General features: G+C 46.2%; 4 protein-coding genes across 16 annotated transcripts; 3 read left to right on the forward strand and 1 right to left on the reverse strand.

Annotated features, from left to right (window-relative positions):
- Positions 1–9,832: 9,832 nt before the first annotated feature.
- LOC126523050 (endothelin-converting enzyme 2-like) lies at positions 9,833–16,961 on the forward strand. The gene is made up of 3 exons (XM_050171878.3): positions 9,833–11,106; positions 13,392–13,562; positions 14,480–16,961. Exons 1-3 carry the CDS (start codon positions 10,093–10,095, stop codon positions 16,547–16,549), a joined length of 3,255 nt encoding a protein of 1,084 aa, XP_050027835.2. The 5' UTR covers positions 9,833–10,092; the 3' UTR covers positions 16,550–16,961.
- Positions 16,962–25,286: 8,325 nt separating this feature from the next.
- Positions 25,287–31,308, forward strand: LOC126522854 (neprilysin-1-like). Its single transcript, XM_050171692.3, has 2 exons — positions 25,287–26,554; positions 29,660–31,308. Exons 1-2 carry the CDS (start codon positions 25,704–25,706, stop codon positions 31,080–31,082), a joined length of 2,274 nt encoding a protein of 757 aa, XP_050027649.3. The 5' UTR covers positions 25,287–25,703; the 3' UTR covers positions 31,083–31,308.
- Positions 31,309–37,643: 6,335 nt separating this feature from the next.
- Positions 37,644–62,138, reverse strand: LOC126522852 (uncharacterized). Of its 5 annotated transcripts, XM_055066587.2 has the most exons (9): positions 61,822–62,138; positions 61,600–61,661; positions 59,117–59,259; positions 57,715–58,077; positions 55,665–55,766; positions 53,619–53,788; positions 49,620–49,765; positions 39,625–39,775; positions 37,644–37,914 (listed from the first exon to the last, which is right to left on the reverse strand). In XM_055066587.2, exons 4-9 carry the CDS (start codon positions 57,722–57,724, stop codon positions 37,774–37,776), a joined length of 720 nt encoding a protein of 239 aa, XP_054922562.1. In that variant the 5' UTR covers positions 57,725–58,077; positions 59,117–59,259; positions 61,600–61,661; positions 61,822–62,138; the 3' UTR covers positions 37,644–37,773. The 5 variants fall into 5 exon arrangements, with proteins under 5 accessions (XP_054922562.1, XP_054922561.1, XP_054922564.1 ...); XM_055066586.2 differs by lacking the exon at positions 59,117–59,259; XM_055066589.2 differs by lacking the exon at positions 59,117–59,259 and having other exon boundaries at positions 62,047–62,128.
- Positions 62,139–65,514: 3,376 nt separating this feature from the next.
- LOC126522851 (uncharacterized) lies at positions 65,515–91,224 on the forward strand. Of its 9 annotated transcripts, none has more exons than XR_011895165.1 (9): positions 65,859–66,739; positions 70,619–70,707; positions 74,424–74,507; positions 76,176–76,237; positions 77,537–77,682; positions 80,347–80,497; positions 81,925–82,245; positions 82,336–82,465; positions 90,967–91,054. XR_011895165.1 is itself a non-coding variant. In XM_050171688.3 (7 exons), exons 2-7 carry the CDS (start codon positions 70,653–70,655, stop codon positions 91,078–91,080), a joined length of 612 nt encoding a protein of 203 aa, XP_050027645.2. In that variant the 5' UTR covers positions 65,515–65,834; positions 70,619–70,652; the 3' UTR covers positions 91,081–91,224. The 9 variants fall into 9 exon arrangements, 5 of the variants coding, with proteins under 5 accessions (XP_050027645.2, XP_072144846.1, XP_072144847.1 ...); XR_011895167.1 differs by having other exon boundaries at positions 82,339–82,465; XR_011895164.1 differs by having other exon boundaries at positions 81,925–82,465.
- The last annotated feature ends 52,955 nt before the right edge of the window (positions 91,225–144,179 follow it).

A 144,179-nucleotide genomic window follows, 5' to 3' on the forward strand; every position in this document is an offset into this window, starting at 1 on the left:
ACGTTCCGCCACTGAATGCGCCCGCGACGCGGTCGCACACGCCGACCACGCGCGCCAGCTCGCCCGCACCCGTCTCGAGGCCTCACAGGAGCATCAGAGATGCCTCTATGATTGCCACCATCGTGACGTGCACTTTTCTCCTGGTTCTCTGGTGCTTCTCTGGTCACCCGTTCGCCGTGTGGGCCTTTCCGAAAAGCTGCTGTCGCGCTACACAGGCCGTTACCGTGTGGTACGCCAAGTGACCGATGTCACGTATGAAATCATCCCCGCCGATCTCTCAGCGTCATCATCAGCTGCAAGTGACATCGTTCACGTGGCAAGACTAAAACCCTACCACACACCTTTCACCGCCGATGTGTAGATAAAGCACCGGGACGGTGCTTCTACAGCCGGGGGTGATGCTACGGAACAGCCGCCACAGCGTGGCTGCACTGAGGAGGACGAAGACGACGTGTGTGCCGGTTTGATATAGCGTCGCCATTTTGGCCTCCGTGAGCTTACCTGTAAATAAACTGTAGATAGTATTCGGCTTCAGCTTCACGTAACAATATACAATTACTCAAGACTTTTTGAACCCAACTGTAGCTAATTGTTCAGAATATCGACACCTCCTATTCCCTTGGCCCAAAAATTCTTTTCACACCAGAAAAGCTGAAGTCATCTTTACCCGATTACGTTGTCGAATACCAAAATTAATCTCCTATCGTCACAGGGCTGGTCTGGTGCCTTCCCCTCTGTGGCCAGTCTGTGGAGAAGATGAAACAATAGATCATTTTTTTTTTCATATTCTGCCGCCGTTTCACTTCTGTAAGAAAAAAAATCTAGAATCAAGATTTACAAAACTTGGTTTGAGCTTTTCAATTATAAATATCCTTTCTCTAGGAGCCTCCTCTTTTGGAAAGTGCCACAGGGATATTTGCTCAACCGTGGAGGATTTTATAATTGCTACAAAAAGATTGTCTTGAATTCTTAAACATTTTATTTTTGTTCATTTCCTCCAGTTAGCTTTACCAAAATAAGTTTTTAATAAAGACAGCCTAATTTCGTCCAAATCTTGGCCAATCCCCCACAGTGGGTGTGCGCCATCGCATAAGGAATACCATACCATACCAAAACTGCAGACGGCTACGTATATCCTACACAAATGACAGCCTGATGTGCACTCTTCCAAATGCAAAAACTGTGAAGCATAGCGACCCTAAATCACATGCTCCGCGCTTTCACAGCGCTAAACGGTCTACATGGGAACAAAGAGTCATGGGAATCCTCCCTCCGTAGCCAGGAAGAACAAGCCCAAAAACAAGTCATCGGTCAAGCCCACGCCGCCGTCGGAAGCCAACTAATTCCGGCCGACATCTAGGAGGGAGGTAGACGGTGAAAGGGGGAGCAGCGTCTCACCCCGATAACCCATATTCTCTGACGGGTGCAAATAAAGTGCCTTCTCTCCTCTTTCTATGCAGATGTCACCTGCGTACACAGAGACCAAAACTGTGCCTGCGACTTCTTTTACCAGTCGAACGAGAACATCATCACACAAAGCTGGGCTCAGTACATCTCCTTGAGGCACCCAACGATAGAAGGGATGATTCCTTGCATCACCGTCTAGAGTTGACACGAATATCATTCTCTCTCGAAGATAGCTGGCTATCCACTGATGCCGACGGCCACCAATGCCATATTCTTAAAGGGCATTTAAAATTCCGTAATGTAGAACATTGTTCGAATAACCCTTGATATCAAGCAAGACAGCAGCCATCCATCGACGACGGAGTCACTGATGTTCAACAGTTGTTACTAGGTCAATAACACCATCGATATATATATATAATTCTTTAGCTTTGTGTGCATCCCTAACCTCTCCTTCTCATGGCTCTCACGCGTTCAGAGCGTTTCAAGCAACTAGTGTGAGACTCGGCACTGACTCTACGGGTTACCAGCATCTTTTCTATCCCTGGACACGAAAACGAATGGCAATGTATGTATATCACGAGGTTACGCTAGTTGTCGCATGGCGACGTTAACTTTCTATCATCTACACAGGCCTAGGCTAGTTCCTTCACCGCTGTGTTCATTCTGTGGCGAACTGGATACAATATGGGTCATTTCTTTTTGTCCTGTAGACGTTTCGCTACAATAAAAAGTCTATTACAAGCTCCAGTACGCAGCGTTGCTATAAATTTGTCTTTACCTACGATCCTGTCTTTTGGAGACTACTCTAAGTTTCAGCGAATGAAATGTTTACTTCACATATCAAACTTTTTATTACTGAATCCAATCGATTGCGCTGCTAAACTGATTCCTAACTTTTCAATTCTGCGTTTGGTGAGAATCTTAATTTTTTTATCACTTCCTCCCACACCGTACATTTTTATCTGTAATCAGCAATTTCCTTTTTTTTTTCAATGTATATCCCCTCTTCTTCGCCGTTTCTCTTCACAACCTGATTCGCGGCCAATCACCAACTGTGGGCGTTGTTACGTTTCGCCTACAACGCGCGGTAATGCCGGCGCGGATGCAACGGACGCCGGGGCTTCGCTCAAAGCGGCAGACATTTTGGCCCGTTCGACGCCGCCGCAACGCCTCCCCGCCAAGCGTGTCCAGGCGTGTTTCAGTGCCACGTGTCTTCGTATGTGCGTGTGTGTGTGTGTGCCCACGCTTGTCAAAGCGCGGCAGCCGGGGAGCGGAGCTCCCCAAGTGAGGAGCCAGCAGGTCTGTCCGTCGGCGGGTTGGCGATGCGTCACTACACTCGGCTCACCATGTCTCTCGGCTCGACCGTGCGCGCCGTCGTGGGCTCATGCTCCGCCGTCGCGTGGGCTCATCCCGTGACCTTCCTTCTGGCCCGCGACGCCGAGAGTATAAGAGCAGCTGCCCCCGGACGTCAGGAGAGAGGCTCCGATTTGTACTGTTGAGTTACGTGCTCTCCCGTCTCTCCACTTCGGTCGACCTGACCGGCCGCTCTTTTGCTATGTTAGAATAAACAAGTTGTTCTGTTACCAGTCTTCTCATGCTTTGCCGGGACCTTCGGATGCTTCCAGTGCCCCAGGCCGCCAGGCCAACGCTACCCTTGGGGCTTGCGACCCAATCGCAATAACGGGCGCCAGCACCGAGTCCCCAACAACTGGTTGCCAGCGGTGAGATCGCGACAACGGAGGCCAGCAGCGAAGAGATGCGGTTGACTGTATGCTGAGCAGCACAACGACCATCCGGGAGCAGTGCAACGAGCCCTGTGTGATGACTGGTTGCCTGCAGCGGAACGACTGCGCTGAATTCTTGGCTGCGAGGTTTGGTGAGTGCGGGACTTTCTTCTTCTGAGTTTTGCCAGGCTTTTGTTAGTGTTAGAAACAGAGCTGGTAATTGTGGTTGTCGTTGCTGCCGGGTTAGTTTGCGGCAAGACAATAGTAGGCCGTAGAGAAAGCAGCATTCAGAGCAGCCATGGATTTGAAGTCGTTGCGCAAACCGATATTGCTGGAGCTTGCAAGAGAGTTGGGTCTGGATGTCTCAGACAAACTCAGAAAACCAGAACTGCTAAGGGCTATTCTTGAGTTAGAAGCTGAGGATGACGAGCTGTCGGAATGCCTTGAGACCATTGAGGAGAGGGAGCGTGAACTTAAAGAGCAAAAAGAGAAACAGGAGCGCGAACTTAAAGAACAGAAAGAGAAAGATGAGCGTGAACTTACAGAACAAAAAGAGAAAGAAAAAGAAGAGCGCGACCGTCAACACGCTTTGGAAATGAAGCGTCTCGAGTTAGAGATGGAACGCGCTCGTAATGGAAGTCAGGCACACGGTGCAGGAGAACGAGTGTTGTTCAAAATGACTGACCTGATGCGGCCGTTTAAGCTTGGAGAGGACATTGGTTTGTTCCTGGTTAACTTTGAGCGAACGTGCGAGAAGCAGGGGTTCTCTCGGGAAACGTGGCCACAGCGCTTGCTCACTTTGCTACCCGGCGAGGCGGCCGACGTAGTCGCTCGCTTGAATAGAGAGGAGGCAGAGGATTTCGACAAAGTGAAATCGAGTCTGCTAAAAAAGTACAGGCTGTCAGCGGAGGCGTTCCGTCGGAAGTTTCGGGAAAATGAGAAAGGCAAAAGTGAGTCATATACAGAGTTTGCGTACAGGCTTATGTCAAACATGCAGGAGTGGCTCAAAGAAGAGAAAGCGTTTGGTGACCACGAGAAAGTTCTGCAGTGTTTCGGGCTAGAACAGTTTTATAGTCGGTTACCTGAGAACGTGCGGTACTGGGTCTTGGATAGGCCAGACGTTAGTACGGTGGCTAGAGCCGCTGAGTTAGCCGAGGAGTTTGTGACGCGTCGGGCTCGCGGAGCTAAGGACGGTCAAAAGGGTGAATTTGGCTCCAAGTTTGAGAGGCCGAAGTTCACACCCATGAGAGCAAAGGGGGATACACGTAGTGCGGATGCGAGTGAAAGCAGTCCGACCGAACGTAAGGAGACGGCGGCAACCGAAGCCGAACGCAGAAAGCGGTTCGAGACGAGGCAAGCGCGCGTTTGTTATACGTGCCAGAAGCCGGGTCACTTTTCGGCGCAGTGTCCAGAAACAAAAACAAAAGTCGTGTTTTTGTCTTTATGCAGCACTGACGAGAACATGAAGCTTCTCGAGCCTTACATGCGAGACCTCCTCGTGAACGGGAAAGAGTGCCGAGTGCTTCGCGATTCCGCAGCTACAATGGATGTAAGTCACCCCTCTTACGTAGAACCCGATATGTTCACGGGCGAGTGCGCATGGATCAAGCAAGCAGTGGAAGCTCATAGCGTGTGTCTGCCGGTAGCAAAAGTGCTTATTGAAGGACCTTTCGGAGCACTTGAGACGGAGGCCGCAGTGTCATCTATGCTGCCCCCCCAGTACCCGTACTTATTTTCGAACAGGTCCGATCACCTCCTGCGCGAGAAGGGGCTTTTGTTTGGTGAGGCTAGCGTTCAGGCCTTAACCAGATCGAAGGTTCGGGAGCTCGCTGCAAAGGCGGTAGTTGCGGGGCCGACGTTGTTGAACGATGAGAAAGGGTCAGAGGCGCAGCAAGCTGGTATTCAGAGCACGCCCGAACTGAATAAAATTGAGCCTGTAGCGTTAAAGGCACCAGATACTGGAGAGGAAATTCCCGATGCGGGAAAGTTAGAAGAGCTTCCGGTCGAGCTTCCGGGACTAGGCTCAGTGACGAACAGGAAAGACACCGATCAAGTCATTAGTGACTTAATAAGTAAAGCATCGCTGTCGCCTGAGCAGAAAACCGAACTACACCAGCTCTTACAAGAGTTTCAAGGTCTGTTCTCTGAGAGGCCTGGTAGGACTTCTGTCCTTACTCATGACATAGAACTTACCTCCCCAGAGCCAGTACGATCCAAGGCGTACCGGGTGTCACCCCGCCAGAGCGATATTATGGAGGCTGAGGTAAGGAAAATGCTACAGCTCGGTGTTATTGAAGCAGGTGAGAGTGATTATACCTCCCCTTTGATTTTAGTTGAGGTACCGGGCAAGGAACCTCGTCCTTGCGTCGAATACCGCAGGCTTAATTCCATCACTAAGGATCAAATTTATCCGATCCCTAACATCGAGGAGCGCCTTGAGAGAGTGAGTAGCGCTCAGTTTATTTCCACCCTAGATCTTGTCAGGGGTTATTGGCAGGTTCCACTTACAGAAGAGGCTAGTAGGTATGCGGCGTTCATTTCACCAATGGGGACATTCCGTCCTAAAGTTTTGAGTTTTGGTTTGAAGAACGCGCCATACTGCTTTTCAAGCCTCATGGATAAAGTGTTGCGGGGACAGCAAGAATTCGCTTTACCGTATCTAGACGACGTAGCGATATTCTCCGCATCCTGGCCTGAGCATATGGCGCACTTGCGGGCAGTGCTAACCCGCCTGCGCGATGCGGGCTTGACAGTCAAGGCTCCCAAGTGCCAGTTAGCACAGGCCGAGGTTGTCTACCTCGGACACGTGATTGGTCGGGGTCGTCGCCGCCCCTCTGAAATAAAGGTGGCCGCTGTGCGAGACTTCCCGCAACCGCGCACGAAGACCGATATTCGGTCGTTCTTAGGTGTCGCCGGCTACTATCAGAGGTACATCCCCAGGTACTCTGATATCGCGGCTCCCTTGACGGATGCTCTAAGAAAGACAGAGCCGCAAACAGTCGTCTGGGATGAGACAAAGGAAAGAGCTTTTAGCGCCCTAAAGAGCGCCCTAACAAGCCAGCCTGTGCTACGATCGCCCGACTACACAAAAGGGTTCGTTGTTCAGTGTGATGCTAGTGAGCGAGGCATGGGCGTTGTACTGTGCCAACGGGAAAATGGAGAAGTAGAACACCCCGTCCTGTATGCTAGTCGTAAGCTGACGAGTCGTGAGCAGGCGTATAGCGCCACCGAGAAAGAGTGTGCGTGTATCGTGTGGGCCGTTCAGAAATTGTCATGTTACCTAGCTGGCTCGAGGTTTATCATTGAAACGGATCACTGCCCTCTCCAATGGCTGCAGACCATCTCTCCCAAAAATGGCCGCCTCCTGCGCTGGAGCCTCGCTTTGCAACAATATTCCTTTGAGGTACGTTACAAAAAGGGGAGTCTCAACGGTAACGCCGATGGCTTAAGTCGAAGCCCCTAACGTGGGAATCAGCCTCAAAATTGCTTGTTACTGATGTTTTTCTTCCTGAGGCAGGATTTTTAACCTATTGCTTTCGTGTAGTGTTTCAAAGTGATGATGTGCTTTCTAGTGCAATTTTCCGATTTGTGGACGCGTTCTGAGTGCTGCTAAACTACTGTAAGGAACTAGGCAGCAGTATAAAAGGGGAAAGAGCCTGGCAGGGCTTAGTGAGGGTTGTGCCGTGCTTGCTGACTGAGCGGTTGACTTTCGGCGTAGTTCTAACGCTTGCCGGAAACGAGAACAAAAATGTCAACTCTCCCGAAGTCACTTTGCAGTGTCCTGTGTGCACCTGAACGTGAGAACGAGGCCTTCTCTGTGCGCTGCGCTCAAGAAACGCCAAAGGACGCCCGACTTCGTTTATGAGCATCATCGAGCGACATCCCTCCGGACAGCGGATGCAGTCCCCTGACCATCGGGATCTCCTTCCCCCGGCGGGGCGGTCTGTTACGTTTCGCCTACAACGCGCGGTAATGCCGGCGCGGATGCAACGGACGCCGGGGCTTCGCTCAAAGCGGCAGACATTTTGGCCCGTTCGACGCCGCCGCAACGCCTCCCCGCCAAGCGTGTCCAGGCGTGTTTCAGTGCCACGTGTCTTCGTATGTGCGTGTGTGTGTGTGTGCCCACGCTTGTCAAAGCGCGGCAGCCGGGGAGCGGAGCTCCCCAAGTGAGGAGCCAGCAGGTCTGTCCGTCGGCGGGTTGGCGATGCGTCACTACACTCGGCTCACCATGTCTCTCGGCTCGACCGTGCGCGCCGTCGTGGGCTCATGCTCCGCCGTCGCGTGGGCTCATCCCGTGACCTTCCTTCTGGCCCGCGACGCCGAGAGTATAAGAGCAGCTGCCCCCGGACGTCAGGAGAGAGGCTCCGATTTGTACTGTTGAGTTACGTGCTCTCCCGTCTCTCCACTTCGGTCGACCTGACCGGCCGCTCTTTTGCTATGTTAGAATAAACAAGTTGTTCTGTTACCAGTCTTCTCATGCTTTGCCGGGACCTTCGGATGCTTCCAGTGCCCCAGGCCGCCAGGCCAACGCTACCCTTGGGGCTTGCGACCCAATCGCAATAACGGGCGCCAGCACCGAGTCCCCAACAGCGTGCGCCTGAATTATTCGGAACATCATCAACAACAGCAACGACAACGCCGTGCATTGAACGAGTGGCGTCGAGCTGCATAAAAGTGAAGAAGGTGTCGGTAAAACAGAAAATCGTACAAGTCGGCTACACGGAAGGGAAGGATTTGGCAATACAGCGTGTTGCTATACACTGCTTCAATGATAATCGCATTAAAGTCGAGGTTCATCGTGAGGTGGGTTCTGCCGGATTTTTTTTTTTTCCTTTCTTTCTTATGCGCTTCTTTTTACCAGCGAACTCGGTCCATCATCTATATGCCACCACGCGCGGCATAGCACGCTCTGCACGCGCAGAAGAAGACGTTCACGCTGCACGCGGAGCACGCGTTGTGCTCCTAGCTTCGCCCACGCAAGAGCCAACGGCCTCTCTAACCCTGGCCACGAAGCCTAACCGTTCTGTAGCACCCCGGAACTCGGAAATTCGCTGCATCGCCGGGCCTATACAGGCGGAACAGGTAAGCATGCGTCTGTTGCCACGTATCTGCATTAGCATTTCTGTTATACTCTGCGATGCATCTTCAGCAAACGCAAGCCTCTCGTTCTCCGCCGCGGTTGCTTATAGTGACTATGGTGTTGGGCTGCTAAGCACGAGGTCGCGGGATCTAATCCCGGCAACGGCGGCCGCATTTCGATGGGGGCGAAATGCGAAAACACCCGCGTACTTAGATTTAGGTGCACATTAAAGATCCCCAGGTGGTCGAAATTTCCTCAGTCCTCCGCTACGGCGTGCCTCATAATCAGAAAGTGGTTTTGGCACGTTAAACCCCATAATTTTTTTTTTTCTTTAATGGGATGCCGTCGGCAGAAACACTCGCGAGAGCTTAAAGAAAACTGGCGCCGCGATCGTACCGCCTTAAATAGCCGTAGGAATAGTGGTTTATAATACATGCGTTTGTCTTGGTGGCTTCGAGCGTTCTTGCGAAGTTGTTTGTTGACATTTGTATTTCTCAATTACCCTTTCGCGTACTATATACGGGAGCTACGAACACGGCGGCTCAGTCAGCATGGCGAATAATTAGTTTTCCTGGATTAGCCTCTAAACCTCGGCGTGCTGGCTTCAAAGGGCTTTGCAACATTGCAAATTTTCTTTTTTTTTTTCAACCAAATATATTAGCTCGTAAGAGTTCTTTGCCTTCGTGCGTCAAGGAAAATGCACTTTCTTGGAGAATGTGAAAGATAAGGCGTAATGAATAACGCCACAGGAACGTCGGATGCCACAAGCACGAATATTAGAGAAATCCATCTATCCACCACTGGACATGAGAGCTTCGTCACGCTATCTTGTACACGAGAGTTAGATGCCGCTTAAGCGGCAGCAGACCAATGTATAATGGCACCTTATCACCGCGAATTATGGGGTGTCCTAAACCACGATCTTATCATATGTGAGGCAAGTCGTACAGTGAGGGACTCCGGATTAATTTTGACCACCTGTGGTTATTTCACTGGTGTTTTTGCATTTCGCTGCCACCGATATGCGGCCACCGTAGCCGGGATTTGGTCCCGGACCTAGTGCTCAGCGTGCTGAAGTTCACGCTCATGTCTGGGCCCTCGCCGACTACTCTGGCACTCGAAGTACTGATTCTGGCAAAATAGGGAGAAGGCCGAAGGCGCACCTCGAGGCGGCAAACTTTAGATTGTGTGTCCACCCTGGTGACATTCCCCAAGCAGTGACGACAAAAAAAATGGCCCTTCGCCATTACGAACTCTGTGTCGGCAGCTATAATGCCTTTTGGACGGAAGCATATAAGCGGCGGTTAAACGGGAGGAAAGTGCGTCTTCCTCCATAGTACCTACGCTAAGTTAGATGCTGAGAAACAAGTCCTCAGCAATCCATACATCAGTCCCCAAATTTCTGTCTGATGGCTTTTGGGCCACGCAAACGCGAGACAGCCCTCGTGGCGTTATTACCGCCCTGCAGTTCTGGTGGCAGCTGAATTATCACAGCGCGAAAGTTCCTTTTGGTAATTTTTGTAGACCAGTCTCGGTGTTATCTCGTGCATCGTTCAAATACCGCCAGATTGACGAATTCTGTAATGGCGGCATTTTTTGTGCCAGTCGTAGTGGACGTAGCAGCATTCTGGGTCAACCAGAGTTTGCAAGATGGCGAGTTCGATCCCATTCCGGAATTCGACAATGTCATGAATAACACCACTCCCCTTGTTCGGGGCATCCGTTTGCGCAACGTCTTGCATCATGATTGGCAGGCTAAAACGTAGCAGTCGGCTTGAAAAAGATGCCGAGTGCTGGTGGGTTTTATTGTAGCGAAGAACGAATAGTTTCAGGTTCAGTCCATCTTGACCGAATCATTTGTGGCGTCCGCGGTAGGAAATGTCACCGCAAATTACGTGTTTCGCAAGATCGTATTGCAATGCTCTCAGCTATTTGTTTCTTTTATTCGGCGTAGCAAACATGTCGAAGAAGCCGCCGGCGAGCGACGGGCAGCTCGTCAGGATCGAGGAATCCGCCGACAGTCACCCTTCAAGCCGCCAGGAGCATCGGGACGACACGGAGGCTCAGGCCACCACCGCTGCCTCTCACGCGATTGGCTACAAGTGCGAAATAGGACCGGATCACTCGACATGGACAGGCCGAACCGAACGCACGACCGCTTCGCCCATCCGAGGCCGCGGCCCGCAGAGCAGCGACAATTGGCAGACCGAGCAGGCACCTGCCGCCACGGTAGGCACCGCGCGCCATTCGCGTAGCATTCAACGCCCAAGCAAGACGTCGGAGAACTCCAAGCATCAACAGAGCAGACCCGCGCTCGATAGATCGGCGACCACCAAACCGAAGGTACTACCGAAAGGCGCCGTCAATGCACACAAGAAGGCGGGTTCGGTCCGGGACAGACAGAGGACCAGGCACAAAGGCCAGGCAGGCCAGGCCGGGCTGCCGGACCGACGAGCTAATCCCGCCGCCGAAGCAGATGTCAGTGGCACTAACCCTGACCAGGGGCAAAAGGCGACGAGAGCGGACGATGTCGACGAGTTGTCGACCGCCCAATCTTATTGGGCGACCTTCTACGCTCTGGCCACCACTTTAGCGGCCACTCTGGCCGCGCTCCTGTCGGGCCCTCGGCAACAGCCACAAGTCGTGAGCAGCAGTCCCGGTGCTTTCTGCGCCACGTACGTGGCTTCAACCGTCAAGAACGCTTCCGACCAACAGGGGCCATCGTCGACGTATCATTCGCACAACCCGAAACAAACGAATCTGGCCCCGGACGTCCGCAGCCCAAGCTCTCCTGGTGCAACTTCCGCGGAGAGCGAGAAACCGATAAGCGGACGTGTGTCCCAGGGCCTCAACGAACTTGTAGCCAAGATGCTTCAGGATGTTCCATCGATCGTGAGTGCATCCCACTAATCGGTTGTTCTGAGTAATCTTTGGTGCGCGGCGTTTTACTGCGTACGGCTTACTTCGATTCATACGTCGCTAAAGAAACGCGATCATTGTTAAGGACGAACATATTCGTTAAAACATGGCATCCTACATACCACACGTTCTAACTCAGGTGAGCCGATGCACACACATATATAGGGTGTATTTTCTTTTTAGAAACGCGATGTTAGAGTCGGAGGATTGCTATTGGTTTATTTCTCTTTCAGCGCCTTAGCACATTACAGTGGAGACACGTCACAAAGAATGGTCGCAGGCAAAAAAATAAATAAAGCAAGCTAGATAAAAGTACAAAAAATGTCAAGATTGAATATCAACACAAAGAACTATAATAAAGCAGCGAAAATAAGAGTCGTTGTGTTGTACACTAACTCCTAATGGCACATTTGTAATCGCTTCTTTCTTCCGCACTCGACATATTTCATACGAAGCCATATCAACAAGCCTCTGCTAATGAGAGGACGGATCGATTTGAAATTCTGGAAGTCTATCTATCTATATCTATCTATCTATATCTATCTATCTATCTATCTATCTATCTATCTATCTATCTATCTATCTATCTATCTATCTATCTATCTATCTATCTATCTATCTATCTATCTATCTATCTATCTATCTATCTATCTATCTATCTATCTATCTATCTATCTATCTATCTATCTATCTATCTATCTATCTATCTATCTATCTATCTATCTATCTATCTATCTATCTATCTATCTATCTATCTATCTATCTATCTATTCAGGCTTTATAAATTCAACATTTCTTACGGGCGTCACTTTCGTTTGTGTTTTAGCTCATCGAATATAGAATTAGTTTCTTTTTTTTTTTGTAGTCATTAAAACTGTCACAGAGGCACAAAAAAATGTGCTTAGCCTTTGGATAGGAACAATTTTGCTGAAGAGTGCAAGAAGAGTGCAACACAGCTGTAGCACCTCATCATATATCTGTCGTACGTGTCTGTGCATGAATTTTCCCATGATATTAACGTTTCCATTAGGACACCGGTGTCAAAATTGAAATTGGTTTGTTTATATTCCTAGTTGATGTCATTGTAATAATCACATCACACATGAAAACAAAACGGAATGGTCGCAGAAAGCGGAAGTTTGAAATGATCAACATTGGACAAACATGGGCCGCCTCAGCACGGAAGTAACCTTTCGACAACTGGACTTGCCGTAGCCAGGGCTCTCAGTCCGGCGCCCGTGTTTCGACAAGATTTACCGTCTTCGCCAGGGTTCAACGTCGTGACATAGCCGCGGCCTGTGTCCTGCCGAAAAAAAAAACGATATGCCCAATATTCAATAACCACTTTTAGACAATGGCGCAAACGTTTCGACAGTCAGATAGCCTCAGCACGGAGATAACACTGTCTCGCTTTGTCGAAACGTTGGTTGATTGCATGGAGGAAGGAAACTCAGGAGAGGCACTACCCCCTCCGCACGCTAGGAGAAAAGTGTGGAGGAAGTGACCTAGTAGGTTCCCCTATTTTTTGCTGATCTTTTATTTATTTGCCGTAGCGGCCACGCCTTTCGGGCCACAATGGCGGCTCTGTTTTGGTTCTGTGCGCTCACACGTGTTGCTCCGTAGGTTTTGTAAAGTGGCAAAGGCGCCGTGCGGGCAGGTTTGCGTTGGTCTCCGTGTTTTGTTGCGCTGCATTATCTGGACCGGGCTCTACCGGATGCTGCTGTGGCCAGGTGGGACAGGAGGAACTAAAGTTCGTGAAATGAACGCGCATGCAACGCTGTACGCAATGTACTGCGCCATGGCAATGGCAACGGACGAAGGAATATCCGCGGGAAATTTTGCCCTCTTTGGCGGAATCATGCTAACGTGCTAGCGATTGTTTAGTATTGCTGCGGAGCGCGCGGGTCCGAGCAGCGCGGTTCCGCGCAGCGCGGCGTGGTTTCGCGAGAAATGTAAACAAGAGAGGACAGCTGGCCCGATAGGCGGAGCAACGCTATGAGCAAAGCCAACTTCCGGCTTCACTTTAGCTTCACAAAGAGTGACGTCAGGGCCTCTTCTTAGTTTCCTTCCTCCGTGGTTGATTGCCTGATGAGTTGCCATTTGGTCCCCAGGTGTAGAGTACGACCCACGTGATTCATGTCACAAACCTACGTGTCGTGCTTCTCTAACGATTTTTGCCGAAAATCGTACTCGCGGTAGCTCCGCGAGAAAGCTTCCTAAAACACTTTTGCACATTTTCTTTATTTTGGCCGACCCAGGAACTGGCGAAGGTGCCAAAGGGCGCCGCGAGCGCAAGCACCACCGATCAGGTCTGCCCCGTAGCGCGATCCCCAGATGTCGCTCCGGGTGCGGCCAGAGCGCGCAAAGGCGACATGACTGCCTCGCCCTGCTCGCCCACCACCAGGGCGCTGAAGGAAGCTGCGACAATCGTGAGTGGAGTGACTGAACCTGGCTCACCGTTTCTTCTGGGTTACTACAGTTGGTGCACGACTATTGACTGCAATGTGTAACGGCTTTGCTCTTCCCAACACGACTAGGCTCGAGACACGAAGCGCCCAACGGTGCAGCAGTCAGTGTCAAACACAGTGCATGTTTCATGATGGAGAATAATAAAGGTAACTGACAGTCTCCATCATAATGCCACCAATCGTGTGAAGCCTAGAATAAGATAATAAATAAATCGTGACAGTGAAGCTATCTTATCTTAAGTCCAAAGTTAGCACTTCCATTAGCAGAAGTCTTAAAATTGCGCCATCCGAAAATACGCCTACGAAGCTTTTTTTTCTTTCCCTCTGAAGAATGTTCACTGAGCAAGGGCCGTAGGGAGCATCCACCTTCCAGAAGCACTAGGATTCGATGTTCATGGCAGCGTTAACTGGTCAGTGGTCGAGATACGTTTAGATTATTGGTGGAAAGAAGCACAGAATATATCGATCGGCATTGTTACAGGCGTAGGTGGTAATATGCGAAATATAGATATAGATGTTTAAGTATACAGGGAAAATTAGAGACAAAATGCTAGGCTGCAATAGATGTAGTAAAAGCTGGTTATTCAGGTTTCAATCAAATAAGGGGCCACTAGAAATCATCATCATTTTTTAGAGTAAAGGGGCGGAGAATCGGTAAAAGGCAACAAAATTGATCTGATATGGCGAGAAGACAATTTGCGTTACATGCGCATTTCCTTTTGTGACAACGTGATACCTGTCGTCGCCCATCATGAAAGGAAACCTTCTCTCTCTGTGTGTAAGCGTGCAAATGTTTTTGTGAGATCGTATCAATAAGCGGTTTTATGAGAGTTTAAGTGAACGCGCTCATTACAGCTTGAGTATGCGTGTGCGTGCAGCTCAGCATGAAGCCCTTGCGGTTTCCTGGAATGAAGAAGGACGACATGATCAGGATGAGGGTCCTCACCATCGCCTCGATTGTTGTGACGGTCACCGTTATCCTCGGCGTCATTGCCTTCGCGATCATCACCCACCACCGCGGCACCAAGCTGAAGAACTACTGCGACACGGATGGCTGCCTGTACCACGCTCGGACGCTCACGCGCAAACTGAACCAGAGCATCGACCCGTGTGTCGATTTTGCCGCGTACGTCTGCTCCGCCTGGGTACCCTCGGGCGTGTACAGCGAGCAGACCAAGTCGCCCATAGATGGCATCCTCTACTCTCGGTTCATCGGCTTCCCGGAAATGCTAGCCAACGGCGCTCGCGAGCTTCCGGTGGGAGAGAAGGCGCGCGCCATGCACGTTGCCTGCATGGATTCCGCAGCCCAAGCCGTAGCCAACATCGAAGAGTTTCGACGCCTTATGCAGGCCATGAGGTTAAGCTGGCCGGAACCACCTCGCGAAGATTCGAATGCCCTCGGCGTCCTGCTTTCGCTAGCATTCCAGTGGCAGATACCGCTGTGGATCGCTGTCCACACGCCCGCGTTGCAGAAGACCGACTGGCGCCTGAGGATCAGACCGGGGGACTACATACCGTTGCTGAAGAACCAGTACGTCAGCGTGACGAGCGGCGACGGGTATGTGGGCTACTGGCTTGGGTTCTACAACGCTTTTCGTACCAGCGCCACCATTCCTTTAAGCAAGCCCCAAATAGAAGGCGTCGCTGATGCCGAGGGTCGCATACTCGAGCAACTGAACAAGGCGTTCATCTCGAAGAAGAAAATCCCGGCCGTGTTGCAGCTCGCCGTCATAGGGAACTTCACCGCCCCTGTCTCCTCATTGGAGTGGCTGGAGCAGTTGACTCTGAGCCTGGCGTTCAGCCCCAAGTTCGTCGCGAGCGACCAAATTGCCGTGAGCGACACGGGCTTCCTGGCAGCGGTGGCAGGCCTCTTCGCGAACTACACCCACCAAAGGCTAATCGAACAGCTGTCTTGGCTCTTCGTCCAGGCGTACGCGCCCATATCGGATCCGAAGCTGCAGACGGCTCGCTACGGCGACACGTGGAAGGCAGACAGGTACAGGCCCATACTGTGCGCCCATCACGTGGAGTCTTCCATGAAGATGCTAGTCTTCGCGCTCAACTACGTTTCCGGTTACACTCAGCGGGACACCGAGCTCGTCAATACTGGCCTCACTAGCCTGATCTACGCCGCCTCCAGTAAGATCAACAGCTCCGGATGGCTGGACGAAGAGAGCAAGGCGCGCGCTGCGAGGAAGATAGAGTCCGTGCTAACGTTCCTCTGGCCGGCGAAACAATGGATCCGCAACGAATTCCTCAGTTCTCTGTACAATGACTACCCGAGCGAGGAAGAAACTTTCGGCGATTACTGGATAAAGGCCCGTTTCGCCGTGGCGAAGCACGACAGGACAGCCGAGTTCGAGGCTACGCTGAGCCTGCCGAGTAATATTCCGCCACCCAGCTTTGGCTACGATTACATCACCAACAGCATCGCCTTGCCTATCGGCATAGTCGACCGGCCGTTGTACTACGGGGATGGAAACAAGGCCATGTTCTACGGCGGCCTCGGATTCCTCATAGCTTTGCAGATCGCCTCCGCGCTGGACAGTGTGGGCATCACGTGGGACGCCGAAGACAGGAGCGTCGCGTCCATCATCGCGAGCGACGCGTCGATGAAGGCTTTCGAGGTGAAAGACGGTTGCCTCGAGGACGAAGGAATCGAGAGCATATTTCCCGAAGTGCCGGCGCTGGAAATCGCTTACGCCGCGTTTCACCGCGCCGTTCGAAACGACAAGGACGGCGCACCGGCGGCACTGCCAGGGTTGTCGCCGGACAAGGTGTTCTTCATGACCCTGTGCTACATGGCCTGCACGAGGCTGGACGCGAAGCACGCTTTCGGTGTCGACTGTCACAAGGTCGTCCGCAACTCGCCGGCTTTCCAAGCGGCGTTCAGCTGTCCCAGCGGCTCAAAGATGAACCCGACAAGAAAATGCACTTTCTTCGACTGACTGGCGAAACGCATTGTGTTAACACTTGCGTATAGCCAGGACGTGCCTCACATCGCTCGCACAAGCACTTCTTTCGTGCACTTTTCGTCTGTTTTGCAGGTGTTCGGCGTTTCTACGTGTACATTATTATACTAAGTGTTGTGTGTGATTAGCCGAATTGCTCGATTTCTCGTGAACTCGAATGTTTTCTCTCACCCGATTTCTTTGTCTCTTTTTTATTATCATTATTTTTACTCGCCTTTATGTGAGTATGCACCCATTTGTGCAAAGGATGCTGCTTCTGTGAACTGGTTCAGCCAAAAAGCAGTGTTCGAATTCATTCCGAGTTTAACCGCTTCCACATCGCGTTGCATGTTTACTAGTTTTAAAGTGATCTGTCTGACCATAGAATGTAAACACATTGCACGTAACACGCCGGTATATTGTGTGGATTATGATTTGGGATCCCAATGTAACGGATCCCCATGTTTGTATTTCAATATCATTTATGCTTCAACTACATCCGTCATCGTCGTTTCTAGGTGTTAATCACTCACAGGACTCACGGGGCGGAAAGATGAGCGGCCTAAGCATACATATTTGACACACAAGTGCGTCTTTCACTTTCGCATTGACCCGAGTGACGAACTGAACTGGTGGCCAGTACTTAGACCGTGAACTTTCAGTTTACACTGCACAAAATATTTAAAAGCATAATTCACGTCGTATACTTCTGGCATAAATATGTGGAGCTGGCGTGTAAATGTTCTCCAAACTTCGCGACCGAAGATGTTCGTTTCCTTGTCATCAGGCAGTAGACAAATGTGCAGCTGTACAGAGAGCTTCCCGCTGCACCTCATCATAAACTTACTCGTCCAAAATGACTGAGGTAGTGCAGACAGAAAATCTACACGAGTGTATACGTTGTCTATATTCTGTGACGTTGAAACATCCAAGAACTGCATAGCTACGTGCATTTTCTGTAGAGACCACTTGAATGAAAGTAGGGAAGGCCCCATATGCAAGCCTCGGCCCACGCCAGCTTTCAAACGAAAAAATTTACATGGATTCGCACGTCGCTGCCAGCTCAAAAGCAATGTGACATCTGATAACGAATCAGTCAATAAAATAAAATCGAAAGCTAGTGCTGATGCCCACGTTTTTGTAATGATCCTCGAGCATGGCGCGTAATCGCAATGGGGGCCCGGGCAGCACTGCATGCCTTGATGATTGTGATGATGATGAACCTGAAACATTGCGCGTGGTCACACTCTGGGTCGCGATAATAACCGAATGCGTCTGAGGTTTAATCGCACTATTTGCGGTGTATGAGAGGTGATCCAAAGTAACGCGCGCACGTTACGGAAAGGCCTCCGGAGAGGTTGCTCAAGTGCTCGCTCAGAACATCCACATTCCAAAATCCATCCCACGATAAAGCGATTTTGCCTGCGCTGCCCGAATTGTTGGCCAAATGTCAGCAGTACGCATTTTCTACATCCTGTGAGCTCATCATAATTTGTGTCAACAGACTGAAACAAGAGAAGGAAGAGGAGTAAATTTTAATGAAGAGAAAGGAGAAGAGAACGGCCTGGAGAGCGTGTGTCTGGCCTGCTACTCCCCACTAGGGCATGGGGAAATGGAACATACAGTGATTCTTAAGCGGAACAATGAACTACTACATACATGTGGTACAATACGCAGATGCGTGCTTTAGACAACATCTTGTCCACTCAAAACGCTGCCGCGCAAATACATTTCGCACTGTCTTCATGTCTCACAGGTCCTAAAGACGACCGCCTAAGCCAGTCTCACATAGAAAGTTCAAGAGTAATATTATGGTGCGTTGGGCATGGTAAACTCGGCTCCACGCGCCTCAAATCTTTTCTTTCGAAAAGGGGCGGGATTCCAAGCTGTTAACACTAGACAAGTTTCTTTCGCTCGGCCGCATATTGAGGGCACAAGCAAAGTATGTGAGCTGTTGTCTCGGGACTGAGATTTGTGACAGGATGAATGGGCAATTCGGATGCAAAAAAACATGGCAGTTGTTGAGGCACCTTTTAGATCCGGTGGCAACCAAATCGGCGCAGAAGGGTCAAATGGCTAGGTTAGTTCATCAGTATCAAGGCACGACTGGGGAGTTCATTCAAGAACTCCGAAGTCGTTACATAAACGGCGAGTCGGGCGGTTGCTTGCCGGATTACTCGAGAGATTAAAACCTCGAATTAGATGCGGACTTTACGGTGGCGGAGGTGGAGTTTGCAATGGGGCAGCTTCGTACTACGTCGGCAGCGGGTCCGGACGGGGTTACTAATAAAATGCTGAGGAACCTGGATTTCAAGTTAGTGGGGGCGCTCACGGACTTGATGAACAAATATTGGGCGGCCGGGGAGATCCCGGCAGAGTGGAAGCATGCTAGAATTACATTTATTCCTTAACCAGGGAAGAAGATCTGTATTGAGAATCTTCGACCCATCTCGCTGACGTCCTGCTTGGCCAAATTGATGGAGCATGTGGTCCTCAACAGGCTTCAGGGTTACGATGATTGGCTTCAGGGCTAATTTATCAACGCAGGACGTCATGATACAGCTCAAAAAGGACGTGGTTGATCCTGGGTACGGCACGGGCACCAAGGCTATCTTGGGGCTCGACCTCACAAAGGCCTTTGACAATGTCACCCATGAGGCAATATTAAGGAACCTATCGGACATAGGACCGGGGGGTAGAACCTTCCGATACATCAGATCATTTCTGGAGGATAGGACTGCGGAGATTGTAGTCGGAGAATTTAAATCGGATCCTTTCCCGTTGGGGGCCAGGGGGACACCACAAGGGTCGGTTTTATCGCCGTTCTTCTTTAATCTCGCCTTGATCAAGATACCGCCCAGGCTGGCAAGGATATCGGGACTTAAACATACATTTTATGCGGATGACATTACTCTATGGGTAATAAGGGGAAGCGACGCGCAATTGGAGGAAACTTTACAACAGGCAGTGGATATTGTGGAGGAGCTAGCGGGGGAGGCAGGACTCTCGTGCTCTCAGCCCAAGTCCGAGCTTTTTATACTTAGGGACAAACCAAGAGGGATACATGCGAGGCACTATGTGCCGCCACCACCGCTGAAGGTGAAAGTAGGGGGTGCACCGGTCGCTGAGGTCCAAACGATCAGGATCCTGGGTCTGTATCTGCAGACTAACAGGAAGAAAAGGGAGGCCTTGGAAGGGCTCAAAAATACGGTCAATGCTACCGTGAGACTTATCAGGAGAATCGCCAATCGTAAGCAAGGCGTCAAGGAAAAGGACTTGTGTAAGCTGGTACAGGCGTTTGTGCTCAGTAGAATAGTGTATGCGACGCCTTATATGAAGATGGACGCGACGGAGAAAGGCAAGGTGGAGGCTATGATTAGACAGGCGTATAAGGCGGCCCATGGTTTGCCTAACAATACTTCTACCGAAAGGCTGCTGGGATTAGGGGTGCACAACACCTTGGAAGAACTGCGGGAGGCACACTTGGCGATGCAACTCAGTAGACTTTCCAAAACGAGAGTAGGGAGGGATATATTGGAGAGGATCGGCATTGGAGTTGATCCTCCAGCCGGGGACATGAAAATTCAGGTGAAGCGAGAAATGCACAAGGGCTTGTACATAAAACCTTTGCCTAAAATATGCATCCGATACATCACGAGAACCGTAGGAAAGCAAGAGCCAGAGCTTTACATGCTAAGTACGGGAAGTACAACGGGGCAGTCTACGTAGATGTCGCCGAGTATAAGAACAAGGACGCATTTGCAGTTGCGGTGGTGGACGGGCGGGGACGCTTAGTCACCTCTGGATCAGTCAAAACCCGCTCTTCAGAAACTGCAGAGGAGGTGGCGATAGCGCTAGCTATAAGTAATACTGAAGCTGACCTGATTTTCAGCGACTCTAAAACAGCCATCCGAAATTTGGCGAGGGGCAGAATCTGTGTCACAGCGGCAGGATTACTAAATCGGGACACGGGGCGAGGGACTACGGAGGTGGAAATTGTCTGGGTACCGGCACACTCTGGGAACCCTGGGAACGAGGCGGCTCACATGAATGCTCGAGGTTTCGTCAGCCGAGCAGGTGAGCCGGACGTTCCGGGGAGGTCCACGAGAGATGGGCTGGTGTCCTTTCACGACATTACCAACCATTACAAACTTGAGCGGAGAATTTACCCTCCACTGGACAAGCAATTGGTGAAGGCGCAGGAAAGTGTCTGGCGAAGATTGCAGACGAGATCTTTCTATAACCCATACGTGTTAAACAAAATCTACCCGGACGTTCGGCCGGAATGCAAATGGTGCCAGGAACTGGCCACCTATGACCACATATTATGGATCTGTAGCATAGCGCCGCCACCGGCGCATATTATGCGTGATCCTTCTCTCGAGCAGTGGGAGGCCGTGTTGGCCAGCTCAGACCCGGTCGTCCAGACCAGGGCCGTGGAGTGGGCCACCCAGGTCGCCGTCAGCCATGAGCTGATGGCCATCTAGCACGGAATCGTCCGCAGATGCGTTCTGACGAAAATAAAGTTTTTCCATCCATCCACATGTGACAGACGCTGCAGTCAGAGTCCCGTCCTCGTCCAATCTTGTGACGGTATCGGTGAGTGTACGCCACATCGAACCGTAATCGATAGATGAGTGTTTCCTGGCCTCTCTTCAACTGAAGTAGAAGCTAGAATCGCAAACCAGCGCCAAGCCTATGGAGGCGGACTTAGCAATGTCCGGGGTTTTCGCATTGTTGCGCCATATATGTTTTGATGGAGTTAAGGAGCAAGCCCTTGATGTCATACCGGAACATCATCTCGTCAGTGTGTGCCTTTGTTGCCTCCGCGACAGCCTGTTCATTTCCACCTATTCCACGATGGCTAGGAATCCACTGCAGTATGATTGAGCACCCGGATTGAGACGCTTCAGCAAGCAGAGCCATGATGTCATAAACCAAATGACTATATGCGGTTCCCGGAGTCATACAACTGCTTGTGAGTTGCAGCGCTGGTTTTGAGTCAAATAACACTGTCCATTTCTCGATGCTTTGTCGCAATATGCAGCAGAATGCTTCTCGAATGCCTGTCAACTCAGCTGCTGTTGGCGATGTTCTCTGTCCTATCTTCAACCGTTGCGTTATCCCCAGTCTAGGTATCTCGTAAACTGCGTGTTACAGTGTTACAGAACCATCTTCAAAAACATGTTCGGTATATCCGTAAGTGTAAGCAATGCAGGATGCCGCGAAATACTTGAGCCCAGCAAGCGGCGTTTTCGACTTCTTCGTTATTCCGGGGATTGAGAGTCTCACCTACGGCTTTGCCATCGTCCAGAGTGGAACTTCCGCTATGTCATGCGGTGCGAAGTCCGACTGCAGTATATCTTGTTGCGACAACACGGCTTCTGAGTAGGTGGCGTCAGGACGTACGCTTGTGACGTTAGTCAGTGGGTGATTCATGTGCCTAGTCAGTAGCCTTAGATGCACTCGCAATGGCTCATGTCGCAGAAGAACTCGATCTTGGCACGAGTGTGCCCCAAGTAGAAGCACATTATGGTAGTCCTATGCAAATTCTTATTGCACGAGTCTGAGCACTTTCAAGTGTGCGTAATTCAGCTGTACTAATGCGAGAAAGTACAGGCGCACTGTAGCAGAGGTATCCAACAAAAAGTGCCTAGTAGAGCTGCAGAAGAGATGATTTGGATGGCCCCCATGATTTTCCAGACATGTGTCGAATGACTTGAGCAAAGCTGTCCAGCTTTTTTCTTAATGCAGAGATGTGCTTCGACCAAGGTAAGTCACGGTCGATGGTGACTCCGAGAAACTTGTAGTGGATTACCGAAGGTATAATTTTCCCATCAGTCATAACGGGGTAGCAGGCCATTGAATTCCGTGTAAATTCCATGGCTACAATCTTTGTCGCTGAGAGCTGTAGTCCACGACTGTTTAGGTATGTCGAAGTTATTGACACTGCACGCTGTACCTTCGTTTGTAGTTGCAAGCGCGTTAAGCTCGTGGTCTCTGTGCAGATGTCATCTGCGCACACAGAGACCGAGACTGCGCCTGCGAGTTCTTTGACCAGTCCAACGAGAAAAACATCAAATAAGGTTGCGCTCAGTACATCTCCTTGAGGCACGCCACGATAGAAGGGATGATTCCTTGCATCACCATCTATAGTTGTCATGAATATCATTCTCTCTTGAAGATAGCTAGCTGTCGACAGATGCAGACTGCCACCAATGCCATATTCTTAAAGGGCATTTAAAATTCCGTAATGTAGAACATTGTTAGAATAACCCTTGATATCAAGCAAGACAGCAGCCATCAATCGACGACGAAGTTTCTGGTGTTTAGCAGTTGTTACTAGGTCAATAACGCCACCGATTGACGAGCTACCTTTTCGGAAATCTGCAAATGGAACAAGGTTATCATCATACAGGACCGGCTGTGGCAACCGGAACATAAGCGACGCCGAATTTATCTTATAAGCGAATCAAACTTATAAGCAATGCTAATTTTCTCAGTAATGTTTTTCTCGTGATGAATGATCGAAATAATATTAATAGCATCTCCTTTTCAATAAAACCCAAAAAGTCATATTAACAGAGTTCGAGGAATTAAGTTCCATGCCTTACTATGGTTATTCATTAATGTATGTGATTATTATCATCTCTATTTACAAAGCTCCGTTTTGTCTCTTCTCCCTACTACCTCCCGATTCCTGGCCTATCTCCCATAGTGGGTGGGGTCATATCGCCTGGAGCCAACCAACAAACCAAACGACCAACCTGAGAGCTGACTGCCACTCAAATTATGCAACATCTCATATCGTGCTTTTTTTTATTTTGCGTTTCTCGTTTTCAAATAAGAATTTACTTTAGCTACCTCATGCTGCCCGTTTCGTGGCCTATCCCCCTTAGTGGGTGCGAGCCATGACAGAAGTTCATCATCATAATCTGACTGGCTGGCAGTGACTCTGGGCCGTCTGTGAATCCCGGAGAATGTGGACCAGGCTGCTGATGTCCCGCTGACGGCACCAGCATTGCTTGTCAGAACTCATTCCGACGCATTCTCTAAGATGACGTCAGCTACGCCCTCCACGGTAAGTGGCTTTCTTTGGCACTGATCTTTGCAATGCGTAAACGCATACCAAAGAGCAAGGTTACACCAGTTTCATATGCCTTGGTACCTTTTGTGATAACCATACGAAGCCAACAGACGAAAAGGTCAAGGTAAAAAGAGGTTAAAGTATTTTTTTTATATATATGTGAGGGTTATGAACGCGAGTCAAGCTTGCGGTAAGTTCTATATCCTTAAAGGTCACTAAAAAACACTATATCAGTTTAAACTGACGTGTGCTTTAAAATTAAATTATGGGGTTTTACGTGCCAAAACCACTTTCTTATTATGAGGCACGCCGTAGTGGGGGATTCGGGAAACTTGGACCACCTGGAATTCTTTAACGTGCACCTAAATCTAAGTACACGGGTTCTTTCACATTTCGCCCCCATCGAAATGCGGCCGCCGTGGCCGGGATTCGATCCCGCGACCTCGTGCTTAGCAGCCTGACACCATAGCCGCTAAGCAACCACGGCGGGTGACGTGCCCTTTCAAAACGCTGTTTCCGTTGATTTCGCAGCAAGATGTTCAGTACTGTAGTCGATGACAACCAGAAAATTCAATACCAGGTCCACCAACAGAAACGCCATGCACCTGCCCTTAACCTCTGAACAAGATCCAAGCCATGCAGCTGGAATTCGCTCACGGCTTAACGATTTTGCTCTGCTAATGTAATAGCTAGGCTACTTGGAAAAGAGAGGCTCCTTGTTTCACGCTAGAATAATACACCTTTGGCTGAGCAATAATATTCGCATATTTCCATAAAATTTGCCAATACGTTCAGGTTTTACCTTAAAAAACAGTGACGCAAAGGACAGAACTGTACTAAATGAAAAACAGCTGTGTTAAACACGCGAAAGCTCTTGACGACACGAAAATAAGCGAAGCTAATTGTCTGGCGCATTTATGCAAATTGTTTCTGAGGTGGACAGCGTATATATCACCTTTTATTTTTAGGCCGTCACCGACTATAGAACAGAAGATGACGACCAATCTTGCACAGTTTGAATTTATAGCCATGACCTCTGCGCCGGTGCATGAGTCTGACGTCGTGGATTTCGAACCATTTTGTGCTGTCTTGGCCGTTGTCGCGCCCTGGTAAAAGTTACCGAAACTTTCTCTAAGTTCAGTCTTTGGCTCCTTTAAAATGCAAAGTGGTTCATGTTTACTGACACTATTAACTAGGGCAGACCAGAGGCCGTCAAAGTACAAGACATCATGGTGACCCGGTGCAGGACCTTCAACGTGACTGCTCTGGCCAGCCGTCTTTAGCTTTGGCGTTTTGTTTAATGGCTTATCCGGTCTCCTCTGGCGGAAAGGCATCGTTTCTTAAAAAAAGCGAATAGCCTTCTTTGACTTTGTCACCCGGTTTCATGGTCGGACATTCAACGGCAAGTATGTTTATACGCATATATGTATGTATTGACATCATTTTTTTTTTTCTTAACATACTTCTTATACTAGTGCTTTGCTTTGTACCTTTGATTTGTGTACCCCCTTTTGCTGTGTGTGTGGCACCTTTGATTTTGTACCCCACTCCTGCGATAACCCTCTTAGGGTTGAAGTATTTATAAATGAAATAAAATAAATAAATAAATTTCTACTACATTAATCAAACGCCATTATCGGCGTCGGCACAATAGGAGCCCGCAAATGAGGTGGGGAGTTCGAGGCAGGTGAGTTAAGCCCACTACCCCCCCCTCTAGCTTGCCTGGGGGGAGGAGAGGGGGGCGCAAATCACATCCACATTTCCATGTCCACGTACTAAGGGCACCTAGTACGTGGACAATCGTCAATCGTCAATCAAAGCAAACAGCACAGAAAGCTTCACTTTCATCGATTCCCACAGTACGTGGGATCCGCAAATATTTGTTTCGTTGCGTCTGCGTTTTCAGTCTCGAACCCTTGTTTATCTACCTGCTGTATAACGTATACTTATCATCATTAGCGGTTACATATATGACGTCAGCGAGCGCATTTAGTTTAGCGCGCTTCAACAAAACTTGCTTCTTGCCACTACTCTCGAAGCTCGTCCAATGCCTGCGCTTGTGAGATGTTGCTCGCCGCTACGGTACTGCAGCGTCCTTTTTTTTTTGTTTTTGTTTTTGTCTCGGCCTTACGCGTTCGGCCACTTCGTGCAGTGTCCTCAGTGACCGGGACGCAATTTTGCCCTTCATACACATGCACGCGGCAACGCCCGCAGGAAGTGGACGTCGTCAACTACAGCTCCACCGCGAGGGACGCCAAGGAGTGGCGAAGGCTGGCGGTCCTCACCTCCCTCGCCATCGTCGTCGTGGCTGCCTTCACCCTGATCGCCTACGCCCTGCCCGCGCCCAGACTCGTGCGCCTTGTCACGAGGTGGTGCGACACGGACGATTGCCGTCACCACGCGGCGTTGCTGATGGGCGGCCTGAACCGTAGCATCGACCCGTGCCACGACTTCGAGGCGTACGCGTGCTCCGCGTGGACGCCGGACGCCCGGTTTCCTGTCCTTTCCAACGCGCTCGACGACGTCGCCATAGCCTGGCTGACAAGACTCGGGGAGCTGCTCGACAGAGGCGCGAAGGAAATACCGGCGGCGAGGAAGCCTCGGGCTCTGTTCACAGCATGCGTCGCCTCGGCCGCCGGTCAAACGAGTGCGGAAGACAGGCAGCGGTTCCGGAAGTTCCTCCAGGAACTGAGGCTGTCCTGGCCGGAGACGCCGGCGAGCAACGTGACGGCGCGCAGCGTTTTGGTCGACCTCTCGCTGCACTGGGACGTGTCCCTGTGGTTCCACATTCGGGTGACGCGGCACCCGTTCGCCACCGGCGCTCGCCGAATTGTGTTCCTGCCCGGCAGGAAGAGTGACGTGCGCTTGTTCGTCGGCAACCATGCGCGCGTTATGGCGACCGGCAGTTACGGAAGGTGAGTACGCTTCGTCGAGTACAGTGGTAACGCACAGAGTGGGAATTTGATGGCAGCGCATTAAGAGGTTCGGTCACGTGACTCTCACGTGAACACTCGGAGAAGCGCTGCGACGTCACGTGACGAACGGTCAGTAGGTGCGCACAGCGCAAGGTCGTGGGTTCGACTCCCAACGAAGGTCGTAGGTTCGAGTACCTTAACTCTACCTGAACTGTGCCTTAACTTGGCCTTAACACCAAGGTTTGTGGGTACGGGTGTCTTGCTTAACTCTATCTTAATTAACTGTGCCTCAGTTAACTTTGCCTTATTTAACATCAAAGGTCGAGGGTTCGACTCGCATCATGGGTCGGGTGTACGAGTGCCTTAATTAACTCATTGACACCAAAAGCGGTGGGTTCTATTCCCACCACAGGTCGTGGTTTCGAGTCCGTTAAGTAACTATATCATAATTAACCGTGCATTAATTAATTCGGTTTAATAACACCAAAGGACGTCAGTCCAAGTACTTTAATTAACTATATGTTAACTGCGCCACTGGCCGTTGTTGTTTAGTGGCTATGATGTTGGGCTGCTAAGCACGAGGTCGCGGGAACAAACTCCGGCCATGACGGCCGCATTTCGATGGGGTCGAAATACGAAAACACGTACCCGTGTACTTAGGTTTAGGTGCGCCCTAAAGAACCCCAGGTGGTCCAAATTATTCCGGAGCCCGCCATTACGGCGGGCCTCACAATTGGGTCGTGGTTTGGCACGTAAAATTTAAAATATAATTTTTAACTGTGCCTTTTGGTATAACACCAAAGGTCGTGGGTTCGACTCCCACCGAATCTCGAGGGTTCGTTGACTTTTTGGCACAACGCCAGATTTTCCGCCTCATGAGCCGTATAACGCTTTTGCAATAATAACAGAAAAACGCATATATCGAGATAATGAGAGATTGCACAGAAGATGCCCCAAAACAATATTTCCTCTAACGATGTAACACTAAAGGGGGATGTTGGACTGAAAGTGAGCTTGAAGTTTGCTTACAAGTTCGCGCGCTAGCAGCCTTGCTCTTGACGTCATATAGATTTGGGCAGGCTTTGCTCGAAACAAATTAGGGATGACATTGCACCAAAGCAACAAAATACTCCGCGTAGCAAAATGTTAGAAATATTTTTGGGCAAAAGAGGCTCAAACATGCGAAAATACTTCGTGACCTGCTCAGCTACTGGTTACTGCACGCGAAGTCCAAAAGGCGAAAGTGTGTCCTTCGTTTTCTACGCTAATACCCATTATTTTGATGCGATAGCATTCGTAGGGTATTTTACACATATTCCGGGGCCGTTTTACCGCCTACACTGACCATTGGTAGGTAGTCCACGGTCGAATGGCTAGCGCATCGGACTGCTGTGCTGAGGGAACAATGTTCGAAAACAACCATCGGACTAACTTGGCTCGGTTAAAGGGACACTAAAGAGAAAAATGATTTCTTCTGCATCAGTAAGTTACCTCTCTGGCCCGCCAAAAACACCACTCTTACTATGATAAGACGCTTGGTAAGCCAGAAAAAGCGCAAGAACGAAAGACGGGTGGCGACGCCTCCTTAAAGTTCCCGCACCTGGTCGCTGTGACCTCATGGATTCTGATGGCATCTTCTAGGGCCTACTTAATTACATAGCGGTACTGATGGACTACAGTGTTCTAAGGGAACCAAATATTAAACATGGCCAGTTTCGGGAACCTTTACATAGCCAACGCGGCCCAAATGCGAAAACATACTTTGGAATCCCTGACGTCACACTCACGTACCGGCGTCGGGGTTTCGGCGCGAAATTCAAATACTGGTACTTCGACCTTCATTTTCTCATCTAATAACCAAACTACTATTTTGAAATGACTGCCTGCAGTGTTCTCAGACAATGCTTTATTAGTCTACACTCATTTGTTGTTTCGCTTTAGTGTCCCTTTAAGTAAGTATGTCTAGTATGTTGAAATGTGCATGTATATGCAGCTCTTCAGCGAGCCTCTTTCACGTCAACATGTGTCACTGTGTAGATGCGGGATTGGCTAGGTACCGCTGTCCGATAAGAAACTCTTAGACGCCGACTTGGAGCACCGGTTATATGCCACACTGTCTGTGCTGGTGTTCAATGTACCTTTTTCTTTTTATAATGTCAACTTGGGTCACGGTGTGTCAACAGGTGTATGCCGGCTATTCAATGAACGTCTTTGACGCCAACTTGGGTAAATGTATGTGTCGCTGGGAATGTGCCGCTCTAGAACGACGAAAAAGATCCCTTAAGGTTATCAGATATTGAGCGGAATCGAGCCCACGTCACACAAGGGTTCCTCTTGGACGGCAGCAACATGCTTTAGAGGGATGTGCCGCAAATGCACTGGGTGTATGTCCCGCTTTCTAAAAGAAAGTGTTTTATGCAAATGCTTTAGCGAGATGCGCCACGCACGTGCCATGTGACGAGCTTCAATTAACCTGTCGTTAACTTGGGTCGCCAACTATATAGGGGCACCGACACGCCACACATCTCGCCTCGGAGCTCACGCACGTACTTCTTGGCGGCGCCACTAGATGGCACAGCGAGTTGAGAAATAATAGTTACTGTATGTACATTCTATGAAAGGTGTGGTAGCATATACAGTAACTCTAAGAAATAGCGCGAGAGAAGAAGCCCGGTTTCTGCGTGACGCGTTTCTATAAGCGTTCGCACGCACCGGCGCGCCACGCTTTTTGGAAGTCACCTATACAGGCTTCGCGGCGGCAGCGCTAGATGGCGCAGTGATCTAAAGGAAGTGCGAAAGCATTCGGGTTCCGCTGCGGCACACGCCTCGTACATAACTCGTTTCGACGGCGGCCGTATCTGCTGTGTCGCTATATTGATTCAATGCTAAACTCATTACCGCCGACAGTCATCGATGGATTCGGCCAATATTTTCCCTCCGAGTTAAATTGTTATGCACTGACTTGCATTTGTTCGGCGTAGCAACAAAAAAAAAAGATTGCCGAAGTCCGTTAAATTTGTCTTGGTCACTCATTACGTTCAAGTTAACGTACTTAATTGACATTGTGCAGTTTAACGTAACTCTAGGTGCATTGCGTGTGCGCAGATACTGGAAAATGGTCTACACGTTTCTGACGGGCCACCAGCCGGGACCCGACGTCGTTGGGGCCATAAAGAGAAGCGCCCAAGTTCAGGGACACGCTGTAGCCGTTCTCCGCGAGATTGCAACGTTCCGGTCGCACTCGGCTACATCTCTGTTACGCCTTTCGGACAAGCTGGGAGAGCTCGAGTTCGGCCTCTGGCTAGCAGCGCTACGTGAGCACCTACGGCCGTACGCGCCGCTGACGCCCAATGACGACGTTCTCGTGACGGACGCCCACCTGCGCGCTGTCGCCGACTTCCTCGACTCCACGGGCAACGCGGACGCCCTGTCGCACATCTCCTGGCATTTCGCGCAGACCTACTACGTGCTCCTGTTCGACAGCACGCTCCTCTCGGACGACATAAGGGACGACGCGCACGCGGACGCGTCGTCCCGCCTGGCGACGCTGTGCGCCATGGAGGTCGACGCCGTCTACAGCCACCTGGTGGCCGCGCTCCACGTTCGGATCCGGCTTTCCTCTAGCGCGCGCGCTGACTTCGTCCTTCGCACGGTGACGCGGAAGGCCGCCGCACTCGCGAGCGACACGTCCTGGTTGGACCCGGATGCGAGACAGTTCCTAGCACTCAAGCTGGAGTCGGCGTCTGTGCGTCTCTGGCCCCCGGCACTAGCGGCTGGGACGACGGCCGACTCCTTCGATGAGGCCGGCGCGTTCGAAAAGCTTTACGCGTCCTGCCCAGAGAGTGAGGCGAGCGTCGTTAGCTTCTGGATCAAAGCTCGCTACTGCCTGCGCGAACGACTGATGGTGGTGGGTCGACGCCGATACGACGCGGAGGCGCTGCTACCGAACTTGACGCCCCGCCTCGCCGACTACACGCCGCAGCTGAACGTCGTCGACGTCTCCATCGCGGCGCTGGCGGCTCCTCTCTACTACAGCCGAGGGACCCTGGGCATGCTCTACGGCGGCCTCGGCTTTCTGTACTCGCTCGCGCTGACGAGTGCGCTGGACGAGGCCTACCAGTACGTGCACCCCAACGGAAGCGTGAGCGAATCGGGGTCTTGGATTTCACGGAACGCCACGGAGGCGCTCGAGCTGAAGCAGCAGTGTGTGGAGAGCCCGGGTCACGCGACGAAGTGGGTCCGAGGCACCGACATTGCGGCCGTAGAGCTGGCATACGCGGTCTTTCTCGAGCAGTTGCTGAAGAGCTACCAGTCGAACTTGACTGCTGAGCTCGACGACGAGAAAGTCTTTTTCATGACTCTTTGCCGCACGACTTGCTCTAAGAAAGGCGACAAGGTGACACCATGGCCCATGGTAAACTGTAACGAACTCGTGGCCAACTTTCAAGGATTCTCGGACGTGTTTAATTGCCGCAAGCCTTCGCCAATGATTACGGAAAATAAGTGCAGGTTCTTTGGATCGGCGTAGTGGAAGCTTTTTTAATTTTTTTCCCGTAAATATATGTGTCAGTACAATGCTGACCTTTATCTTAGTTTACTCGCCACCTTTATAGTTGCTTATACATGTTCTGTCAAGAGCTAATTAAATTTGAATAACAAGGCTGACTGTCATACAGAATTAATTTCTGCAATATCCACTCATATTAACGTATCTTTACTATCCAGCAATAAATCTATGTTGCTGTTTGGTGGTATTCGTATAGATGCACTCAGTTATGTTAGCACTTACCACTAGGACTACGGCAAATAGCATGTATAGCTGGAACTAAAATAGTTCAAGATGTTTTCAACATGCATGTTTTAGTTGTCATTCAAACATGTCCTCACATCTAAATGAATGGCACCTACATCAAGCAATACTTTTTACTGTAGGCACACTTCGAACATTAAATTGAGCAGCAAACGAAATATCATACTGTGTAATCTGCAGCAAAAAAAAAAAAAACTAAGCGATAAAGAATCTTACAGTTTCTAAACAAAGACACAATTATCGTAGCCAACTTATCATGTGACACTGCAATGCAAATGTTCAAATGCATCTTTAAAAAACAAACTTCATACTACAACATTCCTTTTTGAGCTAGTATGAGCTACCTAAAATGGTTGTCACTTTGTCTTTCAATATTCAAGACATTACATTTCGATGTCTGCATGGATAATACTGTCTGCTTAGCATTAAGTAGAGTATAAATATTAGTTTCGTATTTTTGTACTCAACTATAACATCCAACATATATAGCTGACTGGGCTGCAGGTACCAATGTTTGCTAGCCACTCTTGTGTGCATCTAATTGAGTTCAGTAGTTTCGCAGCCAACTATCACTAGTGACACGCATACCTCCAACCTGCGTATTCAAGCACATTATTTCTTGTGGTAACCCTGTGCTTGCTGTTTTTGATGTCCCCGTGGGAGCAGAAATGCTGGCGTTGACATTTTGTGAAACTACCTTTGAAACAGTCTGCAGGACACTTATTGTTACGAGCAACTTCTTTCAGCTTGACTGCTGGTACAAATTTTTCTGCGAGAACATAACTTACATGATATAGCGAAATAAGACTGTTACCTCAACCGTCTGTGGCAGTCGGGCCAGGCAGCATTCACGGGAAAGGAACCGTCAAGAGGCGGGCGCGTATGTGGTGGCTGTTTGGGGGAGCTTTTGGGGAGCGTTCAGTAGCTGCTTGAGCGGCGTAGCGTCACATGGTGCTCCTTCTTCGCGCGAAATGGACACTACCAGCCTGCGGATTTTCACCTAGTCCTACGGACCTCCACATATACTCGAAGTCGTGCGTGTTATCAGCGCTATTAGAGCCTATCTTTTGTGGCGTTGATGTGGAAGTATAGTGCGTAAGGCTTTCGTTTCTTTGTTTCGAGAGCACGTCTGCGCTTTTCGATGTGCTGAAATCGACATGTTAATAGCACCGCCTAAATTCGATGCCTTGTGGTCTTTGTAGCTGCACTTAATGCGCAAGAGTTCGCTTGTCAAAGCGTGTCGTGCAAGCGAATTGAAAGCCTGTGGGTGCATGCAGTGCCTGTAGCATACTGTATATGCCGTCGTGTTGACCCACGCAAGATAACTTGAAGGAATGCGAATCTCGCCTCGCTGCCCTAAGGTTTCTGCGACGCTTATCTTGAGGCTAAATAACGTGACATTGCGTTTGCATGTGCGATGCCTATTTAGTGTTTGTCATGAAAAATCATGCATTTGTCAGAACCTGTTGATGAGCACAACGCTTAAGAATTATTGAGAGGCCCCAAAGCGTCTGGTCCAATATTCAGCGCCCAAACAATAGTTAAGCATGTCCCATTTCTGAAACTTACATAGAACGTGTCTGTACTTCGGATACTAGAGTGGGACCATAGCAGAATCAATTGTGACCTGGCCGCACAGTTCTTCGGTGAATGAACTTATGCAATTCAAGGAAGGACATTTTCAAGTACCCGTACAAGACTCATTGATTCGCATCTTACGTTTGGCACAACCAATAATCTACCATTACAGCATTTCACAACAAAGTATTCCTATTTCTGTTATATCTGCATCTGAATTGTTCCATAGAGTTTGACAAAAAATGAACTGTAGGGATACTTTTGTCTACAAAGTGCCCGCCTTCTGTGAATTATACAAGCTGTCTTTCCTTGTCTAACTTTTGTTTTATTTCCTGTTGCAGATACCAGCATTTCGCCTCTTCATCTGGGTTAAATTTAACAGGTGGACATTACTTTCGAAATGAGTAGTAGTGCATAAGTTGCTAGTTGACAGAATCGTGCCAATTATCTTTTTAATAACATTAGTGCACATATGTAGCAATGGTGGAAATGGGTCCGTCATCATGCAGGGCCTATTCAGTCGGAACCAACCAGTTTCAAGATATACATCGAAGAATACGGCAATTAATGCCTCGGGGCGGGGGGGGGGGGGGGGGGGTGTCAGCTAGTTTCGTGCTGCACTGCGAATATATGCAATGCTAAAGGGATGTAATCAAGACACCAACTCATTTTGCTGACACTGACTTCGTATATTTCGAAATTTGTGCTAGCTACAAAATTGGTTCCGATTGAATAGGTCCTGAATGTTGACAGCCTCTTATACCGCCATTACAACATGTGTCCTAAAGCGATTAATTAAAAATAAAGGTAGCGCGATCTTTTCAATTAAATGCTTCTGCACTTGCCACTTAACCAGTATGTAATGTCCAACACTTAAGGTAACGCTGTTGAAGAAGCGGAACGCGCTGGTGTCTACGACAAAAGGCCGTAGAAAAATCGACGTAAGAAAAAGCACCTGGTACATGTGACTCAAAAAAGGAAAAGAAAACATAAAGGAGCCGTGGCCAGCCCGTCTGCCGACCGCCTGTCGGTGGTCGGCAAACGGGCTGGCCACGTGCAAGAACCAAGCTCGGCCCTACTTTTTACCTGGCCATGGGCGTCGGCCCGATCTCCTGCCGAGCTTTTTGTTTGTTTGTGTTTGTTTTTCTTCTTGGGAGCATATAGACCGCTTATAACGTAAATCGCCGGAGTTGCGAATTTCCGCACTATAAGCGGTACCGCTGTATGACTAAAACAAATATTTTTTTCAAAGGCTGTGCACGTTCAGAACATGTAGACCAAGCGGCCGAGTGTGCCCCGGATTCGAAGCTTACGAGGCTTACATCTGCACGGATGTGCCGTCACTTTCGTTGGCGAGGTGCTTCCTCCGCTTTCCGAGTGCCGCAGAGCCACACTGCGAAGCATTTCGTTGCATTTGCGCCAAACCGCAGCTTTGGCCGCCGACTGCCCACGAGGCGGCACTCTTTAGGCCTAACAGGCGCGGGGCTACGTGTCGGGCAGCATGCAGTCACAGAAAGCTCGCCTTTGATATATGTTAGTACCCGTAGACGGAGATGCACGGAGATCACAAGCGCACATGCCGAACTGGCGCCAGCGCGCGTGGTGCGGGGTTCGCTGGGGATCAGCCGGTATATAACTATACCGCGAACGCGTGTAGCAAAAGCTGGTATGTGCGCGTGTACTGGAATATAGGAACGGCGAGCGCATCATTTGTGGACAACGTTCCGAACCGGTGAACTTGTGGAACGCAGTTTAAAGTGGCAGCGTCGTGGAGTCGAGGCGCCTCACGCGCGCTATCTGCACTTCGCGACGGCGCGCATCGCGACAAGCGAACGTGAAACGCACTCGCGGCCTCGATCAATTTTTCCCGCGGTGCTGAAGCTGTAAAAGAAAATAAACAAATTGATTTGACCGTCGAGAGTCGTTTTAACAGCCTGCCCGATAATTCAAACATATTTTGTGGCCCCTTCCGCGTCCGAAAGAAGATCAGTCGGCGACTGTATGTACTTTTCGCACACGAACTTAAAGGGACCCGAACCACCCCTCGGGCTTGGTGAAATAACCTAGTCCGCCGGTAGCATACGCTGCTGTGAACAACTCAGCCAAGCTTTGCTGACGTACGCATTGCGTGTAGCTCGCAAGCGGAGCATGAAAAAGTCACCTTTGTTTCAAACGTTCTGTTTTCAACAGAAGGCCCTGTCCTCACTCTCTTCTGGACGCTTTATTTCGTAATAAAGCGGATTCCCATGCGCGGCTGCTATTGGTAGCTGTGGTCGGCTCCGTAGCGTAGATGCAGCGGCCGCCGCGGGCTGCCGCCACGAGTCCATTGCATTAGATAGAGTAGATAGAGCAGTTTTAGAGTAGCGGCCCAAAGAAATAACGTCAAAGCCATTGCACTTGCGCGAGACGCAAACTGCTTTAGTGCTTTGCGTCAGGCACGCTATTTCACTGATTTAGCGGGAGCCCCTAAAGCTGCTCCAAAAGCTTTGCATCAACAAACATGGCAGCACCCATCGAAGCGACATCTATAACCTAGCACCAAACTGGGCCCGATTCGTGGTAACACGTGAAGTTCGTAACCTAGAAGTGACTGCAGTTATCACTTTCTCAACTAACGTGTAATAAAGACTGATTCATTAGATGCCGCTGATTCAGAATTCCATTGCCGATTTCATGGCTTCTAAGCCTAACATGGCTTGACTGATGAAGGCACGTAAAGTTGGTTACACAGAACTAAGCGCAACAGATTGCTTGCTGCTAATAGAATAACCTCTAAATTGTAATTAAATGTGAAAACACAAAAGTTAGTTACTCTTCTCATTATAAAATGGTATATTTTAATTCAATATTTCTAATAGCTTTCTTTCTTTGATGCCGTAGTGGCACTGCAAGCATAATACACTATCCTCAAAGGCAAAGCCATATTCTAAAACTCTTCATTCCTGCGTGCCCAACGCTAACACCCATAAAGCTCTTTGGGGCTCGTATTCGAAAACTCACAATTGAAGAAGGAACGGGAGCACAGCGGAAGCCGTGTTTGATTGCCAATAACTCCGCTTCTGCTGAACTTATTGGAGTACTTTTTGTGGCAAAGTATTTCTGAAATGGCCTATTTTCATTTCAAATGCCCTTCTCCACTTCGATAGAAAGTGGTTCAGGGCCCCTTTAAAAGCCAAAGAGTGACAATGCACGCACATTTAGTGCGGACTGCACACCACTGACAAGCGACCGGAGCAAAAAGCCAGCTGAGCCAGCACGCTACCGCCGCGGTTTTTAACGTGATAACATTAAGGGCCTTGTGTCGCAGAAAATCTGGTGTCGACATCCAGCACCGACCAATCTGGGAGCGAAAATTGCCATATATATTTGGGTATATGTATATGCCACGCCTTGCTATATGACATGTGGTATATGCGGGTTATACTGCCACACAACGCTATCACTAAAGTTGCTCAGGCCTTGTCTTACATTCCTGACAAAGTTATGTCTCGGAATTTTGAGAATGATAGCCCACGAACAAATGTCATAAAACAAAACTCCGACAGCGCATGACTTTTATGTTAAATCTTCTCAGGCTAAAATATTAAAAGTGCCAAACGATAACAGAAACCTGAAAATTAGGTAAATATTTTGGCACAGCAGTTCACTACTTCCAGGATTGGCCCACGCAAGGGACCGCGTTTCTACCAGAAAGCTCACCTTCGTGCATAGCGTTTGCCGCCAGTGTTTCTAGGTAAACATTACAGTTACATAAGCTGCAGTTGCAGGGAAACGTGAGAAGCAGTCAGGGATCTTTGAATATCGCGTTCCACTCTTAAAGGTGAAGCTTAAGTGTCCGCCAAATTTTATTTTTCCTCCGTTCCTTGTTCGCTCACATGCTCCCCGTCTCCTCCTTTTCCGCATTGCCCTCGTCGCTCACCCATCGGCCAGCCTACTTCGTTGAGAATCGTGAAGGCTGCCTGGCCTGTCTGTGTGATTTTCCGGCAACTGCATTATTGTCGATATTTCATCTTGCGTGGCTGCCTTACAAGCTATATGCACATACATTGAGCTCTATGGGAAGATAAACGGGCAGTCGGAAGAGATCGTATTGTATCTGGTCCTGCACTATAAGCGGTTACGTTATAAGTGGTCTAAGTGTAACTATTAAATGGAAGGCATAACATATTTAAACCTATTTACCCTCGAACTAGTCGAGTAACAAGTTTCCATGGCCAGGGGTCATAGAGCATTGTTTTTTTTTGTTCCAGACCGAAACATAAGTAGTTGCATACTTGAAGCAGAATGGTGCACAAATATATTTCGTGATTTAAAGTAATATTACCTTCGCAAGTTGTAGTTGTAATATACGAAGTAGTAATTCCTAAAAAGTGTTGAAGGTTAGAAATGAAATAACTGTTAAATGCACAAAATGAGACTTCTACGATGGTGCTAGCACATACTTGCATAGCTTTCACAGTTTTGCCTACAAAGTACAAAATGTAGTATAGGAAAGTACTAATTGCTGCCCTGATGAATACAAGTACTATAATCGAAACAGTGGCTCAAGGCTGATACTTCCCTTGTTCATCTACTGTCAATCACTCCTATCTTCCTATAACCTTTTTTATCTTGTTTTGAATATGGAATAACTACAACTGGCCATTCTGAGAAACTCTGATATGTCATATGCAGTCTACTGAGCATAGCGCAACTCATAAAATTGTATAGGAATATTTTTAATAGTTGCAGGGATAGAGAAGGCTTCTGTTCTTTCTACTGTATTGTTCTGCAAACGTCTTTAAACACTGCATACAGGCATCACTGTATCACTTTAAACACTTGCTACAGCCTAGGAAGCAGTGGTAGTCGGAGTCCTAATTGTAGATGTAGATGTAGATCCTTGGGGAATCCTAAATGAATTCATAAGCTTCATCTTTCTCCTCCACTTCAGCGCCTTTCTGGATGCGGTGAGGCGTCTTATGAAAACACTCTGCAATGAACAGAAGAGAAACAAAAGGTACAAAAGAAGTTACATCAACAAACTTCACAAGACAAAGAATCATTTGCACAGCTATAAGAACCCTCTCAGGGCCTATTTGAGATGTCTGCTTTGCAAAGGAAGGTCAAGCTACATTCGAGAACCAGTAAGGGCGGCAGGTTAGCAGGCTCCTCTTACAGGATGGCCGCGCGCACCTTATTATGGAGGTACTTGCGGTGTGTGCAAAGCCTAGACGAGCTGAGATAGCTGGTGGTATGTGCTATTTTCATGCGCCTAGTGTGCGTTGAAGCAAGTGGACGCACAAAGTGGAATTTGCTCACCGCTGCTGCCACTCTTCATCATGCCAGCAATGTGTCAGCGAGTGTCTGCGGTCACTGAGTTAGATATGCTCATGTTTGCTAGTGTGTGCGTGACACCCCAATTGTTAATTTAATTAGTAAGCTGATGTTTACTACAATTTATACAACCAATAAAGCTGCAAATATTACTACATGTAATTATGGGGTTTTACGTGCCAAAACCACAATCTGATTATGAGGCACGCTGTAGTGGTTGACTCCAGATTAATTTTCACCACTCGCGGTTCTTCAACATGCACCTAAATCTACAAGTACACGGGTGTTTTTTGCATTTCGCCCCTATCGAAATGTGGCCATCGTGGCCAGAATTTCATCCCATGACCTTGTACTTAGCAGGGCAGCACCAAAGCCACTAAGCAACCACGGCGGGTATTAGTTCATGTAGTTGTCTAATACTTTGCTACAAATGCTTCGCTTTTCGGGTGAAAATGTGACTTCTTTCATTGTTGATGAGCAATTTGTCGCGTGGGCAAATCATCTCAAAGAGCTATATGGCATTGGCATGAGAGAAGCACGTTTGTGTCTGCGGCCCAGTGGATAGAGCAGTGCGCTCTTGTTTTGGAATATCCAGGTTCAAAATAATGCAAGACAAAAAAAACCTGCCTACTGCTGAGTGCCTGGTATAAGGGAAGGAACAATTCACGTTGAATACACTCTGCAGGTTCCAGACAATTAGGGTGCGCCACTTAGGGTGTCATGTGGTGAACGTGCCACTTACAATACAGTCGACCTCCGTTAATTTGACCTTCAAGGGACTAAAGAAATTGATTGGATTATCTGGCAGGTCGAAATAAAGGTGTAGAAAAATGCTGAAACGCACAGCTGATTCATTTGGCAGTATTTGTCTTATTCTAACACGCCCCTGAATCAAACACACACCCAGTGTCCCTTAAAGTTAGGGCTATTATTTTTTTTTACAGTTCGCGTTGCGCAGTCCATAACTTCTTAGGCCTCTTTGTTAACCTCAAGTTTTTGCCTCGTATGTTAATACAGGTACATTGCAACGTTTGTACACTTTTCTTTTCAAGGATCGTGGTAAGCTGCTGGTCATGATTTGATAATGCCTGCCTTATGCACTCCAACCTATTTTTCCTTGTGCAGGGTAGCAAATTTGAACATTTTTTTCTGGTTATAGCCTCCCTGCCTTTCCGCTGCTTTTATATTTCTCTCTCTCTCCAGCAAGCACCAACTTTCACACGAATCACACGAACTTTCACAATGAATCCCTGCGAACTAGCTCAGCTTTCTGTCGTTCTTTCACACAGATGTGCTAGGTATTCTTTTTCTTCCAACTTCGTTGCTGCCCTCACCTGCGTTGATAACGCACAGCACCTCTACTCACCCAAGCATTCTTCTGTCTGTAAGGCAGCCGCGTGCCAGGCTTGGGGTGGTCCCAGACCATGTTAGGGTACCGTGCAGCCAAGGAACGCCCCAGCGCGCAGTACTCCCAGCGCATGACTGACGTGTTCGTGTGCTGGATGAGCTTGTGTTCACTGCACGTGGCAGTGAGGGAGGCATGAAAACAACAGGATTCATTTTCTTTTATTTATTTATTTATGCAATACTGCAGACTCATGGTCCAAACAGGGTGGTCGATACAAATACAAAAGAAATGCAAAAGAAACAGCAACGAAAAAAAAAAGCAACAAACATACAGGCTCAGAAAGGTTACGTTTCAGTTTGATCACTCGCTTTGATAAGGCAGTTCTATTCACTAATGGTTATCGGGAAATAAGAAAATCTAAATAGGTCCGCGCGAGCAAAATATGGAGGTAGGGCGTTTTCATTGTGGTGTCGGGTGGGCCTGCTAGTTAAGGGCGACAAATATGTTGGTACATCTAGTGCTAGTTTGTTTTCCAAGAGTTGGCAAAGAAATTCTAATCTAAATTTTCCCCTTCGGGCCTGTAATAGGGGAATGCCATTTGCTTGCATTAAATCAGAACATGAGTCTAATCCTGAAAATTTATTCAAAATAAACCTTACGGCCTTTCTCTGAATACGTTCGAGACAATCAATGCTGCGCTTAGTATGAGGATCCCACATAACGCACGCATATTCCAGTCTTGGCCGCACAAGAGCAGTATAGCAGAGCAGCTTAACATTCGTGGAAGCAGTTTTAAGTCATAGTTCCCTTTTTTAGTGACTTTTTAGTGACCGAAGTAGCCAGCAAATTGCCCTGGAAAGATTCTTAAGGGACTTTGGCTAATTCAATGGCTTGCTCTCATATTCTCCTAAGGATATAAGAGTGTGCCTCAATTTGTTGCTGCTTCCAAAAAATAAAGGGCTTATTAGTTATCTGGGTACATCAAAGCTGCTTGTCTTGGCAGAGCACTACTTCGAAATTAAGAAAATATTGTATTCATTCAATTATAAGGCTGTAATGATTATAAGGCAGAGACCCAATTGCGGTACGCGAGAAAAAGAACGCAAGAAGGCACACTAATATAAGGTGATGTGGAGTACCCCACAGATTACTTAGACTTCTCAGGGCTAGGCCAAAATACCGAATATTCGTAATAAATTATTCGATTTCTCAGTGTGGCTTATATGTGCAAAAATCCAGTACTGTCTCACCTGCCTAGGTTTATTAGTCGCCACAATGTTCACTGCCGTCTAAAATCAGGATTGCCAGAAATGTGGCACTGCTACCGCCATATTCAAACATAACTGAATCTATCAGCTTCGCATATAAAGTTGGGGGTGAGTTCGAGGCTAAGGCTTCAGGGGAAAAAAACGCCTTATGTTAGAATAAATACGGCAAGCAGCTTTCTTTTTTCACATTCCGACTGTTGTCTAGTTACTGCAAGAAGTAATCTAAAGTTATAATTAAGAAAATAATAAGCAAGACATTTAGGAATAATGAACAAGTAAGAAAATAGGAAATCATCATTATTTATCTACTTATTTATTTGTTTATGGACAATGCCTCAATGACCTTGTACACGGGATTTTACATGAGGGGTGGGTTAAAAATATTGACTGCCCTTCCAGTGGCGTAGCCAGAAGTTTCGTTCGGGGGGGGGCTCACCCTGCAGATCGGCCTCCTCCTTAAGAGGAAGCTTTAGCACGGGTGCTGCTACGTAAATACATGTAGAAGGGGAATTAGTTTTTCTCGGCAACCACTGCACCAATTTTTACGAGGTTTGTTGCAGTTACTGTTTGTCTCGGATTTTTCATTTGGGTTGTCAATCCTCTATCGAAAATTGGCCAAGGTCGCAAATTTTCAGAAAACGAAACTATCTAGTTTATAAATCTGTAACTCGGCAATGAAAATTGGCATCACAATTCTGTGAATTGCACGTAATAGTACATCTAAAGTGAACAAAACTGATTGTTACACATGAATCTAAAAAATTTAGTATCGTGGAAATACGGCTTTTCCAGAACCCTTGTACACAACATGACCAATTCACGTAAGCTACAAATTGATATACCAAATTTGTCCGCTTTGACTGTTATAATAGATGCTTTTTACAGAACAGCGATATCTGTTCTTGATGCAACGCTATTCATTTGTAAACGTCGTGCTTATATCTTTTCGAACTTGCGAATTTTCCGAAATATTTTAAACAATATTCAAGCCCTAAATCGAAATTCCGCTTCCAACAGACACTAGCATTTAATTTTCTCTCTCAAATACAACACATTTCATTAAAAGCGATCCAGGGGTTTTCACAGAAAAGCTTTTCTGCGTTTTACATGTATATGAATAAGCCGCGTCAAGAGTTGGATCCGAGCTAAAGCTTCCTCTTAAACAATTTGTCAAGGGAAAAATACATGAATAATAATTTCATTGCCATTGCCAAAGATGTTGCAAACGAATTCTTGAACGCTACGCACTGTCAAAACAAGTATAATATGTATTTTTCATAAATCATACTCGTATGTGCCAAAAATTGTGCACAAAATAACTTATATAAAAGCTTCCATGTTTTTTGTGTATTTAATAGGTAAAGAAAATATCACACGAACTTTAGAATTATATCAGTCCGAAACCAGCAAAATAGTGAATGCCGCTGATACGAAAAATGTAAAGGCCATGAAATGAACAAGTTGAGGGCAAATATGTTAATGAAACTTTGTCATTCAAGGACTGTGTTTACATTATTGTGCATATGCAACGGCCAGTGGAAAATCTCGATGACGCTCTCATTTGTTCCAATGTATTAAGCAGGAGCAGCCGTCAACAGTCGTGTATTGTGAGTAAATGCACCTAAACTATAGCCTCAACAGAGAGCACGTATAAAAAGCAGTTCTGCAAAACATACGAGGGTGAGTCAAATGAAAGTGAGCCAATGCGAATATATGAGAAATGGGGTACTTTATTTGAAAGTAGTCTCCATGAGCATTTAGACATTTGTCCTATTGACTAACGAGTCGCGTGATTCCCGTCTCATAAAAGTCCTTGGGTTGCTGTTTCAAAAAGTGAGCAACTGACTCTTTCACGTTATCGTCCGACATGAATCTGGTTCCCTTGAGGTGTTTTTTCGGTTGCCCCAACATGTGGAAGTCGCAAGGTGACAAGTCTAGGCTGTATGGCGGATGTTTCAGCACTTGCAACTTGAACTTTGCCAGTTTTGTATTAACCACATCAGCGACGTGGAGACGGGCATTGTCATGGAACAAGATGACCCCATTCGTCAATTTTGCCTGTCGTTTGTTCTTGATTGCGACACGCAGCCGTTCCGGCGTTTCACAATATCAGAAAAAATTGAAAGTCTCTCAAGATTTAGCAAATTCTCTCAGTAATGGCCCCTGACGATCGAAAAAAAAAGTCAACGCCACCTTTCCGGCGGAAATGACGGCCTTTGCTTTCCTTGGTCGTGATGAATTCGAATGTTTCCACTGTAAGCTTAGCCGTCGTGTCTCAAGCTCGTAATATTGGCACCATGGTTCGTCCCTGATCAGAATTGCAGACAACAAGTCGTCACACTCATGGTGATACCGGATCAGATGAGTCAAGGCAGCGCCGAACTTCTCCGTTATCTGGCGGTGGTTGAAAATCTTGGGCATCCATTGTGCACACAAGAGCCGATAACCGAGATGTTTATGAATTATGGTGTGAACCAGACCGTGACTGATATTCACACGATCTGCCCGTTCATTGATGCTTATCCTCCGTTCTTGTCTCAACAGCTCATCAACCTTTGCAATTTTGTTAGGGGTGATTGCAAGATGGCTTTGTCCCGGTCTTGGACCATCTTTGTAACTTTCACGTCCTTCTTTGAACAGTTTGCTCCAACGCTTCACAGTGGCCAATGAAATGCAATGTTCAACGTACACGGCAGCCATGCGGCAACTAATTTCTTTTTGTAAAATGACTTCAGCTGTCAAAAACTTCATGGCACCACGCTGTTCAACTTTTGGAGTGTCCATTATGTCACGCAACCATGTTTAACCAAGTGTATGAAACATTAAAGAACATTTATCTTCACACCTGCGTGTCACTTTTGTAAATGAGAGATGCCTGTGTGCTACGCGCATGCCTCGCAGATAATGAACCGAACCGTTAGTGCGCGGAGTGGGTTGGCTCCTTTTCATTTGACTCGTCCTCGTACATTAGGAATACAAAGCTACAATGGAATACGCAAATGCGAAGATACGGCTTGATAAAGGCAAAAAAAAATTTCACTGTAAACAAAGTTTACCGCACGTATACACAAAACCTAGCAACAAAATATTTAAATCCTAAGGCCCGACCCTCCTCCCTCCGCTCCCCGTGATGTATCGCGCGCGAAGGAAGGCGGCGCGCTTGCTCCCCGCTTCTCTCCTTTGCGCACCCACGATTGAGTCACTATCGTCAGCTCACCCATTTCACCTCCTCCTATGCTTTCACTCGCACATACAGCATGCGGCGCTCGGTCACGATGTTATCGCCCTTGCACTTTATACAAAACATGAGGGCGACAGCGACGGCAACGGCAGTAATGCGCCTGGGGTGTCCATATAATTGCTATCGCAACAATATAATAAGAGTAGCCGGCAACTGAAGCGTCCCGTGGCCCAAAATTTCCGCAAAAGAAGAGGTAAGAAAATCGAACTTTCGCCATGCGACAATTTGCTGCCCCGGCACAATGTCTTGTTTTCTATTGTGGGGCGGGGTCACGGAAATGAGAAAACGCAAAGGAAAGTATGTTGGTCACAATCGAATGGTTACTTTGGGCACGTAATGTGACTACCGAAAGAATATCGAAGAAAACGTGAGACGCTTGTTCCACAAAGAACCATACGCATACTGCTCGGCATCCTAGACGGGCGAGACAAAATTTTCCGGAGAGGTTGCGCTCAAACGAACGTGGTGCAATCCGCCGAGTCCCCATAGTGACAGCAGCGAGCGACCATTGTTTCTTTTTGTCGTCTGCTAGCCAGAAAGCGTCCGAAACTCTGCCAGGCGAAACTCCACTCCACCAGAGCAAACCGAACGCGCACCAAAGTGTGCCGCGCGGTGGTCGGAGTAACACGAGAAAAACGTATGCGCTCTGGCTAGCTCTGGCAGCCCACGGTTAGGGCAGCGAGAACAAAAAAATTGAAGAGGCTCAATGTGTCCTTGCGAATAATAGTAAAAGTAGAAAAAATAAACAAGGACGTAGTTACCTTGGCTGGCTTTAGTGTCTTGACATGGATGCTATGGCGTAGGTGAAAAAAAAATTATATTTTGTTATGTGACATGACGGCACAAAAGAACCACCACAACACTTCGTCTTATCGGACCTCGCTGTGTGCTTTGTCGACTTGTCTGATAGTGGGTTGATTTGGCTTGTCTCGTTGTATGTACCGATGCAAGGCTTTAGAAAATCAGAGTACCTTTAGCGTCAAATGTTTATAACAGCATGAATCCCGCAAAGTTCCGCAATTGAAAATCTAAAGCACAACGTTGGGAATGTCAATGCACCTTTCACATCAAAAGTTTATGGGAACTTTAAACCCATAAAGTTTCGGTATTGAAATTCTTGCGCTCCGTAGATTTTGCGGCCTCCGCGAGATGCCGCGGCGAGCCCTTTCGCCATCAAAACGCCCTTGAAACTTTGTGCTTGGATGGGGCTGCTTGCGTTATGTGACTCCCGATACATGGACGAACCGGGAAATCCAGCCCCAGTTCGCAATGTTTGCGGTGAAATGTCTTTTCGAGCGTGAAAAAGACATTCTAGATAAAATCCAGAATGATTTCCGGTGCCGGGGGTAGCTTTGGTCGGCGGTGCATGGACAACACGAAAAAATTTTGGGGGGGGCTGAAGCCCCATAAGCCCCCCCCCTAGCTACGCCCCTGTGCCCTTCCACTACTGTGAACAGGGGTGTAGGCGAAGCTCAGGATCCACAGCTCTTCATTGATGTAACGCCTCGGCTTCACACTCCCTCACTGCAAGGTCGGCACGTCAACAACGAGCCCTTTCTCGAGCGAGTTCCCACCGGAATTCATGAAACGGCACCTCTTCTTCGGCATAACGCACGACGCGTGGCCTGCTTCCGCTGCCGTTCTTTCAACGCAGCCTTCTCTTCAGCAGAACGAACCAAACACGGCCTCCCCATCTGACTGCCGGGCCTGAATTGGCGAGAAACGTCAGGCGCAAGGCGAGCAAACACTCAATGACACCCTTTCCCTCCTCCGGGAAGAAGGGACGCCTGTGATTGGTTTGTGCCTTGCGCTGCATCTGCTTCTCCATGCATATAAAACCTTGCTTTAAAGGTCGCATATGATGAACTGACAGTGGCTGAATCGGTTAGCCTGGTGGTCTTGCAATGCGGAGGTCGGTGGGTTGAATCCGCAGCCCGACAAGCCATCTTTATTTTCGCATGGCTTGAGTTTTTTCATACGGCAACACCAACACCGACGCCAACACGAGTGGGGCAATACAAGCTTCACTTGAAAAACAAGTTAGTTGATGTTGACAAAAAGTGACTCAGTGGTGGTTTTGAAGTGAGCAGGGTTTACATGAGAGAAGTTTGAGAGAAGATTGTTCCAATCGATGGCTGTTTTGATAAAAAACGATTGAAAGTGCATGGCGGTGCAAACTACGGGAGGGTATACATCTTTAACATGCAATATCACTTAGAGACTTTTTACTGATGAGGGAGTGTTTTGGGCAATGACCTGCCAGTTTCGTCAAAAAAAAAATAAAGTAACCAACACTACTTCCCCAATTTGCCATATTTCACTTTATTTTCTACTGCACAGAGCGTGGAATGTCGCTTGTGTACTTCTGGCTGCGCATCAATAAATTTTCGAGGTAAAGTTTTGATATAAATCAAGAAGTTTCGAGGTAAAGTCTTCCGGTCACATCCGGCGTACCTCAGGGCAGTGTGTTGGACCTTTTGCTTTTTATATTGCATATTAATGATATTGTTGACATTGTTGGCCCTGGTGTAGAAATAAGATGATTGTATTTTGTTTAAAGAAATTGGTTCCACTAACGATTACAACGATCTCAGCACTAGTCTGGGCAATATACATCAACGGTGTGTAAAATGGGGAATGACCCTTAACACGAGCAAATGTGTCTGCCTTCCAGTAACTCACCAAAAAAATCCACTGTCAAATACCTACATATTAGGGTCTTCACCATTACAAGAAGCAAGTTGCTATAAATATTTCGGTATAACACTCACTTCAAAGCTGTGTTGGAATCTTCATATTGATAATGTTTGTTCATCTGCCTTCCGCAAGCTTTGTGTCCTTACATATAAACTTAGAACGACAAAGTTATTAAGTAGACTAAAAGCACGCTAAATTTGATGACTTTTGCACTAAGTTACAAAACACTGCAAGTGGAAGTCTCATGAAAGGGAAAATCGTCATTCACATGACAGTAGCATGAACCTACAAAAAACACCTATTACGAGTTTTTCAGAAAGAAAGCTTCGCAGAGGAAGAAAAATTTATCCTAGTCCAGGCTGGAAAACTTAAAGGGCCCCTGAAACGGTTCGGACAAATTTTGTAGACGCGTAGGGTACAGCTTAAGTAGAACATTCACACCACAATTTAAGTGAAGCGTTACGTATCAATGGAGCTACAAGCGATTAGAAGTTACCCTCTTCCCTAGTCATGCTTTTCCTCCTCAACTCGTTCGCCGAGCGATCGGGGCTAAGCTCCGCCTTCACTGGTTTCGCGTCACGATGCGACGTCACATCGTCCACTTCCCGTTGTTTTGGAGCCCGCCCCCGCCCGCGTGAAACCTCTCCGCTAGCCGCTTGGCCGTCGACCCCAAGCAAGAGCTATCGAAGCAGCGTGCGTTGCGAGCATTCTGTCGTAGCGCCGAACGTGTCTGGTATTCCGGTAACCACAGGCAAGCTGGTCATTTCGGCAAATGACTGGAGGCATAAACTCAAGCTGATGAAGGAACTTTAGCGTAGACGTACGTGCGGCCTGATCGGTCTGCACGGTCCAGCCACTTGTTGGCGCAGCGCTTAACCAGCCAAACAAAGCGCTAATATTGCTCTAACCAAATGTAAAACATTTTAAACATTTATAAAAACAAAGTGTTGATGATTACACTCCTGCGAAAAATACACACCAGCAGCCAAAGAAGAATACACTTCGTTACTGCTACTGTGTATGGTTGAGCTCTGTGCCACCAGGTGGCTGCACCGTGCAGACCATTATCATTTGTGATTCTGCTCATCCCATGGCTCATCCCGTTACGGCACAGTCAAGCGGCCAGACCCTGTCCCCGTGCGCTTGCATTTGCCCTAATACCGGACTCGCGAAACGCTACTGCGTTAGTAATCTTCCGGTGTAAAGTGACGGCCACAAACGCGCAAACCCTGGCGCCGATCGGATAGCGGCAGTCCGATGCGCAGCAGCCAGCTCGCTCGTATGCTGCCTTGCAGAGGGACACGATGTCGCAGCTTGACATATTGCCAGTCGCTACGTTTGCAGTCCACAAAGCAACAAAGTCGAATCATAGTGCTCGCGAAAAGACTGAGACCGACTCTGACCGCGGAGCTCTCGTCAAAATGGAGTACGTTGTAACACAAGCAGACGACACTTGCTGTGTGCCGGAGGTGCTTAATTGTATTGAAAAATCGTTCTTGTGCATTCTCTTTATGTTACTTTCTGTTTATAAAAACAAATGAACTAACATTCCAACTATTACGAAGATCATTTGTTTACCATAAAGTTGGAAAAATTATTGATCACGCGCCCTGGTCAGCCAATCGGATAGCTCGCCCCACTGACGTCATATGGGTGATTTTCGTCATATGGGTAGGGGCGGCTTAAAATTCCGCCGAGCAGCGTGCTCCGATCGGCAGCGATGTGCATTTTTAAAGCCTTGTAATAAATTACACGCTTTACGCGGAGCACTTAGATGTGTCAATTAATGATCAGAAGGACCTACTCTAACGACTCGGTACGTTTGTAGAAAATCGTCAAAATCGTTTCAGGGTCCCTTTAAGTCAAATTTTTGGCAAACATAACGCCGCAAGAATGAGAATATATATCTTGTTCTAAAGGTAATTTATTTAAATTATCACAGCCTTACGGACTAGAATAATACAGAAGTGTGCCAAATGACACCGAGGTTTACTTAGATGGCTTCAAGAGACATTCCCTGGAAAATAAGATTTCAAGTTTGCAATCTTTTTTGTGCTTCGGTAGCAGACTGCATAGGCACGGTCACACCGTCATATAACAGTCATCAATATAATGAAGCAAATTAAGTTTTTCTCACCAATGTCAGCATGTACCGAACATATGCTTGTAACAAAGTTACATTCACGTCTAATGTGACTTTGATACAATGAGGCCCAACTGTAGGATGCGGTAATAACCACTTCTAAGCCTACCCACTCTAGCAATCTGACCACTTCTTGGTTTTTCCAATTTCCAGCATTGTTAATTGGGCATGTCCTTCTTAATTTTTCCGCTTCTAGGTTAGATACTATGATATTTGTGTAACCTTCGTAGATATTGTTACGAAGCCAACACAATCCGTGAGAGACATTCTGCCTGGAGCAAACAACGAAGACAGGTCTGTCTGGTGGACAGCCTGCACGACAGCCTCAAATACTCATGTACTACCATAAATTGAAACACAAACAACTAACTGATCCGAATGCCAGTTCCATGTAATTACAGAAAAGTACAATGTGTAATTGCTTTGTAGCTCATTTCTAAGCATAGAGTAATCCCAAGTGTACATTTTGGAGCCTGAAATTAAGCCACTGTTGCAAATGCAGGTGAACCTGTAAACAAAACAATGCTCTGGAGTAGTTTTATAATCATTCGTGCTTGAATTTGCGCTGGTAGTTCACCTCTTCGGTGCGTTCCTTGCGCAATGACGGTAGGGTACTAGTTGAGAGGCAAGAGGCAATGCCAAACAACTGTTCCCTCTTACTTACTTTAGGAACTGGATGATTTCATCGCGCAGAGCGCAGGAGAGAGCCCTGTGCCTTTGTTCCATCATCGAGGCACCATGCAGAAGGGGCTGAACATATGACGAGAACTTTGGGAACAGGCCATTTGGAGACCACAATCGGAGATTCGCCTGCACAAGAGTGTACCAGGCAACGTGTTATTGATGCAAGGACTAGTGATGCATTTGCATAGCTTAAAGGAACACTAAATAGAAACACTGACAAAGCACTCTTTCAAAAGCTTAATTTTGTTAATTTCACGATAAGATGTTGATTACCAGAAGAGACATCAACTCCAAACTTCAATTTTCAAATGAACTGCAAACTTACATTTTTTGAATTTCGCAACAGAAACCCAGAGATGGTACATCAGTGTGATGTCATGGGTGTCAATACATTTTCTTATATTTGGAACACTGTGGTGCAGTAAATGTTATTGAAACTTGCTAATTTCTGCTTCTGGCTTCTGTAAAGTACCCTCCTACAAATTTCCACTCTTTTTGTTTTCTGTAGTCAGCGCATAGTGCCGCTGTTCCACTCAGCGAAAGGCACCCGGCGCCTTTTCGCTTCTTTGACGAATAATTCTTTGCCATTTCAACCCCCTTTCACTGCCCAGCTGCAACCTCCTGAGCGCTGCACCTAGGCCAGTCTGCCCCCTCCTAGTGGCGCCACTGCAGCACAGTAAGCATGCGCAAGACTTTCTTCTGAGAAAACAAGGAGTGACGATGACTTCGTTGAAAGTGCAGCGATTCTGCAGTCGTAGTGCGAAACTTACAGGCTTAAACTGACTCCCTCCCTAGAGATTATACGCCTGCCGAGAGGCTCCTTGCGCCACCTTGGCGTTTGGCTCGTCCACAAGTTCGACTATGAGTACCGGGAATTTGAACGAAAGCAGGACTTTCGTCATCAGCTCTCAAGCAACTATCTCTATTCATACTGCACGAGACATACAAAGACTATCTCCAGATATACACTGATGGCTCGACAACTGTGAATGGATCTACTGGAGCTGTGATCTTTCCCAAAAAAGCCTTGGCCATTCAGTTTACATCTCATTGGACAACGCCGACTGCTGCGGAGCTTGCTGCACTTAACAGCGCACTTCGCATATTCCCCGACTCGAAGGCAGCCCTGCATTGTTTGCTATCCGCTCTACGTTGTGGACCACAAGACCAACTTGTGCTAGAAATAAGGCAGTTATATCACCAGCTAGCAGAGAAGGGACATGACATCACTCTTTAGCAGCTCCCAGGCCGCTGTGGCATCAAGGACAAAGAAAACGCCGACGAAGCTACTAGGAGGGCTCGCGAAGATGCCGTGAAGGAACCCATCCCCCTATCAAAATCTGACGCAGCAACAAAGCTTCGCATACTAGCACGAGATGCCACACAATCCATGCGGAACATGCCAGCTTTCCGACATACTCGACTGCACCGCCTGTACCCATCCCTCCAACTACTCATTTTATCTAAACTATCCCAAATCGAGACAACTGTTCTCTGCTGACTATGGGTAGGAGTGTCTTTCACGAATGCATTTGCTTGCCACATCAGAATGATTGACAGTGCTGCCTGTAATAGTTGTGGCAGCGAGGAAGCAATCGAACATAGCCTGTCATTGTTGTATGTCGCTACAGCTCCCAGAAACAGTCGCTGGTGACAGCATCGGCATGCCTCGATGACCGGCCGCTTTCTGAGCAGTTAGTCTTGGAGTGCTGGCTGATGCGACCTGTAAACCAGAAGGCAGTGAAGGTGCTACTGTGGTTTCACCAATCAAGCGACCTGCCTGAATGACTGTGACCCTCCTGCGTTCCTTTGTGTGTTTGTGTTTTCCATTTTTTCTCTTTTGTTTTCCTCTCCCACTCTTTTCATGTGCGTGAACCTTTTTTTAAGCGCTTTCTGTCTCCCCTCACCCCTTTCCCAGTGCAGGGTAGCAAACTGGATATCTATCTACCGGTTTCTCATCTCCTTTATCTCTCTCTCTCTCTCTCTACAGGCTTAAATGGTGCTTAAACATGCAAACAGATTAGAGGATTTCAGTGGTGCGCGAACATTCGAAACTTCAAATATTCGATTCAAATATGTTAGTATTTGTATCTATTTGAAAGATACTTTTACTATTCGAAATATTCACATTCCCGAAAAATGCCGTTGTCGGGTCTTTACGTCAGCTTTGCCGGAGTAGAGCCGTGTCATGCGGCGGAGCATAAAACGTGCATTGGGGTGAAGCATATTTCTCGTGCAGTGAAGCATATCAAAAGTAAGATGGGGCACTGTCACGGGTACCCTGCTGGTGCTTGTAGCTACCCGACATTATCAGCTCTGGACAATACCAGACACCAGGTGTAAACCTTTGTCTGCAACTAATCTGGCTAAGTGCCTAAATACACAGTTACCAAACTACTAATTTGGCCAAGAAGAAAGCTTGGCAATGTTTTTTAGACCCTCGTTCAAAAGTAGTTGAGTACCCACAGGATGCTTCAATGGCAAACTGGGTTGAAAACCTGTATTTAGAAGAAGCAAGGAAAACTTAAACACCAAGGAACCCAAATATGTCCTCAACAACTAAAACTTCTGCAGCTCTTTTCGCTATCCTTCCTTCAGGACAACATTAAATAACTGCAGCCATAATACTGTCAAGCCAAAGCGTCGTACTAGAGAATTTTGTTGACCACAAAGCATGATTTTCCTGTACATTAGTTGCTGTGCAAAAAACTTGATTGTTTCTTTTTTTTTTGTATTTCTGGTTGGTGAAGAAAGAAATGCATTTTTGCAAAAGCAACAGTATCTGTATTCGAAAAATATTCTGTTCAATTTGCACTTGTTCTTCGTTATTCAAATTCACACTGAAATTGAAAATGTGATATTCGTGCACCCCTAGAGGATTGAGGGTAAAGATGGCTGAAAAAGAAGATGCAGTACAACTCAAGCATGTGACCATTGCTGAACATTGAACACACAAATTTTAAGTTTAGTAAGCAACAAAATCTGGCCAGCTGCTACTGTATTTCACGTACTGTCATAACAGGTGTGTGAGAGGTGACATGAATTTAAAGAGCTGCAGGAAGAGCTACAGTCAAGTTCGATTATAACAAACCCTGGTATAACGAAATATGTTCTACATCAAAAACACGAAACTTGTGTAGTGATATTTGTGCAAAATAGGTCCCCCAAAATGAAATGGACATTGAATATGTCAAACTTCAAGTGCCTGCAACTGGCCCCATAAAACTGATTGCAGCAGCTTTCACTTTTTAACTGCTTATGTTTTCTGATCATGTTGTTTTCGATTATGCAGCAGAGCATGCTCAACTGCACGTTCTGACATAACAAATATATTGTATGATACGATGCATAACCCGGTAGAAAGCTATAAATACTTTCAGGTTGCTGCATTACTCACGCATGCTACCGTGAGATTCAGATCTCCTTGGAATGTTTCAGTAGTGTCATGCAGCTTGGTTCTATCGTGTGTAATGAACTGCCTTAAAAGTTCATAAAAGTTCATTGTACCCTGGTTTGGATATATCGAATTATTTGATATGTCAAATTATGTTTAGTGCACAGGCCAGTTCGTTAGAACCAGGTTTGACTGTAGATGGTCAACTGAGTGAAATACTACATAGTTGGCTCTGCACTGCATTTCCAGGTATAATACTTGACTTAGGTGTTTATGACAACACAGGCTTGTAGCTGGGGAGGTCTACTTACCATGCTCATTAAGTATTGCAAGGCACCATAATAACAAGGTAGTGTCATTGGCACAGAGAACTGAGTTGGCATAAGTGGTCAGGACACTTGCGGAAAGTAAAGATCAGTTCAGGCACTGACACTTGCAAAGCACCAATGTCAGCCTGCCAGTACTCTATGCTAAATGTCTGGCAGAGCTAAAACCAAACTCTGCTGTTTCTTGAAAAAGCTAGAGAATTTGCCTTTCACTGCAGTAGCTCGCGAAGAATGTCCACAAATGAAATGGAAGTCTTACTTCGTCACTTTCAGCTCCACGTTGTAGTGCAGCGGTGTCTATAGTGAACACCTCTTCAGTAAAGTGTGGGACCGGGCTGGTTGGTAACCCGTGATGATGTGTGCTTGTCTCTATCGTTCCTTTCCATCCTTTGTCCCCAGCTGCTCTTTGCACATCGTCCTCTTCAGTGTCTAAAAGAAAAGCAAGCAGAACACACAGCCATTTGTTCTCAATCATGAAGTGCAATGACACTACTAAAGCGAAGCTTTCGTTGTCTACGTTCCCTGGTTTTACATGGCTGCCTCGCTGCTGTGTGCTGTTGGGTTGGTCGCTATCTCGGTGGATATATTTGTGGAGATGTGAAGGTTATATGAAACTGTGGCTGCTAGTGGCTTACACAACACTCGTATGCTGACTGAGTATTAACTTTCTACGTAAAACCATAACACATAATGCCGGCTCAGAAGCATCTCAAAAGCACATAGATCTATTAATGGAACGGTAAGTTATATTTCATGGATTCTTGGATTTACGCTACTTTCTTTGATTTAGCCACTAAGTATGCGCATGTGCTTATTCTTGGCCACTACTCCTGAATGGGCACGTCCCACTACGATTCCTGCATAAAACTTTAGCATTTCATGTCGGCTCCCAGATATATCTTAAGCGCACTGATTTATTGATGAAATGGTTAATTATATTTCACAGATTCTTTTATTTACTTCTGTGTTTTTTTTTGTCATTTGGTATGTACCCGTAGGAATGTGCCTATGCTTGGCCAAACCTCCACAGGGGTTATCTGCCCTTGCGATAAAAGAAGCACAAAATTTGTGAATGTTGCTTAATGTGCGTTATACTTTTCTGTACATACACTTGTCATCACCATTCTTCCCTCAACGAGCATCATACACCACCTTCGTCCTTGTGATATCACTGCATATACGTGTCACACTGTGCATCTTGCCTAAATTGAGTTTGCATTTCGGCGTGGCTTGTGAACAATACGGTGCATAAATGTTTACATGTATTTGAATAGGCCGCGTCAGAGTTGGGCCCAAACTAAAGCTGCCTTTTAATGTTACTGTTATTTCAATGCAGCTCATCAGCAACAGTTTCACAGTTTGTCATCTAGTTGTGGGGAATTAACCACAGCATACTGCTCACGTTGCACAGCTTGTTATGGAAGTGTAACACACATGAAGGAAGCCATAGTGTCCTCCATATGTGATGTGCATAGTCACTCGTACGTCATCATGACAAGGTTCAATGGCTCTTTTATTTCAGTGCATTTCAGCAGCAACAGTCTCACAGTTTGTCTCCTACTCATGGCAAATCAACCATAGCATACTCTTCATAACACACCCACAATTAATCACTGGATTGTGCAACATACATCAAGCATACCACAGCGTCCTCCATATGTGATGCACACAGCAGCAGCTTGTACTTCATTGCGAAGAAGTGCAATGACAGCTTTCTTTCCATGTAGTCCAACACAAAAAGTTAACAGAGTGGTCATCGACCAGAGCCTGTCATTCAAGGCATAAAGCCAATTATGAGACTGTGTGTCACATACAAAAGTGCCTACAAGCATGCAAATACTGTTTAGAGATAGTTGCTCGACCAAAATGCTAAGCCTCCTTTACCCAGGCTTCCTTGTAAACAGGCAGGATATCAAGTTTAGTATTTTGCACTCCGGGCAAAGCCTAGTAAATTTAAGCACATCTGAGTAATGTTGTCATAAAGAAGTCGCATATAACACAAAAATACTTTCATTACATTCTTTATTTGCTATAAGCATGTATTCATTATATGCTGATATTAGCGAGATGCATGATAGATTGTTTTAGTGAGGTTAGACTGTACTGGAGGGTTAGCTTTATCCATTAAACAAAACATGATAAACTCCAAAAGTCACACTATGTTAAGCAAGCAATATAAATCACATATATTAACATATCAACATGTGCTAACAAAATGTGAGTCTAAGGCTCCACTGTGCCATATGCTACATTGAGGATACACTCAGTCAGATCAATGTGTATTTGCTGTAATGTAAGAACTCACCATTATTTGGCGGGTCACTTGTATGGGAAAGTGGATCACAGTTCTCAGTGGCATCAGACAGGGGCTCTGTTTTTATGGTAATTGATGGCAGCACAATTTCTACTGCAAAAAGTATAATAATAAATAAAGGAAGCAGTCAGTGCTAAACTTTGTAAAGGAGTCACAACAGTTACTTAAATGTATTGGCATGAATTTGCAAGCATAGATAAGCAAACAAACAGTTTTTTGTAAGAAGGCAATTAAGTTCATTTCAAACATCAATGTCTCAACTTACAGAAAACACAAGCCAGAAAATTTGAGCTAATGATGCATCCTTATCATATATGTTTGCAAGTTCTTGAAGTTCAGATAATGCGGAACATTAAGGACTTAAATAACAACACAGTTTAGCTTTGCATCTAACCAAGGTTAGGATTCCTTCTGTAGTAGAACTGTATGGCTATGAATTTCACAGTATAGTGAATATATAGAGAATGTAACAGCCCAGAAAACATTCTAGCCAGAAAGCCACCAGAAATTAATACAGGCAGTGCAGGTACAAATTTAAAATTGTTTAATTCATTAAAATTAATCATTAAGGCTTTTAACAGATATTCATCTGATGTCACTGAAGAGACTATCTCTATTAGTTGGGGAAAACAACAATGGCAAAACTGGCAATTGCCATTATTGCAATCAAACTAGGGGTGGCCTATTGGCTGCAGAAACCGCAATGATAACTTTACAAATGTGAGCCGTTGACATGCCTGATACAGCATGTTTCTATACTAAACTCATTATTTCCTTCGTGTAATGCTATATTTACACCGCTTTCGTGTAGCGCTTTATTTACATCACTGCATCATCCAAAGTGCAATGCAAGATGCGAGAATGTCACAGGAAGAGGATGCATCAAGTATAAACACAAAGCAAGAAATAGTGTCTAGGCATCTGCAGTGGCACCACACACAAACCGAATACGGCGACCAGGAAAATGCAACAACAAGGAATATGCCAACAGAGTTCTGCTATATATTTATCTCAAATAATTAGTTCGATGTATCGCAAGTCGTACCAGCATTCTAGATCGAGAAAGTTGAGCAAGTTGGTATCAACATATCAATTACATAACAGCATGAAGAGAATGCAAGGATTGTCTCTAGCCTTGTTGTGTTCATTTCTTTGCACTGATCTGCCATCCTAGGCAGTCACTGTCCCTTTTCAGACTACCCTTATCTTGCTCTCATTCTTGCTGCATTTGCTTCCTTGCATTGTTCTTCCATTATGCATTCCAAATACTCTGCTGCAAATGTAATGCACCACTAAAGGCATGCATTAAGTGCACGTGATTTCTCTTGTTATGGTATTACACATGGAGTGCACGAATAAATCAATACCATTGCATTATCACAGAAAGCTACAAAATGGCATGTTAAGAAGAAACCTTTCAGAGTTACTGCCACATTTTACATGAAGAAAAACACATGATGAAACAGCATTCACTTACTTCAACCATAAGAGACAGGAGAAAGATTTGAGGTACACAACAAAAAGAAATTGCTATGATCACCAGCTAATAACACTAAATGATGCACAGAGGGCCCACTTAAACATGGAAAAACAGCGAAGTGCCTAAATATTTTTATTAACAAGTCCAACAAGTATATTGCAGTAAACACTGCAGATGTTTTCCTTTCCTCAGCATCTTGGCATTTGATTGGCACGGACGAAGTCATCACCCGCGTAAAAGACGAGGCACCGCAACTGCGCGTTCATTGTCACTGAGCTTCGTTGACAGTTTCGTGCTGCTGTACATAGTACTACCATGGCCTCTGCACCTAAGCCGAAGAAACATATTTTGAAAGGATTCAGCAACGTTATTGACAGACGTTTCATCCGGTTCGTAGACCAGCTGCCAGCCAGCTTGCCTGTCTGTTCGCTGTGCTCCGTGGTGCCGTTTGAGCACTATTCCCTGAGCTGAAGCACGTCTATTGCGGTCCGTGATTTCTCGAAATTGTGAAGGTTTCTACTACCTTACGGTGCCCGATGGATGGGATGCTACTTAGCTCACACAGGGCCATGCCCTTGGCCACCGCCGATTTTGATGTGCTGCACACATTGGTAGCGTACTGTTACAACGAGGACTACGGATGTAGCTACACCGGCCACCTGGAAGATCTGGAGGCTCATATCCGAGACTGCTACGTGGTGACCTGCCACCTCTGCTCCGGAAAGCTGCTGAGCTTGTGACTGGTCGGTCACATGGAGACTGCTCATTCGGGAACTATGAAGTGTAGCTCTAGGAAGGCCATGCAACGCGAAGAGGCTGCTGTGGCTTCAGCTGAAGCTTCTTCCGGCACCTTGGTCGAGAGGGGAAACGGAGACGTGGAGCATGAAGGTGCTGTGACTGGTGAGAAACCGGCTGCAACGCCAGCTGCAACACAATGATAGCACATTTTTAAAAGGATATTACAAGGGAGACGGCATGCAGCTCTCGCATGTGAAACTTAAGGGAAATAAGAAAAATTAGTTTTCTCTCGTAAATTGATGAACTATTATTCTAAATTTACAAATACATTCTTGGTGCAAAAATGAGCGTACTAAAAGTTATGTAGAGGAGCAACAAAACTACTTTAAAAATGTGTAACCAGCCTCTGCTACTTATTGCACATCAACCCCGCAATGATTTCTTGTGAAGTGGTCAATGATTGATAATACTTTCATTTCATTAAATATATAGAAAAAAGTTTGACGTTATTGGACTTCCTACACAAGAATGTCGTTCTGTTAGTGCTCCATGACCCTCAATATGCCGCATTCCAACTCATTGAATTGTGATTATCCCACTAACTTAATCATTTTGCAGCACATAATTAATAAAAAGAGCATAATCAGTTGCTGTAGCTAGACTTCATATTTGCTTTCAATGTCCTTTCAACACTTAAAGGCAAAAGCAGTCTTTGCAATTGAGCTGTGCACAGTAAACAGGAGAGAGGACATCTGATGCCAACACACAAAGGTCACAAGCAACTTCAGTAAAAAATAACTTTGACTAGAAAAAAATAAAAATAAATCATGTTTTTAGTTAATCAGTCTCATCAAATTAACGCTGACTCAAAACTTTCATCAACGTGCCCAACAAATTATAATTCGCACAAATTCCATTTTCACAAACAGCACTGTGATCTCTCTCCAAAGACAAGGCAATGCTCGTAGCAATAATTTGGCTCAAGCACAATTATCTACCATGGGAAAGACACAGTGTCCATATACTCTAAAGAAGGCAGGTTTAGTGTCGGCGATCACAACGTACTTCCCGAAGATCACGCATTACACAGCAGCAAGGCACAAAAACTAAGCCAAATGTGACCAGACACAGACCTTGAATATTGTAAGGAGGCAGGACAGGCAAAAACCAAGTACAACAACAAAAGCATACAATAACTTAGGGGGTATGTTATAGCACAGTATACATATATGACTTGCTCTCCATCTTTAGACTTCTGCCTTCGTGAGCTTATCTCCATAGCATTGAGAAAGAAGGTCAATGAAAAGGGTCCTTCACAAGAATTGTTCTTGGACACAAGTAGGAGAATGGATGCCGTCTCGTGATTTCCTGAAACAGCGTTACAGAAATAAATGCAAGGCATCCACAATGCACACATATGCGCAGCCAGAGAACAAAGTGCTTTCGAAGGTCACAGCAAATCAGTTTGAAAAGGAGACCGGCGCTCTTATAGACCGAACTTAAGTTGCTCCTTATGGTTATCCTGGTGCTAGCATCAAGCCAATAGATTTATGGCAAATCCTCTGAGTGTATTAAATTTTCGTCTTTCCCACCAGAGCAGTTGCTGCCTATGAGGCATCCAACAGGTAGCTTCTAGAAATGATTTGATTAATATTGATTCATTCAAAATTAGAACGCTTATCATTAAAGGTTTTTATGCAACATAATTGTCACTACAAATAAGCTCCATGGTTAAACTTTGTACAACTTTAGTAGCTGGGAGTAAATGTCTTGAAAATGTCTACGTTACATCAAAGCACCTCACATGAGGAGTCTAAATCCAAATTATGATAAGTCAGACATCATGTGTGTATTTTGCAAGAGAAATTTTGTACATAGACTGGAGCTCACAAGAGGCTTATTGAGTAGAACTGATGCCAATGGTCAGGCTCTATTACAAAGAGATGGCACAGGACACAGGTGTTGAAGGTTTAATCGGCACCAAATGCATGTCTCCTTTCATTCTTACAAATTCCCTATCACCACAGAATGTCAGCAAAATTTTCGCCTTTACCTCAGTCAGCAACACCACTATTCTTCAATGCATTTCCCAGTTAAAGAAGTGAGCATTGCCTTTTCTATCCTTACTCAATGCGACAATTTGATAATGCCTATATCTGATGCATGCCTGTAATGTCTTATCAGTAGCTTCAAGAGCATGTCAACTAATTTTACCTCAGAGATGTCATAGATTTCCTTTGCATTAAATTGAGGGCTTATAAAGCACGAAGCTTTCTGGGACTCTTAGACATAGTCTAAAGAAAAGGCTGGTCATGATAACCAATGTTGAAAGAATGGAAGTCGACTGTTCCTTTATCAACTATGACTCCGGCAGCCTTCATTTATGGATAGCATGCCAGCAGGCTTGTACACTTTGAGGTGCTGCTGTAACAGACAGTGCCAGAAGCCTCAATGCACCATGCAGGCATGCAGACAGAAACAGAACTAAAAGCCAGAGGATTTGCTTAAGATTCATAGCTAAACTGCAGTAACTCCTCATGATTAAATGAAGTAATTAGTTTGCCAATCTTGCGTGAACAATATTCGAATGCTTCCTCTGTGAGCAAGACACCAGCTTCCCATCTGGTCCAAGATGTCGTAGATTGGTCCGGAATTGAAGTTACAGCAGTAGGTACAAGTGGTCCACCCAAGAGTGTGGAGGCCAGTACGAATGATGACTGGGCCGGTATAATGTAAAACTATTCCAATCTGTTTTTTATTCCAGCTCGGCCATTAGCCCTCTGTGATAGATCAAAATGGCCCGGGCTCTGCCTATATGGGAGCGTGCCATACCTATATGGGCAGAGCCTGAGCCATTTTGACCTATCAGGAAGGGCTAATGGCCGATTTCGAATAAAAAAGCTGATTGGAATAGTTTTACGTTATACCGGCCCTGGTCTACAGAGTGCTTTATGCTGCGAAAATACAGCACCAGACTCTCTCAGCACTGGTTCTTTGACAATGCCCTTTCAAGGAGGGCTGCTTTTAATCGCTTCCGAATGTCGCCTTAATGCTAGGATGCATTACTTTCTAGACAAGTGAAATATTGGCTGGACATCTTTGGACAGTATAGATTGTACCCAATCTCATCTGAAGTTGCAGCTACTCTCAAATAGTAGTTTCTGCACTTATTGTATAGTTCTAGATCTCATTCACCTCGTAATTTAATAACACACTAGGCAACCAATCACAGCATGTTAATTGTCAGCTTAGGCGCTGAAGCAGACCAATATGCATCGGGGGCTGGGAGGGTTAATATGTTTTCATGTCTGGCATACCAGTTTCTAACCATTATAGCAATGAAGCGCACATCATTTAAAGTGAAATCAGAGTTTTCGGGTCTCTTAAGGCCGATGTGTGTACCCACGTCTCTGAAACTGTTTTGAAACAAGTGCTGCTGCAGATGGTGGAATAACTACAACGTCTGTTCAAGCTTCATTTGCTAACTTAACGTTTATTACAATTTTATACCTGGGTCAAACGAGGCACTTTAGAGCGATCGCGATCACGCCTGGTCGATCGGGATTGCACTTTCTCTACTTTGGTTCGCTCCTTTCAGCAGCTTGCACAAAGGAGCCAATCGGGGTCAAGTAATTTGATCGCGATCGAAAGTGTCCCGTGTGGCACCGGTAATCAAAAGTCGGACTGCATGCATCGCCGCAGACGCACACATGGCGAATGAAGTCGCCAATGTCAGTCCCCTTGATAGCTTTTAATAGGTTTTTGTGCATCTGAAAAAGAACAAACCGAAGTAAATTTAGGCACACAGAGAGGTCATATAGAGACAACCACTTACAACACAGCTTAAAAAACAAAAGGATCAAGGGAAGAGGCCGCGGAAAAGCAATCAATAAAAGTTCGTCTGCAACACAAGCACCGAAACCCACTAACCACACTAGACAGGTTACCGGCAGCCTTCAGCTCTTGCATTGAGGTTCCTTTACAGTACTTGTCATTGTAGCGGATAAGTTACAGCGGCACAAACACACCCGTGTAGCACTGCGAACAACTTTGCAGGTCACAAGTGATTGAAGCGCGCGATCACTTGCGCTTTAAGTATTAAAGTGGGTAAACAATGTGCATATTAATAGTTAAAGAATTAGCACGTTTAACAACCTCTAAACAGAACACACGCCAGACGTGACAATTTGATTTCAGGAGAACGCACTCGAAAATCTGTTTTTAACTTGCACCTTAATTAATAAATGCGAAGCGACATCGGCGCCTCATAGCGTTGTCTAAGCGCTGCTCTGTTTCTTGAATACCACCATCTAAATGAACTTCTCAGGTATACAATAAAGGTATCACTATACATCATGTAATATGGTAGTTCCTTTGTAAGTGAGTTGTGTTGATTTACTGGAATTTATATTGCTCCGAAAACCAAAACCATGATTGGTTTTGGTTTCGGGAGGAAATGAGTTACAGTAAAGCAACACATCTTTGCAAGTAGGTTAATACGTAATGTAGTTGGATTACTCTGATGCAATAACGTTGCTCGGGAAGCTTCCGTGCAACAACGCGCTATGAACGTGCTACGCTACGCAGCAGTATTGCTTCCGTTGTTGCGGTACGTGCCTTGGTATGTGCATATGTTATGTGCATGTGCATGTTGAGTGGGACGAGCGGCTGGGGCCATTGCTGGGGCGTCGCATGCTTTGCAGTGAGGCGCGCAACGACGAAAAATACTGTGGCGGCGCTGCGATCGAAGTGTATTGTGCTACATCAAAGTGCCGCCGTTGGAAACTGCTGGCGATTCTGCTAAGAAGGGTCATTCGTACTATTTCGTGTGCTGGTGGATGCGTTCGGGCCGCTCAAACGGTGTTTATAATTGCATATGACATGTATTTATGCCTTAGGAATAGATGCGTTTCTTTCTATTCTTTATTTCATTTTATTTTTTAATGTCGCTCGGTTACAGCGCGTGCATTGCGGCCGCAGTATCGGCTTTCGTTCTGCTATGTTTACTGTGAGGTTCCACTTGGAGCACAAATATATTTCTTGTTCTTCAAGCATCGTGTACCTCTCGTGTGTATTTTTGCGCATATAGTTTTCCATCAGTAGGTCTTGCGAAACGCAGACGGAAAAACATGTAAACCTTAATTCCTGCTTGCCGCTTCAAACAAATAAAACATATATCTGCCCCATCCGGCGCCCTGTACTCAGATTTACGGAAGTATTCTTACAGAAAAAGAAAAAAAAACAACTGCAGTGCAAAATTCCATTCATGTTTCCGTCTTCCTCGCGTAACAGAACGCAGAGTAATAGGTGCGGGTTCTTTTATTGCGGTCGGACCTCGAGCGCCTTAAACAGTTTTAAGTAGCCATTATATGTGCTAATATTTGGGCCGTGTGGAATTTTTTGTCTAGTCCATGCTTAACAAAACAAAAACACACACAAAAAAACGGCGCGGTAGTCTATTTAGTGGCTAGATAGTGGATATGGCGTTAATTTGCGCTGCTAAACTTGAGCTCACGTGCACATATATGTTCAAGCCATTTCGCGGAATTCGATGGGAACGAAATGGAAAAGCGCTCGTGTACTTTTGTTTAGATGCACATCAATGAACCCCAGGTTGGTGAGAACTGAAAAGGGTGCTTTATAATCATACATAGTCAGACGTAAAACGCCAGAATTTGTTTAATTAAAAAAAGACAAAGGCAGCTGCAGCTGCCTTTGCATGCGTTCTTCGGGTTTCTTCTATAGCGGTCTAAACGAAATAAATTAATCTCGAGCCTGATTTCTGATAAAAATATGTTACGCCTATATTATATTTCATACCTAAATGTAATGCCGTTCCCAAATGTGCGTCCGCGCAACTAAGCAGCTTCTGTATTATAAACGGCTGCTATAGTACTGGCCGGTGCACTACCATAAGGACAATAACGAAGCAATTAAAGGAACGGCAACCCTCACATACAGGTAAAGATATTTATAGATGTGCTGTATTCGTTGAAGAAGATAGGTAAATTTGGTACCACATTGGGCTCCCAGTTTTAATGGGTTGCAGACATGGTTAGGTAAAGTTGTAAAAAAAAAAAAATGTTTTCGTTGCCTGAATCAAGTTAGCAGATTTACGGGCTGCACCACAACGGGGCGTTTATATTGAATGACAGCTGGGACAGCAGAACTAATTAACGCCCGTACTTTAATTCTCTCGGGAACATGGTGCGCCTCTGCGCAACAGCCACTAGCTACTACGACTCTGCAGCACAATCACGTACACCATATATCAGCCCCTCACCTGCGAGACTTCAAAAGTGCTGTTATGCTTTACATATTGGAACGGAAACGGCTATTCGATAATTTTGAATAGTGAATTCTGAAGTCAATATACCATCTGAATAGCAAATACTATTCGATTAGACTACATGTTTCTGCCTCATTTCGCCTGCTGGCACGTTGAAGGAGATCGCCAGACAAGCCACAGATATTACATTGGTAAAGACTTGCCGGTCTCCCCGATTCAGTTTAAGTATATAAGCAATATCTTTTCCCCAGCACTGTTGTTCATATTAACGTCCAATAATTCCCTTGATTCCTTTTCTCGGAAAGTTGATTGGTGATCACCTGGGGCTGGTGCAGCTTTTAAAAGAAACACGCTTATTCCTGTCGGGAGTTTTCACTTTTTCAATCAATGCATTTAGAATATTTGATAATTTTTCTCTTACATATATTTCGTGGCTATATATATGTCTGTATCTACCCTTAGATTTAGCTAGAAGTGCATTGGTCATTTGGATCTCTTCGCGCCACGCACTAGTACACCTGGTTTATTTCACTAAAATTGCTATCTTCGATCATCGTCTCTGATCGTCGTCTCTGATCTCATCGTCCAACAAGAAGCGCGCGTAAAATGGCACGATATCAATATCTGGAATGGCCTGCCTGCCGAAGTTGCCACTATCATCGACCCACTTGCATTCAAGCGACTCATCGAAAATATCCCTTTGTAATTTGTAGTATCTATCTTTGTCACTAACTCCCCACTCCCTCATGTAATGTCTCAACAGAGACCTTTGAGGAAATGAATAAATAAATAAATAAAATAAATAAATAAAATTTTCTTACGTAGTTTCATTCAGATAGGCGGCTTCTGTGGTAAAAATTACATGTTACCTTTAAGAAAACAATGATAAAGACAGCAGTTCACCTGTTGTAGTTACTGGCCGACAAGAGTCGCGGGTGCACCAAAGCAAGTAAAACCATAAATTTTTTTTTACTGTACAGACTAGACTACAAACTGGGCGTCCCCCAGTGTCCGGGCAACGAACGCGCTCTCGCTAGCAGACGACGTACTTGACAACGACAGCGAAATTGAAGACGTCATGTTGTGTAACCCATGCCTCAGATATGTATACGTAGCAAGAAGGTGTCAATATAAATTTGCAGTCGAAACAAAGTACCATTATAAGAGCGAATTCGCGCATACGATCTCAGTGCCCGCATTACGTTGAATATGCCGCGAAGCGCGTCTCCGCCCCAATACCGTTCGCTCGCAGCGCCCTCGCACAATTTTTCCACACGCAGCGCCTCAGCGGGAGAGCGCCGTTCGGATCACTTGACACTCTAGTGCATATGCACATGCGCGTGCGTCAAGCCAAGGAGGTCAATACAAACTAATTTTCGAGTGCATTCTCATAACATCAATTTGTTGTGGCTGGCGTGTGTTCCGTTTAGAGGATGTTCAACGTGCCACTTTTATCACTGGTCGTCAATTTGGACCTTGCTTTGCCACAGTTAGCCTTAATGCCCAGCGAAAATGCGGGAAACGCCAAGGATCGCGCGCTTGACCAAAACCAGCTGGCTTGACTCACTTGTTGCCTGGAATATTGTTGCGAGTGTGTTTGTGCTCGTTGTAGTGAGAAGCTTTAACATCTGTAATATACCCGCCACGATGACAGGTAATGTACGGAAACCGCACTGCAAGAGCTGAAGGTTGCCGGTAACTTATCTAATGCCGCTAGTACACTCAGTGTTTGGTCTCGCTTCGTCCTTTCGCCGATTGTTCTAACCAATAATTTTAAGGCATCTTCGTCTGATCCTTTAGGTTTTCGGTTAGCTGCGAGTGATTGTTTCTTTACGGCCTCTGTGTGAGAAGGATTGTTCCTCCTTTCTTTTTCAGACGCACAACAATATCTTTTGTTTAATATCGTCATTGTGCAAGTTATTTACAAGGCGAATAACATCTAGAGCTACAATAAGCGCTGAAACAACTGTCCGAGTGTACAGCTGTCGCTTGAGACTATGTGTACGTTCTGTATTGCATGCCCATAGGTGGCCAGCAAAGATTGCACTTGTCTAGAAAATAATGAATGCATCCTGAAATTGTGGTGACATTTGTAAGGGAATGTAAACAGCCCCTTATTGAGTATGCACTGCCTAATAAACTGCACAGAGAGCTCTCTGCAGTTCTTGCATCTTGAAGCTCTCCCTCAACCTGTTTGCATTTGTAGATGGCCTTGGGGTGAACCTGTTGTGCTTCATTTAATTGCACTCGGGACTGGAGCGGCAGTTTCAGATCCATCTGCAACGTCTTGGACCAGATAGGAAGCTGGTAATTGTGAACAAAGAAAGTATTAGAAAGTGGTGTATAAGGCAAATAAACAAATATATAGAGCAAATAAACAAATCGCTTCATTTAATTATCTATTGCCTCTATATTCAGGGACACGCGGTACTTTCAAGCAGCAGGAGGAAGGCTCGGATCATCTATTCCTATGGGCATGCAGAAAAGGTCCACCTTGAGAACCTTGTGCAGTATGCGCCTTGGTGCATCGTGCTTGACACCTCCCTCTCCATATGAGAAGTATGAGCTATATCTCAATTTCGTGTACACGATCGAGGCACAGTGCGTCCCCATCCATAGATCAAGGCTTTGGTATTGTGCACCATGGATAACAACTGAAATTATAGCCACAACCAAACAAAAGCATCGGCTCTTTTGCCAAGCAAACTTCCAAAACTGCAATACAAGTTACTTAGAAGCCAAATGCCTGCAGAAGGTCGTATAGAAAGCAGCCTATGTAGCACATAGAGCTTATGTGGAGCACATGTCTGTCCGTGCCAAGACAGAGCCAAACCTTTTTTGCAACTACATTAGCTCCCATCATCAACGTGCTACTCCTATTCCCTGCTTCATCTTTGACAACCAGTTCATGTCGCCACCGAAGGACATTGCCTGTCTCTCTAACCACCTATTGCATGTGCATGGTCCTCCTGCCCTGTCCCTCCCAACACCGATTCTGCTCTACATATCCACTCGGAAAGTTTGATCCCTCCACTCAGTTCTGTTTCTCTTGAAAAAGAAAAATTCTGTGATGCCCTTTCTCACTTTTGTGTTCACCAGCACGCAGGTCCAGACGGGCTTCACCTTCTGATATTCTCTGCTTGTCCTGCTGTCCATCTTTAAATATTACTTTCCTTGATCCTGGTTTTGTACCTAAGGCCTATAAAGTGTCACACGTGACACCGATCTCAAAGTCGCCACACCTACCTTCAGATGCCCCAGGTACCTGCTGCTGTGTGGCATCTACCTCTGTTGCATGTCACACATTAGAAGAAGTCATTAGTGGGGAACTTCTCCTCCACCTTGAATCCTCCTCTTTCTTTAGGCCAGCCCAACATAGCTTTCAACCGAACCAACAATGAAGCCTTTGCTTTGTTGGTGCACACTGCGAGTGGCCATCTTGTTTCTCGTATACCCTGTGAACTGGTCCAGATCGGCTTCTCCGAGGCATTCAGCCGGATACAGCACCCTGTGCTCCTACTCCAGCTCCATCGTGCCAATATATAGACAGCAGTCTTCTGCAGTGGCTGTCTAGTTATTAACTGGCACAGCCAGTGCGATGTGTCAGATTTGGTGGCATCCTGTCAGGGCCATGTGCCTTAACATGTGAGGTAGCCTGCTGGGAACAGCCATTATCACCATATTCATCAGCGACTTACCCAGCAATCGTTGTTCCACGCCCTTTCGTTAAGCAGATAATAAGACCCTCCCCTAGATTATCAAACACCTTCCTTTCACATTTCTCTTCATTCTGATCTTGACTACTGCTACCATTGGTTACTTGATAACTTCCTTCCCTTCCACTTATCCAAGTGTTCTTCCATGACTATAAACCCTTACGTCGTGCCCCTTTTATTTCTGCCAGTCATCTCTGCCTTAGGGGAGTAACCCTTCAAGAAGTACTTAAATTAGAAATCCCAGGCATAGTGGGCAATTGTTCAAAATTCCATGAACACATCTCCATAACTGCAGCGAGAGCCTGTCTCCTTCTTTGCTTCGCGGTCTGCACCAGCTCCAACGTGAGCCCCCTAACCTTTAGCCAATGGTACACAGCACTGGTGCTCCTGGTCCCGGAATATTGCGCCAAGGTCTGACAGCCCCACCACTCTTCCTCCAATACAGCGTTGGAGCAGTCCAGCGTCATGCTGTATTCATATTGTTTCGTCAGACCAACCCCTCTGCATGCATCCAATACCAAGAAATTTACCGCAAGACACTGTATCAAGCAGCAGGATGGCACAGCCTGAAGTTCAGGTGGCAACTTGCCTCCCTCCATCTTTTTTGCCACTTGATGCGGCCGACTTTTCCAAATCTTGATGCCTATCCTCAGCTCAACTCGCGCACGGGTGCTGTGCAACCCATTCTCGCCTGGACGCTTTGCCATTGGGAGTCTTGCCTGCTGTGAGGGGCACTCTGTGACACACCCTGTTCAGCTCAGGGACACGAGTATCCCCTGCATTTGAGATCTATGTGCACCTCTCGGATGTCGCATGAAACGGAGCTGTTGGTCAATGCTCTCACTGTAAGTGAAATCTTGTGAAGATGTGATAGGGCTCATCGCCAACTTTTGAACGTGTGACCATCTTTGCCCCCCCTTCCCTCTTTATCTATATTTTTCCTCCTTCATTCTTCTTCAAATTTATTTATTTACTTGTTGGGTGCAGAGGGTTGGTTCTACAGGCACATCTGTTTGCATGGGCCCTGCCTTTCAACAGCACCTGCACACCTTCCGCCCTCTTTAAGTTTACCCTTTTAAATTGTAGGTGAGATATCAAGTATCCACGAGGAGTGTGTGAATGCGGTTTAGCACTGAATTGGTAGCAACTTGTCAGAGATTTTGCTGCGTTTCTTTTATACATAGCGGCACATGTAGCACTTTGTTGCTTGCACCTGCAACAGGATCAACCCCACAGTATAAACCACGCATTAACATCTTTCCTTTAACCTCAGACCTTACTGAACATGGCAGGGTGCATATGAATGGAAACTTCAAGGAGAAAATTTTTTCGGATAGTGCTTGTATGACATTTCACCTCTTTCGACACAGATATGGTAGTTTCAGCCAAATTTTTTTCATACTTCCCTTTGTTCTAATACTTTCTAGGTTCATAATTTAAAAAAAATGTATTTAATTTTGCCTAATGTAAATGTGTTGTCTTGCCAGTGTTGTGCAGCATGGTAATTCTTTATACAACATAATTACTGCAGTGTCAAGTTGTTCCTTGTTTGCAAGCAAATTCAAAGGCAGTTACCTGAAGCTATGTGCACAGCTCGTTTCAATAAACTGGCATACTGATTGCAGCATTTCACTTTTATGTTGCAGCATGACGTAAAGAAACAAGAGGTTTAACTTTGGTCTTAGATAGAGCTGCAATGTTGTGGATTGAGATTTTATAGCATGACTGATGCCGGAGACAGTCGATTTCTGTTATTTCGACATTGCTTTGTGTGACGAGCCTTACTGTTGGACCATGTTCAAGCGTTCCAGAAAACTTTATGACTTTAATGCACTTGAACTATGAACCAAATCGAGGTTGAACCGAGGCTGTGAACCTTGAACTGAACTATGAACCGAGGTTTTGTTTATGGAAGTTGACTGTGATATAAACTACTGGTGATAAGATGTTGCAAGTGTTTGTGCGATGCAGGTGTTATGAAGTCGTAATAAAAGTAAGGGCACAGTTTATTTTAACTGAGGAATGCGTTGAATTCTGATGTCTTTGACTAAGGTAAAAAAGGAACTTGTGTGGATTTCTTGGATAAATGAGAATCTAAAAAGTAAAAGAAAAGAAGACGTGTCTCTGGTACTAGTCAAACCTTTAATGCCCTTGTCCCAATTTTTGCCTTTTATGTTGAGTTGCCCCTTGACTCTCATCCGTTCTATGTGATTATTCCTTCGTACTCTCCAGTTCATGTGCAAAATTTAACTTGTAAAGCACATGTCTAATGTCTGATTTATCAAATTTTGCATAAGACCCTTCATTGTAATGCAGAATTTCTCTATGCAGTTTTTCGCAGCTGCAAGGTTGTATGAAGTATGGAACTCATTGACTGTGGCGGCAGATTTGTTATGTAAAAGGCCAGAGTGATGTGTGCGTTGCGATTCCAACAGGCAATGCAGATTGATCATAGCATTTCTAGAATCCACCATATAGTTGTCTGTCATAGGCCACAACTGTTCTTGTGGGACCACAGTTGAATTTTTACGCACTTGAGGAGATTTGTCATGAAACTGGCTAGATGCTAGCAGCAAAACAATTATATCATGTGACTTAAATTTTTTGTGTAGAAGCAGTGTTTTCTTTCTTGCACTGATTGACTATAACCTTCAGAAGGACCTATTCCTTCTTTATGTATATGTGTGTGTGTTTTCAACCTATCTCTATCATGCTATTTCAGGTCACTGCATGAAACTGCATCCACCCTCCTGATTATGTCCAAGAGCTCCACTTATGAGCGATCCTCTTCATTGTGCTTAGTTCTGGACCGTACGTAGATAAGCTCACGAAGGTGTAAAAAACAGAGCAAGTCATATATGTATACTGTGCTTTAATACTGCACCTAGGTAAGTTAAGGGGACACTAAAAAGAAAACCAGGTTTAGCTGTGTTAGCAAATTGCATATCCAAATTACCAAAAGAAGCCACTCTTGCTGTATGAGGAGGCTTTGTAAGCCAGAAAAAAATGCCAAAAGATAAATGTTCCCATGCCAGCTAGCCATGGTGGCACGGATTTTTATGGCATCTGCTCAGGCCTGTTAGTTTGTCGCTATATGTGGACTACAATGTACCTTAAAGGAGCTAAAGAGTGAAATTAGCAAGCTTCATAAAAATTTAGTGCCACAGTGGCCCAAATACAGGAAAGAACTTTGAAATTCATCACGTCACACTGATGTACCCGCACTGGGGCTTCAACATGAAATTCAGGTAATTGAAGTTCGGCTTTCATTTCCTCCTAGTACTAATCGACATTTTGCTGCAAAGTTTACAAAAAGTTTGGAGGAATGCTTCATCAGTCTTAACTCAGTTAATGTTTCTTTTTAGCTTCTTTATAACGTCTGGTTTTCATGCGATTGTACTGATTGTGTGTCTACCATTCTTGCTGTCTTAATTCAGGTCTGCATCTATTTACTTTTAGTTCATGTGCATTCCCACTGTGTAACACTTCACCTTCACCTAGCACAATGTGATCACTGATGCCAAACCTGTGTTCTTATAATATGTGAACACTGCGTTTCTGTTATTAGATTCGTGTTTCTGCTTCAGTGATAGCATTGTTATGTACATTGCTGTCTCTGGCTTTGGTCACTGTACTTATTATGAAATTCGAATGTGATCACTCGGTAATTTTTCATGTATATAATGCATTGCAGAGGTCAGTGTTAAATGGTCAAGAGGGCTCAATAAAAAAAATAAAAAAATTATGGGGTTTTACGTACCAAAACCACTTTCCGATTATGAGGCACACCGTAGTGGAGGACTCTGGAAATTTCGACCACCTGGGGTTCTTTAACATGCACCTAAATCTAAGTACACAGGTGTTTTCGCATTTCGCCCCCATCGAAATGCAGCCGCCGTTGCCGAGGTTCAATCCCGCGACCTCATGCTCAGCAGCCCAACACCATAGCCACTGAGCAACCACGGCGGGTAGGGCTCATTAAAAACTGAAGTGCTTTGTTGCTATTTGAGACGACACCGACCGTATATAGTTTATTTGCAGAACTGGTCACGTCCTTAATAATTTGTCACCAATTTTGCTTGTGGCCTGTGTGGGTTCATCTCAAGTGTCTTTTCTTGACTGCACACCACTCAAACGCAGGTGGTCTTCAGTACTTGATTGAGCTTGCACTAAAGGCAAATGTGCAAGCATGCCAGTTTAGTTATTTCGAAAAGCTTCGGCATTTGTTTTATGCGGCAATATGACCTAGTCACTGAGACGTTTGCCATTTCAGACAATATCTACTTTCTGTAGTTCGGCTCACCTGAGAAAACAAATGGAACCGTGTTGCCTACGCATCGGTGTAGTACAGGATTTATGTGCTATGTTGGTGATCCCAGAAGCTTTGCTTTGCGGGGCTTGGCCAGTAATTCTATGTTGAGACAGTGTCTCTAGGTTTTACAAAGCATGTACGTGTGGTATTGATGACACTGGGTGTTATTAGTAAGGCTACAATCGTAAATGCTGCTGATCGTTCACATTGGCATATGGTGTGCCCTTGCGCATGTTACGTGAAGCCAATTAGAATACAAGGTGGCCAAGCAGTGTTTGCACAGTTGGGGAGGTTGCACAAACAAAGAGATATATGGGTGCCGATGCAGCACGTACTTGTCAGAGACAACCAGAAGGACCACCACTCTTGCAATGCTGGTGCTCTAAAAACCCCACACTGCTTCTGCTGGCCAGCTGTTGCCCTAAATAAAAATGCCAGAAGTCCCATAACTGGAAAAGGTAAACCGAATCGTGCTGCACTCATGGGCCATTCTGTAATGGTCCTATCTGGATTATTCGTAAAAGTAGCAGGCCTCCCAACAAATGCCGCTTGCCTCTGTTGTGGCTCCTGCAGTCATTAGACTACATACAACTGCAGTCTGAACGAAATAGTTGTGTTCCTTGTGTTTACACTTGCGTTTCTTGCAAAATGTCAGTACTATGCATATGTAGCCTGAACATAGCCTAAGAAATCCAATAAAATAGGTTAAACTATTTTCTTTCATGTTCAAATGATGTGTACTTTGGTTTTCATTAGCAGTTGGTGACTAGTCTAGGCAAGTCATTGCCAGGATGACATATACAAGTGCTGGTTCCATGTATTCATATAGATGCTGTCACTTCTGTCTAATGTCTATGCCATCAAGGGGCTTGGTTCTTGCATGTAGATTGCATTTGTAACATTTGAAAACTAACTTATTGATTCGCTGTAAGCCTTCTGCCTTTAGTGTCCATTTAAGTAGACAGTCATTTTGCTGCACCACGGTTAAACTAATTCTGAATATTTCTAAATATTTGTTCAAGGATAAGAGCCCATCTTATAGGCCCAAGTTACTGCAAAACTGTTTCTTTATCAACATGAAACAGCAGTAAATGTATTAGCTATTGCTGGCCTTATTAGCAGGAAATTAATTTGACTCTTCAATAAAACTATTCAGGCACTTATTCATTTCTCAATGTGTAAATATGTTTTCTTTGTGTTCAGCAGCATTGTTGGCTGTAGATTATGATCATTGTTAATGATTTATAATTTTTTTATCTGTCTGATCTGATTGAAGGCAATGAATGTTCTATTTCATCATGTGCTTTACCCCATGTAATATTTGGTCATTACCATAGTGACACTTGTGGTGTACATTCTGTCTTTATATCCTTTTTTTTTTCTTTCGTATCATTGCATCTGTTATAACCATGTATCAGCTACTCCACGCTTCAGTGCTATTGTTATCTTGAGTGTAATTTGGTGTTAATGTTAGCCATCTTTTAGCTTTGTGTGATTAACCGTGGCAAGTGCAGTGTAAATGTAGGGACTTGCTTTATTTGCTCATTCTGGGTCTATTACATAAGAGAAATTATCTCCCTTAAAGCATGCTGTTTGCCATTTGTGATGTACTGTACTTATTACGCATGCAGAATAACACATATTATGCGGCAGTTGTGAGTTCGGATATCACTGATGACATGTTATCTTTTCGTCCCACTTTTTTCTTAGTTTCCCTTTTCTTCATTACTTTCTACACTTCAATTTCAACCCCAGCTAATTTCCCCTATGCTTTCCTTGGCTTCATTGTCTTTTGGCTTTATTCACTTTGGTAGCTTTATGGCTGTAATATTTGCCACGCTCCTACATTGTTGTCTGTCTTTTTTTTTCTTTTTTTACGGTGCCATAAAAGGCTTAACCATGGAGAAGGCACCTTAAAATCTTGGCTAGCTTGGAAGTATTGCCATGCGCGCTGTCTACCTTATTAATTGCAGATAGCACTGCATTACCTGATCTTTGGAATCACATGGACACGTCTAAAAAGAATAATTCGATAGCCCAAATTTTTCCACTTTGTGCTGTCTTTAAGGCTTGGAACTCCATTCTACTGGCTGTCACAGAAACTGTTCTGCTTAATTGCTTATGCCTTCAAATGAGCATATGACATTAGTGCATTCAACTGACCATTGAGACTTCTCCCCAAAATTTAACAGTGTTTGCTTTTATTGTTATGCAGCAGACGTTCCGCGGCTCTCAATTCCTTCAAAAGTCAGCCAGAACTTCTCATTGCCCGTTCATCGAAGTGACTCAATGAATAATGGTAAAGTTATTATCAGCCTAATTTATGCACATTGCAGGACAAAGGCCTATTCCAGCCATCTCCTATTGGCCCTGTCTAACATTGGCCGATTCTATCCTGTGCCTGCAAACTGCCTGATTTCATAATGCCACTTAATCCTCCGCCGTTCTCGACTGTAGTTGTCTTCTCGAGGCATTCATTCCGTAACTCTAGTGGACCACCTTATGCATCTCGTGGCCTTCCCAAATTCATTTCTCCCTTTTAATTGTAACTGGGCTATCGGCTTCCCCTTTTCATTTTTTAATCCACACAGCTGCCTTCCTGTCTCTTAATGTTACAAATTAATGTCTCGCCTAATGAATTAGTGTCTACTGAGTAATCTTGCTTGTTTAACATACCGTGACTTTCTTTGGGATAGTGCATTCTTTACTGTGGTCCCCATGAATATTTTGTTTGGTGTAAAACTTCCTTAGACTTGAATGTGCAAGCTTGAATAAAAAAGATGCTTTAAGATTGCATTTGAACTGCACTTTACTAGCTCTTGCAAAACTGTTCTAGTTACCTACCAATGCCTGTTGATGAACACATGGCATTATGCTGAAGTAACTGTCAAAACTTTTCACACTTTGACAGTGCATGTATTGTTTATTATTGTTACGTTTCTTTTTTTTTTTCCCAGTAGAGATTCTACAGAAGGCAGAATCTCCAAAGGATATTCTGCAGGGGGAACCTTAGAGTGACGTTTAATGTGCGAATAGGTGCATACTTGGTAATCTTGCTTTCTTAACATAAGTCTATCCTTAACTTCTTAACATCTTTTCTGGGTTTTTAGGTTGTTTAGCTGACGCTGCAGTTAACCTTCAGTTATTTAGTTCACTGTGGAGCTTGCCTAGAGTGCAAGGTACCGACTAAAGCTTAACATCTTGCCCACTCACTAGTAAGGTTGTATAAAATAGTGTTAGAGTTGTGGTTGGCAAGCTGACTGTAAACCTTATTCCCATACCTCTCTTGTGTCTTCCCATTTCTTGCCATCCCATGGCACCTCCTTATGTGATACAGTCATGTAATATGCTGCATGGCGTTTGAGATGTATAGGACTTTAGGTTCCATGAAATGGTGGCTGAAACTGAAAATGTCACTCCTGAGCTGCATCGAAAGGAAGGTGTCTGTGCACTTTGTCATGATGAAGCACGAGCTGCTGCATGTGATACACACACAAAAAAAAAAAACACTACAGCACTTCTCCATATGTGTTGCACAGTCCCATAATCACCTATTTGGTTTGGGGAATCGAGGTGCATTAATGTAAGAGCATTTTGTCATAATCCATGGTTTGTATCTGAAGTTGTCCACAGTTATGTTGAGAAACGTATTGGATATGACATGCTCCCACTTCGGGACAAGCTGTTGCGTCCTTGAGAGGTACCTCTCTCTTTCTTTTTTTTTGTAGTTGATCAACTACAAGTGACTGTGCAAAGCACCATGTAGGGGGCTCCAGCAGTATTCATTATGTGTAATGCACAATCCGATAATTGGATGCGTGCTTGAAAAATATGCTAGGGAACACGTTCCTCAAGAAGATGACTGAAATTGAAAGTGTTGTTGTTGAGTTGCATTGAAATGACGGTGTCACCGCACTTCACCATGAGGAATGCACAAGCAGCTATGTTCTGTTTACTTTGCTTACAGGCACTATGGAGGACCGCATGCCAAGTACCGCTACACTGCAATGCGTAGCAGGACCTGATGAAGTAAGACTGCCATTGCATTTGTAAATCTTTCTTATGACCTTATCTTGTAAAAGAGCAATTCTTTAACTTCGTAAGAAACAGTGGACACTTACACTGTCGCCTTCACACTCCAGACTTCCCGGTGAATTGCTCAGCTTGTTGATATAATTGTTTCACAAGGGTCAGTCCTTGCACCAACCTTTATTCTGTACTTGTAATTAAACTTCTCACATATTTTATGTTAACGCAGTTCTCTCTTCCAGGTACTTTACCTTGTTGTTAGAAGGTCCCTGAAACACTTTTTCAGTGTGGACAAAAATAAACTGGCCAGTTTCTGCACATTGTTGTCATGAGCACCTGAGCGGAATAATACTGTGTAAGCATCAGGGAACCAACAATATCACTCAGTAGGTCGTCTGCCCTCCCTGTAACTTTTTAAATCCCTGTCACCTTTCATACTTATTAGGTACAGACAAGGGCCATTCAATAAGGAAGCAGTTGGGACATCCAAAATGCTTTGTTAATATAGGTTACTTCATTGGAAAAATTGTGCACAGCACCACGTGCAATATAGCAGGCTAAGCATATTGAGGGAAACAGAAAATATTTATTCAACATAGACTCGTGAGATACTTATTGAAAGAATTCACTATTTTTATTCTGCTCATAGAATGTGTGACTGTAGCCACTCGCAATAGCACTAACACTGACAATTTGCAACTTTAGGTCGTTGAAGAACTGGCAGCACTTTGATGCCTATGCAAGGCTTGCATTCGTTGTGGCGATCTTGAGACGTTGCGCTGAATGCTGCTTCAGTGCTCCAAATGCACTGAGGAACAAAGACAAAATGGCTACGAACCACTTTTGCTCGGCTCAGTCAATTGCAATGCACGCAACCATTGCAGAGGCCTCTTCACTGTGGGTTAAACGGAAGTTCTGGCAAGTGCTTTGCTGAAGTTTACATCATTTCATCAGCTCCCAATTGAATTAGTGCAAAACGTTCTGCTGTGTCCGCAGGCTTTGTCGATGTGCTTGCACTTGTTGTTCATTGAAGCTGGTTTCCATAGCGATGTTCTTACTGCTCACCTACTTACTCAGTTCTTGCCGAGCAGCGGTGTGAGAATTGTTGTGCACAGTTTTGCTTTATTTTGTTGGCAAGCCAAACAGTCGTGAAAGTGTATGGCTGTTCAGTCCGGCGGTCCTTTTCTTTCTGTGTTTCTTTTTTTGGCAAAGCTTTCTCTGCCTCCATTTATGCTACTCAAATATGCATGACTAGCCTTCGCGTCAATAATACTTTTTTTTTGTCACACTCTTTCACAGGAGAACCTCCGGGTGTGGTCTCCGTGTGGCCTATTCCCAGAGTTCTCGCAGCTTGTTCAACCCCTTCTTCACGGCGCCTCGATGACAGTAGAAAAGCACAGGGCTCTCTCATGCAGACTGCGTGATGAAATCATCCAGTTCCTGAAGTAAGTAAGAGTGAACAATAGCTTTTCATCGCTGCCTTCCTAGCCATAAGATGCCTTCCTAGCCATCGCTGCCTTCCTAGCCATAAGGGCCTCAAACTCTTGTCCAGTGTCGAGCTGTGTGCATAGTGTGCCAAGAGCTGCACTTTGATGTTCTCAGGTAAAGGCAGAAGGCATTGTTTCCTAAGGCTTTTTAAAAGCCAATTACGATGAAATTTTTAACTGTACGAAAAGCCTAGTTTTGTGTAATGTGAATAAAAAGCAGGCTTGAAACAGTTTATGCTTGAAATGCAAGTGAACACATCGTGAGAAGCTTGCACACATGATTGTTTCGGATGCCGAAACTGAAGAGAGTGCCGCCATTACCGCTCGCTGGAAATAACACAGAACCTGGAACTTGAAGAACCAGCATGGCACCTTGATATAAACTATGAGATTGTGCATATTACATGGTGCGCTGAAAATCTCGGAAGCTGTCTGCTAAGCTTTGCGTCATGTCCGCTAGTCACCAGATGCATGCTTTGTCTTCGAAAGTGCTCTTTGAGGGCTGTTATTAAAAATAAAGTGAGACAACTATCATTCTCTTTCGCAAGAGCGCTTAAGAAACCAAGAACTGTTCCAATTGCTAGGTTGTAAAAGATTAGGTTTGTGGATTAATCTGGAATACCTCTGTCACCTGCTTCATAGAAACAGAGAAAAAGAAAGATTACAAATTTTGACATAGTGTTATCGAGTAAATGTTTTCTGGAGCTGCTTTCAAGACAGCTTGATTCATTTCAGCACCCTTATGGTGCCTCAGTCTGGGCTGTAAGGGCTTCAGCTATTATAATGAAGCAGCCTTTTTAATTAATGAGAATGACAAATTAATAAGCTTAGCATACTAGTTTCAAGAAGGTGACAAGTTCCTTCAAACATCACCGCATTCTTGGACCTTGGAGCGGTGCTGCTTCTACTTTGTACATGGTGAAATCATTGCCATGTCTGAATGAATCACGGCCACGGTGGCCGCATATTAATGGGGGCGAAATGCGAAAACACCAGTGTACTTAAATTTAGGTGCACGTTAAAGGATCCCAGATGGTCCATATGTTCGGAGTCCCCAGCTATGACGTGCCTCAATCAGTTCATGGCTTTGGCTCGTAAAACCCCACGTTTGGCTTGCTTCGCCGGCCGCTATTTTATTTTGATGTCCCGCACTGTTACAGCAGCAGCCGCATGTTTGTTGACGTGTTGTCATCCCGAATTTGCTGCGGGATGATGTTTTTTTCTTTTTTCGCGGAAAACTTGCCTCACGTAATGATCGCATTTCCTGAATTTGCGTCAATCTTCCTTTTGAAAAAAAGAAGTGTGACTATTATGCGAGTAAATACGGTAGCGCCCGATCCATTGTGCGGTACAGTGCGCAAGACCAAAACCGTCATTGGGCTCGCATTTAAAGAGTGCTACCTTTTCTCCATCAGAGCGCCATGCGTGCCGCAAGGAGCCTAGGTTCCATATAAAGTCCAAGTGCAAAAAGATCGTGCCTCTGACCATTTGCTGTGGGTGCGAGGAAATACGTGCAAGGGAAAGCTGAGGAAGATATGACTTGTCACACGCCATACTTCCACATGCCCTATGTTGGAGATGACGTGATTGAGCGCTTGCTAAGAGGGGCGTAGGTGAGCGTGCAGTAATGTGATAAAACACGTGCTGGCCCGATTGACACGACGGGATGGATTGCTGGTTCAGTCTGCAGATGAGCATGACGTCGCTCAGTGCCACCCATTCACCTCACACAAAAGGAAGCTGCTGGCGAGCTACTTGCGGCACGACTCGCTACGGCTCAACTTTGTCATGCAGATCTGTGGACTGATTAGGCAATCCATCCCATCATGCGGGGTGCGATCTTCTACTCATTCCAAGATAGGACAGAGGCGGTCCGTCCCACTGAGCCGCACACGATTGGTTAATTTGAACCATGACGAACGCCATGACGTCAGTTGCGACGTGATATCTGCTGTCAATCATTCCGTGTCGTGACGTAAAGAACGGACCTCCTCCGTTCGATTTTGGAATGCATACAAGATCGCACCCGTGAATTCAGCAAGCCGGATAGGAAAGGAGAGCTTTCACTACTCTGCTTGCCATGGTTTGGCCTTGGCTTCCCACGTGTCTTTCCTCATCATCTTTAGGGCAAGCAGCATTACGATAGCTAGCAACGCATCGAACCTTCGCCTTTGGCTCAGATTTTTCTGAAATGCGGTGGATGGGAGTGAGAGATATTGTTTGCAGTAACTGCTGCGTCATTTTTGGAGTTTGAATTTGTGCAAATTTTTCTCCATTCAAACACGTGACACTGTGCTGGGACCAGCAGAGCAGTTCAAACTATCTGTCAGTTCGAATTAAGACTTTTGATTTCACTGTAGCACGCTAGGCGTACAGCCAAGCAAATATTTCCTCCAGCACCCATTAAAGACGTCTCTCTCTCTCTCTCTCTCCTTTCAACTAAATGCATTAGCTTTCTTGATGCATTTCTTGTGGAATCATTTTTCTGCAGCATTATTTGCACCTGCATTTCTGACCTGCATTTCTGGCAGGTCAGTTTAGCGCTGCCAGGTATGTGTCAAGAAATTTTTTAGCCAACATATGGGTGGTGATCTTGTTCTTTTCCCTCACTGCTACATGTAGCCAACACCAGCTGATCCAGAACAAAAACGCGTCGATCAAGCGCTGGCAGTACTGCGCGCTTGGCCGGTCCTTGGCTACACGCTATCCCGACATGGCCTGGGAGCACGCCAGGCCTGGTGTAAAGCTGCACTCCACGCAAAAGAATGCCTGGGTGAGCACAGAAGAGCATTGTCTATAAACATGCAAGTGGCGACAATATGTGGGAAGAATATCCTGCAAACATGTGCACAAGCTTGGTGCTTGTAAAGTCATGCACTGACTGGCACTAACCTCCCCTGTCGTAGGGAAATGGGAAAGAGTGCCTTTCAGACCTGTGCAGGAATTGTGAGTGCAAGGATTTGCATTGCCCCGCACCAACGTGGACAAACACGGCAAACAGTTAACCACGAGGGCGTTAGCAATTTGCTGTGTTTCTGCTTGTTGGTGCAGGTCAATGCGTGGCTTTGCAGTAACACGCATGAACAGAGCGAATAGTTTTCTGACAAGCCAGCAAAAAAGAGAAGTCTGTTAACATAAACCAGCACTATGCACAAACCCTTGAAGGCACAGCATTTCCTAAATTACCAGAAGAAACTCTGGTGTTGTAATCATGCGGCTACCACATGAATAGTGCATAGTAGTATGTAGATTTGTCTAATCTCTGTGTTTGGCAGCTTCAGGTGTTCTTGAGGGGCTGTTTATTATGCTTGATCTTACTACATTTCCAAGAAATTGTACTTTTCTAAACACACGAAGGCCGTAAGTTTCTGTACAAATGCATAATCGTTATGGATTGCGACATGTATGATGCAATATTTGTGGAAAATAATCAATTTGCATAGTAACAAGACCATTTGAAGCCTGAAAGACCAACATTAGGAAAATTTATGTGCTATATTGCCCATCATTCCTGTGTTGGCTGAACATAGTTGAAGGAAAAAAACCAGTCACAAAACACAGGACAAGAGGAGAGGTTCACACCACGACTGTCGACAATAGTTGTGGTTTGAACCTCTCCTCTCGTCCTGTGTTTTCTGACTGGTTTTTCCCTTCAACTATGTACCAACTGGCCCAGATTTCAACCCTTTGGCTGAACAGCCATACTTTGAGTTCCCGTAAACACTGGCGCCATATTTTTCTGTGGTGATTCTTGCAGGAATCTCTATAATAAACACTGTATAGCTTCATTTGTATCAGTGGATTGAATAGTCTCTGAGCTGGCATCTCTCGTGGCACATGTAATACGACACTCTTTCTCTGATGCCTGCCTGGTGTGTGAATTGAAAAGAAAGTTTGTGTGCAGGGAAAGAATCATGTACCAAGTGCTTTGTGTGCAGGGCATGCCAGTATCTCTTCGTCCACCCTTGTCATGACTAGAGACCGTCTTTTAGGCAAATGCCTATTTTGATCCTTGCGCTCCCTTCGACCCACTTTGATATATGAGCATGAATTAAAGGTTAAGAAGGGCTTTTGGGGTGTTTTTATAGTGCCTATAAATGCCTATTTTGGCATTTGTGCCTAAATGCCTATAAATGCCTATTTTCAAAATTGGTGCCTATATGAACACTATTTAGCCTCAAGTTTCGCTTTTGAATTCAGCTTGACACCGTTGTGCATGTTACCCGGCAACATTGACTGTTCGGAACTCTGTGATGTTCAACCTAGCCCTCTTGTTCAACTAATTCCTGGAAAACAACCGCTAGCAGCATTGAAAGGGGACACGCCGGCCAGCCTATGTCGCCGCGCGGACATGGCACGAGTGGTTGGCGAATGCGAAACCGCGGAAAGCCGTCAGAAGAAAGGAGACTGAAGAGCAGAAGAAGAAAGATGTGATGCGCACGTGACTTTTGTTTTGTTTGTAATTTAATTTTTAAGGTGTTCACTGCCAGGGGAGAAATTGGCTCTACGTGATTCGACCCGGTAAGGAAGCCTACAGGCAAGCTCTGTTTAAAACAGCACTTGCATGTTGGCTCCCTACGACCTGGCTATCCTTCCCTTCTGGTCTTTTAGCAGACTGCCCTTCTCAGCCATGCCGAAAAGAAAAACACCCAGGAGTGTGTTGATTCGACAGTGGACACTTGACTCGCCATGCTACAGAATAAACGGAGAGAACGTGTTCTGCGAACCGTGCGGGAAAAAGGTGAGCCGACGTGTTTTTTACGCGCCATGAGCGTTTCATTTGATTCCGGAACTGTGAAGTCGTCCATTGCGCCGCGTTGATTGGCGTCTAACCGTCATGGCCGGGATTCGCCGTTGTTGCCTTTCGTTTATATTGTCCCTTGTGCGAAGAAAAGGAAGGAGGCATCTGAATTGTTTCAAAAAGTGCAGACAGCGCTCCTTTGGTTGCCTGCTTTTGTTCAAACGTTGCTTATTTTGCTTGATAGCTTTGTTTATAAAGTTCTAAACATTCAATACCATTGAGGTTATTGGGACGAAATGTGTTGGAAACCTTGTGGTAGCGAGTCACAGTTCTATGTATCGTTCCTGCGTGCTGCGTTAAGTGAACATTGAGTCATTCGTTGATCCAACGACCAATTGATCGGTTGATACTGAAAGACAATGTTTCAAAAAGATTATGTATGGAGCATGTTTTTATGCTGTGCTCTAAACATTCATTAAAACGAGGCCCACCTGGTAGCTGCACGGCTAAATAACATGTGTATGCCAGCAAGAATTACCGAGTTACGCCACGCCAAGTTAGCACCCGATTGAATTCTGGTACCTTATCCACTGCCGCGGTGCTTTAATACTTGCCACCGTTGAATTTAGCGGATTGACGTCTCACACCATGCACGTGCTGAGTCAAATTAATATTACATCCGTGGAAGCTGAGCTTCTCCTTGCGCTTCAAGTACGTTGTGGTTGTATGATGCGCGTGGCAGCCCCTGATGAAGTGCAGTTCTACCATCAAATGGGACGCGGCAGGGAGGTTCGAGCACTTTGCTGTGAAAGGTGGAATGTTTATTGATGTTATCGTATTTATTTATAATTTGCCGGCATGTCAGCATGCTTAGTATTTTAGCATGTTTATCGATGCCGTGATATTGAATATACGGTTTGTATTTAAGAAATCCTAATGTATTTGCGCAGATTCCTTGCGAGAAAAAGTACCGTCTGGCACAGCATGAGAAGACGGAAGGTCACCTGGCAAAGGTTAAGCGCGACAAGCCCTCAACATCCAAATAGTTGTTTTTGACAATAGCCTTCAAGGACGACAGGACGAACGCTTTCAACGGCAATTTCTGCAAGGCCCTAGTAACTGCAAATATTTTTGGGGCAAGATTGAAAATCCTGTACTGAAAGAATTCCTACAGAAATATTCCAACCACAACGTGCCGTCTGAGTCTACGTTGCAGAAGAACTACCTCTGGCCTTTGTATGAAGAAACGTTAAGAAAAATCAGAGAAGAGCTTAGCGACTCCTGCATTTGGATTTCCGTATACGAAACAACAGACATCAAGGGGCGCTTTGTCGCTCACTTTCCAGCTAGGAAGCTTGCAGCACACGAGAAAACAAGGGCTTTCCTTGTGTGTTCGAAGCCTTTGGAGAGAGCAAACGGGGAGTCCATAGCATACTTTGTAATGAATCCCTGAAGTTTCTGTACCCTGCAGGAGTCGATGACACCAAGGTTTTGTTGCTCTACACAGACGCGGCAGCCTACATGCACAAAGCAGCTCATCTTCTGAAGGCCTTCTACCCACAGATGGCGCATGTCACATGCCTAGCTTGTGCACTCCACCGTGTTTGTGAAGAACTGAGGAAGCACTTCACTGATGTCAACGAGCTCATTGGTTCAGCCAAGGCCGTGTTCCTGAAGGCAGCATCTCGCGTGCGCTCGTTCAAGGAGAAGTTGCCAGACGTACCCCTTCTACCAGAGCCCATCGTCACACTTTGGGAAACATAGCTAAAAGCTGTTGAGTATTACAACTGCTACTTTTTGGACATCAAGGTCATGATTAACGGCTTTTCAGGTGACGAGACTGCTGCAGTCAGAAAGGCTCAAGCTGTCCTCTTTGTGGAAAGCCTCCAAGGAGACCTCGCCTACTTGTGTGCCAACTTCACGTTCTTCGCAAATACTATCAAGAAACTTGAAAGCTCAGGAGAAACTCTAATTACGAACATTGCGCTAATTCTCCATGCACAGCAAAGAATTGCTGCCGTTCCTGAAGGACCAGTAGCCGAAAAGGCACGTGCGAAGTTACAATCGGTCTTGGACAAAAACAAGGGATTTTCTGTCCTTAAAGAAGTTTCAGGAGTCCTTGCTGGTGAGCACTCTAGGATCCCAGTGTCGGTTAAGCCATCGAATGTTCCCAAGTACAACTACGCTCCAATAACATCTGTCGATGTCGAGGGTTCCTTCTCAGCGTACAAGCTCATTCTCAGTGACAAGAGGCACAATGTTGAACCAATAAATCTGTAGATGGTGGTAGTTTACTATTGTTTCCACAATTTTCACAATGATTCTTAGACTACGTTCCGCATGCTCTCCAAGCAGATTTCTTCGAACATGTGCACTTCAAAATGGGCGGAACTGTATTTGGCAGTGTTCAGACGTCTTGCCTGTACAATTCGGAGGGTGTCATTGTATATGAGAAAATGCCAGAGTTGTACCTAAATAGTCCTCATGTAAGAACATGTTAATTGCTTAATAAATCGTCATCTCTCTCGCATTTATTATTTGTCCGTTTTGTTGTGTCTTAATTTAATTGCATCAGGCAGACATGACGTAGTGCTTTTCTTAATCAGTATTTCCAGGTTTCAATTCTTTTTCATGCCTGTTTCACTAATGCGACGCTTAAGTAAGCGACAGTGACCATTGAACATGAATATGAACAGTGTGCTTGTTGAATTAAGGCAATGGATCGTCATTAGTCCAGCAGTGTTATGGGACAATTACACGGCTATGTTCAACTGTTGACGCCTTTGTGACCTCATAAACAATAACAGCTCTTGTTTTCCTGTCGTAGATACAGGTCGTGTACGTCTTTGTTTGAAATTATTTGCATTTATATAAAAATTTATTGTGCCTATATTTACGACCTTCGAGACCTAAAACGTTGTTTTGTCTGCCTATATTTGGTGCGTAAAATGCGCTTTTTTAATGCCTAAAAATCCGGCCTCTAATCATGACACTAGCCAGCTAAGCTACCATAATGTGGTCAAGTGAAGCCCAAGTAAACTACAAGTCTGGTATCATTGCTGGCTTTTATGCTTGCATCTTTTGAAGCATGGTAACTACGAACTCGCTTCTTTAAAGCTGTATTTTTTTAGAAATGCACATCTAAATGAGTGTAGTACCTGCACAACATGGCATAGAGAGCGTGCATTCAAAATATTGAATTTAGTAAACAAAATCCCTTTTAGCATCTCTTTAAGCATGCTTTTGGGTAACTCTGGGGTGACTACTATATACACTCAAGTAAGCGCTCCACTTATGTAAGAGCCGCACTCCCTACTCAGCAGCCCCAATTTCAGTGGCCTGCCAAACTAAGTGTGAGGAGCTGTGACAGTAACAATGACAGTGGTGAGGACCAGAAAGCACCAGGCGCATGGCATGCATGTGTAATTAAGTTAGTGAACTAAGAAAAGGCGAAAGTGTTAGCTTTTTTGGTACAAAAGCATTACAGGGATTACGCATAGCCAGAAAAATAAGACTGAAGTGGGCCGACATGATGTAGGATCGCACCTCACTAAGATCGAAAAAAAAGAACGCGCAGCACTTGCATCTGTGTATGTGATAATAGAGCGTTTTAGCGTATCCGGTATACGGGTAAACGCAGGTGGACTGGGTGTTTTACCAGACAGGCGGAGGCATAAAACTGAGGGTGGACGGATGGATGTTATGAGCGTCTCCTTTGGAATGGGGCGGTGGGTTGCGCCACCAAGCTCTTGCTATTATACTGCCTTATCTCCTATCTAGGTTGAACAATAACAAAGGGAAAAAAAAAACCCACTATGAACTACCACACCCGTACGTTTGTACGTCTCTGTTCTTTGTCATTTCCCTACTCTTCTTCCACCAATCCTCCAATCGCCTCTTACTATAGTGCCTATTGCAGACATGTTTATTTTTCCACTGCTCCCGCTGAACCCAAGGTCTTCAAGGAGGCCAGTGGTGCCTAAATCGACTGCTGGGTAAACGTCTTCACAGTCTAATAAAACATGCTCCATAGTTTCCCTAGCTTTACCGCAGCAAACACATGCTTCTTCTTCCTTCTTATATCTCACTTTATAAGTGCATGTTCTAAGGCATCCTGATCTCGCTTCGAAAAGTAATGAGCTTCCCTTTGAGTTATCATAAATTGTTTCTGTCCTGATTTCGTTTTTTCCTCTTAAGTAGTTACTCATGGCAGGCTTCTTTTCCATTGCCACACCCATGAGATTATTTCAGCCTCTTTGATCCTACAGGCCGCATACTTGCTGGTAAGCTTCCTAGTTCTTTTCCTCCACTGTGAATCAGTGTTTATCCTGTACAGATACCTGAACACTCTCCCAGCCCATTTACTTTCTTCCATATTCCTCAGCCGTTCTTCATAGTCAATTTTACTGCGAGCTTCCCTCACTTCAAAACTAGTCCAGCCCATATCACCCTGCACAGCTTCATTTGTAGTCTTCCTGTGAGCGCCCAATGAGAGGCGACCCACTGACCTTTGGTTCCCATAGAGTCTTGATTGTACCCCTGATTTATAGCAAACATTAACATTTCCAAAAGTAAGTCCTGGAACCATTACACCTTTCCACATACCTCGGAGGATCTCGTACCTATTGTATCCCCATAGCGCTCTGTGCTTCATTATGGCTGCATTTCTCTTCCCCTGCACTGTTATTGTTTTTTCCTGTGTTTCCATATATCTATTGCCTTCATTTATCCATATACCAAGGTATTTATATTCTGTTACCCGAGGTATTTCCTGGCCCTGCATCTCCATTGTCTGTTCGCTGTTTTCATTGAATACCATAACACCTGATTTTTTAACACTAAATTCAAGCCTAAACTGAGCATCCTGCATGGTGCAGCCACCTGGTGGCACATAGCTCAACCAGACAAACACAGCTAATATTGTAGTAACCACAGTGCATGAGATCTGCAGGATTTTAACGTGAATGGTCGGAGGAGTAACAGGCTTCCATCGAGCAAGCAAGGAAGGAAAGCGCAGGTGCACACCTATTTTCATGCCATCATCATCAAGCTGTCGTCACTATTCGTCATGATGCTGTTGTCATGCCATCATCATCTCCATTGTTGCTGTGGTGCCGTCGTCAATCTGTCTTGCTGGCTACCAAAGCATGGCAACAATAATTTGTGTTGCCATCATCAAACACCGTTATAGACATTAGTCGTATACTTCAGAAGTACAGTCGAACCCGACTATATCGAACCTGTTTACATCAAATTATTCAATATATCGAACAATTTCTGAACACGGTATAGTTACAATGAGTATATACAGCAAAAATTGTGCTTACATCGAACAAAAATAGCAGCGACTCCCGATATATCGAACGTCAAGCAGCGGAAAATTGCCCCCAGAAGTTGGCTTTCCCTCGCAGTGGCGGGAAAACCTGGCAGCGCGGCTCCATCCAACCGCTCGCTCTCCTTACCATGACCGCGCTGCCTCAGGCGAGCCGTCGACACCCCCATGCAAAAAATGATTCTGGCCCGCCCGCTGCGCTTGCTCAGACAGCCAATCAAGAGGCTCTTGTGCCCTTGTCGTGCAAGATGGCGCAAGTGTTACTTGTCTCGCTGCTTTTCTGGTTCATTGTGTTTGCACCTTGTGGGCCGTCTCTCGCAGTGTTGCCGTGATGAAGCGGCAGAATTCGCCTTTTGTCAGGAAGCTCGAAATCATAAATTGGGTCGAACACGGTGAGAAGTCGTATGTCCCTGCAGTGTGCTAGATTCCCAGTGGCACTCTCAGCACAATCTTGAAGAATAAGGGGGAGATTAGGGCAAGAATTGCCTTCAGCGCAAGTGCCACACCTTTTTTTTATGTCTTCTGAAAGCAATAGGAGCAATTCCCTAAAGATACATACATTACCGAAATATAGCAGTGGAAAATATGCCTTCTGCGGCCTAATTGATGCACAGAAAAGGCAATATTTTTTGTTTTCTCTTTCTATTTTTTTTTCTTACTTTAGGATGGGTAGCAGGCCTTTTCTTGACACCATCTAAAAACGACAGGAACAGCTCTCAACATGTACATATATCGAGCTAAAAAATTCCCTCTTAAAAATTTCAGACTCAATATAAATGACACTTTCCAGGCGCGCACAGTGAATTCACGCTTGTGCTCAGGGCTAAAATCTCACAATAACTTCCTTTTTTTTGTATACTGCCGGCTATATTGTCATTATTATGAAGGAAGCCTTTTCAGAGGAGGTGCACACATGTCTTATACTGCAAAATTGTGACTGCTTGCTGCAGGGGTAAGAACACGTACTGTGCCAGTTGCACCATTTTGATACCCGAGGATATTTCTGCGCCAAGTTGTGCCAAAAGTGGAAAAATGGCCAAATTGCACTGCGCTGTGCCAGACTAGCTTTGGCAGCTTTGGGTGTGGCAGGTGTCAGCAAAAAATAACCGCCACGGTGCACGCCGTTGTGTCGTTGGGTTTCGGAATGCGTGTAAAAGGGACTTCATTACTCTGGCTGCCAGTAGGTGCGAATAGGTGCACCCAATTAAGCTTCGTGAATAAAACTTACGTTAGCGACATTATTTTGTCTTGTCACCCGAGCCAGCGAGCGAGCGCATGTGAGGAGGTCTGAGGCTTATCTGCGCATCAGTGTTGGTGGAGCGGAGTGACATAGAACGGGGGGGGGGGGGGTGAGCATGAAAATAAAGTCTGCAAAGTTGCACCAGATGGGTTTCTCTCTCTTCATTGTAAGCAGCATCAGTGCTACCCTCTCATTCACTCAACGACCATTACTGGCAGTAGTAAGCGCAAACTCACTAGACTCATCAGAGAAGCTGACCAGATTGCTGCCCTAGGAGAATCCGGTATCGGTAAGCCGTCATTGGCCCTCTCTGGTAAAGAATTGAAATTTTTCGCACGCCTTGAGGTATCACCGAATGAAATTTTCACTTTGATTGTTCAACATGTTCACGTGGCTGTAACTCATGATGGCTGAGTGTTAAAGTACAACCTGGTTTTCGATAGTAAATCATTGTTTGAAGTTGGCACCCTGTGTGTCCTTGTGTGTCTTCTTTCATCCTATCTTTTAACCACGCTACAGTAAACCTATTCAAGGATTCACATGGTTGCGGTGGCGTCATTTCTGTGTGAACGTGCCTGAGCGTCTGTGCGCTGCTGGCCACACCTTTTTTTCTCTTGGTATATTGTTTTGCTTTGCACCGGCACCATGACAGTTGCTCTTGATAGTGTAGCACAGCCCAACGATCGCGGTGATCACAAATTCTAATATTGTGTCGATTGCATTGCTGCACAGCGCAATCACCATGATCAATTAGTAAAGGCAAGGCGCAGAAGATCAGGACTTAAGAAGAAGAACACAAACGTCAGGACCGGCGCCGAGTAAGTGGCACCAGTCCTGGTCTGCTGCACCTTGCCTTTACTAATTCAAGCATGAACCAACTAGCCCAAGCAAGAGTTTTACTTCACCATGATCAAAAAGTGCAGACTAAGAGGGAGAGTGGCGAAGGGACTCGGAAAAGGAAATGCCATGAGAGGAAGAATGTCGCTCCCTTTAGCTCATTGAGGGGGCTTGCAACCAATCCCTCAACGTGGAGTCTGGTTGTCTAGGTGCTTCCACTGAGTCTGTTGAGTGGTAAAGTGAAATTAGTTGCATGCAGAATCTTGGTTCGAGGTGGTTGGCATGTCAGATTACCTAGAAATGTCTGAGTAAACGACTGTGGGGTTCACCAACCCTGGCATCTTCACAACTTCTGTTCAGAAAACTCCTCCAGTTACTTTACCAGCACTTAATGCAAAAGTAGTATGAAAAAATGCCTTTGGGTAGCTCTTCAACACTTCTGTAAAGCTGCAGATTGCAAGGCTTTGTGACTTAGCTATAAAGTAACTATAGAGCCATAAATTAACTGTAATAATGTTCTAAATTAAAATTTTACATGCTCCTGATTGCTAAAGAAATCTGAATTTGCTCCAGAATGAAATTTTGTCTGCTCCAAAAATTGCTCCAAAATGACTTTGGCCATTCCCGTACCCCTAACACTCTGTCTCTGGCAAAATGCTTGCACTGCACCGGAAATGTATATGCAAACAGATCCTCTAACTTCTACTAGATGGCAGCACCAAATTAATTTTTTTTTTTTCAGCTTTTACCTCTCTTTTGCGAGATGTCAGCTTATTGCAATGGTGGAAAGTATACATCCCATATCCCATGAAAGGGGTAATTCAACAGACCTAAGAAACGCTTCTAGACACCCTGCACCTACTACCGTGCGAGTGAACTCTCTCTCTCTCTCTCCTTTTCCTTCTTCTTCTTTGTTTCATTCCCTAATCCCCTCTCTCCCAAGCAGGGTAGCTAGCCGGATGTCCGGCAGGTCAACCTCCCTGCTCTTGTGTCTCTCTCTCTCTCTCTTAGCAGTGGGAGCAATTTTCTGTCGCAGAAAGTATGCTCATGCAACTCACTTTTCACATTTTGTGTTTCTTCTGTGCATCGCAGAGTGTCTTCACAAAACGCCTCAGCGCTTGCAGGAAGGTCCAGAACCGGAGGATGATAAAGAGGCTTCAGCATTCAAGCAATTCTTGGGCCACTACTGCTTTTTTGGGCCGGTAAATAGCGGACGCAGGCAAGTGCTCAAAAGGCCTTCGGCTGTCACACTGATGGCAGTGAAGTCTCGAAAATATTATTGTATGATGAAGATAACCAAAGCCTTCACCTCCCCTTTCCTCATGTAATAAAGATGTCCTTGAATGATTTTCCCTTATTGTGTGTCAAATTTGGTCTGTACGTATGACCCACTGCGATGACCTATTGGCCATGCCGTTGTGCTCCTGAGGGCGAGGTGGAGGGTTCGACTCCCAGCCAAGACAGCCAGATTCTGAAGGGGACAGAATGGAAAAGAAACGCTCATGCGGCATGATTTGGGCGCACGTTAAAAGAATGCCAAGTGTTCAAGATTAATCTGGAGCCCTATATTACGGTGTCCTTCATGGCCAACTCACACTGGTGCCCACATTAAATCCTGCCTTTTAGTTTAGCCTGTACATTAGGAATATCAAGGTGTGCAAGAACGAGCTAGTTGTAGCCAGGTTCTATGTGTAGGTTGTTGTTATCGCTAAGTTAACTGCTTATCTTTTTACTGCATGTTTGTTAGAATTACCCAACTTTCACTGTTCTTTTTCTTTTTTATGCTATAATTGCACCTTTTGCCACTGGCTGCTTGGTACGACCCGACAGATCCCCTTTTTGACTTAGACCAGCCCACCAAAGCAATTTGTAACTTCAAGGTAAAATAGTAATAATGATGATAATTATTTTTGTTGTTGTTGTTGTTATTATTATTATTATTATTATTATTATTATTATTATTATTATTATTATTATTATTATTATTATTATTATTGCACAGTCTTGCATGCTTGCATTTTGCATTTTCCTTCACTCTTGTCTCTTGATACTGGTGGCAAAAATTGAATACCATTGCCCAAAATAATCCTGAAGGCACCTATGTCCTTGCTTTCTAGAGGTGGTGCGAGGTGAGAATTGCGCTTCATTAACAGTGACAGTTGCCACTCTTTCAGCAGTAACTGAAGACATGAAACCTAAACTCTCGGTCCAGCAAATTAGCAGTTGCGTCCAACATGAAGACACGCTCGTTACATCCGATATTCAGCGTTAGCGTATATCCGTTACTTGCCGATATCGGAGAGAAATGTATTAAATCTACTTCATTACATTTGTTAACCTGTTATATCCATGTTTCTTACATCAAGGTTGAACTTGTACTGCATTTTCACCACAATTGTTCAGCATAGCTACCTATGAGTTATGAAGCAGAGCATGATGCGCTTTACAGACCCATGTAACGCTTGGTATAATTACAACGATAGAAGCAAAAGGAGTGCCTCAGAAATAAGTACTTGATCAAAAGTTATTTTCGGGCCACTTCATAGAGAAGCAGTTTTTCAGCAACATACATTTAGATTCCATGGAAATCTGCATGGGAGTGGTGTGTGATATAATGAAACAATATAGTCACTAATAAACTTTGCTTATCATCATCTTACAAAGGAAAAAATTGAAGCTAGTTAGTGCTGAAGCTATGCGATATTGCTGTAATCCTGGGACAAACATCATTATTGCGATATCCATCCCTCAAGTTTATAGCAAAGTATATTGGCCTTTCGCACGAAAGCATTACTTTCCCTGACCTTTCATTCGTACCTCAAGGAAATACTTTGCAATTTATTTTGTAATGAATTTCACAGTAGTTCTGCAGTGTTCAAACTTCTGGCAAGTGCAGTTGTGTAGTCCCAACTGGTTTTAACTGTGGTATTGCAATATAGTCTTGTCAGTTTAAACAGGTGGTGTTATAAATTAAGTAATGCAAGCTTTCTTTTTAGGTGTCTTTGCGTATCTTAGGTCACCTCCTTTCTTTCTGCATAATTATTGTTTCAACCTGTTTGATCTTCTTAATATGTTTGAATTGTTTGGAACATAAATGCATCATTTCCACATGTCTACAGATCAGGCAGGTGATATTCGTACCAATAAAGGTCTGTACATGTAATATTTCATATGGATCACTTTCTTTTAAAAGAACTGTCATAGCTGGACCCCTGATATTTTTGCAGGTAGGCTACGTGACTAGGCCGACATAAGCAGCAAGAAAATTTTGGACAATAGTTTTGCAAATTGCATAAATGTGTTGATTAATTTTTAAATTATTTGCATTGGGTACATGTAGTAATTGCACAATTGAAGCCAACAAGTATAGTAAAATCATGTTTGCTTTGCAGAAATCCTAGGACTAGTGCCACTTTCAGTGCCACCTTAAGATGTGCTACGAAATACATTGTTCGTCCAGTAACAGTTTCCCAAAAGTGTGCCGCTAACAGTTCGGTATGATCTTAACTTTAATGCCTTGGTAGCTTTTTGTTTAGTTTGGAGACGGATATCATGAAAGTATCACGGTATCACGAAAGGTGGGCTAGTAATCAACTTTCTGCTAAGCAGGCATGACTTCACTTCTCGGCCTCAATTTGACATTTCCAACATGTGCCCCAACTGATTAAATTAAAAGGTAATTACAGTGAACTCTCACTTAAGTGAACTTCAAGGGACCGAAGGAAATAGTTCACTTAACTGAAAGTTCATTAAACTCAATATTCACTAGGCCAACATAAGACATGGCATACAGAGTCAAAAGTTTGAAGTGCAATTGATGGAGCAAAAGACATGGCATCCATAGTGTTAGAAATGTGCGAAATGGAATTTGTACATGTCAACAAGTACAAGGTTCATAACAGTTATAATGCTGCCTTTCTCACTTAGAAAAAAAATCTGTAATCTTCTTCTGCACTTCTACTTTTAAAGCACAGGAAGTAACAAAACTGTCCAAGGAGTCAATTTTTTTGTAGACTTCTTAGCAAAGCTTGCTGTTGAGACACAAAGTCTCTCAACTTTCCAATGTACCCTACAACCTTGGCTAGAGTTATAGGACTTGAAACTGGATAGGCAGTTGCCTTTTCTTCGTCTCTTCTTCGTCTTCTTCCCCTCTTCTTCAAAAGAAAGAGACGACTTATGCTATTGACTGTGCAAAAGCAGGTCAATAAAGCATAGAAAGGGCATTCCTTTTGCGATCACTTCTGTTTATTTCAAAACAGCATCAGAAACCGTTGGCCAGGACGCGTACAAAAATATTTCATATAGGTGACACTGGAAGATCTCACTCATTTATTTTAACTTTATTTAATGGTTCGAACTTGGGAATAGAGAAACAATATCTAACTTAAGGAGACAATTAGCACACAATAAATATGCTTCCCGAGCTTCCCGAGAAGAGCAAGCCTGTCTGCAGTGACTACATAAGTCATGTGTCTGTTGATGATGAAAGCAATTAGATTATTTACCGACTGGTTGCCTCCTCACGTTAGATAATTGTTCTGCGTAATCATGGCTGCTCCAAATGGCAGGAGGTAAAACTGTTAAATACAGTGCATTTGACGATTTATATTTTGTGGCTAATCCTTAATAACCTTAGGGCACATATTTCAGTTGCAGAATTGAAACTGGTCAATGCTTATGGCATGTGCACTTATTAGTAGTCATGAGACCATTGCTAATTTTGCGATATTCGCCCTCAAACTCTGCATTGTGCATAAAGTATAAGCCCCATGCAAGCGATCTTGCACGCGACAGCGACAAGCGACGCGATGGAGATAGCTGTCGCGTTCGCTCGTCGCCTACAAGTTGCACCCCATGCGAGCGATGACTTCGAGCGACGTCTCCCCAGTGTTGCCGGTATGAGGGCAGCAATATAGGCGCCGAAACTAGCGTGACGCGTGCTTTGTTAACTTAAGGTGATGTATTTTACCGTAAAAAGCAGCATAAAAAAATTTCTGAAAGTTTTGCACTAGGTTTTTATCCTTGCACCTATAAAAATTCAATCGTTTGCTCGTTCCGTGCGACAATCGGAAGTACTGGAGTTATGTACATCCAGTTCCGGCTTTGCGCTATTGGCTAGTCGCTCATAGCACTTCCGGGCGACGAGCGACGAATTCTAGATTTGCAAAACCGAGCGATCGCGCGACAAGACCGAGCGATCTGTTCAAGCGACGGCCCGATCCGTCGCGCGAACCCGTCGCTCGTCGCTGTCGCGCACAAAATCGCGCCAATGGGGTTTAGCCTTTAAATCGCGCCAATGGGGTTTAGCCTTTAAGGCTAAACCCCATTGGCGCGATTTTGTGCGCGACAGCGACGAGCGACGGGTTCGCGCGACGGATCGGGCCGTCGAAAGGCTAAACCCCATTGGCGCGATTTTGTGCGCGACAGCGACGAGCGACGGGTTCGCGCGACGGATCGGGCCGTCGCTTGAACGGGACGACCAGTGAACTTTTCCATAATTTTGGAGAGATGCATGCTTGCAAATAAATGTGGTCGACTGACATTTGATGTTTTTTGTGTACAAGGCACTGGATAATTATTTGGTGGCTGTAAAAAATGTTCAGGACGTTTTACCAGCATTGTTTTAAAGGTGAAAGCCTTATGTGGCTCGTTGTAATAACTCATACATGAAAAAAAGTGGCATTTAGTCCAGTGAAGCAAAAGATATCATCATCAGGAGCGGATCATACCCGTGTAAGCAAGCAAAGATGCAATGACTGAATATGAATGAAGAAACGAAAGAACAAAGAAAGAAACGGAATGAAAGAGATAATGATGATTTGAGTTAATTGGCGCAAGGGCCAGAAGTGGCCAAAGAGCGCCAAGGCTAAGAAAGAGAGAATGAAAGAAAGAACGAAACTAACTTTAGGTGGTGCATTAGGTGCTCGCATGCGTCGTTAAGGAAGTGGACCTACATCGCCGTAAGTTAATTCACTCTGCGGCTCATTGTGTCTTGCAAGAAGTCCGGCCACCTCCGATTGTATAAGTTAATGCATTACAACATATGTAGCAAGTTTTCGTCTTCACGTGTTACTGTAGTGTAACATGCTGCCGAACTTTTAGGACACCGGAGTTCTATAGAAGTGGTGCCATGGGTTTCTGTATAACCGTGCCATCCTTCTTGAAACAAATAAAGCAGGCACGTAAAATTGTACAACTACAGGGGTGCCAATATGAAACGGAATACCTAACAGAGCGATGAATTGGGCTAGTCTGTGTACGTGCATTGTTATTGCTGTATGTTCAGTACATACTAACGAGGACAAGATGGACACTGAATGGGAACGACGAAGCGCACAAGAAGCACAAGTTGCGCCTCTTCGTGCCGCTTGGCGTCTTCGTTACCATTCAGTGTCCATCTTGTCCCCGTTAGTGTGCCCTGTACGTAGAGCAATAACATAGTCTGTTTACTATCTTAGCAATAATGTATACAGTCTACCTACTATCTTTCTTTCATGTGTGGAAAGTGCATTTTCAAAACTTTGCGTTCCTTGCACGGGAATTACTGAAAGGCTGAATGTGACCTCAACATAATCCGAAACAACGGGCGCTGCGGAAGTCATTCTTCAGCCTAGCGTCAAAAATGCAGAAGCCTCCGTGGCATACGTACATATACACACTCGTAAACGCAAATGGGGAAAAGGTAGGCGCTGAATGATCTATCTTTTCCCTTTGTGAGAAGTAAAAAATGCTTAAAAAACGGCGCCTTTCTGATAAAATTACATTCACCGTTACAATCACTGATTGGCAAACTATCAGGATGCTTACCGCGAAAAGAAAAAAAAAAAGATGTTATACAAAGAGTGTACCCCTATGCTTTACATGTAAAGCGACAACTCGCCTCGCAACTGCAACCAAAGCACAAGCTGACCACCAAAGTGCGGTACACTTGCACAATGCAGTGAAAGCAACGCATAGGGGCTAGCCGCGGAATATCGATGTGAAATTAGTTTCTATGGAAGTAATGAAATGGACAAGGTCACCTCCGCAGACGAGATATTGAAGATATGCGGTGACTACCAATAAGCCGACAAAAATGTTCGAGGAAACCGTAGTGGTGGAACAGGTGAACTGAATTTGATGCCCCAAATTCAGTCTGTCGTGATTGCGTTGTCATTCATGCGCAGAACATTTATGCGAGTGATGCTTATTACTTACCTAAATTGCACTCGCAAGTGTGTGCCCGTCCCGTGCTCACCTTTCCGCAACGCGAGTTTTCTCGCACTCTTTTGTTCAGTGTGTCCGTACCAACTAGCTTGTTGTACTACAGTTGCCTTTCTCAAATTTTGCGCCGAAATCTCAGCGCCGGTACGTAAGTGCGACGTCATGGTTTCCAAACTATTATCTTGTATTACGGCCGTTTTTGGGAAAGTTATCTAAACTTGTTAGGTTCATCATCATCATCAGCCTGTTTTATGTCCACTGCAGGACGAAGGCCTCTCTCTGCGATCTCCAATTACCCCTGTCCTGCGCCAACCGATTCCAGCTAGCGCCTGCGAATTTTCTAATTTCATCGCTCCACCTAGTCTTCTGTCGTCCTCGATTGCGTTTCCCTTCTCTCGGTACCCATTCTGTAACCCTAATGGTACAACGGTTATCTAACCTGCGCATTACATGAACTGCCCAGCGCCATTTTTTTCTCTTGATGACAATTAGAATATCATTTATACCTGTTTGCTCTCTGATCCAAACCGCTCTCTTTCTGTCTATTAACGTTATGCCTAGCAATCTTCGTTCCATCGCTCTTTGCGCGGTCCTTGTTCTCAAGCTTCTTTGTCAGTCTCCAAGTCTCTGCCCCATATGTCAGCACTGGTAAAATGCACTGATTGTACACCTTCCTTTTCAATGATAATGGTAAGCTTCCAGTCAGGATCTGGTAATGTCTGCCGTATGCAATCCAACTCATTTTTATTCTTCTCTGAATTTCCTTCTCATGATCAGGGTTTCCTGTTAATAATTCACGTAGGTAAACGTACTCCTTCACAGACTCTAAGGCCGACTGGCGATCCTGAACTCTTGTTCCTTTGCTCGGCAATTTTTCATTATCTTTGTCTTCTGCATATTAATCTTCAATCCCACTCTTACACTCTCCCTGTTAAGGTCCTCAGTCATTTGTTGTAACTCGTCTGCATTGTTGCTGAATAGAACAATGTCATTGGCAAACCGAAGGTTGCTGAGATATTCGCCGTCGATCTTTACTCCTTCATTCCTTGGATTTTTTAAAATGCAATGTTCTTTTTTCTTGTTGTTGTTGTTGTTTACTGGCTACCAAATAAGTAGTGACAGGGCCCGGTACTTTAACACGGCGCCCGTCACTTTAACAACAACACTGTAGCGACGGGGCCGTCACCATAAAGATGTCGGTAAAGATGTCGGAGCATAGAGTTTCATACAGCTATGGGGGTGAGGACTTACGGAATCGCCATCTGTCGGAAGCGCCTCACTTGCGTAGTGTGAGGGATAACGCGGCGCGCTCCGCATAGGTTCGGCTATCGGCGCTAAATAAAGATACTACGCGGGAGCCCTCCTGGTCATTTTCACAAGTATACTCTCGAAAGAACAGAGGTATGTTATTTTTAAATAATAATTTTTGACAAACAGAAAGCACAGGATGGTTTGCAGACGCTATCTCTTTACCTACTACGTACGGTAAGCTGGGACACTGCGCGCGGTCGCCGCAGTCGATTCCCCCGAACCGGTTCCTTGCGTGAAAGGTAGGCAATTGCTGAGAGAAAACTATGGGAAATGTGTTCTTATAGGGAGCTGTCTGTGTAACCAAATGGAGCAAAGCAGAATGAAGCTTCAGTGCAGCGATCACACGGGTTGACTGACTGCGCGTCTGCGTGCATGTTCGCGCACAATGTTTCGCTTTCGCTGCGAGCGCGTTTTCGCACCGTGCCGTGAGCTTTATGCCGCAGTGTATGAGCGCTTGATACTACGCAAGCAACCGTTGTTACACGGACACTATCAGAGCTGTTCAAAAATAATTAGGTTTTAGCTAGGCTTCGACGCCTACGATGATTTGTGATGTGCCGTCGCGACGATTCAGTCTTTTTTCTTTTCTTCTAAAGCCTTGGAAGCTTCAATATAATTGTTTCTCAAGTTACATCGCACTGTATGTTTATCGGTCTTCTAAGCGAGCAATTACCGGCTGCTTCTTTTTCTTAATCCAGTACGATATTTATTGTCTGGTGCTACACAAGCATGAACATATGCCATGCCTTTTTTTTAATGTGCTTTTTACCGTTCCCTTTCCATTCTAGTGAACTTTTTTTTCTCTTTCTTTATGATTATCATCATAGGTGTTACAGTGCTTACGCAAAAGACTGTTGAACCCAATAGCCGCAGGCTAGTGGGTGGGTCCGAATATGCGAAATATAACAGACATACGGTGCAAGCATAGGGGGATCAATACAGGGGATGAATGCAACACATTAGCACATTAAAAACAGAAAAAAAATTAATTTGTGGCAGCATGCATAAAAATTATCACTAGTTACATAAATTCTCAAACTGCAAAGAACAGAATGCCAAGCAAGAATACAGGCACCAAATGAGTGGTTTATAGCTAATAAATATGATTTTAGTCCATTGCCGAAATTTCTTTTTTCTTTTTGGAGTGTATGTTGTTCCATGTCTCCCAAGGCTATCAGGGGACACAAGACTGGTGAAGAAGGAATCGAAGTCGCCCCTGAGAAAGTTCCTTCAGTAGTTCTGGATGACTGAGTTGAGATAGGGGAAATCCGGAACTATTTCACCGGTGATGGGTGGGCCGCGCTCACTGCAACAATTACTCAGAAGCGTAATCTTAGTTTGTGAACATGTACTGCATATCGGCAAAGGGTCCATGATAACGCCATTGGGTGTGACGCGTGCCTGAAGTGGCTGCACTTTAAATGTGCGTCTGCCACATGTCTACGCGAAAAAACAAGGTGTGGCTTTGTCGGAATTGTTATGTGTGAAATTTTTGAAAATATGCAAAGTTTTCTCTAACTTATATGGGCGTGTTCAGATTACGGTAATCAAGGTATAATGACAATTTTTTGTTTTCAATAAAATTTTTATATGTGATGGGCAAATATGTTGCCACAAAGGAATAACCCTTAGCTTAACATGAAACGGTCTAGTTTTCTTGGGAAGAAGTTTTATATGACAAGAGGTGGAGAATGCTATTCTTCTCTGGGGCCCTTCTGCAAGCACAATTTCTTTTTGTCGTGCTTGAGTATTTTCTCATGTAAGCCTAACAACTTGCACTGTTTGAAACACTAAGTAAAATTTCTTTTGTTGTCTTCTTATTCTGGGGAAAAAAATCCTAAACTTTTCTCCACGGGTCTCCACGGGCTACGCGCTACGAAGAAGCCACTTTACAGCCCAACCTTGACGCAAGATGTATCGAGATTCGATCACTGATCGTTGACAAAATATTCATGCACAACAAAAATGTATCGTGCATGCAGGAGTGCCCCAAACATGGGACTTAGCGAAATCGCAAAAACGGTGATCTCCACCTCTTGCCATATACGATCATGGTAATGGGACCTCGATTACCGTTCTTATCTCAACATGTCCATATATATGTTCATATTTTTGTCATATGTCTCATTGTCATATGTCACTGTGGTTAAAGAGCCGGACCCCATCTCTGTAGTGTAGATGTTAAAGTGCCGAGCCCCGTCACTGTAGTACAGATAATAAAGTACCGGGCCCCGCCACTGTAGTCACTACCTAAACAATAACTAGACGCGAGCAGACACTGTCGAAATCCATGATATCACATCCAGTTGGTACAGCCAATGTAGTAGCGCGAAGGCACAATTACAAAGAAGAGACAGATAAACGTCACAGCCCCTCGGACGTGTCTCTTTGTGAATAGAATTGAAGAGATCGTATCTCTCTGCCTGACGCCCTTCTTTATTGCGATTTTGTTGCTTTCTTTATGGAGGGCTACGGTGGCTGTGGAGCCGCTATAGATGTCTTTCAGTATTTTTACATACGGTTCGTCTACACCCTGATTCCGTAATGCCTGCGTGACTGCTGAGGTTTCGACTGAATCAAACGCTTTCTCGTAATCAATGAAAGCTATATATAAGGGTTGGTTATATTCCGCACACTTCTCTATCACCTGACTGATAGTGTGAATATGGTCTATTGTTGGGTAGTCTTTACAAAATCCTGCCTGGTGCTTTGGTGTACAGGAGTCGAAGGTGTTCCTGATTCTATTTGCGATTACCTTAGTAAATACTTTGTAGGCAACGGACAGTAAGCTGATCGGTCTATAATTTTTCAAGTCTTTGGCGTCTCCTTTCCTTATGGATTAATATTATGTTGGCGTTCTTCCAAGATTCCGGTACACGCTCGAGGTCATGAGGCATTGCGTAAACAGGGTGGCCAGTTTTTCTAGAACAATCTGCCCACCATCCTTCAACAAATCTGCTGTTACCTGGTCCTCCCCAGCTGCCTTCCCCCTTTCCATAGCTCCCAAGGCTTTCTTTACTTTTTCTGGGGTTACTTGTGGGATGTCAAATTCCTCTAGACTATTCCCTCTTCCATTATCGTCGTGAGTGCAACTGGTACTGTATAAATCTCTGCAGAACAGTTCAGTCACTTGAACTATTTTATCCATATTAGTATTGATATTGCCGGCTTTGTCTCTTAACGCATACATCTGTTTCTTGCCTATTCCTAGTTTCTTCTTCACTGCTTTTCGGTTTCCTCCGTTCCTGAGAGCATGCTCAATTCTATCCATATTATACTTCCTTATGTCAGCTATCTTACGCTTGTTGACTAACTTGGAAAGTTCTGCCAGTTATATTCGAGCTGTAGGGTTACAGGCTTTCATACATTGGCGTTTCTTAATCAGATTTTTCGTCTCCTGCGATAGCTTACCGGTATCCTGTCTAACGAAGTTACCACCGAATTCTATTGCACACTCCTTAATGATGCCCATAAGATTGTCGTTCATTGCTTCAACACTAAGGTCCTCTTCCTGAGTTAAAGCCGAATACCTGTGCTCTAGCTTGATCCGGAATTCATCTATTTTCCCTCTTACCGCTAACTCATTGATCGGCTTTTTATATACCAGTTTCTTCCGTTCCCGCCTCAAGTCTAGGCTAATTCGAGATCTTACCATCCTATGGTCACTGCAGCGCACCTTGCTGAGCACGTCCACATCTTGTATGATGCCAGGGTTAGCGCAGAGTATGAAGTCTACTTCATTTCTAGTCTCCCCATTCGGGCTCCTCCATGTCTACTTTCGGTTATCCCGCTAGCGAAAGAAGGTATTCATTATCCGCAAATTATTCCGTTCTGCAAACTCTACTAATAACTCTCCCCTGCTATCCATAGAACCTATGCCATATTCCACCACTGACTGTCTCCAGCCTGCTTCTTGCCTACCCTGGCATTGAAGTCGCCCATTAGTATAGTGTATTTTGTCTTGACTTTACCCATCGCCAATTCCACGTCTTCATAGAAGCTTTCGACTTGCTGGTCATCATGACTGGATGTAGGCGTGTAAACCTGTACGACCTTCAATTTGTACCTCTTACTAAGTTTCACAACAAGACCTGCCACCCTCTCGTTAATGCTATAGAATTCCTGTATGTTACCGACTATATATCCTTATTAATCAGGAATTCGTCTCCTAGTTCTCATCTATTTAAATGCAGCTCATTAAATGCAGTTTTCTGTGCGTCGCGCCGCATAAATGCCACGTCGTCTCTCGTGAGGTGAGTTAATGGCGACGTAATTAATGCGTGCATAATACGACAATACGCGCATATAGGCCCAGAAAGCGCCTGACAGCTTTGTTATCGGACAGTATGAGGAACTGTCCGACGGTGGCGATGTTTTTTCAGGATCGGGTCGGGATGTACACCAGCATGACTGACCATGGGGCTAAGAAACTGCAGTTCCTCAAAGCTAAAAAGCGGCATATTTCTCTGGCTTCAGCGTGAGGCCCGCCGACCGGACGGCTTGCAGAACCGCTTTGAGTGGTTGCAGATGCTCGACAAATCTTGCAGGAAAAACAGTGACTTCGTCGAGATAGACCAAGCAGGTTTTCCACTTCAGCGCCGTAAGCACAGTATCAATGAGCCTTTGAAAGGTAGCGGAAGCAGAGCACAAACCAAAGGGCAAGACTTTAGATTCGTTAGTCCATCTGGCGTCACCAAAGCGGTCTTCTCACAGTCTCTCGGATCTACCTCGATTTGCCAATATTCACTTTTCAAGTCCATTGAGGAGAAATAACGAAGTGTCGAGGCGGGCAAGGGAATCAATCATCTATACGTGGGAGTCATGGGTACACATGTTACTTTGTGTCCTGATTTAGCTTGCGGTAGTCGACAGAACAACGCAGGCTATACAGTCCTTGTTCTTACCAAAACTGCAGGCGATGCCCAGGAGCTCTTTGACTGTTGAATTACATCGCCTTCGAACATTCTTGTTACTTGCTCCTGTATCGCTTCACGTTCTTCTTAAAACAAATAATTTCGCCTCTGCTGCTCTTGGTGTCATTGTTTGTTGGTTCTTTATGATATGACTATATATATATATATATATATATATATGCGCCTGACTTGCAGGTGTTGCAGGTGCAGGTGTTGGCGCATTCAAGCGGCACACACTCCTTATTTCACATGCAACAGACCTATGCGAAAATATGAATGGGCCGGCATGGAACGAAAGAGAGGTAATACGAATGAAGAAGCCGCAAGTCGCTTGTAAGGTGACATACCGATTAAGTGCACTAAAAACAGCTCACATGGAACGGGCTGGAACCGTGTGTATACTGGCTGTATACAGTGCTCGGCGATCGAAACGCGCGATGCTCGGGCCACATCGCGGCCGGTGCACATTTTTTGTGCCACCGTAGAGCGCCGGGTGATATCGCTGGGCGGTGACCAAATGCAGTCGCAGTGCGTGTCGCACAGGCTGTCGCCTTTGTCGTAAACCACAATTAAAACAGCTCAATTGGTGTGCCCAGTACTCAGCAGCGGCGAAAAAAGCGCGCGCCAGGGAGCCACGCGCTCCGAGTGAGTGAGTGAGTGAGTGAGTGAGTGAGTGAGTGAGGGAGTGAGTGAGTGAGTGAGTGAGTGAGTGAGTGAGTGAGTGAGTGAGTGAGTGAGTGAGTGAGTGAGTGAAGCGCGTGAGTGAGTGAGTGAAGCGAGTGACTAAATTTTTATTGGGTCTAGCAAAACGCGATAAAACGCGCACCCGGCTAATACCACGACGGGACTGACAGATCTAGCCTGCCGGCCCGGTTGCGGGCGCGCTGGACTGCCAGGATTTGGTCCTCAAGGACGGAGTACGAAGTTCGCAGGACGGAGTACGCAGGAGTACGAAGTTTTCAGTCGCTGAGTACTGCACCAGCCATGAAGCAGAAAAAAAAAGTCCTTTTACAGTTCTGGGTCGGCCCACACGGAACTATGTAGTTAGAGGAACCGTGCAGATGCGCCTTCGTGACGCACTCAAAACGTGTGCGCACTTTTGTTAAGGACAGCGTCGAAGTGCAGGGTCACCGCCTTTCTTCCGGCAGGTTATCCTAGGCAATTCGATATTGGCAGTGGCTGCTCTAGGGGTGTGTGCACCGGGCAAAGAAGGTGTGTAATTATACAGCCGCACGTGGGAAAAACCAAGGAGGGGAGCTGTTCGCCGATATTCTGTGCGCCGATGACCAAATCATCACCGGAAGTCGATGGCGGTTATTATCCTTACCTGCACCGCAGGTCCCGTCATCTTACGTGGACACCAGGAGACCCAGGTAATCATCAGACGGATAGTGTATCTAAAAAAAAAAATCCTAGTGTTGTCACTTTCTCGCTTATAGGTTGATTGCCAGAAGAGAAAAATGAAGGCCAAACTTTCATTTTATTTTATTTTCGTGCCGAAACCCCAGCTCCGGTACGTCAGTCTGACGTCACTAACTTGTATACCTATCAGTCGTATTTTGACCGTGGTAGTGCAGTAAACGTCCTAGAAAGTTGCCTGCCAAGTTCAGCCTTTGGCTCTTTTAGAATGCAATGTATAGTCCACGTTTATCGACAAAAAAGTTAACTACCAGAGCGGGCGCTGTAAAAATCCATAATGTCACTTCGGTCTGATGCGAGGAGGACTTCCAGGCGGCTTCACCAAACCTTCCTTCGATTCGGTACCTGGCTTCTCAGGCCCGTTTAAAACGGTAAGAGTGGCTTTTCTTAACATATTTTTCTATTCTTTGTTCTTTCAAAAAGAAAAGGATTACATAAATCTGGGGTTCTACGTGGCAGAATCACGATATGATTGTGAAGCACGCCTTTGTGAGGGACTCGGGTTTGACCACCTGAGGTTCTCTAGCGGGCACCCACTGCACGGTACACGGGCGTTTCTGCATTTCGCCCCCATCGAAATGTGGCCGCCGCGGAAGGGATTTGTTCCCGTGCCGTTGGCCTTAGCAACGCAACGCCAGAGCCACTACGCATCACGGCGGGTTCCTTAAAGTAAGAGGGAGTTGAAACGCTGGCGTGGAACTCGTCGTGTCATGCCCCAGATGATTTGGCCAGACTTGACAGGTACTGTCGTCAATGGTCAAGAATAGGTTCCTTTCTTTCGTCGAGGGCTACAGTGTACCGAATTATACTACTCTGCGGCAAAGTCCGAGTGACGCCTAAATTATCTTTTCAAAGAACACAACATATTTCTTGTTCACGTGGCGTCGTGGACGCAGCTTCTAGCGTGCTTCTTACCGTGCTATAGTACACGAACATGGCTGCCGCGATGACGTCATTACACCACGTTATCACGCTTACACTATTCCGCTTCTTTTACGATGGCCGCGTTTTCACCAGATTATCACCTTTATCGATTTGTGGCTTGGCGCAAGACGCACGCACGTGCGTGTCGTGCGTGCTATCACATTTCTTGTTTACGCGACTTTTCGACGTGCCAGTACACTAAGATGGCGGCCACGATGACGTCTATGCAGTCCGTTTATGTGAATGTGCAGCGGAGACGCAATGGTCGCCGTGCATCTCGTATTGTCGCTATACTGTGGGCGTGGCCCATATCTTGCCAACACAGTGGTTGGTTCCGTGAATGAGATCGACATATACACGCACGAGGCTGTTGAGGCAGCAATTTTTGCCTCAGAAAGTTTTAGTTCGTCCGCAAACTACTTACCGTGTGCGGGTTACCGTGTTATCCCGGGTTACCGAAGGCGTAAACGGGAGTGGCCGAGATTGTGGCGCCAGCTGGTGGCGCGGAGTTCAACCAGACAAACCCTGAGCTATTGTTGCAGTAGCCAAGTGTATTCTATTTCGCTGCTGGCGTAAATTTTTGGTAGTGGCGTGACCGCGAACACGTTGCCTTTTTTCAAAGTTTTTTTTGACAAGAGTACCCATGCAACACGCAAACCTGTGTCTAAGGCATTGTGGTCAGACGAAGCGTCACAAGATGTCGTTCCGTGTGCCCGGTAACCCGGTATCACATATAACTCTATGCCCGGTATTGCGGAAACTCCACTGCGTATATCGGAATACCGGACACGCTAAACATCTCTGTTATCAAAGAAAAAATTTTTTTAGATTATTGGTGACAGCTGAATGTTTCTCGCTACCCGATAAGGCCGGTGTTCTTCTCCCCCTATGAATGCAACTTAATTTAGGTATACAATCCAAACTTGTAATTGCGAACGTTCTAGTGCACTCGTCGATTTCGGCTTCTGCATCACGAAGGAATTCCCTTTTTTTTTTTCGACGAGCCTGTGTTTTGTATAATTTTGCTGATGGGTGTATCCATGCGCCTCCGCTCCATGTGATTGGCTTGGTTTTCATTTTCGTTTCTTTGTCTCTGGGGGTATAAATTCAGAGTGCCTGAATTGATCATTTCTAATTAATAATTTTCATAACTGATGAAGGAGGTGCGGAGACAGAGACAGCAGCGGGAACTAAGAAAATAGAGAGCATCATGTCACAAAACTCAAGCAATATATATATATATATATATATATATATATATATATATATATATATATATATATATATATATATACCGAAAGTCAAGTACACTGAGCCGAGACCGCCGAGCTCAAGGTCACGTGTTGGGCTCGCTTTACGAGAGAGAAAAGCTGAGGGGGATGACTTCGCAGCGAGATGGCTTGCAAAGAGTGCATGCCGCGAGACGCAATGCTCCATCCTATGTGGGATCTTCCTTCCTCCGTGGTTGTTGGAACAGCTTGACTGTCCTATCCTATCCTGGAAAGGACTGTGGAACTAAGGCAATGTATATATATATATATATATATATATATATATATATATATATATATATATATATATATATATATATATATATATATATATATATCCACGATAGTTACGTGAATACGAAATCTGGGTGGCAGCTTGTGCATAAACAAAAACAACAGGCATGCCTTGCGATTTAGGCGCAATGTGTACTGGATAAAAATGATTGCATGCATTTGCAGGATTAGTAATAGGCGACTTTAACAGAATTGATAAGCAGCATTCACAACACTCTCGTGTTCACATGTGGTCACATAATGTCGTTGTGACACAGACTTAACAATTCAGCACGGATGCTGACTAAGCATAAGCTGTATCGCACACGAGTAAACGATGTCAGTTTTTAGGTAAGAAAGTGTACGTTAGGTTCATTCGGTCATGAAACCAACCTGTAAGTCCTTTTATGATATACTTTTTTATGTATCATTATTTATGTTTGCATAAACGGGAAGACACGACGCACGATTTCCATGTGCACTTGCCAATGCTGGCTTTCGTGTATCAGGTTGTGCTTACTAACTAAATGACCAGGTTTTGCTGAGTTAGTTCTCTTAAACGTGCAGTGTATTCACAATTTTGACATGTTTCTACAGGACAATCGGTCGGGCAGCAGACAGTGACACGAACAGCTTAACAATATTTATATAGTTATTTAAATAGCTGTCACAGAAGTAAGTTTGATTGCGTCAGAAACACGGAGCAGAGCATTTCCAATACATTCTTTCCGAGTTAATCTCTATGTCTGCGAGAATTATGATCGTTCTCACGAGATTTTGCGTGATGCATAACCTTCGCGTCTATCACATGGTGCGCTTTATAAGAGAATTGCTCCAATACATGAACATTGACTTGCTCGTCCGATATCAGGCTCGCCTAACGTAGGTTCAAAATTGGCTTTCACGTATACCTATTCCACCCACCTATAGTGGCACCTGCCGCATGCACGAAACACTGCTAGGAAATAGTACATATCATGCAAAAGAATAGACTGAGCTTTGAGTTCATTATTCATTGAGAGTAGTTGCTTTGAATTTTGCCTTTAAGGACCTCGGCTTGATGGCCGTATTGCGCGAGGAGTCGTCACGACGAAGGTTTTCAGCTTCTTAATTTTCATTTATTTTTGCCGCTAAGGTATACGCGGCACGGTCACGTGATCACAATTGAAGCATCCGAAATTCGTTTTTTTTTATAAGTTCGAAGAAGAAGAACGTAAACTTTATTTTCAAATCAATGAGATTCGAGTTCGGCGTCTTTTTAGTGGGTCTGGGCACCCGCCGCGTACGCGGTTCCGAGACCTTGTCTCGAAGCGGCTTCCTCGGCTCGCTGGCGAATAATTTTTCTTTTTATCGGCGAGTGTGTTTCGGATTTTTATCGGATTTTATTGGATTAATCCGGAAACGCAGCTCCGTCATACAGATTCTCCCTCCCAGCGCCCCGACGCAACGTTCCGAATTCGTCCTCTTCCTCATTCCTCGCATTATCTGAATTCATTCTTCCGCTTCGAAAAGCATCACGAAACAAACAAAAATTAAAAAAAAAAGATGCCGTCGGAAGCCCGTGACGCATCGCCGGGAGGAGGAGCGCGTCGTTGGATCCCCGCGCGGCGTCCCGCGCGATTTGAATTTTGGGCGGTGCCCGGTAGCGACGCGGGGCGGTCTGGGGCGTCCGTAACGGTGCGCGCACCTCCAACCGGGCTACGTTTAGAGCATAGTCGAGGGAGAGGGTGAAAATTCTATAACGTAGCGGAGAGAAAGACGGGTGCGCAGCGAGCTATGAGCAACGCTAGCTCCAGGGTCGAGAACTCCAGCGGGAGAGGAGCAAGATGAGTGGAGAGGCCGGTGTTATGGGAGAGGGCGTGATAAATCGGGCAAGAGGTGCATAGAGAGAGAGAGAAGGGGACTCTCCTCAATTTCGTTTCTTTTTTCTTTCTTATCTTTTCTTCGTGTACTAGCTCGTTGCGCGGGCGCTTTGATATAGCGCCGCCAATGCGCAGCGATGAAGGCGGGCTGGGCGCATTGGCGACCCCCCCCTTTTCCCCCCAACACTTTTCAGTTCAATTTTGCGCCTTCCCGTATCATTCGCTTCGTTCGTGCGAGCTTGCAAAGTGGTCCGAACGCTTCAGCTCTGCTGCTGCTAGTGGTGATTCAAGTCGGGGGGGGGGGGGGGGCGGAATGAGAGGCCCCGTCCAATTGGATGGGAGATTGAGGCTGTCAGGTTCGGCGGGGATGGAATTACCGGTTGAGTCATTCCCCTCCGCGTTAGGATCTGTCAGAATTGAGCCTGCTCCTTTATCTCTCTCTCTCTCTTTGTATACTCTTTCCTGAGTAGTGCTTGGTGAACCCTTGGTACACCACAAGCGCTCCTGCTTTATTTTGCCATCAGGGGGTACCTGATAATCACCGGCTATCACGTTAATAGAAACGTGAGTGAACAAACTGGCTTTTGCATTTTACAAACTAAAGGAGTGATGAGAAACTCCTTTTCTGGAGTAAATTGCTGTGCCCGTTCTATTTTTAGTTTTGTACTCTCATATAAAGTAAACCCACTCCGATCGGGCACAATCAGTGTAAACGTACTCCGCCGTATGGGTGTCAAAACGGAGTTATCGACAAAGCTGGATAATATTGGACAATACTGGACAAAGCAATTTACCCATGCAGAAGTTGAGTGACATTGTATTTACATGTCATTCAACATATGCACATCTCACTTACACGTCTGCGTTGTTCTTTAGGATGCACCGTACGCTGTGTAGTGTATCAGGTGTGTGATCATACGGTAGAACTTGGCTTTACAACTGCGGACGCCTTTATGGAGCTCACGTATTGGCAGAACTGGAGACTATAGAATTTCTTCCTTTGCATACTGGGCCCGACGCACTTGGGAAATTCGCCGGTTCGTCCGTTACACGCCAGCCTGTGGTCACATCCGCGATGCCAGCGTGTGGTTTATAAAGAGCACGGTGTTCCTTACATTTTGGTCACGTTCCCGTTTTAGCGTGTACTCGTTTTAGCGTGTATTCGTTTTAGCGTGTGCTCGTTTTAGCGTGTACCCATTTTAGCGAGCACGGAACAACGTAAGAAGATAATCCGTTGTGAGCCTGCGTATATACCTTGATCGCATGCAACGTGTATACGTTGCTGGCTATTAGAGTCCGTTGCTTGCAGAAAACGCGGTGAGCCTCGTAATTTGCATGTTTGTTGCATACTTACGGGGAAAAATAAAGTTTTACATGGATTAATTACGATTGTGTGGAACCGGCCGCATCGGCTACCGTGAAATTGGAAAAGGGGTGGTTAAAATATGCGACGGCACCTTATAGAGTATAGCGGCGAAGTCTAACTCTTGGCTTTCGATATTTCACTATTACGGCGCACATGATGACTAACTCATGGTATTACTGGATTCATTTCGATAAGGCATAGACATGGCATATGGCATGGCACATTATGGCTGGCAAGGCACCGTATGGTGTTCGTTCAGCTTTTTCCCCCTTTGATAACCTGTGTTTTACTTACATTGCAGGGTCTCTTGCAACCGCTAAAGTTGCACTTATCAGTGCTGATTTTGCTCATTGCTCATTTGCTCATTGCTTTGATCAAATGCTCATTGCTCATGTTTTATGTTACGAAGACCTAATTCTCGGCGATTTTCCAGCAGCAGTGCTCATCACTTGAACAAGTATACCTTCGAGCCTCTGGACAACTTACCCACTGTAAACCTCGAGGAATAAGCGAACGAATTTATTTACAGTACATGAAACGACTATATTGCGCTTCAGGTCCTTATATAAGGAAATCGTGGGTACGTCCTGCAAATTAATGAATCAACATACGTTTCAATGAATGTATTTACACGAAACATTAAGTGTTATAGGGGTAATCAATGAGCGCGCTATATATAAGCAGGATCCCGATCGTCTCATGCATCGCGCCAAGCGCATGACGATTCAGCGTGGACCATGCGGCTTGCTAATCGCCTGTGCGCGCTTTCTTTTTCTTTTTTAATATGCGTACGAAATATAAGTGAATGAATACATCACGTGGTTACTGTAGGCTGCAACCAGATGTTCCTGGAGCGTGACAATGTATTGGGAAGCGTGATATAACTGCAGCTGCTAGTCCTTGGCACAAATTCCGTTATAGGCGCATCAATCGCTCACCATTTTGCATTAACGTGAAGGGTGCCTGTAAATGTCAAGCGGCGAATTCATGAAACTTTTCGTTCGTAAGCACTGTCATTGACCTGCCGCGCTCGCTAATAATATGCCTGACATCGCGATTCGCTGGGATCTGTCCTTACGAACAATTTTAGCGCATTAACTTTTTTTGGGGGGATTACGGGCCCAGAATGGCTTCATTGCGCGTACAACAATACATCACATAGGTGTGGTACATAAAGTGCAAGTCCCAATTTCAAAAAATGGAGGGAAGACTCCTTGTAAGTTCTTTAATTCAGATATATGTAAATGCAGTCTCAGCAGTCAGATAAATAACAAACCCGGAATACTAGCAAATGAACTGATAAGCAAATATAGAAAACAAACGAAAACTCTAAGGTAGTGCCTAACATGTTAATGATGGAAGGTTTCTCAAACTCGGGTGGTAAGAATTTCTAGAGGTATAAGCAGCAGAGAATTTCGCAGAAAATCTGCGTAGTTGTCGAAAGAAGTAAAAAAGAAAAGAAACGTTACCAGAAACAGATCGAGGAGACCTAAAGTAGGGAAAATCGGTCGTCGTCAATTAACCGAACAAAAGCGCTCATTAAAAATGTATCACCGTTTCGAGAAGAGGTCTAAACTGTCCACGCGTTCGATGAAATATCCGCACATGTAAGTTGAACCCGCCTAGCATTCCTCGTGAGCCATACTGAACACTGAGTATTGCTTGTCGCGCCGTTCTCACATTTACACCGAGGCTATCATTTTAAGACTGGTGAGCTCGTGCCTATAGTGCAAATCTGTGTCGGCTGTTCTTCTGGGCAAATATTTTCGTTAAATCGACGTTCAATTTACCTATAATCCATACAAAACTTTGCGAGGAAATCCGCTGAAAATCCTACTCCGAAGAACCTAAATGCGCACGATTGAATGCAGCAAGGACGTCTTTAGGCAAATATCAATTGCTCTGCGGTTGTACGCGGCTGCGGTCTTTTGTTTGCTCGTTATCTTTTTGTTCTTTTAATTGCTGCTGAAACAAACTTTTCTGTGATCACCACGTGACATTTGCGAGAGAGGCGATTCTATAGGACGTTTGCGGCGGCATCGTGGATAAGTCCTCAAGCTACGGGCTTGCGTCCCGTTTTGATAGGATAGGATAGGATATGATAGGATAGGATAGCATAGGATAGGATAGGATAGGATAGGATAGGATAGGATAGCATAGGATAGGATAGGATAGGATAGGATAGGATAGGATAGGATAGGATAGGATTTGCTGTGCGCGTCGTCTTCTTCGCCCGTCTCGCGCAACGCCTTTGAATTGAAAAATTGAATTGAAAAACTGAATGGAAAAACGTTTGTTGTACAAGGAAAGTGTTGTGGAAGCAAGTGGGTGGGGCTCCTATAGTCCTGGGCTCCACTGACCTCAGCAGCCTGCCGCGCTTAGTCGAGGAGTACTTCTTGGGTCTTCTTATCCTCGCTGGTGAGCAAGGTGTTCCAATGCTCCTTTGAATGATGCCTTTGAATGATGACGCGCTGGACGAGATACTTATAGTATTCAAGTTTCTTAAAACTCTGCTGAAAGACGCGGCGCAGGGACCGAAAGATCGGCGACTAATATCCGTAAGGCTATAGATTCGCCTGCAGTCGTCCTCCTCCTCCGCCTCCTCCTCCTGCTCCTCCTCTTCTCCACAACTTGAACAGCGCCTATTGAATACATTTCTGAAGACGCTCCATCTCCTACGTACCACACAAAATGAGCTGGAAGCCGTTGTACACTCTCAGCGATTTCATCCCAACTTCCTTATTCAAGAACAGAGGCAGTGCAAATTACCGAACTTTGTCGTTTTTATTAAAACGAAACTGCGCTACGAAAAATTTATCCGAAATAAAGGGGAAAGAAATCCACGTTATCTGCTGAAAGCGCTTTTTTTTCTGCTATAAAGAAGCACGAAAAGATGGGCTAGATCTGGCAGAAATTGCAGAAATTTAGCAGAATCTGCTAAAGTTGTAACACTGGTGGAAAGCTTATATTTCAACGCTGACATCCGTCATGTGATTGCGAACGTCAGTGATTAAATATAACGTCTACCAGGGCTCACAATAATAGTAATAAAAAAAAGTTTGTCGAAGTTAAGAAACTTTATTACTCGAAGTATTCTCCGTGTAAATTTGTTATCACTGCCATCCTTTTGGTAGATATTAATTTTTTTACAGTGGATATGGCTATCAAAAGAACCTGGTAGCATTAGTGGAAATCTTACACTTTTCAACGCTGACGTTAGCTACAGCTGTAGCACACGTCAGCCGTCAAATATAAAGTCGACCAGGTCGTATGTTCTTTCTCTTCTTTTTTTTTTTACACAACAAAATCTGCTGCAGTTACGAAACGTTGCCTATTTTTCGACCTGCTCGGCGATTCAAACGCGATAATCAGGCCGCGCGGCGGTCGGCACATTTCGCGCCACCGCGGTGATCGCTGGGTTATCGCTGAGGAGCTGAATGCACGTACACTCTCAAGCAAAATTACATCGCCACACAACGTCGTATTTCGCCACACAACGATAATCGTCACCTGTCACGTCCGCATTTCCTTTCTCCTAGCGCTGCGATCCCGGTACTTCCAAGTCATGAACGGCATGCGCGTTATCAGCACGACATAGCATTCTCGACAGGAAAGTAGCGAGCGCAGCGTTTTCAAGAAAGGAAACGCAAGCAAGACAGATGGTAATAATCGTTGTGTGGCAAGATACGACCCTTTAAGGTCGTATCTTGCCACACAACAATAATCACCATCTGTGTACAGTCACAGAATGTAAACTCATAGTGCGTGTCGAACGCGTTCGATTTCGTCGTACGCCACAATGTATCCCTGCAGCGCCCACCGATATGACACAAAAAGTGCCCGGTGCAATCACGCGCTCCGAGAATTGCGTTTGAATCGCTCAGCGCTGTGCGTAATCCTGGTGCACTCTTGGCGTACCACCGCCATCGTTTCGACAGCTTTCTAATTATTTTGTATGAATATAATAATTATCATTTTTTTTACGGCGCAGCTATAGGAGTAACCTGAATGCTCCTAAAGCCAACTCCGGAATAACAGTTTTTCTTTTTTTTTGCCAGTACTATAGGGTGAACTTGTCCGTGCACTCCCGCCCTTGTACGGCTTACAATTACGTGCGTGACAATGTTTGATTGCCGCTGTTGGAATCGCACCGCTGGCACGAGTTGATGGGGTCTCGGTGCTGACGCCCGTTATTGCCAATGGGTCGCAAGCCCCAAGGGTAGCGTTGGCCTGGCGGCCTGGGGCACTGGAAGCATTCGAAGGTCCCGGCAAAGCAAGAGAAGACTGGTAACAGAACAACTTGTTTATTCTAACATAGCAAAAGAGCGGCCGGTCAGGTCGACCGAAGTGGAGAGACGGGAGAGCACGTAACTCAACAGTACAAATCGGAGCCTCTCTCCTGGCGTCCGGGGGCAGCTGCTCTTATACCCTCGGCGTCGCGGTCCAAAAAGGGAAGGTCACGGGATGAAGGTCACGGGATGAAGGTCACGGGACGGCGGAGCATGAGCCCACGACGGCGCGCACGGTCGAGCCGAGAGACCTGCTGAACCGAGTGTAGTGACGCATCGCCAACCCTCACACACGACGGCGCGAACGGTTGAGCCGAGAGACCTCCAGGCTCCTCATTCGGGGAACTCCGCTCCCCGGCTGCCGCGCTTTGACAAGCGAGGGCACACACACACACACGCACACACGAAGACACGTGGCACTGAAACACGCCTGGACACGCTTGGCGGGGAAGCGTTGCGGCGGCGTCGCACGGGCCAAAATGTCCGCCGCTTTGAACGAAGCCCCGGCGTCCGTTGCATCCGCGCCGGCATTACCGCGCGTTGTAGGCGAAACGTAACAGACCGCCCCGCCGGGGGAAGGAGATCCCGATGGTCAGGGGACTGCATCCGCTGTCCGGAGGGATGTCGCTCGATGATGCTCATAACCGAAGTCGGGCGTCCTTTGGCGTTTCTTGAGCGCAGCGCACAGAGAAGGCCTCGTTCTCACGTTCAGGTGCACACAGGACACTGCAAAGTGACTTCGGGAGAGTTGACATTTTTGTTCTCGTTTCCGGCAAGCGTTAGAACTACACCGAAAGTCAACCGCTCAGTCAGCAAGCACGGCACAACCCTCACTAAGCCCTGCCAGGCTCTTTCCCCTTTTATACTGCTGCCTAGTTCCTTACAGTAGTTTAGCAGCACTCCGAACGCGTCCACAAATCGGAAAAATTGCACTAGAAAGCACATCATCACTTTGAAACACTACACAAAAGCAATAAGTTAAAAAAAAATCCTGCCTCAGGAAGAAAAACATCAGTAACAAGCAATTTTGAGGCTGATTCCCACGTTAGGGGCTTCGACTTAAGCCATCGGCGTTACCGTTGAGACTCCCCTTTTTGTAACGCACCTCAAAGGAATATTGTTGCAAAGCGAGGCTCCAGCGCAGGAGGCGGCCATTTTTGGGAGAGATGGTCTGCAGCCATTGGAGAGGGCAGTGATCCGTTTCAATGATAAACCTCGAGCCAGCTAGGTAACATGACAATTTCTGAACGGCCCACACGATACACGCACACTCTTTCTCGGTGGCGCTATACGCCTGCTCACGACTCGTCAGCTTACGACTAGCATACAGGACGGGGTGTTCTACTTCTCCATTTTCCCGTTGGCACAGTACAACGCCCATGCCTCGCTCACTAGCATCACACTGAACAACGAACCCTTTTGTGTAGTCGGGCGATCGTAGCACAGGCTGGCTTGTTAGGGCGCTCTTTAGGGCGCTAAAAGCTCTTTCCTTCGTCTCATCCCAGACGACTGTTTGCGGCTGTGTCTTTCTTAGAGCATCCGTCAAGGGAGCCGCGATATCAGAGTACCTGGGGATGTACCTCTGATAGTAGCCGGCGACACCTAAGAACGACCGAATATCGGTCTTCGTGCGCGGTTGCGGGAAGTCTCGCACAGCGGCCACCTTTATTTCAGAGGGGCGGCGACGACCCCGACCAATCACGTGTCCGAGGTAGACAACCTCGGCCTGAGCTAACTGGCACTTGGGAGCCTTGACTGTCAAGCCCGCATCGCGCAGGCGGGTTAGCACTGCCCGCAAGTGCGCCATATGTTCAGGCCAGGATGCGGAGAATATCGCTACGTCGTCTAGATACGGTAAAGCGAATTCTTGCTGTCCCCGCAACACTTTATCCATGAGGCTTGAAAAGCAGTATGGCGCGTTCTTCAAACCAAAACTCAAAACTTTAGGACGGAATGTCCCCATTGGTGAAATGAACGCCGCATACCTACTAGCCTCTTCTGTAAGTGGAACCTGCCAATAACCCCTGACAAGATCTAGGGTGGAAATAAACTGAGCGCTACTCACTCTCTCAAGGCGCTCCTCGATGTTAGGGATCGGATAAATTTGATCCTTAGTGATGGAATTAAGCCTGCGGTAGTCGACGCAAGGACGAGGTTCCTTGCCCGGTACCTCAACTAAAATCAAAGGGGAGGTATAATCACTCTCACCCGCTTCAATAACACCGAGCTGTAGCATTTTCTTTACCTCAGCCTTCATAATATCGCTCTGGCGGGGTGACACCCGGTACGCCTTGGATCGTACTGGCTCTGGGGAGGTAAGTTCTATGTCATGAGTAAGGACAGAAGTCCTACCAGGCCTCTCAGAGAACAGACCTTGAAACTCTTGTAAGAGCTGGTGTAGTTCGGTTTTCTGCTCAGGCGACAGCGATGCTTTACTTATTAAGTCACTAATGACTTGATCGGTCTCTTTCCTGTTCGTCACTGAGCCTAGTCCCGGAAGCTCGACCGGAAGCTCTTCTAACTTTCCCGCATCGGGAATTTCCTCTCCAGTATCTGGTGCCCTTAACGCTACAGGCTCAATTTTATCCCGTTCGGGCGTGCTCCGAATACCAGCTTGCTGCGCCTCTGACCCTTTTTCATCGTTCAACAACGTCGGTCCCGCATCTACCGCCTTTGCAGCGAGCTCCCGAACCTTCGATCTGGTTAAGGCCTGAACGTTAGCCTCACCAAACAAAAGCCCCTTCTCGCGCAGGAGGTGATCGGACCTGTTCGAAAATAGGTACGGGTACTGGGGGGGCAGCATAGATGACACTGCGGCCTCCGTCTCAAGTGCTCCGAAAGGTCCTTCAATAAGCACTTTTGCTACCGGCAGACACACGCTATGAGCTTCCACTGCTTGCTTGATCCATGCGCACTCGCCCGTGAACATATCGGGTTCTACGTAAGAGGGGTGAACTACATCCATTGTAGCTGCGGAATCGCGAAGCACTCGGCACTCTTTCCCGTTCACGAGGAGGTCTCGCATGTAAGGCTCGAGAAGCTTCATGTTCTCGTCAGTGCTGCATATAGACAAAAACACGACTTGTGTTTTTGTTTCTGGACACTGCGCCGAAAAGTGACCCGGCTTCTGGCACGTATAACAAACGCGCGCTTGCCTCGTCTCGAACCGCTTTCTGCGTTCGGCTTCGGTTGCCGCCGTCTCCTTACGTTCGGTCGGACTGCTTTCACTCGCATCCGCACTACGTGTATCCCCCTTTGCTCTCATGGGTGTGAACTTCGGCCTCTCAAACTTGGAGCCAAATTCACCCTTTTGACCGTCCTTAGCTCCGCGAGCCCGACGCGTCACAAACTCCTCGGCTAACTCAGCGGCTCTAGCCACCGTACTAACGTCTGGCCTATCCAAGACCCAGTACCGCACGTTCTCAGGTAACCGACTATAAAACTGTTCTAGCCCGAAACACTGCAGAACTTTCTCGTGGTCACCGAACGCTTTCTCTTCTTTGAGCCACTCCTGCATGTTTGACATAAGCCTGTACGCAAACTCTGTATATGACTCACTTCTGCCTTTCTCATTTTCCCGAAACTTCCGACGGAACGCCTCCGCTGACAGCCGGTACTTTTTTAGCAGACTCGATTTCACTTTGTCGAAATCCTCTGCCTCATCTCTCTCCAAGCGAGCGACTACGTCGGCCGCCTCGCCGGGTAGCAAAGTGAGCAAGCGCTGTGGCCACGTTTCCCGAGAGAACCCCTGCTTCTCGCACGTTCGCTCAAAGTTAACCAGGAACAAACCAATGTCCTCTCCAAGCTTAAACGGCCGCATCAGGTCAGTCATTTTGAACAATACTCGTTCTCCTGCACCGTGTGCCTGACTTCCATTACGAGCGCGTTCCATCTCTACCTCGAGACGCTTCATTTCCAAAGCGTGTTGACGGTCGCGCTCTTCTTTTTCTTTCTCTTTTTGTTCTTTAAGTTCGCGCTCATCTTTCTCTTTCTGTTCTTTAAGTTCGCGCTCCTGTTTCTCTTTTTGCTCTTTAAGTTCACGCTCCTGTTTCTCTTTTTGCTCCTCCCTCTCCTCAATGGTCTCAAGGCATTCCGACAGCTCGTCATCCTCAGCTTCTAACTCAAGAATAGCCCTTAGCAGTTCTGGTTTTCTGAGTTTGTCTGAGACATCCAGACCCAACTCTCTCGCAAGCTCCAGCAATTTCGGTTTGCGCAACGACTTCAAATCCATGGCTGCTCTGAATGCTACTTTCTCTACTGCCTACTATTGTCTTGCCGCAAACTAACCCGGCAGCAACGACAACCCCAATTACCAGCTCTGTTTCTAACACTAACAAAAGCCTGGCAAAACTCAGAAGAAGAAAGTCCCGCACTCACCAAACCTTGCAGCCAAGACTTCCGCGCAGTCGTTCCGCTGCAGGCAACCAGTCATCACACAGGGCTCGTTGCGCTGCTCCCGGATGGTCGTTGTGCTGCTCAGCATACAGTCAACCGCATCTCTTCGCTGCTGGCCTCCGTTGTCGCGATCTCACCGCTGGCAACCAGATGTTGGAATCGCACCGCTGGCACGAGTTGATGGGGTCTCGGTGCTGACGCCCGTTATTGCCAATGGGTCGCAAGCCCCAAGGGTAGCGTTGGCCTGGCGGCCTGGGGCACTGGAAGCATTCGAAGGTCCCGGCAAAGCAAGAGAAGACTGGTAACAGAACAACTTGTTTATTCTAACATAGCAAAAGAGCGGCCGGTCAGGTCGACCGAAGTGGAGAGACGGGAGAGCACGTAACTCAACAGTACAAATCGGAGCCTCTCTCCTGGCGTCCGGGGGCAGCTGCTCTTATACCCTCGGCGTCGCGGTCCAAAAAGGGAAGGTCACGGGATGAAGGTCACGGGATGAAGGTCACGGGACGGCGGAGCATGAGCCCACGACGGCGCGCACGGTCGAGCCGAGAGACCTGCTGAACCGAGTGTAGTGACGCATCGCCAACCCTCACACACGACGGCGCGAACGGTTGAGCCGAGAGACCTCCAGGCTCCTCATTCGGGGAACTCCGCTCCCCGGCTGCCGCGCTTTGACAAGCGAGGGCACACACACACACACGCACACACGAAGACACGTGGCACTGAAACACGCCTGGACACGCTTGGCGGGGAAGCGTTGCGGCGGCGTCGCACGGGCCAAAATGTCCGCCGCTTTGAACGAAGCCCCGGCGTCCGTTGCATCCGCGCCGGCATTACCGCGCGTTGTAGGCGAAACGTAACACCGCGCACTGCGTCTGTAATTTCAGCTTGATTGCCGTTCTCTTTCCTTAGAAGTTTCACTTCCAATCACGGTTCCGCAGGACTCGTATGGGTCGTTACGTCGCCGTGGTGGCTGCTGGCACTGCTGCCTGTGCGTCGTATATACAGTGATAATGTTACATCACGCGAGCATTTTTATCGCACTGACTCTGTCGGCGTATATTATACAGTCGAAAAAGACCAGTCATCTTGAATGACCCTCGTACTTTCGGGAGCAAATGTTTTAGAGTCTATAACATTGGCGAAAAGAAAAGAAGAAGAAGAAGAAGAAAAAGAAAGAAAGAATTAAAATAACCTAATACTGGGATTTCGCAAGACGAAACCGTGGTCTGATTATGAGGCACGTCGTAGCGGGGGTACACTCCGGGTTAACCTAAATGTGAGTACACGAATCTCTTTGCATTTCGTCCCCCATCGAAATGTGGTCGTCATCGAACCCGCGACCTCGAGCTTAGCAGCGCAACGATGAATAAAATAAAATAAAATAAATAAAAGAAAGTAATGCACCTTATACAGAGCAGCCGTGCAACGCGGAATTCTGTCAGTGGATTGATTGCATTGATCGAACTCGCAGACGTGGGCATCTTTTTTACATCATTTTTACAGAATTGTTGCATCATTTGTTTTTTCGTGGCATGGTGTGGCCTTTCCACATTTGCTTGCGACTGCACATTAACCAGTTGTATTTATTTATTTTATTTTATTTTATTTTATTTATTTATTTATTTCAATAGGGGCCGATGACAAAACCCTGCGGTACACCCGAAGTATACTAACCTGGAAGGAGGGGGAATTGAAATCGGTGTTACGAATTGCCGAGAACATTTCCGACGCAGGCAAATAATGTTGTGGTGGATGTTTGATTTCCTTAGTTTTAAACGCAATAGTGCGTGAGAGGAAAAGATCGAGCGCTTTCTGCAAATAAGGTAAGAATATGCAATCGATGAAAGCATATCCGTTGTCGAGAGCAGCAAAGAGTTCATTAGTCAGACAAATTGTTTCCCGCTCAAATGGACATGATCTACGAAAAACGTGTCGTTTAGCCCTAAGATGAATTAGACTCGAGGAAGTTAGCTAAACTTGAGTAGATCATTGGTTGGTTGGTAAAAACTTTTATTGAGGGTCCTGCAGATTGACGACCCGGGCTCAAGTCTCCCCCGTCGGGACGTCCAGGCCTTTTGGCCGTCCAGGCCAAATCTGGGCCTGTCCAGCGGGCCTGCTGGACAGGCCCAGATTTGGCCAGCGAGCGTGGATCTGTGCAGGGCATCGGCCCACCACGCCGAGAGAACATATCTTCTAAAGGTTTGCATGGGTAGATATATAGTTAGAATGAGCCTCACCAGATTTTAACGACGGTGCCCTTGTCCACTTTCTAGTTGCCGGGTAACCGGCCAGAAGCGATGAACCGTGTAAAAAGTTCTGTTAATATTACGTAACTATATACATTTTAGTACACTTCAAAAAAAGAACCTAATTTCGTACCGCCACTTCAGCATAGGAAGGCAATTTTAGGCTTTTAATTCAGTGCAGCACACTTAATTAATACACGCATGCGTTAGTTGCGGCACCTGGCGACAGGAGCAGAGCAGCAGCCTCGTGATTTCCCGAAGTCTGCTGCATGCATGGCTTTCTCAATTTTGAAACATTAATGCATTCTCGGAGTAAATTTCATAAAGGCACACAGTTTTTTTTTTCACACGTTATGCGTGACTGGAGATTTTATCCTCATGTAACAGTGACATCCGTGCGTGCTTGGATGTATGGTTATTATTCGCTGTAGGTCTGAAGATGGCATCGCTGTCGTTAAAGTTTACGGATACAATACATTTGCGATGAATTTCAGCGCCAGGCATCATATGTTACGGGCTGTATAATATCACACCTGGAGTGTCAATTACACGCATTGTTCGCACCTGTAAACTGCACTGTGATTGACGTCTGCTTTACGCGCCTTACGAAACATACCCGTGACGTTTAAGCTCAGGCCGATATTACCATTGCTTACGGTTAATAGCGCCGGTTACATCTGCGCCTCATTTATGAAGGTTGCCTCGTTTAGAGTGTACATTCGCATCGCTAAAATTTGCCGTAAATTGTTTTAATAAAGAGCGAAAGAAGCAACGCTTTGCGTCTGCAACCATTAATTGTTGGAATAGCGGACACGAGTCATGCGTTTACGGCACCAGCTGAGCGGCTGCAAGCTCTACGCGTGCAAGTCGCTTGATGCTCGATTTTACACACTGAGCGACTCTGTGCGCTGCGCGTTTCGCAGCTGCGATTCACGCACGCGCGTACTTCGCATTCCCATTTCACGTGTATCGATTCGCCGTGGTAACCATTTTCCCCTTTGCAGCAGCTGCAGTACGAAAATATTCATCGGACACATATAACGCTTATTCAGTACGCGTAAAATAAAGTAACACGAACTAGAAATGATTTTCGTGATGCATTTTTTTCGGGTTTGAACTCGATGCTCTATCAGAACAAAAGTAAGCATACAGCAGGCCACCGTTCGCGTGTCTGACAATCCGCGTTTTTTACTGGTTCCCCGTTCAACACCGCACGTTAGTTTTCGTAGAGCAGAAGTTGAGCGTCTGGTAACGTTAAAGAAACCGCACGCGTTAGTGTGCAGACGGCGCTATTCGTCTGCAACGCTGCATCTGCATGTGACCTCTGCAACGTCGCAGGTTCCATTTCGCAAGCAAAATCGCACCACGTCAAAGAGGCTTGCGCAGGGCTGGTATTACGGCTTGACCCTGAAATTGCCATTGACGGAAATGAAAGCAAGAGTGACGTCAGCAAGACATCTTGGTCTGTGCCGTCCACCGTCGGGTGTCGCGTCAGCCGAACGATTCCGTGCGATTCCGTGAACAATTCCTACTAGCGGACAATGCAAGGTGCTTACCGACATTCGCGAATATCTGTGGCAACTCAGCGTCAAATCTAGGCCTTAAGTTTAGCACGAAGAAATCGGGAATTATGATATTTGATGAAGAGACGAGTAATTACGTGGTGTCAATTCAACAGCAAGTCAAGTCAAGCAATATATAGACCTTCGTGTATACATAAACGAAGGAATGACTTAATCAAGCGCCCACCAAGATAATATGAAAATAATGGGCAAGCGGAATACAGCAATACTGAAAGATTGAGCACTTTGGGGCTACCATAAATATAACGTGGTGCGTGGAACCTGGAAAGGAGTAATGATGCCAGCGCTAATATTCTGAAATGCCATTTTTTGCTTCAAGTTGGATATCTTGTCGGGGTTGGAAGTTAACCAAAGATCGGTAGGCCTGTTGGCTTTGGGAGCCCAAAGCAAAACCACAATTGAGACAGTGCAAAGGGACATGGGTTGGGCCTCGTTTGAAGCCGGAAAAGTGCAGAGAAAAATTAGTTTTGAAGAAGGACTCAGAAACATGAACCAAAATAAATGGGGCAGCTAACGTGCACAGGTTTCTGTACCCGAAAAGCGTGGATACAAAATGGAGGAAGAGGTCAAGAAAGTTGGCAACCATGTATACAGGGTAATTGATAGTGTAAATAAAAAAACTAGGAGTCATCAGAAAGAAAGTGATGGAAACAGTGACAGCGAATGAGATCCAAAGAATAGAAACACAAAAGACCACGGAGATTTACAAGAACGCGAAGAAAAAATTAGAAGGGAGAATTTGTACGATAACCCAAAGGGCTTGCTACTTAAGGCTCGAGCTGGTTGCCTAAGGACAAAAACGTAGCGGAGCAAATATTCGGAACAAGGTGAGTCATGTGTATGCCGCAGCCAAAAATTCGGAGACCACTCAACACATCCTAATGGAATGCGAAGGTATTCACCCAGTGAAACCCGGAGGTAACCTACACCTTCTAGAAGCTCTTGGATTTGGAGTGTGTGGAAGGAAGCATCAACTGGTCAAAAGTAGAGAAAAACAAGAGACGCTTAGAGTATTGGTCGTAAAAAAGAAAGCATGGATGAAATTGATACGACCGGATCCGTTACAGGTACATGAAGCGATACAAGGTAGACAGAGAAGTTCTGAGAAAAAAAAAATTATGAGGATGTATACAAAAATGCTAGAGAGGAAAACATGTACAGTATACCTGATTAAATCAAGCAGGCCAGGTGACTATTTGTCACCGCCGCATTTCAAAGGGGATGTGAATAAAGCATCATCATCATCGTTCTGCGAAAAGGTTGCCTTATTGACTCGATCGTGATAATTCTGTGGCGCACTTCATTTTCAGTGTGATGTAGGTGTGGGCGAATATTCGGAATTTCGAATACGAATTGAATATTATGCCCTAACACGAATATACGTAATGTTCGCGTTACGAATACGAATAATGCGTACTCCCTCGTATTCGAAAATTAACTATTCGGTATTTTCGAATATTGAAACTAACCAAATCTATCGCATTAACCGACTGGCAAAGTCGGGTTACCGCTTTCTGTCTAGTAAACAAAGTGTCGCAAATTATCAAAAGTAAATAACGACAAAAGCTTTTGAAGCAATGCAGAAACGAAATGGGTAATGCAAGATTTATTTTCCCGTTTCGCGGCGGAAGCCTGCATGACAACCTGCGATTTCCGCTTGTCATCTGTAACTTGCTGTTTCTTGCAGACTGGTCATCTAGCATTTTTTTACGCGACAACTAGTGACGTTTTCTTTTGCGACGGGCCCTTTCACATGTGCATAAAGCACTCAAGTCCTCCAGCAGCATTTCCTTTCTTTCTTCAACACTTCTGATCTTTCTTCAAGAAGCACTTATTCAGCATTATTGCAAGGCTCCTCATATAGCAGCCATTCATTCTTGGAAAGCTTGTTGGTAGCCAGGCCTAATGATTCGTGTAGTTATTTTGACGACAGTTAGGGATCTTGTGCTTAAAGCGGATCCTAATTGTTCGTGAGAGTTGGCTTTTTCTGTCTTCTTTCTTTATTAGTCAGCGGCATAGTGCCTAGTTATAACGAAATAAATATTCCTTCTGTAATACAAACGCGTCTACATTTGACTATTCGGCATTCGATTCGTTATTCGATACTTACTACACGTATTCGATTCGTGTACGAAAAAAATGATATTCGCCCATCTCTTCGCGTGATGTTCTGCCACACTACGCTACTGTGCAGTGGAAGAACGCTATCTACAGGCGTGTTGTCGACAGGCCAGCTCGAGGAAGAAAAAAAAATAGTAAGAAAGACACGCAAACATTTTCAGGACAAATGTCGGAAAGGAAATTATCGGCGTAAAGCATTTGTTAACCTCGTCAATTATGACACAAAGTATGGCGTTATAGCTCTGAAGTCTGCGCGGATTTTACTGTGCTGTCGGTGGGTGTGTTGCCGATGACTACAAGGTGAATGTGCCAACGTGTGAATTCGTCAGTTCATAATAAGTGCGTACGTTTGAAAAGGCGGCATGCGTTTAATTTGATGTCCCAAGATTAGAAAACAATATAATGGATATACTGCCGGCGACTTGCTTTCTGGCGTACCCGCTACATAAAGTGTGAGGTATAGTGGGTCGCGAAGTTCACAAGGACGCTTGGCTCCAATCTTGCATAGTAGAGCACTTGGTAAGCCTCCCGTGCGGTAATGAGGGTACTTGCTTGCCCTGTAATATGTGAAGCAGTTGAGTACGATATACTTGTACAGCGGGTCATTATATCGGAATTACGTTGTTTCTGCTGCTGTTTTCTGACGTCAGTGACATAAATTGTGCCCCGTCATTAGGTAGCTGCAGGAGACCTTCAAAACTGCTATGCTCCAATGCATAATCGAAGAGCGTTTTTGTTAAAGGTTTCTAATTGGTGGCTTTGCTGTAGTGCGTGTGTTTCTAGCAAGCGGAGTTTGCACAACGCGCGCTACAATCATTTCGTCGCAGAATATAGCAGCATGTAGCTGGCTGCTCTGCTGTACACGGCGCATATTAGATGGTGGGATATTGAAGCTGCTCAAAGGTGGCTGTGTTGATAAGCTTATTAAAAGGAAGGAAAATTGATATTCACAAATAGAGGTTGGAAACGGTACGGAATTGAAACGAGCGTGGTGTGGGTGCGTTATTGTTGCACATTTTGCTCGTGAACATTTATGTTCACTTACTTTGATGTCGTTGCTCCGCGAATTCCAAATTATAAGGGCGAACTTTATTTAGCCAGTTCATGAACTTTACTGTTTTCCTTGCGCTTTGGAAAACAGCTGAAGATGCGAGTCAAAGCTTGTCCAAATTTACAGACTAAAAACCGCCTGCTCACATTCTTGCCCGTTTGTCATTATAAACGCATTTGTAAAATTCGTCACGAAACCTTCACTCTCGGGCTATAGATTGGAGCCCATCTGCGAAAGAAAGTTTGGTGCACGTAACGGGCTATACCGAATGTTTCGGCAAGGAAATGAAGTAAATGCGGCGCTTGGCCAATAGAAATATCACGAATTCAGGCAAATGCGTGCATTAATGTCCATTAATACGTATACAGCACACCACCTTCACCAACAAGGACGTGCGCCGAGCCCTTCGTGGCCCGCTGCGGCTGCTGCTGCTGATGATGATGAGGAGGAGGAGGAGAAGGAGGAGGAGGAGGAAAAGGAGGAGATGCGTATATACAAGTCCACTAACGTTGCCGTACCTCTAAAGCCGCCTGCACTGTAAAATAATTTACACCCTTAAAAGTCAAAAAGGGTGTAAATATAGCTCACAATTTTAGGGTGTGATTTATATAACAGACACCCTAGGGGTGTGAGTTATAGACACATTTACACCCTTTATCACTTTTAAGGGTGTAAATTATTTTACAGTTTGTCTAGTTCAGCGGCTTGTAAAACGTCCAGAGCTGCGCGCTCTTGTGAACGCGACCGGGCTGTTTGAGTCCGGCCGAACACTCCGTGACTTCCCTAAAACACTTGGGGACGAATTCAAGAAAAAGGAAAAGGTCCTATGCCTAAATTGTTCGTTAAGAGCAGACGCCGGGCCAGCCGTGATGTGCGCCATATTAGCGAAGGCTGACGACCAAAGGCAAGCAGTCGTTACGAAAGAAAAGCTTTGTGAATTCGCCAACGGGAGTGAGATCACGCAAGACCGTTCCCTCTTAGTGGGACGCTCCTCATTATTATTAAAACGCTCATAGCAGATTAGAAATTAGAGCCCACACATGTATTTATTTTCAATTATAGGCGTCCACGTCGCACATCATCGTGTCGACCAAGTTATTTTCCCACAACGTAAAATAATTTAATTATGTTGTTCTGTTTACTGTTTAGCCGCTTCCTCTAATAGTGGACGGCCATGTACTTATGTAAGCAGTGCTATTCTCGAAATAGTGACGACCAGCGGCGCAGCATCGTATACACGAGGAACACAAGGAGACGCAGATGAGCATCCAAAGCTTCCGAAATATTTGTCACGCGGCAAACGTACAGTTGGGGTCGTATTGATCGAATCTATCCGTCCTACTACTCCGAGTCTGCTCTTATATAACACGCTGTGTGTGCCCCACGAAAGCGGACAGCACCAGGGCCCATCCATCACTTATAGATGAAAGCACGAAAGGTATCGGAAATCTGATGAGTCGCTGTGTCTGCAGTATAGCCAGTTTTACATTTCCTGAATTTCAATGGGGGTGAACTTGAAACAGAAAAAAAAAAAAAAAACACGCTCGCGACTGCACTTTGGTATTGGTGCACGTTAAAGAACTCCAAGCGGTCAAAATTAATCCGAAGTCTTCCACCATGTCGGGCCTCATAATCAGATACTAGTTTTGGCACGTAAAATTACAGAATTTGTTATTTATTTCTATTTCTTTTTTTTTTGTATACATGTATACTGAATACGTACTAAGAAAAGGTGGAGCTGAGTGGCCGTTCTGCAGAAAATGTTAGTGAGTCAATAAATTGCAACAAGGACAGTTTAAACATAGTTTAGCACGCTCTAATAATACGAAACGAGGCGGCGCTGTCCCTCCCTTGTTTTAAATTTCGTTTTTCCTCAAAACCGCCCGAATGCGCAACGGACGAGCTTGTTTACAGCTCCGAGCAAACACGACGGCGAGCGCAACGCGCATGCAACGACGCCTTGTCCCCCCCCTACTCTCCCCACCTCCCCAAGGACCCAGCACGAGGCCTGCAGTACCGCGGGCTTTTCTTCAAACAAACGTACAGCACACGAACCAGGGTCTTTCGGGGGCACGCGCCAGCAAGACGTGCGGCAAACACACCTGTCCGCTCTCGAACGCACGCCGGCACTCACGTTTTCCTGCCGATGGTGTGTTCTCCTTCCTCCGCGATTTCTCCCCTACAACCCCCCCTCCCCCCCCCCCCCACATCCCCCACCTTCCCCCAACCTCTTGTCCACTTTCTATGCGCGCACGTAATGGAGCTTGCGGATTGAGGCCACCGTGGAGGGGAAAAGAAAGAAAGAAGAGCGAGAAAAGGAGAAGACATCCCTTCGCATGCTCTCACCTTTTTTCTTTCCCGCCTCGCCGTATTCTTTCGTGGTCCGGAGCGTAAACAGTATTACACGCACCGACAACGGCGCTGGACGTTTCGACAATGCCGACGGCCGGACAAAAGATGGGCACCTTTTAGCGGCCGAACTGCCTCGGCGCAGGCCTGTTACTCCGCGGCCCCGTGCTTGTCGGCGCGCGATTGTATATACGCATGCGCCCTATACCTGGTCGTGTGCCACGCCACCCGCGTCGAGAGAGAGAGAGAGAGAGAGAGAGTAGGGATAGGTGGGGAGGATAACCGGAGCTTGCCCGGTTTGCTACCCTGCGCAGAGGAAAGCAAGAACGAAGCACAGACTTCGCGCGTCCTTGACTATATACCCCCCTCCAGTCTCCTCTGGGAAATGGGAGACTGGAGACCAGTTCTTCCGCTTCATATCTCGTTTCGAGATGCAGCCTTTGGAAAGGGCGAAAGGGGCTTATTTGAGTACGTGATGACGCGTGTCAGAGTGCCGGCTTCCTATAGATGTCTGCGCGTGCCAGAACAGTCAGCCCAATTGAACGAAATTAGGGTAGAAAATAAAATGTCGAGTAATTAACGGAGAAAGTTTTGCTAGTTGGTGTTGATGCATTTGCTGTGACATGGTTACCGCTAACAAGACTAACGGGCAAAAAATGCTGGGACAGGAGAGAGTGCTCTTGCCTGTCCCAACTTTTTCCCCGTTAGTCTTATTAGCGCTAGTAACTGTGTCACAGCAAAGTAAAAGTCGTCCAGTTGTGGTCAGACCGAGAACCACGTCCGAATTGTTGCACCTAGAGAACTGTTGTTTCCAGGTGCAACACTGAATGGATTTTGAATAGAGCGGCACACGGTAAGGATAAAACAAAGAGGACGGACATAGCGCTTACTTCCTGCAATTTCTTCATTCCGAGATAACTTGTAGGCATACGAGAAAGAACGCGTAGGCATATATAAAACAGACGGGGAAAAATACAAGCGCGCAGAATGAAACTGACATGTTATGTCATATCACTCCCGCCGCTGACGTATAACGATATTTAATTATTCGCTGGACACGTGCCAATGACGCCATGCCAACGCATGACGTTCCCAAACGACTCATCTGCACTTGCTTCGAGGATTTCCCAACTCACCCCTAGTTAAGTGATCGCAATGCGTGTGGTGAGTCCGGCCATGTGCAATTGATATCCGGGTCATAACCACACGTCTGGCAATAACTGACTATTACCAGTATAATGTAGCGATTCCTTTCGCTCGATTCTGTTCTTCCCCTATCATCCGCCATTCATGACTGCCCGATTCCAGTGATAACGTGGGTGGACCACAGACGAATTAAACGCCATAAGGAATAAGGCCATTGGTACAGAATCGTTACATTATGGCGGGTTTGTGTATATTTTCTTTCTTTTTATACGGTTATCTCAGTGCTTATTTAGTCTATCCTTAACACACCGCCCATTGTGTATACTGTCAAATGCCCAAGTTCTGACGTCTCTGACGTTACCTATTAATCCGATATTTTCGCTTCTCTCTCATTAATTCTCCCGCCTTGCCTGAAACATCTACGAAGAAACTGAATTTGTGACGTCTTGCTTGTTTCTGCCGCGTCGGCTCTTCGATGTTTCGTCGCCACGTATCACACGGCCACATGGCCGTGTGATACGTGTGTGTGATACGTGATACGTGTGTGTGACAACATGGCCACAATTAGTACATGACCGGGGTAGTTGGAGAAGTATGGGAGAGGCCTTTGCCCTGCAGTGGGCATAACCAGGCTGATGGTGATGATGTATCACACGGACTCTCTCTCTCTGTCTCTCTCTCTCTCTCTCTCTCTCTATATATATATATATATATATATATATATATATATATATATATATATATATATACAGACGCGCGCGCGCGCAGGGTGTTTGAGCGAACACCTTCAAAATTTTTCCGAAGGTTCCCTGTGGCAGACAGCTCAATTCTTGTTTATGAGCCGATCTAGTCGAAGCGGCGGACACTACTTGCACAAAAAATTGAGATGCAAGTTCGACTAAATGAGAATAATTCACGAATTAACGTTCTAGCTAATTATATTATGACCCATATTGCAATTTTCAAATTGTAGCAGTGGAGTTCGCAAGGCAGATCCACCTGGAACGAATTCTCAGAACGACCACCAGTGTCGAGACATAAGTTCCCGAACTTTGCGGAGAAATGCATTGGCGATACAGTTACCTGTGTGCTTCAGTGCATGAAACGACCTTTTGTTAACAAATTAACTGGAACGCCAATGCATCTCTCCGCAAAGTTCGAGAATTTATATCTCGAAACTGGTGTCGTCCTGAGAATTTATTCCAAGCGGATCCGCCTTGCGAAGTACACTGCTAGAATTTGTAAATTGCAATATGGGTCTTATTATAATTAGCTAGAACGTTAATTAGTGAATTTTTATTATTTAGTCGAACTTGCATCTCAGTTTTTTCGTGCAAGTAGTGTCCGCCGCTTCGAGTAGGCCGGCTCATAAACTAGAATCGAGCTATCTGCCACAGGCAAAGCTTTAAAGATTTTTGAAAGCGCTCGCTGAAACACCCTGTATATATAATTTGTACGTATAGAGGCAAAATTGTAAAACACGCGTGGAATCGTAAGCCACGCGCGTTGCTATATAGCCTGTCTCACTTTTGTTTGTTTCTTTCTTTCAATCACGTTTTTTTTTCTTCTTGCCTCTCCAGTATGCCCGGTGCGTGTGGCTAAGTGAAAGTGCAGCTGCCGGTTTTTCGCCCACTTTGGCGTCCTCTCTCTTCTTCCCTTCTGACCGTTCTCGAGCACGGTCCCGAGGCTCACGAATTGTTGCCGTTGTTGTTATTGTTATTATCGTTGTTGGCTTTCTTTTCTTTTTTTTCGCGGCTGTTGCCTATTTGTCCGTCACCTTCCTCACCGGACCCTCAATTTCTTTTTCTCTTCTCATTTTTTGATCGCGCCGCTATATACGCTGCGGGGCAACGACTATAGGAGTGAGACGAGCGTGGAGAATGGATGGGAAAGCAACTGAAAAAGAAAAGACGAATGACCAAACGAACACATAAACGAGCAAAACAGTAGACGGGTAGGAAAGCGTGGACAGCGAGGCCAATGGTATAACAACAGCAAATGGAACGCTACATCCCGCGCAGGCTTTGGCTGGACGGCAGCACGCCGCCTGTCTGCACGCGATGCCGGAGTGGTATACGCACAGTAAACGAAAACGAGAGTCCGGCTGACCCCTGACCTCATTTCGGCCCGAGCACTGGACGATGTGTAAAGCAAACGTGAACGCAGAGAATGAGATCCGACAATGGGAAAGGGAGGTGAAAGGGCGAGGGTGGTGGGTGCACGCGCCAAGGTGCATGAGCAGAGTGTGTGGAGAATGGCTTCGTTGTGAAATAAATAAAGAAAGAAAGTGGGAAAGAAGGAAAGCGATAAACAGGGTGGGAAGCTGGGTTTTTTTTGACGTATAGGTTGACAGGCGCATGTGCCACCGCGAGGGCCGTTGTTGTCGAAGCCTGCTTGACCGTGAGCTTGGGCCCGTACGCGGTGTCAGCCGGCTGCGGTATCTCCTGACCTCGGCCCACCGCACGCGCCGTCGTGCCGAATCCTGGGCCCAAGCCACACGCCCGTCCGAGCAGGACGTATACAGCCGTGATGGATGACGGCGTTCGGAGATGAGTAATATTGGCTCTGATCTTGACAGATGCAGGCGCGCTTCGAGTGGAGTGTAATGTCATATCCTGAAAGCTTCAAGCTGTGAGGCTTCGCGGCGGTGGAGATTATCGACCTGTTGGATGGAAGCAACTTATAAACCTGTTCATGCACTCTTCCCCGGGCGAACGGTTTGCGCATGCGCTGTTACGCATCGTGTAACTCCGCGAGGCGGTCCATTATTCTACGGAGTGGAGGGGGGGTTGGAAGTCTGGCGTCCCCCTTTGCTGTTTCGCAGACGTCGAAAGCCTCGAGCAGTTGAATGAGACAACAGTTTTTTTTTTTTGTCAGTTGGCATCCCGTAACCGTGGGTCCGTGATTTGTCGGTAATTCTAGAGTGTTCGCCTAGATGTTGCGTTGAGTCGCGAGCACGGACCATACAGCAGCATTCATTAACAAGCCAATCTATCGAACGCGGTTCTTTTATATCCCAAACAGAGCGACGTCATCGTGCTACCGGTTGCGATGTCGATGGCATTTTCGATGCCGCAACGTGTAGCACAACACGCAATATGCAACACAATAAGGAAAGGAGCGGTTGGCTAAACCTGGTGAAGAAAAAAAAAAAGTTACCCAGCCCATAGAAACTTGATAGTTTTATTTTCCACACAGAATTCGTAGATTGCCTATATGTAGGGTGTCCCAGCTAACGTTAGCCATGCTGCTAAAAAAAAAAAAAGAAAGAAAGGGATTTAAAGAACGCAGTGCGAGATAAGATTTTAAGAGCTACGGTGTTCGGTCGTCAGACCTGTGACGTATATCGTATACCTCATGTATATTACGTCACCATCGTAGACCTGTGACGTAATAATCCAATATTGCTCCGTGATTCGTAATATTTGTTTTTTCTTTTTCTTTGAAGGACATGGCTAGCGTTAGCTGGAACACACGGTATATAGGCAGGCCGTGGTCTTACAGTTGGTCATTTGTGTGGCCGATTAATGGCTGCGGCACTTCTGCAATGAATCTGTGCGGAAGTCCATGCTTAACCAATAGATTGAGGGAAATACGTTTTGGCACGCGTTAACGGCTTAAGTCCACGAACGGTGTTGATATTATTATGTGTAACTAGTAGGAGAAACCTGTAAAAACAGCCAATGCACTTTGTAAGCTGTCGTTAGATAATCTACAGACTATCGAAAGTCGATTTCACTGTGGAAGCATACCCATGGTCCTGCCTGTCAGAGCGTTCTCCGCACCTGCCGTGCGTCGCCTCCGTCTTTGGCTTGTCTTGACCTGAAGTTGTTGTCATGAGCCAGACACGAAGACTAGAACCGAGACTCATTGCACATGCGTCATGTTCATGAGTGCCGAAATGTCGCGCGTTTGCCCTCGCGGCCAGAGCATGTTTTCAAGGCTTTCGTGCTGTGCCAATACACTGTAAAATAATTTGCACCCTCAAAACGGGTGTAAGTCTGTCTATAAATCACACCCTTAAATTCAAATGTGGTGTAAGGGTGTGAGTGATAGACAGATTGCACGCCCTTTTCGCTTGTAAGGGTGCAGATTATCTTACGGCGTACTGAGCACGTCGTAGTATAGTGGCGCGGAAGAACTAAACGTTACCAAAATCGCGAGTTTAGAATCTATATACGGACGAGTTCTCAAAGCTTTCTTTTTTCTTGCTCTCGTAATTGCTGTCTACAATTAACCAGCCGCGCGGCTTCGCTAATGATATGCTCAACAACAGGATTGGCTGAAATTTTCTCTCGCGATCAGTTCCAACGAATCGATATCGTGAAGCTGGGCGTATCACGACCAAAGGCGGGTAATTAATGACAAACATCACTTGTGCGAAGTCTCGCGAATGAATTCGTCCCTCTACCTCTTCAAGTTTGGTACGCTTGCACGCAGAAAAAGCAAGGAACTCTCAAATTACAACAATATAGAGACCAGCACGGTGTCACAGGCAGTCGTCGAATCTGCATGCATGGGGACAAATTCACAATGCTTTACATTCGTAAGTGCCGAGTTCCATTGACCAGCACTGCCTTCGATAATAATATGCTCAGCATCAGGATTCGCTGAAACGTTGCTCTTACGGACAATTATAGCGTGAGAGAGGCTTTTGTGAACGCAGCGAGCTAAATCTGAAGGGTCGAGTCCGTTCCCCTTTTACACATGTTTCGTCGGCGCATATTCCAGAGTAATCGCTGGCTTTCGCGTGCATTTGAGAATGTTCGGCACTATTCGCGCCGCGGGATCTCTCTGACTGGACGAGTATCTTTCGCTATGGAATGGGCAATAGCATTTAAAATGTAGGGTTCAGTAGGCGCGTCTCCCGCCGAGCGATACCTTGATAAGTGTTAACACGGCGTAAAACGGTCACCGGCTAAAGTATAAAGCAATATGGGCGTGTCAATGCTAACGCCCGCATACGATTCGCTGGCGAAACAAAGCAGAATCTATATAGTGTCGTCGTCGTCGTCGTCATAATCATCATTATCATCATCATCGTCATCGTCGTCAGCCTGTTTTATGTCCACTGCAGGACGAAGGCATTTGCTCGCGATCTCCAATTACTCCTCTCCTGCGCCAACCGATTCCAGCTAGCGCCCGAAAATTTCCTAATTTCATCACTCCACCTACTAGTCTTTTGCCATCCTCGACTGCGTTTTCCTTCTCTGTAACCTTCCATTTCCTTTCCTTCCATAACCTCTCCTTCCATTCTGTAACCTTAATGGTCCAATAGTTATCTAACCGGCGCATAACATGACCTGCCCAGCTCCATTTTGAGTGAGTCATTTGGGAGGGAGTCATCTATAGGGCATCTACGAGTCTACGTTTGGCACCCGGTTACACGACATTAGGCGGCCATCGAACAGAAACACTTAAAATCTTGCGACTATTTACGAAGCGGATTTTCGATTTAGGCCGTCAATTTGTTTATAAAGATTGCTGAAAATTGCAAGCTTTCAAAAAAGAAATTAGAAAGTTTACAACTTCGTAACTCAGCAATGAAAACTGGTATCACAATTCTGTAAACTGCACGTAAGAATACGTCTGTTGCGGACAAAACTGATCTATTACACGACAACCTTTCGAAAATTCCATTGTAATGTGAGTAGGACTTTTGCGAAGCGCTCGTAGCAACGTTGTATAAAGAGCTTTTTGGTAAGAAGTGTTTAATGTGCATCCGCTGTTCCTGTTGGCGAAAGAAAAAAAAAGGGGGGGGGGGGGGCATGGCTTCGTCAAGCTGTATGGGACAGCTTTTTTTTTTTTCTGCAGCTCCTCACGAGGTTGAACCAGTGGCGTAGCGATTACTCCATTCCTTGAAGGCACCCACCGAAACCAACAAGATGAAATTCTGGACAGAATTTCGGCTTGTTGGTTTCGGAGGGTGCTGTCAACCTGGTTGTGCATGGCGATTTCAGGTGCGGTGATTCTCACATGTTTCGTTGTAACTTGTGTACAGTTATTCCCACCGGAGTCAATATAAGTTCGGGACTGTTCTGACAGTGTGGTCTATTCTCCGATTCGCCGAGCACCATTGGCTTGGGCTAAGCATTATCACGTGCAACGCCTGGCGCATTGCCGTGTACATGTACCGTGTACATCGCTGCTGCAGCGCTCATCGGTCGTTGTAGGTGTTGCGTTAATCATAATCAGCGCACTGGCATCTGGTGCATAAGGCAATTCGGCAACTCGAGCACAGTCGAAGCCGCCAGAGATTGGCCCGCCTTCCCGATATAGCCGCTTCACTCGACGCGCCTGGCTGGATCGCCAGGGGCGGGAAGCAAGACACCGCTCGAAATCGGCGTGTGTGTGTATGTCAAAGTGGCGTCGCCGGTCTCCGACGCGTGAGCCGTGGTGAGGGATCAATCATGCACCGTTACATCGGCCGACATAACTAGGCCACGAGCGCGGCGAGCCGGGCGACAAGAACCAGCACAAAGGCGGCAGGCGTCGCGTTGTTCGAGAAGGGAGGAGGAGGAGGGTGGGCGAGCAGTCCGTCGTCGGCATAGTAATGATCTGAAAGCAAGGTAGGTCACGGCGCCTGTGTAAGAAAAAAAAGATAGGCTTTTTTTTTTTTTCCAGGCAGGAGATTGGGACGATGGTGGGCCACGGGGGGAGGTGCCCGCCACTAAAGGTGTATAGGTGTTGAATGGCCAGGAAATGGGGGTGACTTGGAATTGGGGGGTCGGTGGGGGGGGGGGGGGGTAGGTGGTGGCGAAGAATTGCTCGGCGGCTCCATTATGCGGTGCCCTTGTTGGACGGCCCGTGTAAGCTTAGGAAAACACTCCAAAATGAGGCGTGAGGCAATCCGACTCTAAAGCGGGGGTGTTGTGGGGGGAGAAAGAAAGAAAAAAATGCCGCCGCCGCGCTGAGCTTTCGGTGGACGCTTTTACGATTGTCGACGCATCCCAGGCCGGCTGCCTCATTGGGATGGACGCAGTGCATGTTTGGTGTGGGTGGCTGCTGCTGCTACGGTTGCTTCTGGTTTAGCTCGATGTCAACGGCACGCGTCGGTTGAGCAGACGAGACCTCGATCAGGAGAAGCCGATATCGCCTTGCCCGTGGACGTAGCTCTGCGCCTGAAAGAAGAAAAAAAAAGAAAATATATTGTATAGGCGCTTCTTTATAATAGGTACAAATGTTTGATCAGAATGCAACGGCTAAGTCTGAAAAAAAATAAACATAACTGAGATGGAGAGCAGTGCTTATCGTGACAGGCCCGTTCGCGCGTCAGTCGCGATAGCCTGATATGTGCGCGATTGATACCGGAGGCGTTACCCAATGGCAAGCCGTTCTTGCGTGGCAGTGAGTGGGAGAACTTAGTTTCTGGTTCTTTCGCCACTCCATCAGTCATTTCTACCGACGTTGAGGTGGGGAAGGAGGGGCAAGTGTCATGCCATACGCTTGAAGAGACTGGACAATCACCCAATACCAGAGTGACGTGGAGCTTAGAATTGTCGCAGTTATACAGACATTTTTGGCCGAACTTACGAAGCTTTTCGTTTCGTAAGTGCTCTTTGCCACTGGCCGGCCGCGTTTGTTAATAATGTGTCCAGTATCAGAATTGGCTGACAATTTATCGACGAACAATTCTAGCTCAAAAGGATTTTGTGAATTTGGACCCTGCACTTAAGGTGTATATTAGCGTACTGTATACTTTCGTACCTTACCGTCTATACAGGGCCCAGCTGCGAAACAGCCTGTGATAACGATGCGTGCAGCTTCTGATTATCGCGCACACTTCTGCTAGACGCCTCCCCTTCCCTTTCTTCTCTCCTTACGCTCCCTTCCTTCCCATCCTCCACCAATCAGGGTAGCGAGTCGGGCCAGTATCTGGTTATAAACTCCCCGCCTTTTGTCGCTATTTCTTTCTCTGTCTTTCTTATATGTCACTACACGTGCGCATAATGTTCGCAGATGGACATCCGTGGCTAATGAATACGGTGTACACAAGAACAAGCAGGCACAAGAATGTCCAGTCATGCTGTCCGATCTCGCTACGATATGGCTAGTTGTGCTGCTCTATGACTTCGCCTACCTTGAGGGAGAGAAACATGCTTTAATGATATGTTGGAGATGTTAGCCTGGCTGTTCGCCTGGCCTGATTATGGTGTATGCAGGGATAACACGCACGCACACACGCACGCATACACACACGCGCACGCACACTATAGAGATATTTACAAAGTTTCGTTAAGGCTCGTGGCCCACAATAAGGCATCACGTATAGCCTCCGTCATACTTAACCCGAACACGTCTTTTAGGCGCCTTATCTTTTCTTCCGCGGATTGTACTCAAGGTTTCTGGCTGGAGGTGCCTTGAAATTGCTAGCTTAACGAATCTTCCCTTTAGGCCCTTCGACGTTTCTTCCTTGCAGCCTGTGTTTTACACATCTTCAATAATCAAGCGATGGATAGCCTCCTGCTCGCGAGAATATGACCCAGCGATGATGTTCATCGCGGCTTCAAGCACGAAGCGAGAGCCTGTACACGCATACGCATAGACGCATTCTCGTATGCCTGCCTGAAGTGCTTGTCTACCTCTATCGGTGGCTGCGAAATGGGTAAGAACCGTATAGTTCCGTAATAGGCACACTAGAAGGAAATCTGGCGCTGAAATCGTTTGGTAAAAGTGACAATCACGAGGAGTACGTGGACATTCTTACGTTTTCATGTGGATTCGTTCAGAAAACAGTTTGCAGCTTTATATTTTTTTTTCTGTGTGTATGTGTGTATTTAAGGTGTGTTGCACGCCGAGTGTTTGTGTGTGTGGAGGGGGGGGGGGGAGCGTTGGTTGTTTCCTCACGACATCTAGAGTGTAGTTTATCGATTTTCATGCATCGGTATTTACGTTTATAAAGAATGACGGAGCGCTGAGAGAACACGTGCTGTCAGTGCTGTCATCCATAGCTATATAGACGATATTATTTTTGAATCATGGGCACCGCTATCTTCAGTGGTTACACCAACAATTTCTCGGTTTTGTACTCAGTGACGACGAATCGAGCACGGTCACGAAACACCGAACGCATCTTTACAGCCATTTTCAAAATCTAGGGTGGTACTGCGCAGTTGATTGTTACATGCAGGAAATGGCAGCCTTATCAGTTCAAGATTGTGGTGCTCAAGTGGTTCTGTGAAATAGCATGTACTTGTCACCTCCTGCTCATCCTTTAGAGATACTTCTGTTACCAGGTCGTGGGTCATACTGCTAGCCGTGGTGGCTGTATTCAGATGGAGGCGGTATACACGAGACGCACGCCAGCTTTGGGTGCCTTGGCCAGTACGTGTGTACAAGTTACGTACTTGATCATGTAGATCTGGGCAGGATTTGGAAGATAGCCAAGTTGTTTGTGCACAAAAGAAAACACAGGAACATTCCGCCGACGGTTCTAGTCAGTTTCTGAGTCCGCCCGCCACCCCACCCCCACCCGCGGCACCTCCCCAAAGAAAAAAAAAAAAAGCCGTTTAGCGCGATATATAACCGCACACAGTTCCGCAGCTACACTTTACACGTTGGCCATTGTTCTAGAGAGTATTCATGCGGGTGGCACAAGAACTTTCGGCCAATGGTTCTGGACGGTTTTCGAGTTCCCAAGAAATGCCTTTAGCGCGATAACTGCCCGCAGTTCTACAGTCCACTTGTTGGCCATCGTTCTAAAGAATGTTGACGCGGAGGCATTTCGTGACCAAAATATCGGGACACAGCAACATTTGTCCTGTTCCAGAACGACGCCGAAGATCGCGGCTTGAGTTGTCACGCATGGTCACCGTGTAAATTACGGCATCGCTATACAATCTCTTGCGCCGCTTTCGTGCGTGCACACCATGTCTTCGATAAGCTCCTCCGTTATCGGCCAGGCAGGCGACGAACGTAAATCTTCGCAACGTTTAACAGAGCTGCGTCTGAATCTCGCATCGCCTGCTGTCTCTCTGGCATCGGGGATCTCCTTTAATGAGAACAGTCATTACGATGTCGCGATCGTCGTGAGGCTTTTCGAAATAGCTTGCCGCTATTGTTGCGTCTCTTGCGACGGACTGAGAATGGGAGCAGTCAGCCGCGCGTGAGAAGCGCTCCCGTCCCCTGCCCTAATCCCACCCCCCCCCACCCGGCGAAGCAATTGCCTCCCCTCCCCCCGAGTAAACAAACAAAATAGAAGAGAGCTTGCAGGGTGCTCGCGCCTCCATGAAGACAGGCGTGTTCTCAAGAGCGACTCTCTCTGGAAACTTCGAGATGGCGATCACCAAGACGGAACAGGGACGGAGGGAAGGGGCGGGTGGGCTGGAGCGCCGATGACAAAAGCGTCGAGACAAAGGCGAGCTCGAGTTCCAATTTTGGGAACAAGCATGCGCGCCCGAGAGCGATTTTAACTCGCGATGAAAAGTCTCTCTACGCGCTAGAGAGAAGGATCACGACCTGTGACGGACGAAGCTTCGACAGCCGACTGTCACCTGGCGGCTTCATCTGGAGCAGTTCCATGGTCGCGACGCTGTTCTCGAAGTTTGCAGCTGGTGAACTTTTTTTCTTTCTTCTCGAGCTTTGAGGTTGTTGCTTGAAAGATTTCGTCGTCTTTTGGCTGAGATCTGATTGGCGACTAAACGAAGTCGACACAATGACTGCCCTTCTGGGATCCGTGAACGTTGAGTGCCTTAAGGTTGCAGAGAAGACGGCATTAGAGCAAGGAGTGATGTTCTGTGACCGCGCTCTCGTGACTTTGAGGGAGCAACAGTGTCGACAGGGGGGTGAAGGAATCAGGACGAAGGTGTGATAAAAAGACGTTGATTAGGGTTTTATATTGCTGCTGTGGGCCTTTACAACGCGGCGACAGGAGTCTAGAGAAGATAAGAAAGAATACAATTTATCACGGCAACGATCACGGTGGCTGCTTTCCCCCATCACCCCCCCCCCTTTTTTTTTTTCAAACGCCAGCGAGAACGCCTTGGGACTTCTGAGCAGAGATTGTCGTCGTTGGCCTGAATTGTGCAGCATGGCTCATTACGTTTGCACAGAACGCATTATATTAATCACGCGTACCAGTCGCCTGCACAACCAGAAGTCGACCATGGAATGGTTCGAGGCTTCCTCATTGTCGATGAATCCGAGAAAGCCATATCGCAGGCAATGCTCTATATAGGAAGGATGATGAGATTGTTTCCGTCGCTAAGAAGTATACGATATATACTAGTTGCTCTTGAAACGACGATGGCGTCCACTGTGTGTGAGCCGGCTATATAATGTCGCAGTAAATGAGTTCCAGAGGAATCATTGAAGTCTCCCGATTTTCTTGCCTGTCCATAACTTTACATTGTGCGCTCAAACGCGATCACCGCGGTGCTGCAGCCCTGTAGAAAAATACAGAGAGCTTGAGGGGAGAGGGGGGGGCAAGCTCTCGAACGACTGTTGTATAGCTCCATTAGAAGAGGAAAGCTTTAGACGCAGCAGCTCGCCTTCGCGTCCTTCGTATATAGACAAGGACAGTAATCCTCCCGCCGTCGATCCTGGCCCCCCTTCCACTGGAAAAAAAAAAAAAAAGACGCGGACATCGCATTAGTCCGGGACTGGTGACGCGTAAGCGCATATACGCTTCGAGAGCCCCTCGCTGGCTGGGGCTCTGCAGCACGCAGCAGCGCACCTATATGGGACGCATGCAGCTGCCCGCCGCTGTCCCAAACCACGCGCGCGCGCCAGCACTCAGCCACTGGGCAGTTGGAGTGCTCTCACCACTGCCCCCTTGCCATTCCTTGCTATTAGCTGCGTCTTTTCTGTAACCCCAGTCTTTCCTTCCGTTTATTTCTTTTTTTTTTTTTGTTCCCTTCCTATACGAGCAAAGCCTGTCTTGCAGGCAGCCTGTTTAGATCCGCGAGCATGACGCTAGCGAGGTTTATTTATTTTCGCCATGCGGGGGGGACGCAGGGGGGTTGAAAGCGAAGGGGCTCTGCTGGTCAGTCGTCCGTCCGTCCCCTCTCTTCCTCCCCCGACCTCCGCCCTTTCCATTTCTCTTACCCCCTCCCCCCCTCTCACCTACACCGAGAGAGGACTTGGAAAAACGGCGGCTGCACAGGGCAGCGGGCCTAGTCCGAGGCAGCAGTTCTGATGGTTCGGTTACACACCTGGACCTTCGAGAAAAAAGAAAAAAAGAAGAGAGAGAGAGAGAGAGAGAGAGAGAGAGAGAGAGAGAGATCGTGGAAAAGGAGTGGTGAAAGTGGCACGTTAGAGGCCAAACGCTGGTCATTAAAAGTGGTTGCGCAGCGGCAGCGCCGAATGGACCACCGAACTTGCACGCGTTAGGATCGGCTCAAGGCGTGTAAAGAGATTCGTTTTTGGCGGCGGCGGCGGCAGAAGAGAGAACTACGTTGTTACGCCCACGCCTCTGTCTGTCCGTGGCTATTACGTGAGCTTTACGAGCGGCGTATAGTAAAATTACGGCGTCGCGGCGGCTTGCCAGCGAATGCCATCTGTCGGAGGCTGTTAGACTCACGCAAGAAAAGTTTTGTGCATATAAGCGAGCCCTGATGCCCGTCAGCCGTGATGACGGAAGTGCCGTTACAGGATCTGCAGTCACAAACTAGCTCGTTCCGTAGAGTGTTTCGGAAGGGCAGGCGCCGGCTGATTACAATGAGATGATCGCACGAGGCAGTATACTTACGAACAAAAAAGCTTTGCGAATCCGGCCTGTGGTACTCGGAGGACGCTGGCGCGAGTGACCAAGGCACAAATAAAGGAAACACCAAACTATTGTCCCGTTCACATCTAAATGTGGCACCTTCTGTGCATATGACGGATCTATAGAGGCGTCACTCGAGCGAAAATAAAATAAAATATAAAATAAGTACTAACACAATGGCACTCGAAATCGCGCCGCGAGAAGGTGTCCTATCTCTTGTCATTCAGAAATGGTTTTTCGCTCTCCGGGGATTTAAGGCTGTTCCAACATGTGCTTAATTCGTCACTTAATTGGTTTCGTGACCACTACATTAGAAGCGGGAGCCAATTGCTATAGCGTTTCGCATCAACTGCATAGACGTTCGCTGCTGACCCGCCGTATATATATATACTCTGCCGAAGCTTCAACTGCCACTTGAACATCGCGAATGTCAGCTCGCAAATTCGCTTCAATCTTAACTGTCCATTAGCGCTTCCCAACGCCGTAATTACCCGACACTTAACTGGAGCTCGCCGAACTATAACCTTCGCGCTAAGCATTGTTACGACACGCGTTGCCTGTTTTAAAGCTCTCCAGGTACGTTCCCGTATAGCAGTGCATGCCGGTTCTACTAAAAAAAGAAAAAGAAAAGACGTCACAAAATTTACTAAGCGGCCCCCACAGCCATGATTGGCGTAACTCGCAAACACCGTGGTTATACACGTTTGCCAACGAGCGAGGCAAGGCGTTAACGTGTTAGGGGCGCCGCGTCTAGCTTAACTATTCAGGGGATTTATTAGCTAACGTCTTCCGCGGGGCTCGTTGTACACGAGTGTCACTCGCGTGCTCGCACGGGGAGGGGGGGGAGTGGGGGTTAGGGTTCTTGACAAGGCGCGCGCTGTTCAGCGAACTCGAGGCGCGTCGGCCGAGACGAGGAAATATATATCTTTAGCATCAAGGAGTCAGGCTGCTTTGCGGCCTTCGCGACAATAACAACGCGTCGCGGCGCATTTGTCACCTTTGCTCCCCTGGCGCCAGCTACGTCTTCGTCCGCTGCAGAGACGGACGGACCCAATTAAGGTTGCTGCGTGTGAACCTTATTCCGTGGTTTTAAATTTATCGCCCGGCGGACACGTTTAGAGAGACGAGCACGACGTCAGAAACTTCATGAAATAAATGGAAGGACGCAGTTTATTCTTGAGTCGACGAGAACGATTCTTGGATGCATGGTGTGAAGAATGTGTAAAAAGAAATAACCTTCACTTGGGAGGCGGAATGTAGAAACACTCTACTTTCGGTATGCGCTCCGAGAGTCTTAAGCTAAGGTGCTGCGAGGAAATCCCAATATAGGGCCAGACTACTCATACGAGCAACGTGGCGGTGACGCCCAGTTCTGTGTATGCAAGCGTCAAATAATGTAAATAAGCCGTTTCTTCTAAACAAACTGACCGATGCAGAGTTATTAGATTTTGTTTAAAAAATGAGAAATATATTTATATTCGAAGCTCGTTTTCCGGAACTATTTGTATTCGGTGCAATTCTATAATTTCGCTATTCTAATGCCCCCGTAATTATTATAATTACTCAGGTGGTGGCGTGGAGCAGATGTACAACGCCGGGCTCCTAACCTGAAGGTCGTAAGTTCGAATCCTCCTCCACTCCACTACATCTTCAGGCATAGAGTGTCGCCTGACACCGGCAAAAAGATATTGCAGAAAGTCAGTGGGGCTATATTATTACAGGTGCAACCAAATCAAGAAGGCCCACTAAGCTTCAACAAAGACACTCCCTCACCAGTACAGGAATTGGTCTCCCTGGTAGAGTATTGGACCACTAGTTTCCTCGTGACTCTTGCAATTAACCCACGGTGCTCAGTCCCCAGGGGCTGCGGAGCG

This window comes from Dermacentor andersoni, chromosome 6 (assembly GCF_023375885.2).
Source record: "Dermacentor andersoni chromosome 6, qqDerAnde1_hic_scaffold, whole genome shotgun sequence".
NCBI lineage: Eukaryota > Metazoa > Arthropoda > Arachnida > Ixodida > Ixodidae > Dermacentor > Dermacentor andersoni.

What these genes read in the sequence shown, in the direction of transcription:
- LOC126522852 (XM_055066588.2), bottom strand. An exon ending in GTGGAGCTGAAAGTGACGAA is followed by an intron (nt 49,766 to 53,618) that starts GTAAGACTTCCA and finishes ACTCTTGTGCAG; the next exon opens with GCGAATCTCCGATTGTGGTC. An exon ending in GAAATCATCCAGTTCCTAAA is followed by an intron (nt 39,776 to 49,619) that starts GTAAGTAAGAGG and finishes TGCCACGTGCAG; the next exon opens with TGAACACAAGCTCATCCAGC.
- LOC126523050 (XM_050171878.3), top strand. Translation starts at nt 10,093, where the DNA reads ATGTCACCGCAAATTACGTGTTTCGCAAGATCGTATTGCAATGCTCTC. An exon ending in TTCAGGATGTTCCATCGATC is followed by an intron (nt 11,107 to 13,391) that starts GTGAGTGCATCC and finishes TGGCCGACCCAG; the next exon opens with GAACTGGCGAAGGTGCCAAA. An exon ending in TGAAGGAAGCTGCGACAATC is followed by an intron (nt 13,563 to 14,479) that starts GTGAGTGGAGTG and finishes GTGTGCGTGCAG; the next exon opens with CTCAGCATGAAGCCCTTGCG.
- LOC126522851 (XM_072288744.1), top strand. Translation starts at nt 66,651, where the DNA reads ATGGGCATGCAGAAAAGGTCCACCTTGAGAACCTTGTGCAGTATGCGC. An exon ending in CCTCCCTCTCCATATGAGAA is followed by an intron (nt 66,740 to 70,618) that starts GTATGAGCTATA and finishes ATGCTATTTCAG; the next exon opens with GTCACTGCATGAAACTGCAT. An exon ending in CCACGCAAAAGAATGCCTGG is followed by an intron (nt 80,498 to 90,966) that starts GTGAGCACAGAA and finishes TGTGCATCGCAG; the next exon opens with AGTGTCTTCACAAAACGCCT.
- LOC126522854 (XM_050171692.3), top strand. Translation starts at nt 25,704, where the DNA reads ATGTTGCTCGCCGCTACGGTACTGCAGCGTCCTTTTTTTTTTGTTTTT. An exon ending in GCGACCGGCAGTTACGGAAG is followed by an intron (nt 26,555 to 29,659) that starts GTGAGTACGCTT and finishes GCGTGTGCGCAG; the next exon opens with ATACTGGAAAATGGTCTACA.